The sequence below is a fragment of the Marmota flaviventris genome, chromosome 8 (assembly GCF_047511675.1).
Source record: "Marmota flaviventris isolate mMarFla1 chromosome 8, mMarFla1.hap1, whole genome shotgun sequence".
Lineage (NCBI taxonomy): Eukaryota > Metazoa > Chordata > Mammalia > Rodentia > Sciuridae > Marmota > Marmota flaviventris.
In genome coordinates this window covers 1,453,162-1,593,404 of record NC_092505.1, presented here as the reverse complement: position 1 = coordinate 1,593,404, position 140,243 = coordinate 1,453,162, and the positions used below count along the sequence as shown (strand labels likewise).

Sequence of the window (140,243 nt, the reverse complement as noted above, 5' to 3'; positions counted from 1 at the left end):
AGCACCCACCACGGGGCTCTGTCCTGCTTGCTCTGCAGAGAGACAGAACATCAAGGCTGTGTGGGAATGTCCTCTGAGCCAGGCCACAGGTGGGGCAAGGCTGCTGTGAAATCAGCCCACGGTGGCTTTAAAACTGGGTTTATGCTCACATCCTTCTTTAGAGACCCTTCTGGTCACTGCAGTGACTCTGAGCAGGAGCGACAGGAGGCCTCAACCCCATCCCAGCATGCTGAGCGAATGACCCCCAATGAGGTCAGCCCTGTACCTGTGAAGGCAGTGATGGCTGGAGCCAGCGTTCTTGTCCTGGGTTTGCTTTTCCAATTATAAAAGGGACACCCTGGCTCTAGCTAGGGGATCACCACAAAGCCGAGACACACACTGCCTCTGCTGCTGTGCCAGGCAACTATTGCTGGACACTCAAGCTTGGACATGCTGCCAGCTAAGTCTACATGTCGCAGGCTCCATCTACAGGGGCCAGGGTGGGTGAGGGCTGCTGGGTGAGCAGCACTGGGCACCTGGACCAGAGGACGCCAGCGCAGGCCCAGAAATAGCACGGGGCGGGCAGACTCGCCCTGTGGGCCTTCCTCCTTGGCTCCTGGGAAGACAACTCCCGCTGAGGCAGAAGAGCCTGGCGTTTCAAGCTGGCGCTCAAGTCAAGCACGCAGGAAGAGGAGCCAGAGCCACGCGAGGTTCCAGTCGGGGTGGGAAGCAGGCCAGGTGTGGCAGGCTGGTGCACACACGAGTGTGAGGAGGGAGGGGCGCCAGCCTGGCGAAGGCGGACCCGCAGAACCTGCAGACGCTGCCCCTGGAGCCCACTCCAGGAGGACCACCGGCCCAGGAGCCCCAGGAGGGTGGTGGCGCTCGGCAGCCCTCCCTCTTGGAGGCGGCTTGTGGCAGGTGCACCTCCCTGAGGATGTGTGTGCACCTGGCCTCCAGACTCACCCCGATGGAAGGGGTGCGTGAGAGCTAGCCCTCCTCTCCGTGGGTCCTGCGTCCCGGGAGCCAACGTGTCCCAGACCCAAAGTGCTGAGGAACACCCTGCACCTGTCTTTGTTCCCTTGCCGTTACCTGACCACACAGAGTGACTCCCTGCACAGCATCTACCTGTGCTGACACGGTGGTCAGCCATCTGAAGGATTCACAGTCCTGGAGCCCATTCCCTGCGACCATCAAGGGACGGCCACACTTACAGAGGCAGATCACACACCTGGGGAGGTAAGGAGACCCCCAACCTCCTGCTGCAAGCTGTAGGTCCAGGAGGGCCAAGGCAGGAGCTGGCAGCAGCCCCAGCTCCTCAGATGCGCCCCCCACCCCTCCTCCGCCTTTCTGTCCCAGCCAGGCCCCTAGCGCACTGCATGCTGCCAGCTAAGTCTACGCGTCTGGCTGCAGGAGTCGGTTCTTGCCACAGTCTAACTCAGCGGCCCGTGGGAGCAGACAGCAATGTGTCCCACACTGGGGTCCACCTGCCAGGGTACCTGCCAGCTCTACTCTGGCCAGGTCTCTACTGTCCACATCTGTAGGCCAAGCCCAGGAGCTGCAGTTGCCATTACAGTGGATACTCCACCTCCCCAGCCATCAGGATGGACAGCCAGCCACAGGCAGCCCAAGTGTGGGAGGGGAGACAGAGGTGGAGACAGCAGGTGCACCAATGAGCAGGCTAAACGCTTCCCTGGGACATGACCAAGTCACCCCACACTCGTGCTCAGTGACACCCCGCCCAGAGTACCGTGTTGGGAGGGCCCAGAGCAGGCAACGGGGTGTGCTGCAGCCTCCACCCCTGCCTGGCTGCTCCAGCAGATGGGAAGCGGTCCAGGAGGGAAACCCGTGAGCACCCGAGTCAGCTCTGCCCACGAGCTGCAGCTGTTTCATGTGGTTCCAACTACCTGGTGCATTACCCAGGATTCCAGAGACCCATCAGCAAAGGACAACTCTGCACGTCTCCTGTCTCCACCTGAATCGGTTCCAACGTCAGGTCCTCTGCCAGAGAGCTAAAGGCACACACGCACAAGCACGCATGCACACGCACACGCACCTTCAAAGGAACTGCCCCTCCCCAGCTCCCAGCAAGCAGCATCCTGGGTCAGTGCTGTCGGCGAGCTTCACAGGCACAGGCACGGGTGAACTGAACCTGCTGGGAGGGCCAGGTGCCCCCCAGGGCAGAGGCTCCGCCACCCCACACAGGGCAGCTCCCCTTTGGACAGGCTTGGATGGAGCAGCACTAGGGACTCATTGCTGACTGCTGCTGACAAGCCTCAGGGACGCTGGTGCCGTCCATCAGTCACAACGCTCCCTGACGCCTACCCAAACACTCATGCCCACTGCCCCCTGGGGGGCCAACAGGAGGGCTCTGAGAAAAGAGCCAGCTGTCCCCTCCCAGCTGACCAGGGCAGAGAGGGCACAGGTTCTCTGACCCTGGTGATCACTATGCAGGACTGGATGTTTCTGCCTTCAGACCCGTTTCTCAGGTTAGACACCAAAGGCCCAGCGAGCCAACAGCCCAGGGGCACCAGCAACAGGCTACATCAGGCCTCTGCCCGCTGTAGCAGGACCAGGAAGTGCATCTGTCCTTCCTTCTGTCTTGACACCCCAAGCAGGTCCACCTCACACCCATCTCTGTAGCCCTGCAGGACAGACCTGAAGTGTTCTGTGCGGCTTCTAGGGCCGCAGGGCACTCACTGGGCCAGGTCACAAGCCACGTGCTCCTCAGGCACCAGGCTCGGCTAAAGGCAGGCCTGGGGCTCCCCAGATCTGGATGCAACCCTTAGTTGAAGCCCTGCCTCATCCAGACCAACACCAGCTGGGCAGCAGCAAGTGGGGCCACTCAGTGCAGGGCCTGTGCCAGCCAGCACTTGTAGCACACTAGCTTGCCAGGCACAGGTCAGTGGCTGGTGCAGCAGCACCCTCAGAAGTGTAGCAGCAGGTGCCATGCCCCGATGCTGACCAGCCCGCTCCACTTGCCCAGGTGGCACCCTGTGGTTTACAGCCTACCTTTCCAGGCACCCAACCCCCAGGACAGTCCACCCTACCATTCACTGCCTCCACCCTGCATGGATCGCCCAGGGAGAGGGCAATACAGTCCAGAGACAAAGCTCAGCACTGGGCGCACCCTGTGCCACTGGCCTGGCCAAGGGGAACGTGCGACGCTTGCCCTCACCTCCATCCTAAATCTGAGGCTCAAGGAAAAGAGCTTTAAAGAGAACCACCTGGTAGAATCGAATAACTGCACACAGGAGACATCCACTTCTGGGGCTGGTGAAGGGTGCCCACAGCACAGAGCAGCTCTGTGCTCAGTCCTGTCCTTCAGCCATCACAGGACAGAGGATGCCACACGGGAGCCCACATGAAGCCCAGCCTGTGTCTCGCGACTCTGTGTGCACCCTGCTTCTGCCTCTGGAAAGCCAGCTCCCGCAGGAGTAGTAGCAAAGCTGCTGCAGGTGTGCATGCTCTCCCGGGCAGACAGCCCAGGCCGCAGGGCTGCCGCTGGCAGGCTGCTCAGTCCCCATCCCCAAGCACCAGCCCTGCTCCCGCCTCAGCACAGGGCTGGTATGGCTACTCTGTGGCCCAGACAAGAGGTTTGTGGAGCTGAGTAAGTGCTGGCAGCAGGGCCCAAGGGGGAGACACCAGACTCGGGTGATCAGAACCCCTCGTACTACTGCTGCCTACACCCACAATCAGGCAGCAGCCAGGCCCAGGGCACATCATCTCCAACCTACAGGAGTGAGGATGGGGCCTCCCGAGGAACCCCCAGGCTGGAGGCTCCCAGTGCCAGGCAGGTGAGGCAAGCTTTCTCCAGCAGTGGTAGAAGGGCCCAGGAGCTGAGGTGAGCACAGGGTGTGGAGTTCTCAGGCAGCAGGTGGCTGGTGGCAGGAGCTGGTCTCCGAGGATGGATCTGGTCTGGACTGCACAAGGGGTGCAGAGCTGGGTGAGTAAGTCCATACAGAAGCAGGTGAGGCGGAAATGTCCACGTTCCCTTGGCCCTGGGGGACTTCTGACTCCAGAGGGCCCTGGATGTAGGCTGGCAAGTGTGGGAAGGGAGGCATATGGCCTTCCGAGGGGGTATGACTTCCTGTGGCTCAGGGAAGAGGCCTGTGACGCCAGGGGAGGGGCAGCAAGGAACATGGACCCCCACAGGGTCATCTCTTGTCCTGGACACAGGTTAGCCAGCATGACAGAACCACATGGCCGTGGGCACAGGGTCCTGGGACAGAGGTGGGGTCATGAGATCCTGGCAGGAGGGACACAGGCTGCAGGCAGCTGAGTGGCTCAGCAGCAGAGGGACCTTACCTCTGCAGGACGGTGCACGCTGGTCCCCTTGGGGACACAATCCACACACACGTCTTCAGCTTCCACTCAGCACAGGCAGGACCCATGTCCAACACCACTCACCTCTGACAGGATCACCACCCCGCACGTGAGGGTCCCGGAAGGCCGACCAGGGATACCCCCACTCTCCAGGCCACTAGGGCCAGCCCCAACTACACCTCACACCCGGGCTGCTCGTCTCTCCATTCCCTCCAGGCAGGCATCCTGAACCAACCCCACCCTGTGGCGTGCCAGCCAGGCCCCTCCCAGCAGTCTACCGGGCTTCCCCGGCTGCACATGGGCTTGGGCAGCTGTGGGGCCCCATGCACCCACGGCAGGGCAGCTGTGAGCCACAGCCAGGGGAGCAGGAGCCGCCGCTGCCCAGGGCCAGACCGGGGCTCAAACGGTGAGTGTGAGCTACCAATCCCCAGAAAGGTACAAAGCCCCCACACCCAGAAGCTGCAACCCTGGCACTCCCACTGCCACCCAGCAGCACTCTCCCAGGAACCAGACGGGCACAACCGAGGGGGACACAGGACCAAGACATACCAGGCCACTGCAGAAAAATAGAGCAGCACATTAAACATGGTTTAGACACACTCCACTGCAGTGCTGGGCCATCCACACATCCTGCTGCAGTCTGCTGGTGACCAGACCCTCGTACAACTGCTGCCTACCCCCACTACTCGGAAATGCAAAATGCAGCTCCGTCTCCAGTATCCTGTCACAGACCCCAAGCAAGAACTCTGGGGGCTCCAGAGGGACAACACAGAGAATGGAGGAGTGGACACCAGACATAAGACGTAAAGCAAATGCAATTTCCCAGGGCTAAGCCAAGTCGGCAGCAGAGCACCCCTGCGCTGGGCGATGCCTGCAGTCGGGCTGTGCACTGCCTGGGGAACCGCAGCTGCCAGGGGTCCAGCCAGCATGCCACAAAGAAAACCACACTGTGGAAGAAGGTGAAATACAGAACTTTATTTTTTAACATGGTAGTTCAATCCCACCACAAAAAAAGGGACACCGTTTTGTTTTTCATTTTTCACTTTTTTTCATTCAATAAATACAAATTAATAAAAATACTATGTTTTGTAAAGAGACTGCCACTCCTCCCCACCTCCCATGGACACCTACAGGTGACTGTGTCCCCGTGGTCTTAAAGCAGGCCAACAGCCTCCCACAAGGCCACCGCTTCCTACTCCAGGAGGCTGCATCTCGCTCATGCCTGCAAACACTATGCAGCACCCTGCCTCCCACCCTTCCAAACTCATGTCCTCCTACAGAATTTCAGACATTTAATGTTTACTCATTAAACGTTTCTGAGAAGGAACAAAACTGGCCTCCACAGAAGCTCAACAAGGAGGCCCTGCACTAGGAATTGTTAACACCATGAAAAGTGAGTTTTGGTGAGAGACGGGCACACTCGCGAAGGGAAGTGAAGAGGCTAGTGTGAAGGGAGATCTGTTGCATGTCACTCCGGCCATCTCCTATTTTAAAAAACAGACTCCTGGGGAAATGCAACCTGTTTGGAACAGGCCAGACACTGGCATCCCCACACAACAGATCTGTGTGTTATTGCTTGTGGTGTCCCCTCCAGGTACTGTGCTGCCCAGTTCTCTGCTGTCAGAGACACCTAGGCAGCATCAAAGTCACAGACTGCCAAGGAGTGCTCCCTCCTCCTGGGGCTGGAGCTGCAGCCCAGGTCCATTTTGCGGGGGAAAGGCACACCTCTGCACTCTGTGCCAACTAATAATAGAGTCCCATCTGACCCCAAGGGCAAAGAATAGTCCTGGCACAACCACACCATGGTGCAGAGCCCTGGAGTGACCCAGCTTTTAGTCTAGAAAAGAAAAACCCCTGCAGGACTCAGGAGAAAATGTCAGTAAAACTTTGAAGACCTCCCCTTGCCTGCTCTGGCAGTGCACAAGCAATGGCGACAGAATGCTAGTCTCCTAAAACTGCAAGCAGGAAAGCCACTGGTCTTCATGGCCAGCAATAATCTTCTGTTCTGTGTCCCCATTTCTCACTGACTGTTTGCAAAGCATCCCCAGAAATATTTCTAAGTGTGATTGTAATGCACAACAAATGAAGAGGCTCTACCTAGGCTGTTACAACCTCTGCTTGTAGAACACAGATGAGACGTCATGGACGCCTCACAGGGCAGGTGGAACTGGGGGTGGGGTACAAAGTGTGCCAGCCCCTTCCCCACGGTTGCCACAGGCCCCATGCCTTTGCACAAGGCAGGTGGTCTGCCCGGGTCCTCAGTGCCGGGGCAGGTGCGGGAGGGAATGTGGACTGAGGGTGGCTGGGAGGTACGACAGCCTGGTGCCCTTCCTGAACCCCCCATGGGGAGGAGCACTTGGAAACCGCAAAGCTGTCCTTACACTATGCAGGTCATGACTCCAGAGGAGTAGCCTGTTTGGGGTGGAAAGGTTAAGAAACAAGAAGCGCTGTGGTTCTGCAAGCTTGCCTGTTTTGGTGGCAGCATGGGCAGCACTGTCACTGAGTGTCCTGAGGGCAGCACTGGAACTACGCCGTGCTGTCCTGCCATCCTGCCGTCCGCAGAAGCACAGCCTCAGAGCCCCAGAGACTTCTGCACGATCTGCCTGGCAATCCTGTAAAACTGCTCTCGGTCGTCCCGCCACATCTTGGAAGCATCCACATTAGCTCCACTTTCATCGTTGGGCTCTGAAAGAAAAGGGAGACCGTCACCGCACACAGGAGCAGAAGCCACCATGTCACCTGAAAACGCGGGCCCCTGAAAGAAGGTCTGTGGCTTCAGCAAGGGCCCTGGCACCTGAAGGAGGCTGAGAACTGGTCAGGAGCAACCTGCCTGGCCTGGAGGCACATGACTCCCACACCAGCCCCTGGGATCGGCAGCTCCCACCACCAGTGTCTGGGTGGTCCCTTTAGAGGGACAGGGGCCCTTATCCCACACACCCCAAATTCTCCTCTTGCCAGAATCCTCCCCCCTCTCCATTCCTGACTGAGATGGTACAATACCCATGTTCACACTGGAAACAAGTCTGTGCACACCACTGAGACCAAGCCCGAAGCCCGCACAGCCAGGCCCTCTTGAGCCCACCTACCCTCCGGAGACCACTGAGGGCTGCAAAGACCCGCACCCACTCGGCTCTGCTCCTGATCCAGCACATCATCTGCCAGCCGCTGTAGGCATGTCTTTTCAAGGCACCACTCAAGGACATGACACCCACTGCCATTCCCAGAGCTGCCAGCCACCCTGCTCACTTCTGCAGGGCCCCTCCCTCCCCAGCCTTGGCTCCCACCACCTCCAGCCTCAGCCTGGCTGCTTCCTTGGCCCCAAACACTTTCCCTCCCTCCTTCCTCATCTTGGGAAGTGGTCCAAAAGCCCCAGCGTGCATCTGCTTATCAGGATTTGCCACGTTAGCCCGTGACTGTGGGTTGAAGAAGTTGCCCTAGGATATGGGACCTTGAAGCTGGGTCTCTGACACACTGAGCTCTGCAGACCCAGTGCAGTGTGACATACACAAGAACCCCAGTAAATGCACACTGAGAACAAGACACCCCAGGTGTAGAGGATGGCTAGTCATGGTCAACACACTCTAAGACACCAGACTGCCTTTAAGACTCACGACAGGGAAAATATGCCCTCAGCTTGAAAAGTGCAGACGAGCTACACTAAGTGTAAAACGCAGGTACAAGCCAACTACCCAGAGTAGGGCAGACTGCTCAGTGTTTGTGAGTGGCTCTCAGGAAGACGGCGCCGCACAGGCCCATGGCTCGGTGTCTTACCTGCCAGCATGCTCACCACTGACAACAGGATCTTCTCCACACTCTGCACAGGGCTCCACCTCTCAGCACTGCTCTCGTAGCCCATGGGGTCATCGCCTGGCGCATGAAGGATGGAGATACAGACTCTGCCATCTGGGTAGACTGCAAGGGGCAGGATGGCAGGTGAGCGCAGGGAGCAGCGACTGAGGAGGCGCTGAATGAGGCGGGCTCGTGGGTACAGAGGGCAAGGCTGCACACACAGCACCACGCGCATAGCTAGAGGGCACAGGGCCTGAGAGCCAGGGGCTGGGCCTCCCAAGGCCCTGTTGTTTGCTGACGGAGCTCTGGGCCAGCCAGCCTGCCTAACCAGCCACAGCAGGAGCCTACTTTCTTAGGATGTCTTTAGGAATGATCTTCAAGAGGAGTGAGCGAGAGGCAATCTGCTATGTATTTCACCAACATATCGAACATGATCAGGGTTACTCACAATATTCTTGAGAGCCAGGTTTCATGGACATTCCTAATTTTACCAGGAAATCCCTGGATGTGACCATAAAATACACACTCATGTGGCTAGGATAAAGGAACTGGGATTACTTAAGTACCCAGAAAAAGAACAGCACTGCAGTAACTCCTTCTAATACTAAGGAACTACATCACTGACTTTTGTTCAAGAAGGGTCTGAAAAACAAGGTGCACACTGGTCCTGGGCCCCAGGATGTCCACTTGTAGTCCACAAACAGAGAATCTGGATACAGAACCTCTCTCGCCACAGTAGAAGGACCATAGACATCAGAAGTTTTCAACCCCAACGTCACCTCCTCATGTCACGTGGCAACACTGCACCCCAGAAAGACCAAAACTCAAGTGTCCCCCACCCACCAGTGCTCTCTCACTCAGTTCTATCAGGCACAGTCCTCAAGTCTCTTGTGAATCTGCCAAGTCTCTACAGCTTCAACGCCAAGCTGCTGGCTACCCTTCCCCTCCCCTGCAGGGACAAGGCCCAAGCTCCTCCCAGGCTCGCTCTACAATACCAGAGTAGCCCTCCGGGTGTCACTACATAGGTCAAGCTCCCTCCCTCCAATGGCCCTAGGATAAGCCTCCACTTTCACACCACAGGCAGGCCCTGACTCAGCCTGCCTTCCTCCCCTTGCTCGGGTCTACCTTTGACCCTGGGCCCCCACATCAGACCCACCCGGGTGGCTGGCAACTCCTGCTTCACGCCCACAGGTGGTCAGCTCACACCTCCACGGTGCCAGGCCCTTCCTTTGTGGCTCAGTGTTCAACAGTGACTCCCCCACATCAGGGCTGACTCCACTTGGGCTGTCACACTCACCATGACACCCAGCAACTCTACAAATGTGCAGCATTATTATTTTGGGGGGAGAGAAGTGAGAGGCAATTGGGGATTTAACCTAGGGGCATTTTACCACTGAGCCTTTTTTATCATTCTTTTTATTTTTTGAGACAGAGTCTCACTAAGTTGCTGAGGCTGGCCTTGAACTTGCAATTTTCCTGACTCAGCCTCCTAAACTGCTAAAATTATAGGCATGCACCACCATGTTGAGGTTGAATTATTTCTTACAGTTTTTACTAAATGACCAGTCTTAATATATATATGGACCTATAGAAAAGTTCTCAAAAATTATTTTTGCAAAATAAAAATGTCCATTTTATGGTATGTCAAAATTTAAAAGATGTTTATTAATTATCTGAACATTAAAAATAATGAATGATTACTGGGGAAGTAGTGTAGCTCAGCGGCAGAGTACCTGTCTAGCATGCCCAAGGCCCTGGGGCCAGTCCCCAGCATTGCGAGCAGCAGCACGTGACGCTGGGGACTCCTCCTGGGGAGTTCTTTCAGAGTGGCGTGGACCCAAACTGCTTGCAGCAGTACTCACTGTTGGGATGGAACATCTCGCAGGTGAACCTCATCTTGGGAGGACTCAGTGGGTAGTCAAGTGGGAAACTCAAGATGGCAGGAAAAACACCAAACTCAAAACAGGTGTCTTCGGGGCCCCTGGAAGAAAGGAACCATAGACAGAACCTCAAAGTATACTCCGCAATGGCCACCACACTTGAGAAGTGAGGGAAGGACGGGTTTCCATCCACAAGTGCCCAGAAAGAGGAGGAGGAGGAACTGCTCCTTTCTGTGGGTGGCCAGTGTGTCCCAGGGTCCCCTTCAGCTGACGGGACCTGAGGGTGAGCACCTAGACAGAGTGCAGCCATCTTCACATCAGGAAGGCAGCCGCCAGGCAAGCACTGCCTCACAACGGCCCGGAAGAGAAGCACCACCAGCGCTGCAGGGCCTAGGGACCCGCTCCTGAGCAGGTGGCACAAGGTTACTGAAGGACCAAGTGCAGCCACGGCACTCCCACGAGGGTGAAGAGTCATGTTTTAAAAGCTATTTCTTTCTTTTTTTTTTTTTTTTAAAGAGAGAGTGAGAGAGGGAGGGAGGGAGGGAGGGAGGGAGAGAGAGAGAGAATTTTAATATTTATTTATTTTTTTTAGTTTTCGGCGGACACAACATCTTTGTTTGTATGTGGTGCTGAGGATCGAACCCGGGCCGCACGCATGCCAGGCGAGTGCGCTACCGCTTGAGCCACATCCCCAGCCCTTAAAAGCTATTTCTATTTTAAAAGTTTAAACAAGCCTAAGGAGCGTTTTTTTTTCTAACAGAGCAGGTGTGTGATCCCGTGTGTACCCAGGGCAACAGGCCAGGCCTCGGGTGCACAGCAAGACCACCTGACCTTTAGCCCCGGCCCCCACCAACACATCCCACCCCCATGGGGCCGTGCTCCTCACACGTCATGGCAGAAACACACCAAGCCATTTCAGAAGTCTGTTCACATCCTGAAGTCCTCTCACCTTGGTGGAGGTCCGGAGGCAGCAGGAGAGCGAGTGGCAGGAGCCAGCCTGCAGCTGCCCAGGAGACACTCCCCTCACTGATCAAGCCCGCCAAGAGCAGTTTCAAGAGGTCTTGGACCAGCTGGGTCCAACTCACCGTCACCAACACGGAAATCCAAGGAAATGCCTCAGGAGCACCCAGCACGTGGACAACTAAGGATGAGGCCCTCGCCCACAGCCTGCTTCCTGGTCGCAGGTCCGCAGCAGAAAAAAACCCAGCAGGGTCCAAGACTTGGATTCCAGGGAGAGGTCACCCCCAGACCTGCCTTCTCCCAGCTGAATCCAGGCACGGCATAGGGGAGAGGAGCTCTAAATTAGCATTCCTCCAACAGAACTCTCAGCAGTACAAACCTGTTCAAAACCAACAGAATTATTTTGCTCCAGGTCTTCGAGACTTTAGAGGTAATATTACTTCTACAATTAAGGAAAAAAGACAGAAAGAGCTGTAATTTCATCTGATGGTGACACTCAGGGCCTTAGGAGAACAATGCACTGCTTTGTGGAGCCATTTTTTTCAAGCTAAGAGACAAACCTTGCCTCTGAAAATTGTCCTGCTACTTTTTCAGGAAAAAAAAAAAAAAGAGCTCCTTTGTTTGGAGGAGTGACTGCACGACAGCCTTCGGGAGCCCTGGCACAAGGCCAGGGCATGGCCACCACACCAAGAGGGGCAGGCCTGAGTCTAGCTACTGGCACAGCAGCAGTGTGTCACAGGGCTGGGCACAGCCACTCCCAGCGGGCCTGACAGGCCAGAAGCAGCCAAGAGCGGCCAGGAGCTGCTGGGAGCCACCCCCAGCGAGGGTCATGCTGCTCTTCCTGCCAGGCCTCAAGAGACACCTGCAGGGCATCCCCCTCCCAAGGTAGGGACAGACATGCTCAGGAGCATGCGGCCATCCCCCAAACCTCATCCAGCACCAGGGCTGGCAGCACACACACGACGGCTGGAAGAAGGGGGCACGACTGCTGCTTTCATCTACTGCCGAGCAACGGGGAACCCAAGGACTGCAGGACTGAGTCCAGGTCCCAAGTCACTTCAGCACTGGCCTCAGGGACAGACCCAGCTCAAAATGCAAGTCAGAAGGCGAGACAAAGATACAATCTTTAATAGTAACATTGTAACCGTGTCAGAAGGCCAGCCTGCCTGTGCCGCCTACTTTTGGCACCAGAATCTAGAACAGAAAAATGACTGGGTAGTGCCTTTGGAATGAGCCACGTGGGGTTTACCCAACACTTTGATAACAGTTCTTTGTTTCTCATAATGGGGCTTTCTTTAAAAAAAAAAAAAAAAAAATTGGGTCACTCCCAGTCTCAGAAGCATGACCAAACATTTCCTGAAGTGCACCCACACCTTGACTCTCAAAGCTACTTGAAGAGCCACAGCTCACAGCTGGTCTGCGCAGGGACCTCTCTCGTTCCTAGAATGCCCGGCCTTGGATAAGCATGCAGGTGGGCAGTGGGCGGGCATCCTGCTGACTGGGAGTGCCGAGGGCACGACTGGCCAGGTCAGGAGACAGAACCAACAGCCTGTGGACAAGTTTTACTCCCGTACTCTGGACACCTCATTTCTGTCACTAAAGACAGCCTCAGGGCTGGGGCTGTAGCCAGTGGCAGAGCCCTTGACTCGCACATGTGAGGCACTGGGTTAGATCTTCAGCACCACATAAAAGTAAACAAAATAAAGGCATGCTGTCCACCTACAAGTACAACTACAAAACAAAACAAAAAAGACAGCCTCGGCTCAAGATCCTTAAGAGAAAAAGAGAATAGGAAGAAAGGAAACAAAACATTTATCCAAAGCAAATGAGTCTACCAATGACTTTTCATCTCCCTGATTAAAAAGACGGTCTAACAAGAGCATTGTAATGTTTTGAACAACCAAAAAAAAAAGACAGTCTAAGTGACCTCAAAGGCCTGCAACAGGGAATTCAGTCACATCAGAGTGAGGGTCGTAGCAGTACTGCACGGCAGACGGGAACCCACCTTTCAGGTGAACCAGCCTGAGGAAAGGCAAGGCTGACCGACTGCAGCTCCCACTCCTGCAAGCCAGAGCCTAACTCCCCAGACCCCACCCCAGGCCAGCCCACAGGAGTGGCTCGCCTGCCCTGTGAGAGTCAAACTCCATCAAACTCCATGACAAATGTGCTGGGCTTTCACCTCTTGCACACGGGGGTGGGGGTGGGGTGGATGGTGCAGGGGGCCAGCATGCCTGGGTGGGCATCTGCTGCGAGCACCTTCCCCCTCAGTCTGCCTGTGACGGGAGGTTAGGCAGGTGTTGGAGGCTGCTGTCTCTCACTCTCACAAAGTGTGTCACAGCACAGGACAGAACACCTCGGTCACACATACAACATGGTGCTAAGATATCAGAGACGATACCCAGTTGTCACTACTCGGAACCTGAACTACACCAGTAAGGGACGACTATGCTCTGCAAGTGGGAACCCTGAGCAACAGAACCACACCACCCCACCCCACCCCTCCCCACCCCTCACCCCGACCGGCACCCAGCAGAAGGCCCACCTCCCTTCAGCCCTGGCTCTGTGGTTCACAAAGGCTGTCACCAGGCATCCCCTTTGCCAGTGCCACAGACCGAGGAGGCCACACACAAGCCGCACTGGGCCTGCCTGCTGACCCAGCCAGGGCTAAGGGGTGCTGACTACATGTGGGTGCGGAGCCCAGTTGGGAGGCGCCTGCTCCATATCTTCCCACTGCTGGCTATAGGAAGCTGTGACCTGGGGAAAGGGCCCTCCCGAACCTCTGCTGGAGCAGTGCCCTGCATGGATTTGGTCACCCCAGGTGACTTTAGAAAGGAACCAAGCCAAGAACTCTGGGGAGACGAGGAGGGAGCTTTCCATTTGGAAAACAGTGGTGGTAACGAAGATCGTATCATCCCATACCCTTGTTTTCATGACTAAACCTGTCCAAAAGGAAACACAGCTACACCCTGATTATTTTTTCAGGAATAGAAATTCCTGAAAAACTTTAAAAATATTTAAACTACATTCAAAAGTGCATCAATCAATTACAAGAACTTTATGGTGAATTATAACATAATCACTTTCTAACATAAACCTTATCTATCTAGAAAAATACGTAAGTCTTGGAAAATATTCAAATACAGAAGTATATAGACCCAAAAGCAAACCCTCTCTCCCCTCCCTGCCCTCCCCCACCTCCTACAGGAAATGAGGTGACCTGCCCATTCTTCTTTCAGGCTTTCCTTATGTGTAGCTCACTGCCCTTAGCACCAAAACAGGCTCTCTTAAAGGTAAAGAAGGTATCATGGTATTGCCGAGAATTTAAATGGAAAGACATTCCACCTTCATGTACTGAAGAGCTCAATGTTAAGGTGGCAATATTCCTCAAAGTGATCTAAAGATTCAAGGAAATCCCTTATCAAAATGATCACCTGCGTGTTGGCAGAAACTGACAAGCTGATCCTAGAACGTGTATGGAAACGCACAACGCCATGAACAGCCTAAATGAACCCGAACAAGAACCCAGCTAGAGGACTTGCATTTCCCAGTTTTAAGACTTACTAGTAATAAAGACACTGTGGCACTGGCACAATGAGGGAGCACAGATCAGTGCAACAGAACTCAGAGTCCAAACATAAACCTTGCATTCAAGGGACTTTTGATAAGAGGGCCTGATTTGCTCAACAGGAGAGGGCTATCTTTTTAACAAAGGGTGCTAAGAAAACGGACTCCAGGTGCAAAAGAAAGGACCCCTACCTAACACACACAAAACCAACTCTGAATGGCTCTAACTAAACATCAAGAGCTACAAATCATTAAACTTCTTAAAAAACAAACAAACAAACAAACAAAAAACAACTCTGTAACCTTAGTTATGAATGACACCAAAAGCATGACCCATTTAAAAAAAAAAACTGCTAAATTGCATGTCATCAAAAGAAACAATTTACTTGTACCCAAAATACATACTCTTATGACTTAAGATGAAAAAAAAAAAAAAGGCCAGGCATGGTGGCACACACCTGTGATCCTAGTGGCTTGGGAGGATGAGGCAGGAGGATCACAAGTTTGAGGCCAGCCTCATAAACTTAGTGAGGCCCTAGGCAACTTGGTGACACCCTGTCTCAAATTAAAAAAATAAAAAATAAAAAGGGCTGGGGACATAGTTCAGTGGTTTAGTGCATCTGGGTTCAATCCCTAGAACCAAAAATAAGTAGATAAATATAAGAAAACCAGATAATTAAAAAATGGGCAGAACTTCTGAAGTCCAAAGGCAACATATGAGTGGCTACTGAGTCCATGAGAAGACAATGGACCTCTGCAAACACTAGGGAAGGTATGTCAAGTCCACAGGGAAGCAGCGCTCCACATGGCCACGCCAGCTCTGGTGAGACCACGCAGTGCTGGGAAGGGGACAGTGGAGGCCCAGGTCCACTGCCCACAGCGTGAGCCATGGTGAGCTGCTCCTGGAACCCCTGGTGGCTTCTGGAAATCAACCTCCACTGCACATCCCAACAACTGGACACCTACACAGTGAGCCAGAAGAAATGAAACCTCTGGACAAAGGCTTGTATGCAGTGTTCAAAGCAGCATTATTCAAAGCAGTCAAGAAGTGAGGATAATCCAACATACAGTGTCCAGTGAGTGGACAAAACAGAGGTGGAGATAGGAGCCACTGACCGCCATGACCCTGGTGGCCAGTCACACTGTGAGTGAAGCCCCACGGGACATCAGACACAGTATGGCCCCACTCACAGAAGTATCCAGAAAGGCACCACAGTCAGAAGGCAGGCGTGTACTTGCCTGGGGCTGCCAGCAGGTAAGAGGGTCTCTCTGGAAAGGCTAGAGAACCAACCTAGCGATGGCCACAAGATTCTAGAAATCTACCCAACTCTGGGCGAACACACTTAGTTCAGGTAGAACTTATGGCACAGGAAAGACATCCCTGAGGCTGCTAGAGAAGATACCAGGACACCAGGGCTTCCGGCCTCGGCACTGCCAGACTTTGGGCCAGACGGCTCTGCTCCAGGGCTGTCCTGGCCCTGTGGGCTGTCTTGATCCACCGTTAGATGCTGCAGTAGCGGTCCCCCACCCTAGTGGTGATGGCCAAAAACATCTCTAGACATTGCCAAATGACCCTCAAGGAATAAAAAAATCAAACAACTGGCGGAGACCCACAAATCTGCGGTCTGCTCTACACACACATACACAAACACACTGCAGGACCCTGCACAGTGCTCAGGGGCATCCCACTGTGGAGAGGTGCCACAGGTTATGCTGGACAGAAATGCTTCCTCTTTGTAACGTCTGCCATGAAGGCTGCAAGAAGCCGACTCCTGGGTCTTCTCACACTGACACCAGATGCTCTGCAGTCCAAGTACAAGAAGTGCTCATATAAAAGACAGCCAGAGGAATCATACTGTGAGTACCAGAGCAGGCCAGGCCCCTGGCAAGAGAAACAACAGGCTAGGAACATGAGCTCACTGTGCAAGGCAGCTGGAGAACCTGGGCCCCAAAGGCAGAGTCAACAGGGACCTCCACCTTTCAGGAGGGGGAAGGTCCTTCTCAAGAGCCTGCTGGCCTAGAGAGGATACAGTTGTGAGCCACTGTCGGGAGCTGCCCTGGATGCAGATCTTCAAGTCCTGATGCCGGGGCACTAATTATTGCCTTCAGTCTGGCATGAGAGTGCCAGGTCACATAAGTTGGGCATTGTCCCAGCGTGGACAGCAAGGCGTGGCTCCAGGTATAGGCGTCACCTGTGAAGGTTGAGCTACACTCACCTGTTCCTTGGTAATCCTACCCCTTTGCCCTTTTTGGGACAGAATTTTCCATGGAACCTCCCCTTGTGCGTTCCCTATATAAGAATAAAAAATTCCAGTGGCTCTCTCTCTCTCCACAGACCCTTAGGGTCGCAGAGCTGTCTCTGGAATACTGGAAAGGTATTTCTGTGTCTGCGTGCTTTCTTTGTTGTCTTCTTGAGTAACTGGAGTAGTTCGATTTTGTGAACCCAGCATTAGGTTGCCACCTAGGAGAGGCGGCGATAACCCATGGCAGGAAGGTCCCCAAAGCTAGCTGCTTCTGGAACACAGAGCAGGATACAACGGGATATGAGAGCCCATGACTTCCACCTTGCCAATCCTGCTCTCTGTTCTACAGAGGTGCTGCACCCCAACAGCTAGGCTTCGTGGCAACAGGGTGGCACCAGCCACTGACCCAGTGGCTGAAGAGACCTCAAGCCATGCAAAGAATCCTGGGCCCATCTTGACCCCAGAGAGGGCTGGAAAGGCCAAGTGCCCAGTCCCGAGCACAGCTGCAGGGTGCATGCCTTCCTGTGGCCCATGGTCTCAGCCACACTCAGCAGGGCAGCGGCCAGCTCTGTGCTCAGCCACCTTCCACTTTTAACTGCAGACACTGCCAGGAACTTTATGACCTGGCCCTCTCTTATCCATTTAGTTGGTGCTCCCAGCCCGTGCCATCAGCCTATGTGCTGAGGTGAAGGTCTGGGTCCTGCTGCATGTGCGCACAAGGGCCCTGCTGTAACAGACCTCGGTCGCATCGCCTGGCCAGCTGAAGACTGTGGAGGAGCTGCAGGCCTGAAGGCAGGCGTGGGCACAAGCCAGAGGCCTCAGAGCACTAGGTACACAGGAGGCCCTAGAAGGCAGCACAAAAGAGGGAGAAGGGGGCCTATCACCCACAGGAAGAGCACAGCCGGCGTCTGCCAAAACAGCAGGTGAGACGAATCATGGAGGACAGTTAACTCCCATAATAGATGTTTTAAGTACATCTGTAAACGGCCTCTTGTTTGTGAAGGGTCTGGAATAGGACCAAAACCCACAAACTTAACCAGATCTTCAAGCAGGGGAATTCCACACGAATGCAAAAGCCTTATTCAAACACAAAAACACTCTCCCTAAAAATGGCTCTAATTACTTTTTAAGGCAGGTTTTCAAAATATTAGTTTAATTTTATGTTGTTTATCTAAAATTAGTGGTAGTTACCCTAACAGATTTTAACAATGAGCACTTTAAAATCCACACTGGAGGCTCAACTGTTCCCTCACGAGCTTCTGAACATGCCTACCATGGATGCACATAAGCCAGCACCTCCTGAGTGCCACAGGACCTTCAGGTGCCTCTGACCTCTGCACTCCAGCAGGTCTCCTAACAACACACGCACCCTGCGGCAGGCTTGGGGGGGGGCAGGGGGGCGGGGAGGGGGGCGGCGGAAGCTTGTGAATGCCGTGCAGGTGCGTCTGTGTTGACACAGCACATGGCAGATGAAACAAGCAAGTCACACATGGGTTCACACATACACGATCTACGGCTTCTTGAAATGTAAACAGAGCTGACCTGACACGGGCCAGCACCACAGCCCACCAACTGCAGGACAGCACCTGCATGGGCTTGCCACCACCGGTGGCTGCCTGGCAACAGACATGAGAGTAGTTCCCCTTATCTGCAGTCTGTTACCCAAAGTCTGAAAACTTGAAATGGTAAATTCCAGAAACAAACAATTTCTAAGTTTTAAATAATTTTATTACAGACCAGTGTTATAACTGTTCTGTTTACTATTATTATTTTGCCTCACTTATAAACTTAATATGGACATGTACAGGAAAAGGCAGTGTCCATACAGGGTTTGGTACTGTCCACTGGGGTCTTGGCTAGACCCAAGGATGAAGGGAGACGATGCACCACACATTAGTTCCAAACACTTTAACCCGTAACCCAAGCAACCAGGGCCTTGCACTACCAGGAAACGTCAGGTCTGCTGCACTGCAGTCTCTAGAGTGTGTTCAGTGACGATCCTTTAAGCCCTCACTCTCACATCGATGCTCCTATCACCTAACCCTCCCGACCACAGCAGCCATCTACTTCTCAGACGAACACACAGATCATCAGGAGCAAAGGGACACAGGCAGAAGCTTAACACCCTACCCAACCACAGCACGGCTGGTCCAGTAGCTGGCGATGCCTCCCGCTGGGGCCCAAGTGCTCAACCTGTGGGACATGACGCAGCCCTAGGCAGATGGTGTTGAAATGAATAAAATTAGAGGGCATCCAGCTGGTATCCACTGAGAACTGAATGCTCACTGGAGGGGAGAAATACCCATCCTGTCTGGGGTCACTAGAGCCTTCTGTGTTGACTGTGACATGAGAGCAGAGGGAAAAACAAGGCCCATTGTTTTTCCTGACAGAACCATACTAATATCTCCCAACAACAAACAGGAAGCACTCAGACAACTAAGGTTTCCACCAGTTCTAAGGAAACACCTGGTGCCTTCTGCCCGATGCCTGTTGTCTTCGGCCTTCAGGTCAGAGCTGGAGAGGAGCTGACCGTGTGAAACCCACTGGGCCTTCTTGCCTGCCCAGTGCTTCAGAGCCAGCGCTCTGCAGAGTGTAGCACTGAGGTCCAGCTCCCAGGAAGCACCAGACATCAGCAAGACATGGTTAACTTACATGATCAACGCCTCCCATTCAAAAAAATTCTCTTCATTCATGGGACCTGCAGGAGAAGAGAAAAAAAAGTCCACCACATCTTAATTTTGAAGACAACTCTGGCAATTAGAAGAAAACTACATGAGGAAGTTACTTAAGTACCTTACCTGCCACAATTCCTTCTGGAGGATTCAGGGTTAATTCTATAAAATGAAAAAGCAAAACATTATGAAACATTCTAAAAACCTTTTTCACAAAGTGTAGGACTGTGAGTTATAGAGAACACATTTAGAAAGAGAACAGTTCTGTCTGCCCCAAGTGAACGCCAGTGCGGTCACCATATCGACAGGACTGAGAACAGTCCTCCACATAAACACAACAATTTCAGAGCCACCAACCTTTGCATGTTATGAACAAAGGCAGTAAACTGTCCTTCCAGGATACTCCTCCTCGCCACCTGGACTTAAGCTCAGGAGTCTAATACAGCACATTACTCTTCTCCACCCACATGGGTTTCTGTCACCCTAAGTCATCACAGACTTCTCTGAAGCAGACAACCCTGACAACACCAAGTAGAGCAAAGGCTCTGCAGGTGGACAGCCAGAGGTGTACTGACAGACAGCAAGTACATAAGACGGTGCCCTGCCCGTGCCCCACAACTCAGGTCTGGGGACTGCTGAAGACAGGCCTGTGCGGCCACTGTGAAGCCACCACGGGTTGTTTCAACCTTGGCCTCACTTTCATTTGTGCTGTTGTTTGAAGCTGGTGAGTGCCCAAGGGCCCAGGTGCTGAAGTCTGGTCCCACGGGTGGCACTGCAGGGGGACCCATGAGGGGGTCTAGCACACTGCCCTCCACTCTGGCTTCCTGCTAGAGCCATACCAGCCATCAGGCACATGCTCCAGCCAGTGCCATCCACCATGTGACGCCACCCACCGCCCTCCCAGAGTCAGTGCTGCAGATCCTGCTGGGGTGGTGGCTCAGAAGTAGAGCACTCACCTAGCACATGAGAGGAACTGGGTTCGATCCTCTGCCCCACATTAAAAAAGAAATAATTTTTTAAAAAATGATCCTGGGGCTGGGGATGTGGCTCAAGCGGTAGCGCACTCGCCTGGCATGCGTGTGGCCCGGGTTCGATCCTCAGCACCACATGCAAACAAAGATGTTGTGTCTGCCGAAAACTGAGAAATAAATATTAAAAATTAAAAAAAAAAAAAAAGATCCTGTACCTTTAAATCTCCAAGTGTGAGCTGAATAAACCCCCCTTTTTTGTAAAGTTCTCTCTCTTGTTGTGGTAATGAAAAACAGACTGACACAGTGTGGCAGAGTTGTGAGATGTAAGGTCAACACTGAGTAACTGGATAGTCTTTCTATTTATTTGCAGGTTTAAAAAATGAGTTATGTAATGGAAATTATAATGGAAAACACATAAGTTTTTGAAAGATATACAAGATCGCTACCAAAGCAGGAAACATGAACAAAGAGTTCTAGGAGAGCTTAATAAATGGGGATTGTATTCCATTCATAAGATTAAAAACATCAATCTCCTCAAACTGAATCTGTAGATTCAATGCAACTTCAGTCAAGATCCCAGCAAGTTTTCCCATTTAAATCTGACAAGATGATTCTAAAAGATACAAGAAAATGTGAATGACCAAGAGCAGCCAGGGCACTTTAAAGAGAAGGAAACACTGCCTGCCTGCCCGCCCCCCCCCCCGCCCCCCACCACCCCCACCCTGCCCAGGCTTCCTCTAAAGCTCAAGTCTCAATAGGTGGTGGTACCAGCAAGAGTTAGAGTGCCCGAGGGAACAGAAGCAGACCCTTCCCAACAGCCCCTTGACTCAGTCCCAAAGCAGCCTAGGGTGGTGCCTTTGGACCTCAGTGTCCCGGCCTCCAGAAGTATGAAGATCAACGTTCCCGAGTAAGCTCCCTGGCCCAGCAGACTGAGCGACCATAGCAAACAGGCACAGAAAAAGATATTAACACTGTGGGCCATGAGGCAAAGCAGGTTAAAACCACAATGAGGTACAGCACAGTCTCTTTAGTGTGATAAATATCTCCATTTTGCCAAAACGGCTAAAATTGAAAAAGACCAACAATACTAAGTACTGGCAAGTTTAGTAGCTGGATGTCATGTGCAGGGAATGTGAAGAGCTGGCGTAGCTCTGGGGAACAGTCTGCTTCTGGTGAAGCTCAGTTAAGACCCCCAATTCTCCTGTGCCACGTGTCCCCGTAAGCTTACGTGAAAGTTCACAGCAGCTCTATTCCCAACAGCCCCCAAATGATACTCCTCAAATATCCACTGGCTGGTAAATGAGCAAAAGAATGGCACAGCCAAATGACAAAACATCACACAGCAAGGACAACGAACAGGCCACCAACACAAAAAACACAGACACCTCACAAAAGCACTAAGTAAAACAAGTGGGACACAAAAGACTGTGTTCTATTTACATGAAATTCTAGCAAAAGCAAAGTACAGCAGCACAGGGCGAGCACCCCTATCAAACATGCCTGGGCTCAGCCAACACCTGCTCAGCTCTGGATTCTGGAGCATCTAGGACTCCAGATTTCTGAATTATGGGTCTCTACCTGTTGTAAAAACCAAAGCCAATGTTGCCAGAGAACAGAGAGAAGGGAAGGGATGGCAAAAGAGCACAAAGGGGCATAAGGGGCAACAGAGTATTCTACAGTGTGACTGTAATGATGACTATATAATGAATTATGTATTCAAACCCAACATTTTATTATGCATCAATTTTATCTCAATAAAGCTGCCCACAAAATTAATTTGTTGTTTTGTGAAATTTAAAACAACAAATCTCAGGATGATAATGCAGAGTTTCTTCATGCTCTTCACACAGACTTCTTCACAGGACCAACAGTAAAGTCGACACCAGGAACAGCAGCCATAAAAGGAAGAATGGGCACAGCAAACACCCCTGCCCAGGACGGTGGGGGGGTTGTGGCTCAGCAGTGGAGCGCTCGCCTAACACGTGTGAGTTCCACCCTCAACACCACATATAAATAAAATAAAGGTACTGTGCCCATCTACAACTAAAAATATATTTTGAAAAAAGTCCCTGCCAAGCACTTCTGACATCAGAAGACACCTTAAGGAAAATGAAAAGGCAAGTCCCAGAGAGGAAGAAATTTGTAACAGATATGACCCACAAAAGGCAGTGTCCAGAACGTTTCAAGAATGCCTTACAAACACTTACAAACATGAATGACCCAAACCCAACACAGTGGCACACGCCTAAGATCCCAGTGATCTGGAAGGCTAAGGCAGGAGGATCGCAAGTTTGAGCCAGTCTCAGCAATTAGGGAGGCCCTAAGTTGCTTAAATTTAGCGAGATTCTGTCTCAAAATAAAATGAAAATGAAAAGGACTGGAGAGCACTCCAAGTTCAAAAACAACCCAAAAGAAAAAAGAAGCGAGACTTGAACTAGCATTTCACCAAAAAAAGAAAGAGAAAAAAAGTATGTGGCCTAGACACACAGCAAGGAGCATGGCACATTAACCTGGGGAAATGCCAACTGAAATCACAGGACAGCCATGGCACCACCAGAAGCACCAACTGCCAAAGCAAAGACTGAGCGAACGCCGTGGGCAGGGGTGAAGAGTGCCCCCGCCAGCCTCGGCCTTCCGCAGCAACAAGAGCACGCTCCAGCCACAGCTCCAAGAGGCCCCACAGCAGGTTACTCCAAGGCAGAAGACGGAAACAGCACCCAGACACCTACCATGAGGGATCGGCGCACTGTGGTCTTCATACCATGGGACAAGGATGAAAATAAACGATCCACAACTGCCCACAGTGTTGCTGCCAAGTGAAGCCAGGGCCCAGGTACACAACACACAAGTACAGACATTCCAAAACACAAGCAAAAAGCCACACTGTCCAAGAATGCAAAGGGACAGGAAGAGGCGACAGCTGCCCTGGGATGGCACAACACGTCCTATCTGCAGCAGGCCCCTTCTCTTCTGGGCAGGGGCTGAGGCTGGCAGTGGCTCCTGAGCAGGGACTCTTCCCTGAACTCCTCTCCTTCACACTAATGCAGCTGTAAAAGCTGTACCCGAACCAGCCAGGAAGGGAAGAGAGAGGCGACAGGCAGGGGGGCAGGGTTGCTGATGAGGTGGGCACAGCCTCTGAGAAGACAGCCTGGTCCCAGGTGGGAGGACCGGGGGAAGTGGGGAAGGCAAGGGCAGGGAGCCAGGTGCTCCCCTTTAAACGCTTCATGCTAGCATGTCCAGTTAACAGCAAGGGAGACAGTGGCCAGCTGCCTGGGGAAAGACAGGGTGGAGACGTAAATTGGGCTATTTCACACAGGACATGCGTGACCCCAGGGGACGGCAGGGGACCCTCGGAGCAGTGTTTCCCAGGAAGCATCTGGAAATAGGTGACATTACAGATTTCACAAGAACAGAGAAATGATCTTGCAGAATAGTACAAAGGGGCCAGCAGTGCTCAACACCTGGCACAGCAAGGCCTGCAGCAGAGAAAACTGACACAAAATGCCAGCAACAGCGCTGATCCAGGGAACAATTAGAGGGCAGAGGACAGCCCAGGGCTATACTGAGCCTGGGAAGGAGAGGGACAGCTGGAGACATCAAGCAGAGGCCAGCCAAGTAAAGCAAAGAGCAATATCCTGAAGTCCAGTGCCTTGAAGACGTCAAGGAGGGAGAAGCAAATGTAGGAGGGTCCAGCACCAAGAAAGCAGGACACACTTCCACCACGGCTGCACCTTCTCGCAGGGAGAAAAATGGCAGAGAACATCGCACCCCACACTCAGCTTCCCACGCCCAGTCACCAGAATTCTAGCCCAGTTTATGTCTACAACCAAGTACCCTGATAAGAACAAGTAATGAATTAAGGCATGTGCATTTTGAATTGCTGAGATGGTGGAGGTGGGGAAGCAGGGCACCTCAGAGCACAGCGCAGTAGGGACCACGCAGACAGACAGGAGCCACACCCACACCAGTGGCAGACCCGCTGGGTGCCAGAAAGAAACGCGGCAGAGCTCTTCCAGTTGTGGTGGTGTAACCACGAGGGGGTACCTACACCAAGAGGCCTTGCTTCGTTTTGGGGTGGAGCTCTCCTTTGGCACTTCCCTGTGACAGACAGCTCCTTGGAGAGGGAGCGTCAGCCAACAGCGCCACCTGCTGGTCACTAGAGAACTGCAGTTAAGGGGTTCCCCCAGAGAAGGAGAGGATCACTTAAGACTATGGGTTGGTTGGTTGTTTTGTTTTTGCTTCACACACACACACACACACACACACACACACACACGCACGCACGCACATCCATATACAGCTTCATGTTTACTAACAAAAACAAATTACAAACGAGAAGCAACTCTTAACAAGAAATTTTCAATGAGCACATTCCTTGCTACTAATTCCTTAAACATACTGATTTGCTTAAACATTGCTTTTCTTAAAATAGTGGCTTAAAACATAACTGCCACACAAAATGAAATACATTTGACATCTGACCCAGACATCTCATTCCTAAGAGCCTGTCCCACAATCACACTGGTAAAAATACTGCAGGACTACCCCTAATAGCAAGAAGGCCTGGAAATCCTCCACTGTCGTCAGCAGGGGCCAGTGGAATCACAGCATGCAGGGGAGCACTCTGCACCTGCAAATACCTCCACAGACCGCTACAGAATGAACTGCAGGTGGAGAAGTGTTGACTAGGGCCTGCACATGAGAGCACCGGGTTGGGTCCTAATCTTGTCTAACCATGTCCTTATGAGAAGACTGCAGGACACACAGAAGCACAGAGAGGCCTCAGGAGAAACCAGCCCTGCCCACACCTGCATCTCGGACTTCCCACCTCCAGGACTGTGAGAAAAGAGCTTCATTTGTTAAGTTAGCAGCTCTAGAAAACTACCACAGAGTGGAACACTTGCAACTAATACATAAACCTCAACCTCAACCTTGATCGCATACCATATATAAAGCTGTACTTGAATCAGATTTAAAATGTAGAAGCTACAACTATCAACCCCTGGAAGAAATCATAAGATAACACCTTAGGGACCTTACATTTAGTAGTCTTAAATATAAAACAAAAGCAAGAAATCATTTCAAGTCAACCTACTGGACTTCTCTGAAATTTTTAAAAGTCTATTTTTTTAAAGGCACAACTGTGAAAGGAGAAGACCAGCCATAGGAGGTGTTGTCAAAGGTAGAGTTTTAGCCAGGAGAAGTGAGGAAGTTCCAGATACCCAGCTAAAACAGTGAACACCAGTAGCAAAACTACAATGTGTATCTAAAGACTGTTAAAGAGGCAGAAATACGCATTTGTAACCACAATAAACACAAGAGTGGGGGAAACACAGAATAAGGAAAACATTCCCAAGATGAATACCCAACAAAAGACTTGCATTACGAAACATAAATCTTCCAACCCAAGAAAACACTCGGCACAACTTAAAAATGAACAAACTCCAGACGTTTTATCACAACAGTCATATAGATGGCAAGTATACATGAAGTGATGCTCAACACCACTAGTCACTAGAGAGATTCCAATTAAAACTACAGTTAAGATACTCATATACACCCAATAAAAGGATAATGGTGCTAGGGGCTGAACCCTGGGGTGCTCTGCCACTGAACTATATCCCCAGCTCTTTAAGACAGCCTCACTAAGTTGCTGAGGCTGGTCTTGAACTTGCAACCTTCCTGCCCCAGCCTCCTAAGTAGCTGCGTTCATAGCCCTGCATCACTGCAGCCAGGAAATGTCTGAAATTTTTAAAGTTAACCATACCAGGTTGGGTGTACACACCTGAATACAAATCCAAAGGTTCTGGAGGCTGAAGCAGGAGGATCGCAGGTTCAAAGCTAGCCTCAGCAACTTAGCAAGGCCCTAAGAAACTTAGAGAGACCCTGTCTCAAAATAAAAAATAAAAGGCCTGGGGATGTGACTCAGTGGTTAAGCACCCTGGGTTCATCACCTGTACCCCTCCCACACATACACACACACACACAAAAAGCCAACCATACCAAGCATCAGCAAGGAGGTGGAGCAACTGAACTCTTGACACACTGCAGTGAGAAGGAAACATTACGACTGCTTGGGAGATTGCCTTTAAAACTAAGACATGGAGCCAACACACACAGGTCAGTTTGTGACAACCAAGAACTAGAAACAACCCAAATGCCCATCAACATACAAATACAGTCTATCACACAAGGACTTACTACCATGCAATAAAAAGGAACAACTGGGGCTGGGGTTGTGGCTCAGTGGTAAAGCACTTGCTTAGCATGCATGAGGCACTGGGTTCGATCCCCAGAACCACATAAAAAAGTAAAAAATACAAAATAAAGGTTTTGTGTCCATATACAACTAAAAATATTTAAAAAAAAAAGGAACTGACGACTACAGTGGCTCCCTGTTATCTATATCTGGCTTTACTTTCTGCAGTACCAATCACTTCTGGCCCAGCAAGGTTTGAAAATATGAATGAAAAATTCCAGAAATAAACGATTTATAAATTTAAAATTCAGAGACTGTAGTGAAGCTTCATGCCATCCTGCTTGAGCCACCAGAATGAGATGTGAACCATTCCAGGCACAAGCTGGACACGCCACATGCGCCCTGGAGTGGAGAGATCATGCTCACCTCACTTTGGTAACAGTATACTAATCATTCCATGTATTGTTGTCCTGATTCCCAAGACAGCAGGGGATACTGCATGGAGTTGAAAGAAGTCAGACAGAAGGAGCCCAAAACAACGTTCAGGAAGGGAAGGAAAGCAGGTCAGTAGGCCTGGGAAGTGGGCAGAGGAGGGCAGAGAGGGAGAGACGGCGGACCAGGGCAGGGGACGATGAGGACAATGGCCGTGCTCATGGCCTCGACCTCATGAAGGCTTGGTTGCCTCGCTGCACAGCAATGACACCCCACAGGCTACTTTTGTAAAGGTGCGGGAAAAAGAGATACCACAGGGCAGAAAAGACAAAGCCCCAGAGTGAATGCAGCACAGATGACCACATAGGACTGGGGCAGAGAAAGGACCCCTAGCAGTCCCCAAGAGAGACAACCTGCCCTGCGCAAAATTAGCAAAGACATAAACACTTCAGAGAAAAAAAGACCACAAACTTGTTTTTTTCTGTCTTGTATGTAGAGAAAAAAAAATCCTACATATGAGAAAAGATGCTCTACCTCATTTATGACCACAGTATACAGATGCCACACACTCCCAAACTAGTAAGAACCAGGTACTGCACACCAAGGACTGACTCAATTGCCACTGGAGGGACACAGGCCCTGAGGAACACAGCAAGTGGTCTGCCCCTCTAGAACAACTCCATGGCCTCATTTCCTCCAAATGTATACCATGAACACACACACCAAGGGTGTTCAAAATGCTCAGCCATGTCTATAAAATCTGAAAACTGGGGCTGGCGATGTAGCTCAGCTGGTACAGGGCTTGCCTCACATGCACAAGGCCCTGGGTTCTATCCCCAGCACCACACACACACACAAAAAAAGGCTGAAAACAGGGCTCTCTTCCACCTGTTGAGGCACAGCAGACAGAGTAGGTACAGATGAGGAAGACCCCAAGCTAAGAGCCCAGCCGTGGCCACTCCCTGGAGAATGGCTCCCTGAAAGAGGGCCCTACTGATGCTTCTGGACTCTTAGGCAGTGGCCCTACTCAAGTGGCTCCCCGTATGAGGTTCAGCGCCAGGCTGGAGCCAGAAACTACCGCTCCCTGAGGCTGAGCCTGAGGAGTACTGGTTCTGAAGCTGTACAGCCTCCAAGGGGATGGAGACCTGGGTGTGTCGGACAGAACCCTTCACCCCAGCTTCAACAACCGCGAGCTGCCATCAGTCACTGTGGTCAGGACTGGTCTTCATCCAGCACAGTGCCAGCACCCCAGGGGGAGAGCGACCTGTGGAAACCCACCTCACCATGAAAAGGCATCACAAGAAGAGGAGTCTGTTCTCTGGACAAATTAATTAGCATTTTGAAACTGGTACTAGAAACTCTATTCTGACTCCCTGAAAATACTCTGGGGTATCACACCTGGAATCTGTGACTGCAGTTTGCTGGGAACCACAATATTTTCACCTGGCTATAATTTTGGTTACTTTTTTCAGACAAGGGATGGAAAAATAGTCGATACAGTTTTGTTACCTCACTTATCCCCCAAATAGAAAAAACAGGAAGCACAATATTTTCTTTTGAAACGCAAAATTTCCATAAAACAAATATGCCCAATAAAATTTTTAAACTCCACTTTGATTAGTTTGTCAGGAAAAGGTTATTGCAGCAACTCAGGTTTATATCAAAGAAATCAAAATAGAGCAACCAACCCTTCATGCAGCTTCAGGTCAGATTAGAAGGCTGACAACTTTACAACCATACCCTAGACATCAAATGAAATCGAGTCAGACGTGTAATGACTTATTTACATTTCCCTGAGCATGGACTGAAGTCCCGAGTAAGCCCTAAACACGGGTATGCCATCTCCTATCTAAACAGGATTTCCTGGCAGGCAGGTATTTACAAATTTTTTGTTCCCATGTATGATCCTGCCCTCACCTGGATTTTGGACTTGTCCCTCCAGAGAAAGTGAATTCCATTAAGCCGCCCAGTTGGCAGTACTTTGTTATAGCACCCCTAAGACACTCCTCCCTCAGTTTCTCTCCCACAGTCCCAGGAAAGGCTGAAGTGTGAAGTTACAACATCAAAACAGCTGTTTAAAACATTTGGGTTCAGCAGCTTGGCAGGCTTAGAAAAGAGGATCATGAGTTCAAAGCAAGCCTCAGCAAAAGTGAGGCGCTAAGCAACTCAGAGAGAGCCTGTCTCTAAATAAAATACAAATAGGGCTGGGGATGTGGCTCAGTGATTGAGTGCCCTGATTTCAATTCCTGATGGGGGAAAAAAATTGGGTTCTTCTCCAGGTTCTTTTTTTCTTTTCTTTTTTTTTTTTTTTTTTTTTGGTTGTATGAATGAGGCAAATTATTTTGCCTCTTATTAGATTTCCTGTAAAACTAGGGGGCCTGAACAGATCACATCCAGAGTCCTACCCCTCTAAACGCCCACAGACTCTGACTAGTCCAAATACAACCAAGTATGCCTGCACACCTATCCCAATCTCCCTACACTCCATTCCACACAGAAGGTTTCTGTTAAGTCTCCCTGTACATTGGAACATGCTACCTTAAGGACACGGAGGACAAGATGCTAAGACAAGAAACACAGAAAGGAATTCTATCACATTACTAGGAGGCAGGAAAAGATGCCCTAAATACTGCACTGATTTTCTGTACTGCTGTATTCATTTCCCATCACTGCTATGCAACTCAACACAAACTTCTAAGTGCCTTGGAACAATACCATTGATGACCTCACAGTTTCCAAGCAACAGAAGTCTGGGCACAGCATGGGCCAACTGGTTCTCTGCTTACTGGATCACAGGGCCAAAATCAAGGTGCTGGTAGGGCCATGGTCCAGGTTTAGACTATTGACTTAACTCAGTCACATGGCTGCAGCACTGAGGTTCCAGGCCCCAGATGGGCTGCGGCAGGGTCACTCTCAACTTCTCCCCCTGCCCCCCATCAGCCCATGGGCCCCCTTCCTTCCATTCACAGCAGCTCAGCAGACACAGTCCTTCTCTATTCCTCCTCTGACCTTCTCACTTTTGAGCCCATGAAAACAAGCCAGGATAATCTTCCTCTCTTTGGGTGCTCATTAGTAACCTCAACAACATTCTCCCAAGTCCCACTTCAGTAGCCCTAGACAGTGCTTAAAATAATCAGGGCACTGAGGTTCAAAGGAGACATCTTTAGAGTGCTGCCTTCCAAATGTAATCCAAAATTTCATTTATTAACACACCAAAATAATAATAATAATACACTTCTGTGACAGAGTTTTAGGAATCAATAGTAACTCAAGTTTTCTTACTGCAATTTAATTGGTATGACTGAAATAATGGATGAGGCTTTTATTAAAGGCAGTAAAGGGGGAAAATAAATCTTTCTTAATGCACATATCCTTAGGAAATACAGGTTCAACAATGCAAAGACTGGACAGATGCAGCAGCAGCTTCTTGATTCCCTATAAAGGGGCTTAATGGTTTCCTTCTCTATAAAAATGAGAAAATAATATCTGCTCACAGTCCAGACACAGAGCTAAAAAAATGTAAGAGACAGAAACAAAACCCAGATGCCAAGAAATGCTGTTCACAGGTGACCACTTTCCTGACGTTAACAGCCCCCACAGCCAACCCTACTCAGAGTGAACCTTCTGTCCCTACTGCCCTCTAAAAGTCTCTCTTAAATGGGCAAACACAAGATCCTTCTTTAGAGGACCCTGGTTAATGAGCCTGTGTTTGCAACACGTAAGCTTGCTCAGGTAAACATGAACTCCAGGCGCAGGGTCACCAGGCTGCAATCAGATTCATGATATCAGTTTATTTTCAATGCTCTCCCAAACCTGCCTCAATGCAACAACAGCAACAAGCTAATCTTTGGAGGGCCAGGTGTCAGGCTCCCAAAGCACTCGCACTGCAGGACCAGCTTTAAGCTCTCGGGGCTGAGAGCTGCACGCAGGGGCAGGCGGACCACCCGATCCCGCGCCCAGGGTCGGCGGGAGCCACAACCAGGCCGGCTCCGGTCTGCACCGGCCAATCCCGCGGCCGCATGCTCCACCCAGACACCCCGAAACTCCGGCGCAACTCGGGCGGGCCGCCAGGAGCTGGGGCGCGAGGGCAGTCCATCCTCCCCGCGGCTCCCCGGCCCCGTCCTCCCTCCCGCCCTCCGTGGCTTCCCGGGTCCCTTGGCCCGACCCTGGTCTCCGCTCCTCCGCGGCTCCCCCGGCCCCGTCCTCCCTCCCGCCCTCCGGGGGGGGGGGGGGCGAACGCCCCGGCAGCCGCGAAGATTCGACGGCGATATCCACCCGGAGGCCCGGCACCGGTGCGGCTGGGACCCCAACTTACGCTTGTACTCGGCCATCAGCCTCTTGAGCGCCGTACCCGCCATGTCCCCAGCAGCTGAGCTGGCCGCCTCACCTCGCCCGCGCCCCGACGCCGGGGTCGCTTCCGGGTCACCACCTCGCCAGGAGCGCTTCCGGGGCGCGGAGCGGCGTGCGCAGCGTCTACGACGGTGAGCAGGGGCGCGCACCGGGCGTCCCGCCCACTCGCACGCCGCGCCTGCGCGGAGCACGTCTCCGCCTCACAGCGCGCCGCGGTGCTGCAGCCTCTGCCCGGTGCTTGGGGTTACCCCACTGTCTTCCTGCCGCTGCGAGCGCGGCGTCCCGCAGTCGCGGCTTCGCTAGCGGCCACCCTCGAGGGGCTGGACCCCCGAGCCGCAGCGGGGAGGCCGGACGGAAGGCGGCCCCTCGGCGGGCCCTAAGGGAGCAGGCTTGCCCCGTCTCCCCGCCACCGCGCAGCTCCTAGCGGTCCGGCCGGGCGCCCCGTGGCGTCGTGTGCTCCCCCAGCGAGGGTCCTGCCCAGCCGGTGTGTACCAGTGTGGCTTTCCTAAGCAGCAAGTGGGAGCAAGCGCCTGGCTCCTGGGCCCCAGCCCGGGTCTGCAGCGGAGAAGGCCCTGGCTGCTGGGCGCGGGTGGGGGCTCCTGGGACCAGGCCCTTCAGCCAGCACGGAGTTGCACGGGGGCCTAAGATGGAATAGTCAATGGGCCCCAACTGAAGTTTTTTTTCAAAATGTAGAAACTACTCATTGATAGTAATCGGTAGAAACATTCCAGCCAAGCTTTTTCCCCTGAACCTCAGAAAAACCCAAGTGGAGGCAGACCCAAATGGAAGTTACAAGAATGTTCGGGCTCCAGGGCTAACCAAGTACTTTTCCGGGGGCTGATTATCAGCGTACATTTTGACCAATAGCATTGGTATTTTCCCAAGACCCCATTAGCAAACATTGAGCAATGCCCCGCTGATACATTTAGACCGCAACCCCTGCTGGGTCTCCTCTTGCCCCTGCAGGAGCTGTCTATAAATCCTATTCCTTTCATTCCTGCCTTTGGTTATTGTCGGTGAAAGTCATTTATGAGACAAGAATCCCAAAAGACACTGGCGATGAGCTGCTGGAGGGCACAGCCCACATTAAGAGCTGCACCGCACCACTGGAGAGTGGAGAAGAACCCAGCCACCCAGGGAGCTGTCCGGCATCCCCTGCTGTGATTAGGTGCTAACACTATAATGGGCTTTCTTGGCTGCTAAGGCCCCTGGCTTACCCAGACACCACCACTACCCAAGGCAGTGGAGCCTCAAGCTTCATCTCAAACTCTGGTTGCAGTAGGCCCTATCCCCTAAGGCTTCCATCGAACCCCAAGCTTCTTTAATGCCAAAAGATATTACTCCAAATTCACAATTTACATAAATTCCTAAAAATGAAGGACAACCTCAAGGTTGTTGAGGTGAAAAAAGCTCAAGTGACTTTGTTCTACATACAAGGTACCTCTTGGCCTCCTTTATCAAACCAAAGGCACCCCCAGACCACCTCCCGCCATGTGCCATGAAGGTGATTTGGCAAATGGTCCCATCTCTGCACTGTGCTTTAATCCGTGTGCTTCTGCTGGTCGCTGGCCCTGCAGCTCCACTGTCCTAGCTGCCTTCCATCTTTGTCCTAGTGCTCACACAGGCGATGGACCAAATCAGCTCAGCCACTCCACCCTGGTCTTGTCTCACATATACTGAGACTTTCTTAATTTTAATTTAATATTCATTTTTTAGTTGTAGTTGGACACAATATCTTTATTTCATTTACTTATTTTTATGTGGTGCTGAGGATCGAACTCAGGGCCTTGTACCTGCTAGGCGAGTGCTCTACTGCTGAGCCACAATCCCAGCCCCTATACTGAGACTTTTCAAAGCAAATTGGTAGTAGTTCATTTTCAAAATGGGTAAGTGGTATTGGGGTTGTGGCTCAGTGGTACAGCACTTGCCCAGCAAGTGTGAGGCACTGGTTCAACTCTCAGCACCACATAAATAAATAAAGTCCACTGACAACTAAGAGAACATTTATATTAAAAAAAAGGGGGGGGATAAGTTATCATCAACTGCACATCTTAAGCAAAGACCGAAACATCCCAAGCTAACATCCAGACTCGCCTGCCTCCAAAATCCTCCTCCTCTTTACATAGGAGTCCAGGCAAGGAAGGTGAGGCTGAAGGAAAGGTGGGCTCTGTGAGGGCAGAGGATGAACTCTGGGTAAAAGGAAGGTGTACCACATGGATGATGTGCCAGTTGGGGAGCAGGTGTCGGGGCATTCCACTGCCCGGCAGCTAGCTTCCAAAGCAGGTGCCCCAGAGGCCTTGCTGAGTTATGACATGTGCCCAACCTTCAAATGCAGTGTTTAATAAAAGCCAAAAGACAGAATACCAAACTATCTTTACTGTTTACAGTAGTAAAGGGTAACATAATGTACAAATTGGTGAACAAACAACAGAGCCAACAACATCCCACCAGAGCCCATACAGCAAAACAGGAAATGAGGACATTTCTGCAAGATCTCAAGCAAGCGAGGTGATGGGTCACTGTCAGGTGACTATAAAAGGCAGAGAATGGCCATCAAGCAGCAATGGATCCTTACAGGACGATAGGCAGAACTATGAACATTTTAATTGGTAAAGATTCCCAAATATCTCACAGAACTGGAGTCACTGTTCTAATGCATAATTTCGATGCTTATTTGGACAGTGGCAAAGTAAAAATCCATAAGAACACTAAGTCACCTTTCTGTGGGTTTCTTTTGCAACCACACTTTGAAGCAGCTCTTTTATACAACATAACTGCAAATTCAGTGATATTTCATCTTACTTTATATAAAGACCATAATTATCTGTTAGAAGTAAATCTGAGGCCACAATACAATTACCAAATGAGAAACATGGTAATTATTTCCTGGTTTTGAAAAGATAAAAGCTGGTTTTGGTTGTGCCAATCATTGCCCACATACCCACACCCAAGCACCGAGTGCAGAGGTGGCATCCTGGGCCTCAGACCCAGAGGGGGACACACTCAGGAGCAGAAAGCACTTGGGCCTTATTACTGAAGGACTTATTTTGTTTTTTACCTTTGAAGAAGTGTTCCAGTATTTTGCCTTCAACTATACCATATGCTTGATGAAGTCTGTCATTTGCAGCTTTTAGAATTTTAATAATGCGCCTGGTGGAATTCCACCCCTCACACTCTCCCACAGATGCACAGTGTGAACATGAGCTCTCCACGTGATTCGGACAAGTAGCTCCAGCAGTGACCACTTCTCCAGGGGTGAGAGCCTGGCCACAGACTGAAAGCCAACATTTGGCCACAAGTTTGAAGGAAAACATGTTTTGAGAGGGGCAATGAACAAAACCGAGAACAAAAACAAACCCAAAACCTTAAAACTCATTTCACAAAGAGAACAATGTGATTGGCCCAATGTAAGCTGTAGACTCATCCCTGCAGAGTTTTGAGCTGCACTTGAAGTGCTTCGAGGATCGTTTCGGTGACTGTCCTTGTCTTTCTCGGACTCCTCTGTGATCAGCGTGGTCGCTCACCATTCAATAACAAATGCAAGGACGATGGCAGGGTGTGGGGTGGTCCCTCTGGAGGCCATGCCTCCCGTCTGCTGCTGGAACACGTCGATGGTGTCCTCATCCTCCATCTCCAGCTGTCACAGTTCCAGGCAGCCCAGCGAGAAGGGACAGGGAACATCAGAGGAAGGGAAGATGTCCGACTGCCCCCCCACACACAGCCTAGTCACCCCCTGCTGTGCTGTGCCACCCCTCCTGTGCAGCACGCAGGGAAATCACAGTGACTGCTTCCCACCTCGTGTGCTCCCACAAAGCTCAGAAGAATAGTCACAACTAAGAATTCTGATAGAAAAGCAGTGATTAAAAAATACACTGAGCGCTGGGAATACAGCACAGTTGGTGAAGGGCTCGCCTCCATGCACCAGGCCCTGGGTTCAATCCCAGCACCACCAAAAAAATAAATGAATAATAAAATAAACTGGGGCTGGGGCTGGGGCTCAGTGATAGAGCACTTGCCTAGCATGTGGAAGCACTGGGTTCGATCCTCAGCGCCACATTTTAAAAAAATAAAATAAAGGCATTGTGTCCATCTACAACTAAAAGGAATTTTAAAAAATAATAATAAATAAAGTAAACTGAAATATCTAAAATTCCTGGGACAACTACACAAAATCAAATTCCAGTGAAGAGCTTCCAGTTAGCCATGCAAGTGCGATGGTCATGCCTACAAAACCCAAAGGCAACTGGATCTCCAAGGAAGGGTCCACAAAGTAAAAGCCCACTGCGGACAGGGATCCTGTCACCCAGAGACCAAGGCAGAGGTGGACAAGCTTCCTGCTCCTCCAACACAGGAGGGATAGAGACCCTCCGACCTCTCCCCATTCTCTAAGCACGGGAGCTTCTGCAATTCCCAAGACTGACTGAGCCCAGGACAGGAGTGGGAGCTCCCAGGAGGCGTCCCAGAAGTCCCTTCTAGGCCCGCTGCAGACGCACCTGGGGAGGCTGGAGCCAGGAAGCGTCACTGCTCCTCCATGCCACCTGCTCCTGGCTCCCCACTCCAGCCCAATGCCCACCAGCCCTTTCTGCTCTCTGCCTCCCTGGGGAATCCTTACAGCGCCCACCCCTTTGGCTTAGTCATGTATGATTTCCAAAGGTGGCTAGAATATTTTTTGCAATAATATTTTGCAATAATATTCCCAAAGGTGGCTAAATATTACAATAATATTTTCAACATTTATGCTATTAAATGTCTTGCAAAAATATTTTCACGTGAAACATTCCAATTGATTCTCACCACCTCTAAGGAAGAAAAAACAAGTACCATCTCCAGTTCACAGGTGGACAAAACTGAGACTCCAAAGCAAGTGACTGAGGCCACAAGGGTCGGGTGTGGTGAAAGAGCTGCACTGGGGACTCGAGCTGGAGAACATCTGGCTCCAGGGACAAGCTCTCTGCACCACAGCACCAGGCCCTTTGCCGTGAGGAATGCGGGTGCTCACCTGCACTTCCGATGGCACAGGACATGACGGGCACCCTGCCCACCCGCAGCACTCACACAAGATGCCACAGGAGACAGGAATCAGGCCCACGTCTAGCCACTGACTGACTGCAACCACAAGCTAGGAGTCCACAGAGCCACGGCAGGGGTCCTGGCAGTCCCACCAACGGCCCTGGAAATCAACATGACTAAGCCAATGGCAGTCCCACCAATGGCCCTACAGCACAAGCCCCACCCTCAGATCCCACCTCAAAGTCAGGGTGAGGTCTGACAGTGCCATGTTCTCATTTGAAAAACATCCCAAAATGCCAAAACTTAAAATCTAATAATTCAAATGATCAAGAAAATGTAAGGCATTCTCTTATGTGCAGCCCTCGGTAATTCTCAAATAAGCATTCCAAATGGCCACTGTGCAAACGCAGATGGGGAGGAGGTCCTGGACACACAGAGCTGGCTTCATACCTGGGCTGGAGTGTCTGTTTCGTTAATTGGCTGCCCATCAAACCTGAATCTAATCTGTCTCATTGACAAGCCCTGGAAAGAAAAAGCAATCACCATTAAATATCCCAGATAACACAGCTTAATTCAAGAAACAAGAATGTCTGTCAAACTATCAGAATTCTGAATATGCACTGAATTATGACCCAGCTGAGTATGAATACAGTGGCCCTCGACCACCCTGGAAACGGCTCTCTGACACCCTCCTCCTCCCTGATCCACCCTCTCCATTCCACCCAGAAGCCAAGCAGCGCTTCTGTGAGCCAGCACCACTGCTTCCCCTTTACAAAGTCCCCATGGACACACAGGTCAGGTGGCAATGAAGGAAGTGGCAAGAAGGCCACATGGAGGGCAGCAGGAAGGAGGGGCAATGACCATCCACGTCCTGAGGGAGCAGGTGAAGGTGGCTGAGGACAGAAACACTCATTGGTCAAGCAGCTCTGCTTCCCTGCAACAGGACAAACAGGGCTTGCGACTTGGCTGCCTCCGGAAGCTGCAAGGAATAACATGGAGAAATGAAAAGGCACAAACCCTAAGGACAAATGGAGAAGGGAGGAGCCAGCAGATAGGCTGTGCTGCAGGGCTGGTCACTGCTGGTCCAAGGACATGGACCTCGGGTCTCAGGGTGCAGAAACCAATGAGTTGCAGGAGGGGTCAGCCAGTGACCGGGGACAGAAGCAGCATGCAGCTGATTCTGATGGCTGCTGAGCAGATCCCCATGTCATGGCACCAAGTGTCCCTCCCAAGGCAACCAACAAAATGTCCACTTCCTGGAGACGCAGACTTGGGAGCAGGCACCGTACTCCAATGGGCCTGAGCCCCTCAGTCCTCCACCTGTGTTCCAGGATGCAGGACAGAGCCATCCACTCCTGGGATGCTTAGTGACCCTCAGATGGCAGCATCTGGGTGCCCCAGTCAGCAGTCCCAGCAGGCCAGCACCTGTGGACATGTGGGCCCCTCAACACACCCCCGAGCACAGCACTCGCCATCAGCATTTTGGTGTTTCCTCCTTCACCATGAACAGGGAACTAGGGGCAGAGGACATTTCAGGAAAGACAGAAGGTGAGCTCAGACAGAAGGGGAAAGGCACCGAGGAGAGGGGACACGCACCAGAAGGGCCACATGCGTGCACACAGAGCCCTCCGCAAGGTGACAGCCGCTGGCTGCTGCTGAGCAACAGGCACAAGCAAAGAACAGACGGAACAAAGAACTGATGGAAATTACAATCCTGACAGAAATAAGAATGGTCGTGTACAAAGACAGAGTCGGGGGAAATGCCCAGAAAGGGACCCACAGCAACAGCTACACCCAGAGCAGGACAGAGGAAAACCAGCCAAAGGACACCGTGGAGGACGGTGACTGCAGCAGGGTCAAGAATCCAGGAGGGACTGCGACCAGGAAGGACAGAGTGCACCCCCTAGTCGAAGCCGACTTCAGACGGAGAGGGAGGCTAAGGAGGAAGGTGAAACTAAGGCCCGGGAAGACGCTCAGGATACCCAAGACAGAGCTTCACAGAGAAGACGGGCCCCACACACGACTGTATCAGGACGTCATCAGTGTCATGGAAACTGCGCTGCAGGCTGAAAGGAAGGGATGCAGTGGCTGCTGAGGAGAGGGAACTCGCAAGGCCCTCAGCAGGACCAAGGAGAGGCAGGGGAGGCAGGGGACAGTACTGGAAGATGCAGGGGCTCCATCCACCAACACCCAGACACTACAGACCAGCAAAGCAAAGACAGCAGAGAGCAGCCCAGCACTGTGGACGTGTCCTGCCGCGACCATGCAACGGGTGCCAACTCAGGGCCACGGGACAGTGTGCAGAGGGCAACCTCGGGGGCTCCTCTCCCACCCTCCACAGCTGAGAATCACACAAGGTCACAGCCTAGGAAGAAGGAGTGTGAGTGTGCAGCTTACTGCACTCCCAGGGGCCGACAGCGGCTAACCCAGGAGCAGGGTGTGAGAGTGGGGGCCAGAGGCCCAGGTCTGCATTCCAGAGATTTTGTCTAAAACGTATTGGAAGCAGGGACTGCCAAAGCCAGTGTGGAAAGCAGAGGTGACAGTGTGCTGAAGAAAGGCAGTTTCACAAGCCACGCCACATCCAGGGGCCCACTCAGGACAGGCCCCTGCCGAGGGCCACCCAACCACAGGGCTGGGGCAGAATCCAGGAACAGCAAGCCTGGCCCACCACAGGCACACAGCAGAGAGCAGCAAGCCCAGGATCCAAAGACTGTAGGGGTTGCTGGACAGCACCTGCCTGCCCAAGGGACACCATGTGGGCCCTGGTGGGAGCAAAAGACAGGTGGCCCGAGCATAAGCTGTGGCCCTCAGGTTCACGTGACACGAGCAGCAGCATCCAGAAGTGGCCGACCCCTCAGGACACTGAGGAGGCTGACTACTTTGAAACCTGGTCAACAAAGGGGGCAGCCCAAAACAGAGCACCTGCCTGTCACACCTGAGGCCCCCGAAATCCCACGCTCCCAGCACCACACACACACAAATCTAAACCCTGGGAACCAAACTGTGATAAGGGCAGTCTGTCTGCAGGAGAATCTCGGCTACCCAAGGGAGGCGTCAGGACACACCAGCTGCTGCTCCTGAGCCGGCTGTCAGCCCCACCCAGGAGGCATCACAGAGCGCCGTGCCTGCCCATAATGCACCGCCACCCATGAAGGCGTGGGCAGAAAGAGTCCCACTGGTGGGAGCTAGCCCAAGACCATCTGCCAACTGCAGGAACATGGGAGATACCCATGCCCCAGCCAGAGGCAGCCCTCAGAACCCTGGTGCAACTGTGGAGGGAGGGCACCTGCGTCCCCAGGCCGCCTAGGAACTGGGGCAGCAGCCTGTGGCCAGCCCGCACCTGCCTCTCGCAGTAGGCCTTCATCAGCTTGCTCAGTGGGGTGTGCCTCTTGATCTTGAACTGCACCACCGAGCCATCCTGCCCCGCCACCTTCAGGTTGATGTGGTCATTCTCCGTCTTCACACCCTCCTGCAAAAGACAGGACACAGCTTCAAAAGTTGGCTCAAGATAATTGTGAATCAGGAGGATCACAATTTCAATGCCAGCCTCAGCAAAAGCCAGGCACTAAACAACTCAATGAGACCCTGTCTCTAAATAAATAAAATACAAAATAGGACTGGGGATGTAGCTTAGCGGTCACGTGCTCCTGAGTTCAATCCCTAGTACCTCTCCAAAAAAAGAATATTCTGCCAATTACCAATGTGCTATTAAATATTGAATGATAAATGAAAAGATCTGAACTTAATGACATTCTCCATTCCCCTTGTTCAGTCTGCCTCAAAATATTTTTAAATAATTTAGCCCATTTCTAATTCTTACAATACACACAAAATAAAAATAGTACAATAACAGGTGCACAGTACAAAAATGAATTATGTATGTTTTTTCATGTAAGTTAAATGTTGTTCTCTCATCATATCAAAATAATGTGCATAGGGGCTGGGGTTGTGGCTCAGCAGTAGAGCGCTCAACTAGCAAGTGCAAGGCGCTGGGTTCCATCCTCAACACCACATAAAAATAAGTAAATAAATAAAGGTATAAAAAAAAGATAACTGTGATTTTAAAAGGCAAGTCTTTAGGTAACAGTTGGTTTTATTAAAAAGTCATTAAAACCAACCTAATTCTTAAAATTCTCCAGCAATTCAGAGTCACTCATGTGACTTTTATTTTTACACAGAATTTATTTCTAACTTCCTCTCACTAAGCACCCACGCATAAGGAAATGTGGGACAGAACTGGAGTCTCACAGAAAAAGCTGATTGAGTCAAAGAAAAAAAAAGTCATTTAATAACAATCTTGGAAAAAATTAAGAGGAAATCCTTCTTTGTCCTAAAATCGCTCTTATGAAGGTAATAAGAACACATGTCCACAGGTTACCTGACTGGGGAGACAAAATCAACATCCACAACCTTGAGGGACCCTGGCACCCTGAGGGCTTTGTGGGGACCAGATTCCATCGGGGGCTCCCCGCTGCGATGCCATCACTAGGACCAGAGGAGCCACCTCTGTGAAGTCTCCACTTCCGAGCAGTCCTGTCCTGGGGCTGGGGGAGCTCAGTGGTAGAGCAGGTGCCTGGCATGCACAAGGCCCCGGGCTCTACCCCCACCCACCAAACCCATCAGCCTATCTGATGGCAGTCATCCCGGTGCTTTATTTTTATATAATTCAAGAGACACACAAGCTACCCAACAATAGCATAATGAGGGTTCTTTGTTGCCTGGAAGCACATTTTGAATCAATTCCAAACTTTATGTTAAGGGGCAGTGAGCCACCTATATAGGCCACTTAGTCTGAAAAGGAAGTGAGGTTCCAGAGCTATTTTCTGTTTTCCAAAGTACGTCTGGCCCACCAGATTGGCTACCTGGGAGTCCACAGGAATGACCTGTTTCTTAACAACCCAGTGAGGCCCTCTGACCCAGCGGAAGGCCAAGTCCAGGGCATCTGCAGAGTCTGTATGTCTTCACACACAGGCCTGGCTAGAGCCCAGACTCCACGGAAGCACCCTGTCCCTCTGATGCCAGCTGCTCCCTTCTTTTCCTAATGGGGAGAGTCAGGCGCCCTCACTCTCTCCCTGAACACCTGGAACACCTGGCCAGAAAAGGGGAGCAAGGTGCGGAAGGCTTGCACATTCATGAGCCGTGGAGCTCCCTGTGCACAGCCCTGGAGATCTGGCAGGAGCAGAGCCTGTCCAGGGAGCTATGGTGGCCTGAAAAGTGGCACCTGGGGTGAGGGGCTCCAGCAAGGAGCTGGTAGACACATGTCCCTGTAGCACTTACCCACCCCTCTGGCGAGGGCCAGTGGCCAAGTGCCTTCCTCCTCTTGGGGAATGCCAGGGCTTGCCCTGCAAGCCACAGCCCTCTCCAGAGCACAGCTCCAGGCCTGAGCAAGGTGGCAATGCCGATCAAGGGACGTGAATGACCCAAGGCCCCTGCTCCGCCACAGGACCCCTTGAGCTTCCCCCTTCACTGCCCAGAGAGTAAGGATGCTCAGGCTTCTTCATCTAAACAGATGCAGGACTAGAACCCTGAAGCCAGCAGAAGCACAGCAGGTGCCAGCACAGGCCAGGGGGCAGGCCTGAGACACTCTGGCCCCCTAACAAGAGACACCAAGAGGGAACTGTCCCAGCCCTCAGTGAATCTAATAAGCAAGTGAACTTAGGAGTTAAGAAAGAAAGCTGAGGCCAACCTGGGCGACTTAGCGCCTATCTCAAAATAAAAACTAAAAAGGGCCGGGGATGTAGCTCAGTGGTAAAGCACCCCTGGTTTCAATCCCCAGTACCTCAAAAAAGAAGAAAATGAAAAGACCACATAAATCTTATTATATTTACCTTCATTAAGGGAAGGTGGGGTAGAAAAGAGCTGGGCTGAGGCGGGAGGATCCCGAGTTCAAAGCCAGCCTCAGCAGAGGCAAGGCGCTAAGCAACTCAGTGAGACCCTGTCTCTAAATAAAATACAAAACAGGGCTGGGGATGGGGCTCAGTGGTCAAGTGCCCCTGAGTTCAATCCCTGGTACCTCCCCCCCCCCCAAAAAAAAGAGCTGGGAGAAGTAGGAAAGTTGGCCCACCAAGGTCACATTCCCATGTAACAAAGCAGAAACCCAGAACCCATGCAAGCTCAAGAAACTGACAGTGAAGCATCTGTGACCCAGTGACCATATTCTCTCCAAAAAAAGACAAACTGCAACACAGTAACCTAATTGGACAGGGGCACACATGAACACCAGATTCCTGGTACTTGGACTCAAAGACCCACTGTTTTTTTAACCTCCAGCCAACAGCCTTCAAGGCCAACCTCTTCCCCTCTGATCTTACCATATAAAACCCCAGACAACAGACATCCATTGGCAACCCTCTCCTGGGACCCACCCTTTCAGGAGCTCTGCTTTCTATTACTCCAATAAATCATGTTACTTTGCTCTTGCCCTTTGTGTCCCTGGATTTCATTCAAATTCATAAGACAAAGAACCCACCCAACCCCATGCTCTGTGCTACAAAGTTACCTACAAAGCACAAGGGCATCTGTGCCTGGCCTAGGATCAACAGGTGCTCACCCAAACGGTCTGGGTGGACAGTGGTGTAATAAGGCCCAGGGCTGCAGTTGGACCTTTCCTCAAAACTATCACTCATGGGGCCAGCGGAGGCTTTCGGGTGGGTTCCCCCAGTCCTGACAGCCAGGAGCCCTCAACTGAAAGAGAGGATGATCTATTTCAGGACCAGGCAGGTGATGGAGAGGCAAAAAGCATTCGGCTCAACATTTTGTTATCTACTGATTAAAACAGACCCCAACAGGTCAGAACACAGGACCAAAACTTTCCGTTTAATTAGGAGTCAGCAACCTTGGCCTTCCCAGGGACTACAGTGGGGCCTGAGAGGCGCACTCCCGAGTACCACGATAGCCAGCAATGCATCACAGGACTGCGATCAAGGTGAGCACGTGCAACCAGGACAGCGATGGGGGGTGGGCACCCACCTCAGTACTCAGATGGAGGGCGTGCACCCCAGGACGTAAAAGAGGGGTGCAGCCCAGGACTCTCATAGGTGTCTGCCCTACAGGATTGCTATGGGGGTGTCCCAGCACCAAGGAGCTATGGGACTGCTCAGAAGGGACGACTTGATGCTCGCACAGTCACGCGCTGCCTGGGAAGCTGGACTCGACCTGCAGCCAGAGGTTATGCCGAGGAGAGGGGCGGTTGCACCCGAGTGAGGACTGAGGAGAACACGCCAGGTGCAGACGCGGGCGCTGCACTCGCCAGCAGGCTCTGCGCTCAGCGACCGCGGCAGCCAGAGACGGCAGGCTGAGCAGACCGGGTCCCAGGCCACCAGCCCAGCGGCTCCCCAGAGCTCCAGGCTGACGGGCCTAAGAGGCGGAGTCGAGAGCGGGCACGTAGCCCGGGGGCGGAGCCAGGGCGGATCCGGGAGGCGGGGCGTATTCCGGGGCGGAGCCATACGGGAGCGAGGCACCATCTGGGCGGGGCCGGGCAAGCCGGGCCCCGAGGGCGGAGCCGGGCGAGGCAGGGCGTGGCGAGGCGCGATGGGGGCGGAGCCGGGCGAGGCGGGGGCGTGGCGAGGCGCGAAGGGGGGGGCCGCGGGCGCCGGCGGGGGGAGGGGCGGCGGCGCGGTCCGCGAGCCGAGCTCCCGGCAGGTTGGCGGCCCGCGGCGGCGGCTCTGCGGGCAGCTGGCGGGACGGGCGTCGCGCTTACCTTGGGCTTCTCCTCGGACATGGCTGCGCGGCGACGGCAGCGAGACTCGGAGGCGGAAGAGGCAGCGCGAAGCGGGCGAGTCACGCTCTGGGCCCCGCCGCTCTCCCGCCGCAACTGCTCGCGGGGCCGCGCTTTATCCCCAAATCCCGGCGTGCCGGTTGGCTGGGCGGCGTCACGTGGCTGCGCGCGTGCACGATGCGCGCTCCCCGTGCCTCGGGGGCGCGCTCGGCCGGTCGCGGTTCCAGGCGGTTGGAAATGCGTCACGGGGCGGGTCCCGAGCGTCCCGTGCCCCGGGGGCGCGCAGGGCCGGGGGCGCGCAGAGCTCCAGGGTGAGGAGGGACCCAGGGCGCCGTGGGCGCGCCAGGCTCCCGGTTGGGGACGGCGCCAAGGTGCGCAGGGCCCGGGGTGGGGGCGGGGGCTCAGGGTAGTGGGTGCCTGCGCTCAGGCCTGGGAGGCTCTCGGGCGTGGCAGGCCCAGCGGTGTGCAAGGTCAGGGCCTGGACGGTGTCTTGCGGGGCCTGGGCACAACCTGCCCTGGTGGTTCCGTTCCACCCACCTAGCCCTTACCAAGTTTAGTTCCGTGGGCAGAGCCCAGGCCCCTTTCCTGTGGTGCAGACTGCACTTCTAGGAGGTAAAGGAAAATTAGGGCAGCCTGGCCAACCCTCTTCAGGGGCCCAGGGAAAGAAGCAAGTGACCTGTCCTGGCTTTCGGAATAGGCTCTACGCCCTTCACTGACTTGAGGTGAAGGTCCCAGTTGCAGGCCGGGAGTGTTCCAGGCCTGCAAGCCTCATCCACTGAAGATAACCCACATTTTGTTGGTTGAGTGAGCCTGCACAGATTCCTGGATCCTGAATTCTAGGTGGGGTAGCCAACCATCCAAAGTCCCCTAGACAGGGGAGAGCTGCCAAGTCCTGCTGGCTGCACCTCCCACTCAACACTTAAATCCAGACTGCATTCTCCATCCTCCTTCCTACCTAATTCCAGTTTGGGGCCTTCGGAACCCCAAAAGTAGAAAGCACCTGGGAGAACAGAGTGGCAGGAGACACAGGAGGACACCCTTGTGACTCACGGTTCTGTTGTTTCTAGAATGCTGTCCTAAGTCACCCACACCCAATCCTCCCAACGCATTTTACATAGGAGGAAACAGTCTGTTGGAGGTGAGTGACACACCCAAGGTCATACTCTAAGAAGCACTACTGGAGTCTTGAGTTAAGGCAGCAGTCTTGACCTGTGTCCAATGCAACTCTGACTGCAAACCCGGGGATAGGTCTCAAGGAAACAGAATGTGTTCTCAGGTGGTCAGAGAAAATGGGCAGAGAACTTGAACCTGTGTAGTTAGGATGTCCTCCATGTGTCAGGGAGTATGAGTGCCACCTCACCCTGTCCTTCCTTCTGTATCCTGATGTCCTCAGAAGGGATGGACCAGTTAGGACTGATTCACCCACCCCCAGGCATGCCAAGCCACGTGCTGGCCAGCTGTGTCCAGAGCAATATAGCAGTGTTACCGCTGTTGACCGGCTTCCCCAATGTTGAAGTATAACACCAGAGAAGCACGCCGAGGCAAGGTCAGAGTGGAAAGTAGAAGTTTGTTAAAGGACAGCAGAAAAGACTTCTCCTGGAGGAAGAAGGGGACCCAAGAAATGGAATCCACTGAAGGGCGAATGTATTCCCCCTTTTATATATAGTTCTTTCAGTGATGGAGGTAGGTGGAAAGGCTCCAAGGGTGGGGCACAGGTGGGCCAAAGAAGTAATCTTTTAGGACTTTTGGGTCAGCATCTTCAAGTTTGCTGGGAGCTGTTTCATTAACATTTCTTGGGGATGGGCTCTGGGCCTTGGGGACATTAACATTCCATGAGTTGTCCTGCTTTTCCCGGAATTCATTCTCAACATGGCCTCCATTTTTTATTTTACTCGATATTAGACCCGATTGACCTAACTACACTGACTACCTCACTTTAAATCTGGCTTCAGCAGCCTCTGAATCCTGAAGCCAGGAAGCTGGATGCACGGGGTTAGCAGCCAGGAAACGGCAGCATCTGGATGTGTACCTAAGTGTGCATCCCATTGCCATCCTGTCCAAGGAAGGCCCACAGAGAGGGTGCTGCTCACCCCCTGTTAACACTGCAGCCATGGAGTCCAGTGTGTGTACGTGACTTCACAGCCCTCCACTCTGAAGCATTTGCCTACTTGGGAAAAGGCAGGGGCTCTTCATGAAGGAGTTGGAGCCAACCTCCAACCAGTTCCACAGTTTGGTTCCTACATTCTGGAAGCTGGACCGTGGCTGGCCTCTAGCTAGAACATGCCCAGGTAAAATAGCCAGCTCAGTTTCCAGAAGATGAGCACCTCCTCTAGGAGCCAGCCCCAGGGTGACTGGTGAGCCAGGACAGGCCATATTCAGAGACCATAGCCCACCACTGAGTCCAGGATACCATGAGTTATAAAATATGACATTACTGCATACACCATGTACTTACTAAACTATGATGGGCTATGAGTGAAAGACTCCAGGTTAGAGTTGAGGACGTGAAAAATATACAGCTTAGAATTGATTAAAAAAAACTAAATGTGCTAGAACAGAAATTAACTGAACCATGATCTGTTCACACAGTGGAAGGCTGTCACTATTAAAAGAGATATGTTAAAAAAAAAAAAAAAAGACTGGTAAGTTTTACCAAGCAGATCATAAGCTATGGATTTGATTCATATTTCTGTGTGTATAAATAGTGGATGGAGCTGGTTGCAGCTCCCACACTTTCCCATCTGTTCCAGATCCTTTAAAATGACAGAAAAAAATGCAGTGTTCACAGCAACAGGAGAAAACACAAAAGAATGCTGTTAGAGGGTTAAAGAGTCGCAAAAAAACTTAGCAAAATGGGGTTAAATTGACAGACAAGAGCCCAGGAAAAACTGCCGCCCACAGGAAGCAAGGTGGAAAGAACTGAGCAGGGGACAGCTGCTCACAGCTGAGCTCCAGGAGGGGCCCTGACCTGTCCCCACACCCAGAGCTGTAGCTACAGGAGGATTTGGGCCATGACACCAGGCTGAGACCCCAGAGTTCACTCCAAAGAAGATCCTGTGCCTGAGGAGGCCCTGGAGGGCTGTGGGCTTGCAGGAGGCCCGAGCCGGTGGGGAACACCGAGGCACCAGGCTGCCCGGCACCACAGACCCCAACACCCACACCACGTGCCCAGCACCCCCTTCTGGGGCGTGGGAGTAGGCACAACCCCCTGGGAAGACATGGAGCTGGAAAGTCAGTGGGAGGACTATGGCTTAAGACTTGGTATGTGCTGAACAGGAGAAAGGCCCTGGCCCAGGCAGGACTTGGGGAACTATAAGAAACATCACAGGACTCCCCAGTTACAGAGGCAGCAGGGACAGCGAGAAAGTGGGAGCACTGTGGATCAGTGCAAAGACCATGTCCACCAGACAGAAGTGTCAGAAGATGGAACAGAGTGGGAGAAGAACAAGTCAAAGCCCCATGAAGGGCATTTCTCAGGACTAAAGAAAACTGTGACTCCACAAATGGAAAGGGCGGGAGAGGGGCCAGCCTAAGCCTGGGAATGAGGGTTCCTGCTGGGCCACAGCAAGGACTCCTGGGGCAGTCAGAGCCCTCCTGCCAAAGTCAGCCAGAAAATCTACTTGAAATATGCCCCCATATGGGCAAAGACCCTAGAAAAGAGACAGCAATTCTTTTTTGTTTGTTTGTTTTTGTTTTCGTACCAGAAATTGAACTCAGAGGCACTCAACCCCTGAGCCAGGTCCCCAGCCCAATTTTGTATTTTATTTAGAGACAGGGTCTCACTGAGTTGCTGCGCCTCACTTTTGCTGAAGCTGGCTTTGAACTCAGAATCCTCCTGCCTCAGCCTCCCAAGCTGCTGGGATTACAGGCCTGCACCCTGGCGCCCAGCCTCTATTTACTTTTTGAAACAGGGTCTCTCAAAGTTTATGAGGCTGGCCTGCAACTTGTGAGTTACAGGGGTTACAGACCTGGGCTTCTGCATCTCAGAGGAGGCCAGAAATCTGAAACCAAGGTGCTGTTGGGGCTGGTGTGCTAAGATCTCTTCCTGGCTGTGGGCGGTCCCTTCTCCCTGTCCCCTCACCAGCCTTCGCTCTGTGCCTGCAGACAGGGAGTGTTCCTTGGTGTCTCTACAGCCGGGATACTTTGGGCCTCACCCTATGACCTCAGTTAACCTTCACTACCTGCCCAGTGGCTCTGGATCCAAGCAGTCCCATTGGGAATTAGGCTTCCTACATGAATCTGGGGACAGGCTCAGTCCCTAAAGTGCAGTGACAAGAAGTGAGTCCCACAGCAGTTCTTGAACCTGTAGGGTGGGAGCACGTGGCAATGACCTGCCAGATGGGGGCTCTGAGAGGCTTCAGCTAAGGGCACCATGGGCCAGAGGGTAGGAGTGGGTTTTTACAAAGAAAACCAAATGATCCAAGAGATCCTTGGGAGAAGAAGATATTGACATAGTCAGACAAGAAAGCAGCAGATTAATATGTGCAAGAAAATAGATGGAAATCTTCAGCAGAGGAGGAGCATGTCTAAAAAAGGGGATGCAGGAGTGACAGGGACTCTTAGAGTGGTTTTGATTTGCATTTCTCTGATTGCTAGAGATGTCGAACACTTTTCCATATATTTGTTGATGGATTGTATTTCTTCTGTGGAGTGTCTGTTCAGTTCCTTAGCCCATTCATTGATTGGGTTATTTGGGTTTTTTGGTGTTAAGTTTTTTGAGTTCTTTATATATTCTAGAGATTAATGCTTTATCCGAGGTTCATGTGGTAAAGATTTTCTCCCAATCTGTAGGCTCTCTCCTCAAGTTACTAATTGTTTCCTTTGTTGAGAAGAAGCTTTTCAATTTGAATCCATCCCATTTACATCTCACTCCTGTCAGAATGGCAATCATCAAGAATATAGGCAACAATAAGTGTTGGTGAGGATGTGGGGAAAAGGCTCACCCATACACTGCTGGTGGGACTGCAAATTGGGGCAACCACTATGGAAAGCAGTATGGAGAGTCCTCAGAACACTGGGATGGAACCGCCATTTGACCCAGCCATCCCACTCTTTGTTTTATGCCCAAAGGACTTAAAATCAGCACACTGCAGTGATGTAGCCACGTCAATGTTTATAGCAGCTCAATTCACAATAGCTAGACTATGGAGCCAACCCAGGTGTCCCTCAACAGATGAATGGATGAAGAAAATGTATATATTGTGGGAGGCCGGCACATCATGTGACCAGCATTTTCCCCTCCTGATGGGTTGAGGCACTGTCCATCATCCTCCTGATGATCTGGCTTCTCTTAAGTTGCTGAAGATGGTAGCCCTGATCTTGAGGGTAGTAAAAATGCAGCCAAATGTGTCTTCACGGGTAGGCGCCACCTTCCTGCATCCCCAAGGGTCGAGCTACGCTCACTGTTCCTTTGTGATATTACCCCTTGCCCTGTTTGGGATAGAACGTTCCATAGAAACTCCCTTTGTGTGTCCCCTTCTCTTGCTCTGCCCTTGAGTGTGGCCTTCCTGTAAGGGTCCGGCGAATGTCGGAGGAAGAGACCGGCTCATGCAAAAGCAAGTGGGGTTTATTGAGGATCCAATCCAGCGCGCTGGGGCTCTGTGCTCACTCAAGAAGGGAGAGCAGCCCAGAGCCCAGAGCAGGGGCTGAGCACTGCTTAAGTACACTTCTTGGGGAGGGCGGGGACTTTACATACATCACAGTCTCCTTTAACAAATCATCATACACCTCGGGAAAGTCAAACAACAACTCCTACACATGATTAGTTCATTCATTGGCAGGAACAGGTCAGGCGGGAGTGATAGGTCAGTTCTAAGGGGGGAGGTACATTCAAACTGATTGGTTTAGGCCCTGCGATGTCTACGTGCAAAGTCACACAGGGTCCTAGGTTAACAACCAGGCGGTCAGGGGGAATATTTACTGGGCGGTTCCAAGTGTTGTCTTAACAGCTACAGGAATTTCAGGTTTTGCGTGTAGCATAGGAACTTAACAATACCTGGTCCTTTACATTTTAACTCAGGCCTTGCAGCTTAGAGACTTTACAATGCCCGGTCTTTTACACTTTAACTTCAATTTCTTTTACCCTTACATTCCTAGATGTCAGTCCAATCTGCTGACAGTGGACATCATGAAGCTAGACTCAGCCCCCTGAATCCTGACCCCTTGCCTCATTTGAATGGCTTCTCCTCAATAACAGGGATCAGCACATGCTCGCTCTCTTTCTACAGACCCTTAAGGTCAGAGGAGCCATCACAGCACCCCCAAAGAAAAAGGCATTTCTGTCTTTTGTGTGGTTATTTCATGCAGCCCAGTTCCCCTGGAGTGACCCTGAGTGTTTTAGTCGTGAGCAATGCAACAATATATACTCAGTGAAATATTACTCAGCTTTAAAGAAGAATGAAATTGGGGCTGGGATTGTGGCTCAGCAGTAGAGCGCTCACCTAGCATGGGCAGGACCTGGGTTCAATCCTCAGCACCACATAAAAATAAAGCATTGTGTTGTGTCCATCTACACCTAAAAAATAAATTTAAAATTTTTTTTAAAAAAAGAAGAGTGAAATCATGGCATTTGCCAGTAAATGGTTGGAGTTGGAGAATATCATGCTAAGCAAAATAAGTCAATCCCACTCTAAGTTCCTTACTTAGCACCTGGATGGCCATTTTAAGTGACAGTTGCCATTTTAAGAAAAAATTTGCTTTCCCACCCAAAGGCCTTTCTGAGAAAAGCTCACCACTCCCTCATACCAACCCAACCCTTCACCCCCAGCACTAGGAGCTGCCCGTCTCTAATCCCTGAGCCTGCCCCATAAGAATTCTGAACCCCAAGCCTGTTCTGCCTCTCTCTGTCTATGGAGAGATGGCCTTAATTTGTCAGCTCCGACAAATAAACTCCAGTGTGCGTCTCGCCTGGTCTCTGACCTTCATTTCTTGCTGGCCCTTATCCTTGCTTTCCTTTCACCCACAAAACCAAAGGTCGAATGTTTTCTCTCACACTAGAGAATTAGCGTTACCTTAGATTAGGTAGAGGGAAGTGATGGGAGGGGAGGGGAGGGGATGTGGGGATAGGAAAGACGTAGAACAAAACAGACATGATTACTGTGAGTGTGTATGTGACTGCAGGACCAGTATGATTCTGCAACATGCACACTCAGAAAAATGAGAAATTATATCCCATCTATGTATGATTTATCAAAGTGCATAAATGCATTCTACTGTCATGGATAACTAATTTTAAAAAATTAAAAATAAAAAAAAACAGTGCCGCAGTCTGGCTGGGCACAAAATAACTGAGCCGCCACAAGGCACTTGTAGGTTCAAACAGGAACTCCTTTATTGCCCGAACACCCTCACACACCACCCACGCACGTGGCCCTTCCAGGAACACCCCCAACCGGAAATCCCTCCTCGGGAACTTCACCCACCAACACGAACTCCCCAGGAATCCCTGCAAGAACTCCAAAGTAGCGGGCACCCCAGGCGGACATCAGGGGTCTATATACAACTGAATACGCAGCTTAACTTAACCATTATCATCTCAATGGCTCGCTGGCGTCACCTCAACCACTCCCTTCTGGCAAAAATGCCATGCATCATCCCAACTTGGCTGTGGCCTCAACAAAAAAGGAATACAGCCGGGCATTGTGGCATGCCTGAGGGAGGGGAGGCTGAGGCAAGGGGATTGTAACAGGGGTTCACGTGATGCTTTGACTTCATCCCTTGTCACTTTGAAACTTACATGTTTTTTTCTTTTTCCCAACCTTCTGAGAAACTGATGTGACTCCATTTTTGAAAAAACAGCCTGTACCTCAGAGCAGGGCCTGTCCAAGGAGGGGGGTGGCCCTGTCCTTGGAAAACCCGTTCCTAGGCACACAGCTACCTGCCGAGTCATTTGTCCACACCAGAGGTCCTTGACTCAGCAAAGGCAAGTTCCTGGAAAGACCAAAAGAATGCCCCAGGCCACAGCAACCACCCACCAGGTGACATGGGAGACACCTGAAATGCCAGGGCCCCCAGGGGTTTGAGATTGGTAACATGATCAGGCCACCCTGTGTTATGCTCGAATTCGGGACCCCTAAAGACCACCAGAGACCCAAGATCGATGCAAGCAGCAAAGAGGTTTTATTGCGAGCTAGCTCGGTCCTCCATGCACACACACAGCAACTGGTGACGCTGAGAGGCCCCGAGCCCAGGGTTTGCAGCAGTTTTATACATTCTTTGGAGAGGACAGGGACTTCACATACATCATAGCAAATCATCACACACCACGGGAAAATCAAATAACAACTCTAAAACATGATTAGCACATTCACTGGCGGGAACAAGTTGGGTAGGGGTGATTGGTCAGTACAAAAGGGGTATTCGTTTGAACTGATTGGTTTAAGCCAAGAGGGGTGTACGTGCTGAACTACATGGTTTCCCAACTTGTTATCAACCACCATAAACCACTGAGAGGGTCTTCTGGCATCCCAGGTATTTCCCTGTCTCATGCTGATTGGTGGCTGCTAGGGGGCTGCTATGGATCCCCACCTAGCCTGACTGAGTCAGGGACACCTGGCGCAGCAGATCTCTCCTGTTATTTGTAGATAAACAAGTTAGCAGGGTGGGAATGTGCTTAGGAGTGCTCTGTGGGTTTTTCCAAGGTCATGTCCCTTCCTTGGACAGGCTTTGCTCTGAGGTAGAGGCTGGTTTTTCACCTGCAGTTTAGCACACACTCTTGCAACCCCTCCGGCCTAAACCAATCAGTTCAAAGGTATCCACCATGTGAACTAACCAATCACCCACCCAACTTGTTCCCGCCAGTGAAGGTGCTGATCCATGTAAGAGTTGTGTTTGACTTTCCTGCAGTGTGCAATGATTTGCTGTGTGATGTGGTGACACATAAAGTATCCCCCCAAAACCTATAAATCCTCACTGACTAAGGGCCGGCACTCACTCCCTGGGACCGCTGCATCAGGAACGGTTGTGAGTCCAGGCTCGAGCTTGCAATAAAGACTCTGGTGTGCTTCATCGGACTCGGCTCCTGGAGGTCTATGGGGTCCCAGAATCTGGCCTGACACTTGTCCCTGATCTTCCTTTCCCTAACCTTCTCACTGTTCTTCTTTTCCCTGATCTTCTCTTCCTGATCTCTCCTCCCTAATCTCATCTTCTCTGAATCACCTTTTTTAAAGCCCCCTGGCTGGTGCAGTGGCACACACCTATGATTCCAGTGGCTCAGGAGGCTAAGGCAGGAGAACCCTGAGTTCAAAGCCAGCCTCAGCAACGGTGAGGCCCTGAGCAACTCAGTGAGAGCCTGTCTCTAAATAAAACAGAAAACAAGGGCTGGGGATGGGGCTCAGTGGTCAAGTGCCCCTGAGTTCAATACCTGGTACCCCACAGCCTTTGTGACAGGAGTCCCCTGGGTTTCTCCTTTGCTAGCAAAGCAATAAACTTTTTCCTTTTTCTCAAAACCATGTCCTCATTATTGGGAGTGGCACTGGGGACAGAATGAGCTTTCAGCAACAAGGTCAGCCTATAACAGTGGGCTACTTTATGCTCTGAACATGGCCCTTGCTGCTCGGCCACTACAACTTATTTTTAGAATGGACCCGTTTCTTTCTCTGCCTCTCTCCCTGCTCCTCCCTGATCTCAAGGGAAACAGGGTCACCTTTTTTCCCCTACCCCAGGCAGTTATCTATCCCTGAGCCCACACCCTTTATAGGAATGTACTAATCCAGACTTTGGGGATGGCACCAGAAGATCTCAGAAATGCCTGTCTCTCAAATTAACAAGTGAATTGAATCACCTCTTTTAAAGCCCCTGCTCCCACTGATGGTCAGGATTACAGCCTCTAGGATGGGAGTCCCCTGTGTTCCTTCTTTGCTAGCAAAGCAATAAACCTTCTTTTTCTTTTTTCTCAAAACCATGTCCTCATTATTGGATTGGCATCAGGGACAAGGACCAAGCTTTTGACAATAAGCCTGAACAATTTAGCAAGACCCTCTCTCAAAGTAAAATAAAAAGGACTAGGGATGCAGCTCAGAGGTAAAGCCCCACTGGGTTCAATCCCCAGTACCCACCCCCCAAAAAAGTGATTCAATTAAAATTTAAAAATAAAAATATACAGTAACTAAAATAATGAATTTAGTAGATGGTGTATTAGCTTTTTCATCTCTGTGACAAAATACCTGAGAAAATCAACTTAGAAGAGGGAAGATTTATTTTGGCTCCTGGCTTTAGAGGTCTCAGTCCAAGGTCAACTTCCTCCATGGCTCTGGGCCTGAGGCAGATCTTCACAGCAGAAGGGCACGGTGGAGGGAAGCTGCTCAGCATATGGCAGCCAGGGAGCAGAGAGAGGAGGGGCCAAGGATAAGATCCCCCAAGGGCATGCCCCCAAGGACCTACCAAGTCCCACCACCTCCCCCAGCTCTGCACACTGCTGTACTGGGGACAAATCATCAATGCATGAGCCTTATGCTCCAGATCCAAAGCAGGATGAACGTTTAAAACAGATTAGACACCGTGGAAGGGAGGGTCAGCAGGCTGGACGGCAGGCTGGAGGAAAGCATACAAACAGAAGCTCAAGATTCCCCGGGAGGCCTGGAAGACAGGCCACACAGAGGGAAGCCCAACACAGGGTAAAACAGAACCCAAAGGAGAGAAGAGAGGGCCAGAAGCAGTATTTCAAGATAAAAGAGGACTTTTTCAAAACTAAGAAAAGATAAACACGATTGCAGAGACAGCATCAACCTGACCAGAAGGAACCCACAGGAAACCCCACCTGGCTCTCAGAGTGAACCTGCTGAGAACCAGAGACAAAGGCAGAGCAGCCAGGCCACCAGGACCCGGCAGCGACGTCCCACCCACAACCCACAAGACCCCACTCACCTGGGACAGTGCAGCATCTTGGTGTGCGTGCAGGTGCACTGCGATTTCACACCACAATTTCTCATTAGAAGGTGTCCCCGTCCTTAAGCGATGCAAGACTGTGTGTCTCAAGGAGAAGGACCTATATCTGCCTGTGCACAGAAACTGGGTGGTTGTGGAATACTTCAAAGTGCTAAGAAAATAATGTCCAACCTAGAACTTCACACCCAGAGGGAAGATGGCGTCAAAGACCCACAATGAAGCTCTTCAGGAACAAGCAAGTCACAGCAGACCCGCTGCGGTGAGGCGCACAGGCAGAGAGCTAACGGGGTTTCTTCAGCCGAGGGAAGTGGCCCCAGGTGAGCCTGGAAAGAGGAGCCGCCATGAGCACCAAGAGGGAGCTGGGCCCTGAAGAGAAGCAGAAGCTCAGCAAGAGACATGAGACCGCGAAGGCGAAGGGGCTCACTAAGGGTTCACTGCAACAGAATGCAAACGTGACTCTTGTCAGAAAATCCAGCAGAGCCACCTGTGTTGTTGGGCGGGCTGCGCACTGCAGAATTCTGGGAACACCACTCACCAGAAACACCTTGAGACTGCAGACTCAAAAGCCGTATTTCCTGACCAGGAAAATGAAGAGGTCATGAGCAGAGAAACCAGCAAAACTCATATTTAATGCTCAATATGTGGTCTAACAGTGTAAAAAAAATAATTCAGAAAAAAAAAAACTGAGACTGAAACCCCAGAAGTGGGTGTGGGAGAAGCAGGAGAGAGAAAGCAAGGCCGGGGCCTTGTCCGGCTCACAGCGAGAACCTAGAGCCACCAACAGCTGCCAACAGAATGACGAGTTTGAACACACAGAAAAATGTTCAGATTAGGTGAGCAAGTTTCTGTGTGTATGTTTAACTTCAATTAAAAAGTGGTTTTCAGGGGCTGGGGATGTGGCTCAAGCGGTAGCGCGCTCCCCTGGCATGCGTGTGGCCCGGGTTCCATCCTCAGCACCACATACAAACAAAGATGTTGTGTCCCCCAAGAACTAAAAAATAAATATTAAAAAAAAATTCTCTGTCTCTACACTCTCTCTTAAAAAAAAAAAGTGGTTTTCAAAGAACAATATTTAGGATTATCCCCCAAAAAATTAGCTTTCAAGCTACTGGGAGGAAAACAATGCAAAGACAAAACTTGACCAATCCAGCAAATTCCTGGAGTGAGTCAAGGAAACCCAGTCACCGACCGCAGGGGTTTCTGTGGCAGTGTGAAGGGCCCTGGCGGTCCCCAGGCTCCTGGGCTGCAGGCTGGCCCCCAGAAGGTGATGGGGGTGGGGGCTCTGGCCTCAGCAATGGAGTCCCTTCGACATGAAATGAGCTCTGCTTCCCAGCTGTGCCCACCGCACCCCCGCAGCTCTGCCCCACCAGGCCCAGAAACAACAGAGCGGGCCACCATGGGCTGACACCTCTGGAAATGACCTCCCTGCTCTGACGTTCTCGGTGATCTGTCACAGTGCCCGTGCGCTGGTGGCGTGCAGTAGGTGCCTACAGCTGCGAAGCCGAGGAAAACACGTGCCAAGAGTGCGGGCAGCTGGGGAGAGCACTGCCCACCCTGATCTGCAAGGTCAGGGAGCCAATCGGCAGGACAGTGGGTGGCGGGAACCCAGGCAGGGTGTGAGCACGGCGTCCCTCCACGGAGCCCAGGGAGTGGGCCTGCCCGGAGACCGGCTGTGCCCTGGGGGGCCGAGGGGCAGGGAGCCCGCTGTGCTGCGGCAGTGCAGGGAGGGCGGGGCCGGGAGGGCGGAGCCGCACCACTGTGGGGCCCCCACCCCATCTAGAACAAAGCCTCAGGGGGCAAGGGAGAGGCAGAACCCCTGGCTGTCCCCCAGGGCACATATGAGGACCCTTGGGACTGGGGAAGGGACCAGGAAAAAGCCCACCTCTCAGGGGGTCAGAGTCCTCTGGGCACAGCGTCTCCTCTCTCTGCAGAAGGAAGAGGATCCTGAAAACCCAAGACCCGGGTCCATCAGGCCTGCCTAAGCCTGAGACGGGACCAGGGCCCGGAGAACTCCGCTGGTCCCCGGACAGCAGGCTGCGAGCATCAAAGAGCCGGTGAGGGCAGCTCACCACCACGAGGCCCGAGAGCACCCAGGGGAACCCTGGCAGGGGCAGGAACATGGGGAGACCTCAACTCCAAGGTGGGGCGGGAACATGGAGGGAAAAACCCTCCAGCAACCCCGTCTCCCACCTGCTGCACAGTGACGCTCGGGTATGGAGGGCGGGGCAGTAGCCACATGGGCCAAACCCAAGCCCAGCTCAGCCCCTGCCTGCCAGAAGACACCTGTGTCCGAACCAGTCACCACCGTGCGCCGCAGTCTCTCTCAGGAAGTAAACTCCCACACACGGTCAGGAGGCTGGGCCTGCAGAGCCAGACCCAGGGACAGCTCCGAGGGAAGGGCCACCTCCTAGAATTCACCTGGAAGGTCCCCGTGCCCTGGTAAAGGGGTGAAGGAAAGGGCGAAGGGTCCCAGCACAGAAACAGAACTACAGAAGACCGTCTAAGGAAACCGCTAGAAATAAAACCCGGTCAGAGGGACGAGGCTGCCTTGACCGGCTCCCAGAGGTCCCCAGAAAGGGTCAGTGCAGGGTCACTTGAGCTAAGTGCAGGGTCCCTCCACCAACACCAAGAGGGAAACTGGAAAAGGAACAAACAACAACTAATAACAAGGCAGAGCAAGCAAAAGCCTGAGGGTAATTTCAAATAACTGGAGTAACAAGGAGAAAAGAGAAGAGGGAAGAGAAAATATCTGAAGCCGGTCCCAGTGGTGCACGCCTGTACTCCCCAGTGGCTTGGGAGGCTGAGGCAGGAGGATCACAAGTTCAAAGCCAGCCTCAGCAGCAGTGAGGCCCTAAGCAACTCAGTGAGACCCTGTCTCTAAATAAAATTCCAAATAGGGCTGGGGATGGGGCTCAGTGTCGAGTGCCCCTGAGTTCAATCCCCGGTACCTAAATAAATAAATAAAAAAGAGAAAGGATATTTGAGAAAATAATGGCTCAAAATTTTCTTTTCTTTTCTTTTTTTAAGAGAAAGAGAGAGAGAGAGAATTTTTTAATATTTATTTCTTAATTTTCGGCAGACACAACATCATTGTTTGTATGTGGTGCTGAGGATTGAACCCAGGCCGCACGCATGCCAGGCAAGCACGCTACTGCTTGAGCCATATCCCCAGCCCCATAAAAATTTTCTAAAAATAATAATACATTTAATGTTACAGATCCAAGTTCAGAAAGTCCTAACCGGTAATAAAAATTATTTTTTTAAAAAAGTCATTGTCAGATCAGTCGGGGCAGGCAATGGCCAAAGGAGGCAGATTTAAAAAGACCGCTGAACAGGCTTTATTGAGATATACCAATGAACAGGCTTTATTGAGATATCACTCCTGGGTGGAACTCAATCAGACCCACAGAGGGGACAGGGGAAGGGTCTGAGGAGAAACCATGTGGAAGCTCGACCGGACTGGACTTTTATGGGGCTTACAGCAGGAAGGGAAGGGCTTGGGACAGGAAAAGGTGTTCCTAGGGTCCCTTGCCCCCTTGGAGTTGGTCAGGGGAGTTGGCTGAACTCCAGGATTGGCCAGGGGGTCCTGTTGATTGACAGGCATTAGTCAGGAGATCTGGCTGATTGACAGGCATTTCCGCCAGCATCTGGTTGCTGTTCTTTTCCTGGCACGGGCTGCTTTGTTCTAAGTTGCCACTAAGTTGCCACCAAGTCGTGGCCACCGACCTAACATTCCAGCCTTTTTGGTGATATAGGGCAGCGAATTTCGTCTGGCTACTTCCTGCTTGTTTAGGGATGTCATAGGGGGGAGTGGCTCGGATGTAGGTTCGGTGGGGAGGTGACTGTAGGGGTGTAGGACCATCTGGTTGTAGGTCACTCTGGCAATTTCACTCCGCGCTTTCGAGCAAACCTGAGGAGGCAGGGAGCAATCATTAGTAGAAGCCTTATTACTAAAATAGGAGTGAGAATGGGAGTCAGCCACGCAATGAGGATTGAATTTAGCCAGCCTGGCCAGGGGTCACTTGATGGTTGCTGTTTAAGCCTTTCACCCAAATGACGGAGGGTGTCAACATTCTCTTGGACCAATCCAGTTTCATTGATATAATAGCAGCATTCTTCTTTCAGGAACAAACAGGTTCCTCCTTTATTTGCTGTGAGGAGATCTAGAGCTCGACGGTTCTGCAATGAGACTTGGGCAAGAGATGTTATTTGCCTTTGCAGGGAAGGGAGAGAAGTGGCTGATGCCTCTACTGCTTCCCGAAGTTGTTGTTCAAGCTTCTGAGTAGCGGTTACTGCATAACCAAGTCCTCCTGCCCCAGTCCAGAGGGAGGAGGCCAGGGAGAGTCCAACTACTCAGTAGGAAGATGGCCCTTCTTGTCCTGGAAAGGGAGGTGGTGACAAGCCATGTTAATTCAGCCTCACTGTACAGAGTTAATTGGGGACCAAGGTGGAAGGAACACAAAAAGCAAAGGGCATGTTGAGGCTTAGATTTTTTTGTTAGGGTACCATTGCACCAGAAAAAAAACCCAGGCGGAGCAAAGGTTAAGGAAGAAATTTGAACAATCTGGTCACAGGGTGCAGAACCTGAGGAAGCGTAGCAGCAAGAGAAATTCCCTGATGAGTTACGAAAAAGAGGTACTTCCTCAAAGGCTGGAGAGGGAGGTCCTTGGGGTCTAGATGAGGTATTGAGTGGAAAATCAATGGGAATCGCAGTCAATGGAGTACGATCCAAACCATAGGTGTCAGGCCAGCGCTTACAAGATTCCTCAGTTTGGTCTGATATGAAGTGTAGCATTGCTAAACATAAGTGGGATGAGGTGGCCCGGTTGAATCCAGTAACATTAAGGATGAAAGGGCAATCGCCTTGGCCCATAAACTGAGAGCGGGTGGTGCCATCCTGTTGCCATGTCCCTTGGATGTAGAAGGGCCATCTGTGGGTTGGGATAGAAGCTTGAGAGAGATTAGTGATTAGTAAAAGAAGGAGAGGGTTGGCGAGAAATCTTGAGTTCGGTGGGCCCCAGCATGGAAGTATGACTGTATGGGGTCGTTGGGGGATGGGGAGCCTCCACGTGATGTTGAGGCCTTTGGAGACTAGTTGAGCAACCTGAGAAGTGAGGGTTGGACCGTTGTCGGACTGGATGGAGGTAGGAAGTCCAAATCTGGAAATGATCTGCTCAATGAGGATGGAGGCGACGGTGTCAGCGGTTTCCCTGGATGTAGGGAAGGCTTCTATCCAACTGTAAGAGAGTGCTATTCCAAAATCACAAACAGTTAAATCCTGTGTCAAGGCCTGACCAAAGAGGTAGGGACTGTCCCTGAAGCCTTGGGGTAGGCCTGTCCATGTCAGCTGTTGAAACCTAAAGAATGTAGGGTCTTTCCATGTGAAGGCAAAGAGGTATTAAGAGTCAGGATGCAGAGGCACTGTAAAGAAATCAACTTTAAGATCCAGGATAGTAAAGTGAGTGGTCAAAGGGGGATATGAGTAAGAAAAGTGTGAGGGCCAGGAACCACCAGGTGGATGGGAATAACGGCCTCGTTAATTAGGCAAAGGTCCTGGACTAAGTGATAGGCTTCTGAGGGTTTGCGTACCAGAAATATGGGAGTGTTGCAGGGGGAGTCTTAGGGACTCAAGGAAGTTTAGTTTGGGGTTTCAGCTGGATTCGGCCTGGCTTGTGGTGGGAGGCTATGACTGGCGTGGAGATGTCCCAGATCTGGGGACAATTAGGTCAGGTCATTAGAGAGGGTAAGAATTAAAGGCAGAAGGAGATCGGTGGTAGTATTCTTGGGGTGTAGTTGGAGGGTGGCTCCTAGTAATTGGAGAACATCTCTGCCTAGGAGAGGAACTGACAGGATGGAATGACCAAAAAAGAGTGAGTGAAAGGGTGTCCCTCCAGGGCACAGGCCAGCCTTACAGTTCTGTTTGGGAGAAGGGTTTGTCATCGATCCCCATAACTGAGACCTGGGAAGGAAATAGAGGCCAGAATGGGCAGGCAAGACAGAATAGGTAGCCCCCATATGGACTTACCCGCTGCCTGGAGCGTTACCCTGGGCTCAGTGAGGGTGATGGGGATCTTCAAGTCTGGGCTTCTTCAGTCTTCTGCAAACTCCAATAGTTCAGGAGAAGGGACTGCCTGACTGGTCATACCCCCTGCGTAGAGGTGCCGAGGAAGGGCCAGCCATGGGGCAGTCAATCTTCCAATGTCCTGTCTGGTTATGGGTGGGGCATGGCCTGGAAGGAGGCCATGAGTGTGGGCATTGGCGAGCCCAGTGACCTTCGCATCCACATTTGAAGCAAGCCCCTGATGGAGAGGAATGCTGAATCCTCCAAAAAGCCCTCGTTTGAGCCGTAGGCCTCAGGGCCGCTGCCAAGGCTTGGGTGTGGAGTGTTACCTTTTTCTGTAATTGAGCCTGCCTGACTAACTCAGCCGACTCCTCTCGGGCATTATAAACTTTAAAGGCCATTTTCACCAGGTCTTGGATGGGGGTCTGAGGGCCCTCCTCAGCTCATTTGAGCTTTTTTTCTAATATCATGGGTTGATTGAGTAAAGAAATGGGTTGCTAACACTGTAGCCCTGGTGGGAGTCTCAGGACCCAGCTTAGTATATTTGATGAGAGCCTCTGTAAGGCGGTTGAGAAATAAGGCTGGATTTTCATCAGGATTCTGGGTAATTTCCCTCAGTTTATCGAAGTTAACTACCTTATTAGGAACTGCTTGCATGCCTGCTATAAGATATTGGACCATGAGAGCACAGTGACGGCGACCTTGTTGGCCATCTTGATAGTCCCAGTTAGGTTTGGTTAGGGGAACAGCTGCTTCACCTGTGGGGAGAGTCATATCTGTTAAACGAATTTGGTCAGCATGATCTCCAGCAGCCTGCTGAATGCAGGCTCACTCATCTGGGGTCAGAGTAGAGGACAGAACAACAAAGACGTCGTGCCAGGTAAGATCATAGTCTGGGAGAGATATCGGGATTCCTTAATATAAGCAGAAGAGTCAGCAGAAAAGGACCCAAGAGGTTTTTCAATCTGGGAAAGATCTTGAAGCGAACTTCTCTGAGAGGACAAAGAAAGTGTGGGTTATCTGATAAGAGGGATCAGGAGAAGGGAGGGGTGAGTGGGTGGAGGTGATCATGGCTGTAGGAGATGAGGAAGAGGAGAGGGGTGGAGGAGGATGGGGAAGGGTGGAATCAGTGGAAGAGGTGAGCGGAGAAATCAAGGTAGCAGGAGAGGAAGAAGAGAGTGGGGGAGGGGGAAGGGCTTATCAGTAGAAGAGGTGAGCAGAGTGGGGGAGGAGGCTCGGAGGGATCTGGAGATCCCACCCCCTGCAGCCAGGTGGGACCCATTCTGCCTGCCAGGGTGGCAGAGGGAGCCAGCAAGGGAGGGAGGAAGGGCGCACGTGTCTGGTGGCCAGGCAGACTGGAAGCGCGCAGACTGGGCTGCGAGCAGCGAGCAGCGGCTGCAGAAGTGGCAGCAGGGAGGAAGAGGGGACATGGTACCGCTAGGATGCCGCAGTCTGGCTGGGCACAAAATCACGAGCCACTCACAGCCTTGTAGATTCAAACAGCAATTCTTTATTCCCGAACTCTCACCTGCAATCTACACGCACGTTCTGGGGAAAATCCACACCTCCACCGGGCTCTGCATCCCAAATACCCTCTGAATCCCGTGAGAACTCAAGGAGCCTGCACCTGAGGCAGCAGGATATGCCCTATTCCCAGCAGGATCCACCCTAAACCTGGACCCACCCTAATCCAGCAGGATCCTCCCTAAACCCGGATCCACCCTAAACCCGGATCCGCCCTAATCCCTGAGCAAGGTCACCTTTCAAAACAAAACTCTCAAACATTCATGCAATGTCACTGCAAATGACCTGGGTCCAAGGCAAGCCCATTTTCACAATGGAGAGTCCTCCCTGTAAGCAACATTGGGTAGGCTGACAAGGAAATTGCCATGCGTCATTCCTACTTGGCTATGGCTCTCAGCACTAGGAGGGAGAACAGACATGAAGAGCAGAGGGAAGGAGGCAGAGGGCAGGTCGGGAGCAGAGAGCAGAGGGCAGGACGGGAGCGAATCTCAAAAATCCTGAACGTGGTTTCCCACTTCCCTATCCGGCGACAGAAATTGTCCAATTCAGTGAGGGTTTAAAATCAACAGTTCTTTCTGGGAGCCATTATGACCAATTGTCTCAGTGCAGTAAAATACCAGGCGGTTCTTAAATGAGCCCTAACTTGGCAAAATTTGAATATAGACACCCAAGGACTTTGGGGTCTAAGGAGAGGACTCTGCGTTTCCCATGACCTTCTGGCACCTTCGGGGGTGAGTGGGAGCAGAAAAAAGGCATCCCAAATTCTGTCTGCACTCACCTACAGAGAGATATGGGCCAGGGTGGAGGTTGAGACGTCCCTTCAGCCTCTGCGGGCCCCAGCAGTTGGCCAACCTGGTTGGTGGGGGGCTCTCAGGAGGACTGGGACATCTCCACAGTCCCCAGAGCCCTGAACAGAATGGGCAGGGCCTATGGCACTTATGGATAGACCCCACGGACAGACAGAAAGGATCTGGAAGGTCAGGGGAAAGGAGGAACTTACCCCACTCCTGTCAGCTGGATGAAGGGAGAGAGAAAGAGTTGCTTAGAAATTTCCCAGTTGGTTTCAAGGGGGAAGGGATGGGCTTCAATCCCCTGAGGGAGAAGCCCAAAGATCCCTTCCTGGGTGTCGGCACCAAGATGTCAGATCAGTCGGGGCAGTCAATGGCCAAAGGAGGCAGATTTAAAAGGACCACTGAACAGGCTTTATTGAGATATCACTCCTGGGCGGAACTCAATCAGACCCACAGAGGGGACAGGGGAAGGGTCTGAGGAGAAACCATGTGGAAGCTCAACCGGACTGGACTTTTATGGGGCTCACAGCAGGAAGGGAAGGGCTTGGGACAGGAAAAGGTGTTCCTAGGGTCCCTTGCCCCCTTGGAGTTGGTCAGGGGAGTTGGCTGAACTCCAGGATTGGCCAGGGGGTCCTGTTGATTGACAGGCGTTAGTCAGGAGATCTGGCTGATTGACAGGCATTTCCGCCAGCATCTGATTGCTGTTCTTTTCCTGGCGCGGGCTGCTTTGTTCTAAGTTGCCACTAAGTTGCCACCAAGTCACCACCACCGACCTAACAGTCATACCATATTCAACTCTGAAACCAAGGATAAAGAAAACATCTTGCCTGTAGATAGAGATGAATGGAATAAGAAGAATCACACACCCACTGCCAGATATTCAAACCAGAAGATAAGGAAGTGACAGGAAATAGTAAACTTCTATACCCAGCAACATGTCTTCCAAAAGTGAAGGCGCCCCAGTGGCAGACCAGATGGAGAGAGCTCGCTGCAGCCCACCAAACTTACCGAGAAACACTAAAAACTCCAGAAAACATGAAATGACCACGATAGCAAATGAGACCCAGAGTAACAAAAGACCTGATGGGGTGGCTTTCCCATCTGCTCCTGCCTCCCAGCATGACACGTGGCCCTGTGGGCTGTACACATGGACACACAGCAAAAGCTCCAGGGACAAAGAGACCCTGCAAGCCAAGCAAGTGGTGATTCCCAGGCTTGGCTGCCAGTTTGGTCTGGACTCTCTCAGCTCCTTCTCAAGGAGGACCCAATCATAAGAGGGGTGCGAGGGTGGACTGGAAGTCGCACACCCATGCTGCTCTTGAAGGCAAAAGCATCTCTGGCCACAGTCATCAGGAAAGGGCAGCTTGCGGTCCAGACAGGGCGGGGACCCTTGGCCTGCGAGGCAGTATGAGTGGTGCAGGTTCCTAGGGAAGTTCCCCTTCACAGCCAGAGTTCTGGGAAGGGGCCCCTGGAAACTGGGGAATGTGACAGATGATTCAGGAAGAAGAGAGACAGAGGAGGGACCTTGTGTTTCAGTGTGAATCGCCTCAGCTCCAGGCTGACCTCCGTGCTGCCCCTTCACACAGAAGGGGACGCGGCAGCACAGGAGGGTTTCAACACCCAACTTGAGAGCACTCTTGGCCCCAGACAGCGGGTAGAGAGGCAGGCTAAAGCCAAGAGCCTGGACACCTGTGCAAGCCCCAAGAAGAACACTGACATGTCCCAAGAACTGTAGCAGGACCCAGAGGATGCGACAGAACTTCAAAATGTTCAGCGTAGAATTCACAAACTTGGTATACAAATAACAAAGAAAATATGATGATTTCTTAAGGGAAATGACAACAGATACCAACAAAAAGACTCAGATTTTGAATTACCAGACCAAGAGTACAAGGACCCTGCTTAGCATCTGGATGGCCATCTTAAGTGACAGCTGCCATTTTAAGGAAAAGGTTTCGCTTTCCCTCTCAAGGACGTTTCTGAGAAAGGCTCAGCACTCCCTCACACCAACCCAACCCCTAACCACCCGCATTAGGACCCCCCTCTGACTCCTGAGCCTCCCCATAAAGTCCCAGAACTCAAGCTGCTTTGCTCTTGTCTCCCACAGAGAGGTGGCCTGTGTCTGTCAGCTCTGACAAGTAAACTCTGTGTCTGTTGATGCCTGGTCTCCGCCTTCACTTCTCACTTTCCCTTCTCTTTGGTACCAAAACCCAAGATCAGGTTCCCCGGTGTGCCCACTTCCCTCTTTGAGGGTCACTGAGCATCCCTGGGCCCTGATCTGGATTCCATCATGGGACCAGGCCCTCCATTCTGCAGAACACCCTCTCTTCACCCACCACCAGATATTACAAGGAAGACCCCTGTCTCTGGTCGACCTAAATGACCTATGGGTCCTGGGAAGTGACCACTGATCGTCCTGCACTCCTAGGGTTACTGTGTGGGTGGGGGCACCCCCAACCACAGTTCTCACAGCTACGGCTGATCCCTACTGTTGACCAGGTCTATAGGTGGTTTTTCATTTAGATCCTGGATTTTGAGAAAAAAACACCGAGGACAATTGGGAATTGTTCCTGGTGAGACAACCTCTTAGCTGTGGGTTCATCTCTACGGGCTTCTGCCCCTAATACGCAGTCCCAGCCAGGTGCCCAAGTGCCCCTATGGGCTACTTCACCAATGCTTACTCAGCAGTGGTGATGAACCCCTGAGCTTAACCATCCTCTCAACTAGGTAATATTAGAGACTGGGGGACGCCCCACCTCTAAACTCACCTCCTCTGTCTCACCATGGGCAGCTCCTCGTCCATGCCCTCCCATAGCCCCCTGGGCTGCCTCCTGGCTAACCTAGGGTCTCTCTCTCTCACCCCGGACCTAAACCCCCAGAAACTCATCCACTTGTGCAATCAGATCTGGCCTCAATATCCTTTGTGCGCCGACTCTAAATGGCCGCTTAGTGGCCCTCTAGATCCCAATATCATCAGGGATATTTTCTACTATCCTGAGTGTTTGGGAAAATGGAAAGAGATTTCATACGTTCAGGCCTTCTCCTCCCTACGTTCTAAGCCCTCTCTCTGCAATTCCTGCTCTCCCGCACAAGTCCTCTTAGCTCTCACCTGCTCTGCGCCTGCTTCCAAAGGGACAGAAGACCCTACCCAGGACTCCTTCTCCTTTGACCAGCGGATGAGCCCCCGCCATACCACAATTCTGTTTCTAGTGAAGCCTCTGCAGCAACTGTCCCCACATCCCTCTGCCCTTCTCTCCTCCTGCCACACGCTCACATATTACCACTGCTCCACCTGCATCTCTGTGTCCTCTACGCGAGGCGGCTGGGTGGATGGTGTAATCGGGTTCATGTGCCTTTCTCTTTGTCAGATCTTTCACAGATGGAAAAGCAGCTTGGGACCTATACTTCAAGTCCCACCACATAGACCAAAGAGTTTCAATACCTGACTCAATCATATAAGTCAGGTATTTGATATTGATAAGTCAGGTATTTGACCTTCCACGATGTCCATATGATCTTGTCTAACACCCTACTGCCTGAGGACCGCAGGCGAGTTTGAGAGCAAGCTAGAAATTATGCTGATGAGGTACATCAGACCTCCCCTGCCATCCGATGGGCACTAAGGCAGTCCCTGATCGGGACCCCAGTTGGGATTGTAATTTGCCTAGAGGAGTGACTCGTAGAAACCAATTCATACTTGCCTCATGGCAGGACTTAGAAAGGCAGCCCACAAGGCCAGCAATTATGAAAGGCTCCAGGAAATCTTCCAAGATAAGAATGAAACCTTCAGCATTTTTAGACCCCTGCCCAGGGTTTATTGCAATATACTAACCTGGACCTAAGGCTCCAGATGGGAGACCACTACTAAGGACCTACTTTTCCTCACAGTTTCCCCAATATTAAGGCCAAACTAAGGCACCTCGATGGGGCCCCTAACTCCCCAAGCTGAGGTTCTGCAAGGGGCCTTTAAGGTGTAGAACAGGGGAGACAAGAAGGCACAGAAGGAGAAATATCAGATGGTAGCTCAAGCCATCTGTCCAGACTTAGCATCTGTCCCTGGTTGCACTGGCCCACGGGAGGGTCTCTGCAGGTTTTTTAAAATGGAGTTGCTTAGGCTCAGGCCTAAGGCCATCCTCACAGTCACTGAACATCCCCGAGCCCCAATCTGGATTCCATCCTGGGACCAGGGCCTCTATTCTGCCGAATGTCTTCTCTGCACCCACCAGACCCTGTTTTATATGTGGTCAGATGGGTCACTGGGCTCGTCCATGTCCTAAGCCTTACAAGCCTCCAGGCCCTTGTCCTAAATGCCATCAGAAGGGATACTGGGCTGTTGACTGTCCCCGAGCCCATAACGGGCCCCAGTCAGCCAGCTCTTCTGGTTCCCCTTTCCAACTCTTAGGACTGGCTGCAGAGGACGGACGAGGCCCAGCTCCCCATCACCTGACCACTAGCATCACTCTGCGGGAGCCCAGGGTAACTGCATATTTCAGGTGGGCCTGTGTCCTTCCTCCTAGACACCTGGCTACACATTCAGTCCTCAAGGGATTGTGAGGGCCTACCACTCCTTCTGTGACCTCGACTGCCAGGGTAGAGGGTAAACCTGGCCAACCCTACAGACACCCGGCCTTGTTTGTGCCTTGGGCTCTCTAGTTTTTACCCACTCTTTTTGGTCATTCCACAGTGTCCTCTTCCCCTTATGGGAAGGGCCATCCTCACACAGTTGGGGGCTACGCTTTCCTTCTCCCCTCATATACGCTTCCATCCAAACTCGCGGCCGTTCCCCTGATCCTCACCCTGACCTTAGGACCTTCCCCTGTTTCATCTGCCAGGCCTCCCATTACCCACTTCTGAGGTGGACCCTACTGTCCGGGATGTTTCAAGTCCTTCTATCGCCTCACGCCACAAGCCCATTCACATCTGTCTCAAAGGCCCCCTCCATGTTCTGGCCCAATCACAACACCCGCTCCCCTGACAAAAACTCCTGGGCTTACACCTATCATTCAAGACCTCGTGCAAAAGGGCTTCCTCAGACCTCCTCATTCCCCTTATGACACCCCCATCTTGGCAGTGAAAGGCCTAATGGTTCCTACCACTTGGTCCAAGAGCTCCTTTCCGTGAACTCTGCGTGGTCCCAATCCATCCCGTGGTAACAGATCCTTGTACCCTTCTCTCCTCCACTCCTTCCGGGACCTCTTAGTGCTCAGTGCTAGACCTGACAGATGCCTTCTTCTCTATCCCCTCCATTCTCACTCTCAGGACACTTTCGCCTTCCCATGGACAGACCCTGAGTCAGCTGATGGGGACAGTTTCCCCCAAGGGTTCCGGGACAGCCCTCATACCTTCAGACAGGCCTTGGCTAAGGACCTAGCATCCACACATCTCACTCAGCCTGTGGTGCCACAGCATGTTGATGACCTCCTTTGCAGTCCCCCCTTGAGGTCAGCCATCAGGACACCTGTGAACTTCTCCACTTCCTTTCTGCCCGTGGCTATAGGGCTTCTCCATCCCAGGTACAGCTCTCCTTGGCCATGGTGACAGACCTAGGCCTCCTCCTGACCCTACACACAGCCATGTCAGTTGACAGAAAGGCCCTCATCACTAACATACCAACCCCTCTACTGAGGAAGACATTCTCTCCTTTCTGGGTGTGGCGGGATTCCTCAGAGCCTGGATTCCTAACTACTCCTTATTGGCTAACCTCTATATGATGGCCCAGGACCCCTCTCTGAACCCCTATTGCCTCCGTTACAGAGCCCCTCACCAGGCTCCAGCAGGCCTCCTCCAGCCCCTCTCTCCATCTCCCTGAGCTCACACGCCCACCTCACCTTCAGGTGCCTGAAAAGCAGGGATTTGCTCTAGGGGTCCTCGGACACATGCTGGGGCCAACCTTTGCTCCTGAGGCCTATCTATCCAAGGGTCTTGACCCTACTGATGAGGGATGGACCCTTTGCCTACAGATGTTGGCCGCAGCCTCTCTACTCATAAAGAAACCCACCTTGGTGCCCCACTCACCGTCCTGGCTCCCCGTCACCTAAAGGATCTCCTCACCTACCAGGGCTTACACTCCTTACCCCTGTCCCCTTTGATCTCTACAGGTTTCCCTGGTGGGAGATCCAGTCTCACTGTCCACACCTGCTCACCTTTAAACCCTGCTACCCTCCTCCTCTCACCCACTCATGCACTGAGACTCTGGGGCAGCTCCTTCCACACCCCTCCCCCACACAGGAGGCCCCTGCTCCAGGACACATGCACAGGGCCCACAGATGGCCTCTCCTTCCTTCAGGAGGGCGTCGTCAGGCAGGGTCTGCTACCATCTCTCTAACCTCGGCTGTGGAAGCCGCTCCCCTCCCCAGTAACACATCCACTCAGCAGGCTGACCTGGTGCCCTCATCAGAGCCTTCACTGTGGCAAAGGGGGCCTCCCCCAACGTCTACGCTGACTCTACTTTCCACCTACTTCTCTCCACTCTGCTACGTGGAAGGAGCGCGGATTCCTGACCACCAAGGGGACTTGAGTTACTAATGCCCCTTTACCTCTGTCTTCTTCAGGGCTCAAAGCTTCCCTCTGCCACTGGAAAATCACATTTCTTTTTTTTTTAATTCTTTTTTTTTAATTTTTTTTAAAGAGAGAGAGGGAGAGAGAGAGAGAGAGAGAGAGAGAGAGAGAGAGAGAGAGAGGTTTTTTTTTATTATTATTTATTTTTTAGTTTTCGGCGGACACAACATCTTTGTTTGTATGTGGTGCTGAGGATCGAACCCGGGCCGCAAGCATGCCAGGTGAGGGCGCTACCGCTTGAGCCACATCCCCAGCCCCTGGAAAATCACGTTTCAAGTCCCACCAGACAGACACCTCCTGTGTGACACTCGGCAACAACAAGGCAGACTCCAATGCGAGGGCCGCGGTGCTGCGACAGCCTAGTCCACCTGCAGTCCTTGGCCTTGCTAGTCCCTGACGGACTCTCCCCCAGCTGATACTCAACAGAGGCTCACCTTCCTTCACCCCCTCACCCCAACACCACACCTTTAAAACAACTTCTCACATCCCACCTCAAACTCTCTCCAGAGGACCTACAATTCCTCTCTACCCTCTGCCTCCTGTAAAATCTGCCAGAAACCCAATCCTACCTCCAATCTCCACCCCCTGCCTTCCTTTACACCAGGCAAGAGGACATCTCCCTGGCTCTGATTGGCAGCTGGACTTCACCCATGTGCCCTCGGTCAAGAGGCACAACTTTCTCTTGGTACTTTCAACACTTTCCGGGATGGGTCAAGGCTTTTCCTACCACCAATAAGTGTGCCCCTATGGTGGCCACATCCCGGTTGAACACATTCTTCCCGATTCGGCCTCCCCTCCTCGCTCCAGTCTCAGTGGTCCTGAATTTACTCCCCATGTTTCATGTCAGTAGCTAAGGCACTCAACATCTCCTGGCATTTTCATGTCCCCTGGCATCCCCAGTCCTCTGGCAAGGTGGAACGTACCAACTGGACCTTGAAGAACATTCTCACTAAACTATCCCTTGATTACATTCAGATTGGACTAAATCCTTCCCTGGGCTCTTCTAGGTCTCAAGCCTTCCCAAGGAAGCCACTCCACATCTCCCCTCTGAGCTCCTATATGGACCCACCTCCCTGCTCAGCTCAGCCCCTCTGATTCTCCACTGCCCCTTGCTCCTCATCTTTTCTGGCCCCTTCTTGCACACATTAGGAACCTTCTTTGGCAACACAGTGATGCTGTTCTGGCCAAGCCTAGTTCTGCCTCTTCCTTTCCCACTCGGTCTCTGGCGCCCTGGTACCTTTAATCCCCCAACAGGCACCTCCCCTTAACTCTCTGCAAAGTGGACTGGACCTTATCGGTCATTCTTACCACTCCCTTGGTGGCCCACCTTGAGGGCCTCCCATATTGGGTTCATAACTCCCACTTAAAGCGGTTTCTCCCCCTTTTATACAGAGACACCCACAGGCCCTCTCAAGCTGCCTTTCTCCAAGGCCGGAACCCCCCCCCCCTTCCTTCAGTCTCTGAGTGCTAACAGCCATAGCCGAGTAGGAATGAGGCATGGCATTTTTGGTTGAAAGGTGACACCAGCAAGCCATTGAGATGATAATGGTTATGTTAACATGTGTATTCAGTTGGATATTAGACCCCTGCTGTCCACCTCAGCCTGCTACTTTGGAGCTCTCACAGGGATCCCCGGAGAGTTCCCATTGGTTGGGGAAGTGCGGTAGGAGGGATTTCTGGAGGAGGGATTTCCGGTTGGTGTGGTGTGTCCTGGGAGAAGGCCGCGTGCGTGGCGTTCGCGGGAGTTTTGGAAATAAAGTTTGTTCCTGCTTGAGTGGCTTGTGATTTTGTGCCCAGCCAGACTGCGGCATTTGGTGGCCCAAATGAAAGTGAAATTGCTCACCCCTGAGGGAGAGCGAGAAAATGGGTGACCATTTCAAAAAACAATATGTTCTTGTTTTGATTTATTTTGTTTTTGTTTCAAGCTGCCTGTCCCTAGAACTTTCTCAGGCAAACTGGGAAAAATGGTTGGCTCAAGGTTTGAAGTTGTTCGACCCTGAGGAAGAGAAAATTGATACAATGATTTTTGTTCTGTTTTTGTTTCATTTTGCTTCGGTTTTGTTTTATCTGTTTGAGTTGCATTATCCTTGTAGCAGAAATATGGGGTCAGAAATTAGCAAAAAACAAACCGAAAGAATGTTAAGTAAATTGTTAGAGGAAGGAGGCACCCCAGTAAAACCAAAAAGAGTCAGGGCATACGTTGATACAATACAAAAATGTAGCCCATGGCTTTTTAAGGAGGAGTTGTTGAATATATCACAATGGGACCATCGTGGTGAAGATTTAAGGGACAGGGAAAAGAAAAACCCAGGAACTCTGCCAGTTGGCACATTGCCATTGTGGATGATGATATGATTTTGTTTGCCTACTCCAAACCTTTCAGTTCAGATTATAGTAGAAGACATATTAGATCAGGAAAAAGAGGAGGCCTCTCGAGATAGTTAGAAAGGGGAAGAAAGTTTAGAGCAGAAAAAGCCATCAGGGAAAAAGTTACAACAGGAGGCTGCTACTAACACCTTTCTATAACCAGAGGGTGTATGTGTCCAACCAACAGCTCCGCCTATGGGATCCTCAACCCCCGTAGGTGATAGATGGGATCCTGAGACAGGACCTCAAAGAGTAGCATGCCCTGTATTTGAGGCGGCAGGAGGGCAGCAAATTCACCATGTTTTATATTTCAAAACAGTGAAGCAGCTAAAAGAGGCTGTAACAACCTATGGTCCTCAAGCACCCTTCACTGTAAGCTTGGTCGAATCAATTACCAACTTGAACATGACTTCAGCAGAATGGACTAGTGTGTGTAAAGCTGTGCTAAATGGAGGACAATACATGTTATGGAAGGTTGCCAATGAGGAATTCTGCACGGAGACGGCTAGGCGAAATGCAGCAGCTGGTTATCCTCAGAGAAATCTAGATATGTTAGGAAAAGGACCTTATGAAGGTCAGCTGCAACAAACTGCATATGATCCGGCTATATATTCACAGATTGCTGCAGATGCAGTTAGGGCATGGAAGACTTTACAAGGACATGGAGATTTACAAGGTCAATTATCTAAGGTAATACAAGAAGCTAATGAACCTTATGCTGAATTTGTAGATAGGCTTATTCAAACAGCTACAAGAGTTTTTGGGGATACAGAGCAAACAATGCCATTAATTAAACAGCTAGCCTTTGAGCAAGCAAACAGATGGTGTAAGGAGGCCATCAGACCATGGAAACATGGAGATTTAAACACATATATCAAATTATGTAGAGACATTAATGAACAAGGACAAGTCCTGGCAGCTACAGTACAACAGGCTTTAGATGCCAGGCCAAAAACATGCTACAATTGTGAACAAATAGGACATTTTAAAAGGAGTTGCCCCATAGGAGGAAGGTTTAACAAAGCTAGGTATCAAAGGAGTAGAATACCGGGTGTTTGCCCACAATACCGTAGAGGGAGACATTGGGCTAATGAATGCCATTCTCAAAACACCATAGAGGGAACTCCATTATCAAAAAACGGACAAGGACCAGGTGTTTACCCACAATATCGTGGAGAAAAGCATCGGGCTCCATTGCCAAAAAACGGACTGGGGGGCCCAATGGTCCGGGGCTCACAAACACAAATATATGGGGCAATGGAGGAACCCAGCAACCCCATCAGGGTAGTGCCCAGGACACATTGTCCATTAAATCCCTCATCAGACAAACCAGAGGGAATTCAGGGTTGGACATCTGCACCTCCGCCAGAGCAGTACTAAGTCCAGAGATGGGAGTTCAAGTCATTCCCACAGGAGTAAAAGGACCTCTTCCCCAAGGTACAGTAGGCTTATTATTAGGATGCAGTTCTTCTACACTAAAAGGACTTATGATAAGTCCTGGGGTAATTGATCCTGATTATGAAGGTGAAATAAAAATTATAGCCAGTTCTCAAAGAGGTATATCAGTAATTTCACCAGGAGATAGAATAGCACAGTTATTAATAATACCCAGCCTGCATGGTAAATTTTCCAGTCGTACTGTAGAAAGAGGTTCCAGGGGAATAGGCTCCACAGGTGTAGATTGGGCTATGCTGTCTTTAAATTTTGATTCTTGCCCAATGCTAAAACTAAATATTCAAGGACATGAATTTAATGGGCTACTGGACACAGGTGCTGACCTTAGCATCATATTTCATCAAGAATGGCCAAAACATTGGCCATTACAACAAGCCACTCAAACGCTTCGAGGCCTAGGAATGACAACTAATCCCCATAGAAGTGCGATGGTTTTAGATTGGAAGGATCCTGAAGGATGTGAAGGAACTATACAGCCATATGTATTGGATCATCTTCCTATAAATTTATGGGGACGAGATGTCCTAGATCAATTAGGTTTGACATTAACAAATAACATCAATCCTAATGTGCCCACTACTAGGGCTAGACAAGGTTTTAGGAAAGGAAAAAGATTAGAAAAACAAGAACAAGGTATAGCAGCACCAATTCAAATAGATAAAGGAATAAATAGACATGGATTGGGTTTTCAGAAGGGGTCACTGAGGCAATCAAAATTACTTGGAAATCAGAAAGACCAGTATGGATTCCTCAGTGGCCCCTGACTAAAGAAAAGATACAAGTAGCCCATGACCTGGTCAAACAACAATTAGCGGAGGGACATATACAACCTTCTGTATCTCCCCATAATACTCCCATTTTTGTCATCAAAAAGAAATCTGCTAAATGGAGATTATTGCAAGATTTAAGAGCCATTAATAATGAGATGGTTATTATGGGACCTGCTCAATCGGGGATTCCCCAATTGTCTGCTTTGCCAAAAACCTGGTAGGTTTTAGCTATAGATATTAAAGATTGTTTGTTTTCAATTCCAATTCATCCTGAGGATAGTCCAAGTTTTGCATTTACTATCCCTGCACTGAATCATGAAGGTCCTGATCAGAGATATGAATGGAAAGTACTCCCTCAAGAGATGGCTAACAGCCCAACTATGTGTCAAATTTATGTTAACAAAGCAATCCAGCCACTTAGAATTCAAAATCCTGAACTACAAATATTTCACTATATGGATGATGTATTATTAGCACATAAAGATAAAAACACATTGGTAGAATGTTATGCCACACTTGCAAATTTATTAAAAAATTATAATTTAGAGATAGCAATAGATAAAGTACAATTAAATCTTCTAATTAATTATTTAGGAGTTCTATTATCCTCAACCATGGTCCGTCCACCAAAAATTCAAATATGAGTAGATCAACTCAAATCACTTAACGACTTTCAAAAGTTATTAGGAGACATAAATTGGATAAGGCCTTATCTAGGCATACCAACAGGAGAGTTGGGACCTTTATTTGATATCCTAAAAGGTCCATCAGATCCAAATTCACCCCGCATGTTAACACCTGAAGCAAGAAAGGCATTAAAAATTATTGAAACATATATGGAAAATATGTATTTGGATAGAATTGATATAAGTTTGCCTTTATTATTTATTGTACTACCAACAAAAAATATTCCTACAGGAGTATTTTGGCAAGAAGGTCCATTATTGTGGATACATTTATCTTATTCTCCTAACACTATTCTTACTAGGTATCCTGAGGCTGTAGGACAATTAATACTCAAAGGAATAAAAGCAGCAAAGGGAGTGTTTGGCATTTCTCCCAATAAAATTATTACTCCATATACTATGGATCAAATTGATGAGTTAGCTAATGAGTTAAATACTTGGGCAATGATCATGTGTAAATCTAATGTTTCATTTGATAATCACTTACCATCTAATCCTTTGTTGTCTTTTTGGTCTTCACATCCTGTAGTTTTTCCAAAAATGACAAGAAAAACACCTATCATGAATGCTCCAAATATATTCACTGATGGGTCAAATAATGGTACAGCAGCAGTAGTTACCCCTGATCAAACTTTTACATTTTTAGTACCCAAACAATCAGCTCAAAAGGTAGAGCTTAATGCAGTATTACAAGCTTTTTGATGTTTAAAGATTCGGTATTTAATTTATTTTCTGATAGTCAATATATAGTTAATGCTATAGTATCCCTTGAAGATGCTGGTAGGATTTTCCCTTCCTCTACTGTTTTCTCTTTGTTTTCCACTATACAAAGTCTAATCTGGGACAGAAAAGATCCATTCTTTATGGGACATATCAGGGCACATACAGGATTGCCTGGAGCCCTTAGTTTGGGCAATGATTTAGCAGATAAAACTACACATGACATACATATTTTCTCTACACTAGAAGAAGCTATAAATTTTCATAAAAGGTTCCATGTCAATGCTAATACTTTACAAAAGCAATTTAAAATAACTAAGGAACAAGCCAGACAAATAATAAAACAATGTCAAAACTGTGTGACCATTTTACCACAAGTTAATCTTGGAGTCAATCCTAGAGGACTGATACCTAACCATATTTGGCAGGTGGACGTCACACACTTGCCAGAATTTGGAAAATTAAAATATTTGCATGTTACAGTTGATACTTCTTCTGGATTTTTGATGGGCTCCCTTCATGCCGGAGAAAAAACTAAAGATATTATAGCTCATTGCTTACAAAATTTTGCCACTGTGGGCATTCCAAAACAGTGAAAAACAGATAATGGCCCTGGCTATACTTCTACCTCTTTTAAACAAGTTTGCTCATCATTTGGCATTACTCATATAACAGGAATCCCATACAATCCACAGGGACAAGGCATAGTTGAAAGAGCTCATCAAACTATTAAAATGTACTTATTAAAGCAAAAAGAGGGAATTGGGAAGGGGTATATATCCCCAAAGATAAACTTAAAATAACCCTTTTTACTCTAAACTTTTTAAATTTGGATTCATCAGGGCTTAGTGCTGCAGAAAGGCATATGTGTCCAAAAAATGTACATAAGCCTAAGGTAATTTGGAAGGATATTCTAACAGGACAATGGAAAGGTCCTGACCCAGTGATTGTCTGGAGTCGGGTTCTGTTTTGTGTGTTTCCACAGGGAGAACAGCAGCCGATTTGGATTCCAGAGAGACTAACTAAAGCGATTTCTACAGACCAAAAAGAAGATGATTTGGCTCAAATCCATAACAGCTGATATCCAGAGCTCCAACTTGGCTATTCTTGATCTGCAACAGTGGTTCTCCCACACCTGGAGGCTAATGAATAATGAACACCATTAAAGCCTATTTCAAATGTAAAAAACCTTGGGGCTTGCTTGTGGGAATACCTTCAGACCCATTATGCAAGTTACAGGAAAAAGGATGGGTTATCCAAAAAGGAGTCAAACCCAGGTGGTAACCAGGATGTCTTTTTCAATATCTATTTTATTATTGCCTTTTCCCACATCATAAAGTTCTATTTTATTTTTTGAGCTCATTCAGACCTAGGTTAGCGTTTTTCTGATCAGTTTTATTTTTTGACTGTGGAATTTTTAAACATTGCAATGGAGATTTCACCTGTGAAAAGCTACAAGGCCTTTACTTTGGCTTATGTGTTGTATGTTTTGTGTGCACACTTGTGTTTTGTGTTGTATGTCTATATGTGCGTATGTCCATAGATCATATATGAGGAGCACTCATGAAAAAATGGATCCAAATATTTTTATTATTCAAGTGATTTAAATGGTTTAATTTAAATTGGGTGAACAGCTGTTGAGGATTGTTTTAATATGTGAACAAATAAGGAGGTTAACAGATGTGTTTGTTTACTTTCACCTTTCCTTTTCATTATATTTAATAATTCTGTTCAGGATAATGTAAATTGTTCAGAAAATTGTTTTCTTAGTATCTGTTGGAATGTTACATACATATATATATATATATATATATATATATATATATATATATATATATATATTTTTTTTTTTTTTAGCCATCATTGCCAGAATTCCTATCTTCATCCCAGTGCCAGTGAAGACAATGATAAAACCAAACTACAGCTTCTTCGATAGCTATCATAGTAAACTGTATAAACTGATGCATCAATGAATAATAACTCAACAAGTAATGCTCAATCAAGGAGTCGATTTACTTTGGGAGGAAATGGACATATTGATAGATTCCTCTGCTTTGAACTGCTTGAAGAACTTGCCTGGACTATGCATCACTTGTATGCATTGTGAACTATCTGTTGGTGCAGCGAATTGTGGTAGTGCTGGCGTATCTTTGCTGATAGTGTCACCGGTGGTACAATTTTTCAAAGGAGCTGTCAATTGGCTTAGTGTCATGGCACTTCTGTATCCTCCTCCCTTCTGCTAGTGATGGTCTAAAATTTGGGGGCCAACAGAGGTGAGGCAAAGAACCTCACCACCCCCCACTGGCACCAAGGACAAATTTGGGGGCCAACAGAGGTGAGGCAATGAACCTCACACCCCCCACCCCCACTGGTGCATAGGCCTATCCACAAGTATGGCTGTATGCTGGACCGGTAGTCAGTGATGGGTAAGATCCAATTGCAGTGGTACCAACCTAAGACAGGAGGCTGACGCCTTGAGGTCAGCTCATCCAATGACGGGTAAGGGCCATATGTAGTATTGGACAGCCTAACAGGCACGGTCCCTAAGCCACATGCTTGGTGCTTAATTAAACAGAAGGGGGTAGATGCTGAGAGCCATAGCTGAGTAGGAATGATGTATGGCATTTTTGGTTGAAAGGTGATACCAGCAAGCCATTGAGATGATAATGGTTATGTTAAGATGTGTATTCAATTGGATATTAAACCCCTGCTGTCCACCTGGGCCTGCTACTTTGGAGCTCTCGCGGGGATCCCGGAGAGTTCCCATTGGTTGGGGAAGTGCAGTAGGAGGGATTTCCGGAGGAGGGATTTCCGGTTGGTGTGGTGTGTCCCGGGAGAAGGCTGCATGCGTGGCGTTCGCGGGAGTTTTGGAAATAAAGTTTGTTCCTGCTTGAGTGGCTCGTGATTTTGTGCCCAGCCAGACTGCGGCATCTGAGGACCACACTTCCCTTTTCATTTTTGCCCTCCTCCCTCCTTCTGCACTCACCAGGAGTTACCAGTCCAATTTCTAGGGACTCACAGCAACTTGCTCAAACCATACTAACCACCCAGTCCCAGCTCGATTCTTCAGCTGCTGTGGTTCTGCAGAATCCAAGGGGCCTTGATCTTTTCATGGCCAAAAGAGGCGGACTTTGTCTCTACAGGATGAATGCTGTTTGGTGTCAATCAATCTGTAGAGCAAAGGACAGATAAACAACTCCAACAGGACCTTGAAGGTCGGAAACAACAGCTCTCCTCTGCTGAAGGTGGCCACCAAGTCACCCCTTCTCCAGTGGGCACTTCCTCTCCTGACCCCTCTCTCTCCTTGTCACAGGCCTTCTGTTAATGCTTGTCCCCTGCATCATTAGATTGGCTCAAGACCAGGTCCAAATAATCTCTAACCAAACTGTAAACCAGCTTTTGTTATAGGAATACCAATCCCTCACCAAAAATTGGGGAACCAGGGATAGTATTCCACCACCACTTGACCTCCATCATGATTCCAGTGACATCCTGCACCCCTAATGAGAGATTCAAACACCCCTTCCCAGCAGGAAGCAGTTATAGAAGATTGACCCCTGTCCCTGTTCCCTAAGGGGCCCAATAAAAAAAAAAAGGGGGGGGGGGGAATATAAGGTCCTTGCTTAGCATGTGGATGGCCATCTTGACAGCCTTTGCTTTCCCACCCAAGGGCCTTTCTGAGAAAGCACTCCCTCACACCAACTCAACCCCTATCCACCCGCATTGGGACCCACCCGTCTCTCACTCCTGAGCCTCCCCATAAAAGTCCCAGAACTAGACTCTCCCACAGAGATGGCCTTTGTCAACTCTGACAATACACTCTCCTGCGCATCTCTGCCTGCTGGTCTCATCTTTCATTTCTTGCTTACCCATCTCTTATTCCTTGCTTTCCCTTCACCCTGTCTCTAAATAAAATACAAAATAGGGCTGGGGTGTGGCTCAGTGGTTGAGTGTCCCTGAGTTCAATCCCTGGTATCCCCCATATACATATATATATTTATATGTGCAATTACTAGTTTGTTCTTGGACAGTGTAAAAACATGTGATTTTGTCACATTAGCACCTTCAATGGGTTGAGAATGGAGGTATGAGGAGGCACATTTTTGGCATGCGTTACTGAGGTTAAGATGACACAAACTCAAATTGGAACATTAAAGTCTTAGAATGTTAAAGTAATTGTTGCCCAAAGTTCAGTCCTTGTTCCAGATGCCAATCCAGTAATGAGGATGTGACAGGGTCCACTTGATGCTTTGACTATATCCCTGTGGCTTTAGAACTTTTTTTTTTCTTTTCCCCAAGCTTTTTCTCCTCTCTGATCTACTTTTCCCTCAACTTCTCCTCTATAATCCTCATTTTCCTAAACTTTTCCCTGATCTTCTCTGATATCTTTTTCCCTCAACTTCTCCCTGATCTTCTTTCCCCTGATCTATCCTTCCTAAAAGCAATAAACTAATTTTTTCCTTTTTCTCAAAAGCATATCCTTGTTATTGGATTGGCTTCAGGGACAAGGACCAAGCTTTTAGCAACAAGGATATGATTTTGAGAAAAAAGGCTTCTTGCTTTGATAGCAAAGGGGAAACACAGGGGACTGCTGCCCCAGAGGCTGTGATTCTGCCCCTCTGCAGGAACAGGGGGCTGTTAGAGAGGTGGTTCAAAGGCTACATCCCAGGGTTCTCTGTTGAATTGTGATTTGTTAATTTGGGAGACAGTCATTTCTGAGATCTTCTGGTGCCATCCCCAAAGTCTTGTTTACTTCGTTCCCAGGGTGGGTGCATGCTCAGGGACAGATAACTCTGCCTAGGATGGGAAAGAAGGTGACCCTGTTCCCCCTAAGATTGAGGAGGATCAGGGAGAGAGGAAGAGAAAGAAACAGGTCCATTTTTAAAAAAAAAATATTTATTTTTAGGTGTAGATGGACACAACACAATGCCTTTTTTTTTTTTTTTTTTAAATGTGGTGCTGAGGATCGAACCTGGGTCCCGCCAGTGCCAGGCGAGTGCTCTACCGCTGAGCCACATCCCAGCCCCAGAAACAGGTCCATTTTTAAAATAAGTTGCAGCGGAAGATCAGCAAGGGCTACATTCAAAGCATAAAGTGGACCACTGTTGCATTTCAGTCTCCATGGTAACATAAGGAAAAGAGCTCTAGAATATATGAAAAAGAAATGATGAATGAATTTAGTATTTTTTTAACCAAAAAATTAGCTAAACTCAAAAGAAGATGGTAATGTAGAAAGAAGTGGTACCCTCAAGAGATTAGGGAAACTCTCATAAGGCCGTCACACAAAGAAATATTGTACAATTCCCTTTCTATACAAGATACTTGGAGCAGCCAAGTCTGTAGAGGCTCAGCAGGGCAGTAGTTGAAAGAGCTGCAGGGAGGACTGGGGAGTTGTTTTATGGGATCAGAGTTTCGGTTTTGCAAGATGAAAAAGTTCTGGAGATGGATGGTCGTGTTGGTTGTACAACATGAACGTACTTGTTCCTGAAAAGTCTACCTAAAAATGGTCAATAATCCCAGTGGCTTAGGAGGATCACAAGTTCAAAGCCAGCCTCAGCAACTTAGCAAGGCCCTAAGCAATGCAGGTAGACCTTGTCTCTAAATAAAATATAAAAATGGGCTGGGGCTGAGCAGCAGCACACTTGCTTGGCATGTGTGAGGCAGGCACTGGGTTCAATTCTCAGCACCTCATATAATAAAATAAAGGCCTATCAACAGCTAAAAAAATATTTTTTAAAAAGGGCTGAGGATGTGGCTCAGTGGTTAAGTGCCCCTGGGTTCAAATCCTAGTACAAAAAAAAAAAAAAAAAAAAAAGGCAAGATGGTAAATTTATGTGTATTTTAACACAATAAAAATATTGTTAAATTTTTAGAAATTGAGTCATCTGATTCATGAATAATGTGCATATTTATCTAGCTCTTAAGTTCTCTCAGTAATGTAGTTCTTAGTGTACCCGTCTTACATATACTTTATTAAATTCATTACTACGAATTTTATGTTCTCAATGCTATTGTAAATACTATTTTCATTTTCCATTATTTTGGCTACTATATAAAAATACCATTGATTTTAGTATACTGGGGGGGGGGGGGGGATGTATCAAGTGTTTATTGCTGAATCATGAATTACCCAAAACTTGGCGGCTTAGAACAGCTACCATTTTCTTTGGACACATGTTTTCTGGATCAACAGCTTGTCCTACTCTGCCAGGCACCCTGTGGCTCTGGTCAGCAAGTGGCTCCACCCCAGCAAGTGTCTGGCATGTGGTGCTGGTCATCACTAGGCCACGGCACCAGCAGGACAGCTGGGGCTCCTTCACACCAAGCAAATAAATGAGAGGAAAGCAGAAGACGCCAGGTCCCCTGAGGCCCAGGTTGAGTCCCAGTAGGTCAGCGTGGGAGGGCCAAGAGTACCTTGCTGCCCAGACCCCCCAGGTAATGAAAAGGAAAGTGGGGACTCAACCAGCAGATTCACTCCTTGCTCCTGTGAAGAGGGACAAGTTACCTGGGATCAGGAAGACCATACAGAGAAACAACACAACCACTGATGAGAGATTCTGCACTAGGCAAATATTTGTATGCATTTGAAAGACTAAATTAAATGGACGACTTTCGAGAAAAACATTAACTAAATGGTAGACTTAAAACCTAGACAACAATAGGTCAAGAATTGTGAAAGAAACCAAAGCAGTACTGAAATACCAACTCCCCCGAAAAAAACACTACATCCTGGTCTTTTCAAGGTCTTTTATCAAACCGTTCATGATACAGAAAACCACAGAGTTAATTACAATTCTAGCTTAACCCTAAACCCAAACCCACAAGCATAGCAAAAACCTATATTAAACTTATGAGTAAAGATGAAAACGACTTTTTAATCCTTTTTTTAAATATTTATTTTCTTTTGGTGTAGATGGACACAACATGATGCCTTTATTTTTATGTGGCACTAGGATAGAACCTGGTCCCGCCCGTACTAAGGGAGTACTCTACTGCTGAGCCACATCCCAGCCCTGACTTTTTAATCTTTTTTGGGGCAGAAAAAAAAGATAAAAAGATTTTGGGGGCAGTACTGGGGATTGAACCCAGGGGTACTCTACCACTGAGCTACATTCCATCCCTTTTTTTTTTTTTTTTTTTTTTTTGAGACAGGGTCTTACTAAGTTTGCCCAGGCTGGCCTTGAACTTGATGATCCTCCTTTCTCAGCATCCTAAGCAGCTGAGATGACAGGTGTGTGCCACCATACCCAGCATGACATGCAAAACTCTTAAATATTTCAGCAAACCTGTCATTAGGGCGTCTTACACAATCATGCATAAGGCCAGGCCCCAGCTCAACCAACCTGCAGAGGGAAGGCAAATTCTCTCTTCTCTGCCTGGGTTCACTTGGTCGTCCAATGCTAACCTCATGGGGACACCGCAGAGACACCCACAAACAGTGCCTCATCAGGTACAAGGACATCTCTGAACCCACTAAGGTGACACATGAACTTAGTCATGAGGGAACTCTACCTCCTGCTGCAACTTGGCTAATCACATTCCTAGACCCAGATGGCCATAAGTGATGACTTCCAGGGGTTCCTGGGAAGCAGAACCCAGGACAATGTCTTGGAGGTCTTTCTTTGGGGAAGGTGGGTACCCCAAGGTTGGAGGGTGGGAGTCAAGAGCATGGGCCAGGATGAAATGCAGAGAAAGGCTGAGCACTGAGCTCAGTGCTGAGGTTGGCGGGCAGGCACCTGGGGTCAGTGCCTCTGAGACCTGCAAGGGCCCCGGTTGAGGGCCAGGCCAAGGCAGTTCCTGTGACAGACTATGCCCTAAGACTTTAAAGGAAGACCTGGGCAGAGAGCACGGGGCCCTGGGAGCTCAGCACACTGCTCCTAAGTCCTAGTTTATGAAAGTTCTTCTTCCTGGCTGAACATCTCCTGGAACCCAGGTGCCTCCAGTGAAAGAATCCCATCAAGTCACAGCTCAGAGCCTCCCAACTGGCTGTGTGCGGGACACCTTTCCCCTGCTGCAACCTGTGCCCATCTTGAGCCCTGGGAGGGAGCAAGAGAACAGCTGGGATGAGCGCCAGACTCAGGCCCCACCAGAGCTCAGTGGGAGCCCCTCCTGCTCTTCCCTGTGCTAATGCTCCTTGGGACAGAACCCAGACCAGCATTCTGTGCAGCTGACTCTTCACTGCAAAATGGGGTTTGTCTTTTCAGTGCCACCCTGTAGCACAGGGTGTGACAGTGAGGCTCAGCGGTGACCACGGTGATCTGGTGGAGTGTGGGCTGAGGGCTGTGAGGGGCCTCTGCTCTGCAAGCAGAGGTGTGAGGTTTGCGGAGGCTGCAGGTCACCTCTGCTCCGCATTTCCACATGATCACCAAGTCTGAGGGCCCAGGTCAACTGTGAACGGATCTGTCCCACCTTCCTGGAACATGCCCAGGACTCATCGTCTCAAGGCCACCAAGGCCCTGTGCAGCAGCCAGACCCAGGAGCTCACCCACCTCCCTGGAAGGCTGACACCCACCCATCAGCCCCGCCCGTCAGCCCTTCTTTGGTAAAGCTTTTGGTGAATGTTGCCAACATTATTTACCCAGAGCAGTCTGCTTGTGTCACAGAAACCGGGGGCCCTGTGGCACCAGGAGTGACCAGGTATGAGGGCCCTGGACCAGGATGCAAAGGACATTTGGGGATCACCATCCCTCAGTGCCCTGCCTGCAAAGGCGGGGACACGGGTACTTCTGCTTCCCAAGGCCTCCCACACAAACAGCCCGGGTGGCACTCTGCCCAGCAAGCTCCTTTCTTCCCCAAGGTCATGTAGCTACCTCCCTGGATTCCTGTTCTGAGCCCCTTCCCTGGCTGTCCTGCACTGCAGCTGGGCGCTGGGCAGCCAGCTCTTAGTGGCCAGGGAACCCACAACTTTCTGGTTGTGCACACTGGGGCTCAGAGACTCCTGGTGGTCTGGGGTTGAACCAGGGCCTTGCACTTCACCAAGTTTGCTGAGCTACATCCCCAGCCCTCAGCAGCTGTCTCTGCAGGGGCAGATTTGCTGTCACCTGGATATCTTCCATCTCTGCTGCACCCCAAAGTGCCCTACAGAGGCAGTCTCCGGGCACTCTCCAGAATTAGGCCCTCTAGACCAGGTGCCTGTCACCATGGCATTTCAAAGACTGCAAAGGAAGACGGCTTCCTCTGTGCCCCGCACAGAAGCAGAAGGAAAGCCGCTGGCAGGTGGGGCAATTCCAGGACATAGCCTGGTCCAGCCCTGGGGGTGATGGTGTCATTGGATCGGCTCACGGCATCATAGGATAGCCCAGAAGCTCAGCCTCACCTGACAGATCCACCTGCCCCCAGCCACAGAGGAGTCGCCACCCAGAGAGGGACACTGTGTTTAGTAAACAAAAGCAGGCACAGAACCATTTTATTGGAAACTGGTTAAAAGTAAGGCACTCTGAACACGGCAGTCTCCTCAAGCTCACAGTTGTGCGGCTCCCTTAGCCTCAGTTCAGAGAAAAGCTCAACCAAGACCAGCCTAAGGTCACCTGATGTGAGAATCAAATACACTGTATTTAAAAACAGGTTGCTCTACTTTAACGCAGCAACCTCAATGAAAGAAACTGTGATTTTACATACATACTATCAGGTTAATACAAAGTTCATTAAAGCCTATTATGACGGCTGCCATCACATACTTAGGAATGTTTCATAATACTTTAAAAATTACTATCCAATGCCCAAGAAGTCAGAAAAATAAGACTGAAGCATTTGTCAAGGAACACATCCTTAGTGTAAGAATTGGCAGAGCCACTGCCGGGCGACCTGCCCGTCACGAGGGCCACAGTCACGGATGCCGCCCACAGCATCATCAGGAGCGTGAGGACGGAACACGCTGCTTGCCACTGTTGCTGGCTACCTACGTTCCCGGGGAGAATTTTTTTTTTTTTAAATTCAAAGCAACCTGGCAACTGGAAGTATTGTCTAGTATCTTTTAGGAAAAGCATCTAGCTGTCCGTGCCACCAAGAACGTTGTGTTCACTACTCATGTGTCTTGATTTTAAAGAAATGCACAGCCTGGGGCACCTGGAGCTTCTCTGAGAACTTACAGTCGCCGCCTCAGACAGAAACCCTCCCACAGCCCAAGATGAAGTGCAGCTGGAGTAGGTGGCCTGCTGCGGGCAGCCCACCTGTGGCAGTGTGTGGAGGACCTTCGGCAGGCCCCAACACACCGGTGTCCTGCATACTGGGCCTTGAAGAGGGGCTGGCCTATGGATGACCTTCTCCCTTCTTGGGGTAAACGTGCCAGGCCCATGACCCAAAATGACCACCTCTCAGATAGCCTGACAGGCAGGCAGAAGTCCAAGGCTTACGAGAATATTCCCAAGGACGTATGACGGCCCAGGTGCTGGTGGAGCTGGAGGGAAGGTGAGGTGGGCACCAGAGCACCCACTCCAGCCCGAGGGCAATTTGTGTTTCCATGGGGAAAGACTCTCGGGTCTTTAATAGATGTAAATTTAAAACTACCATCTCATAAGGGTCTGATCTTTTACAAGAATATCTGGGGGTGGGAATATTTTGGTGATGGCATCCAAGAATTATTATTATTTTTAATTAAGGTGATTTTAACTATTCTTTAGTGCTATTCGACGTAGTTGCAGTGAGGAAAGAGATCCTTATCAAACTGTGTATGGGACACTATTTTCTACAAAAAGCTACCTGCATTAAGACACACCAAGGTTCAAAGAGATGGGCACACAGAAGTGCCACCCATGGATTTTTTTTTGGGAAATGAGAATGGCTTGCTCAGTTCGCCCATGACACAGTGAAGGTGACTGTCCCCATCACTGTGTGAAGCTTGCTGGTGGAGAGAGGCCCTCGGGACCTCTGCTGCTGCAGCAGAACTGCTGGCACATCGGACTGTGGACTGCTCACCTGGTCATCAGCTTGTAGACCAAGACAGGCAGACGACAGTGAACGGAAAACAGCAAGGGCCCAGCGAGATTAATGTCTCGAGCAGCTAAATACAGAACAGAGGCAGGAGGGACAGAAGGCCACAGCCGACAGGGCAAGAGCAGGATTGTCCTCTCAGGGCAGCTTCCAGGACTCTGCTGGAGGCTAGCCCAGGGTGCAGCGGGCTCCTGACCTGTGCTGGGCAGCATGAGCCTGCAGGAGGGCCCAGGACCGCCTAATCTTTCGGACACATACGCAGTCGTCCTAAAACTTCTCATATGGGTTTTGTTCTTTAAACAAACCTGAAAGAAAACAGACTTGAATTAGAAATGCACTCACTCAACTGGAAACAGAACGCCTGAAAGCAATGTTGGCTGGCTGAGTTTCACATGAACATGTACTGAGGCCGAGGAACGGGTTCTCCGCAGGCCAAAGCTGCCGGATCCTTCCTGAAGTCAAACCACAGTGGACTCTGAAACTGAAAACTTACCAGAAACAATAATGGTGACAGATCCTAACAAGTGAAGACTGACTTGCTGAAGAGAAAGCACAAAGAGAAAGCAAATGCTTCCTTTGGTACTGGCTCCTAGAATTATACAGAAAAACCAAACCAACCTCCTCACTCTGAATTTCCTATAATTGCTATTAAACTTTAGAATCAAAGTTACAAAAGGAAGCCGACCACCAAGTTGACTTGAGCATTACAACATAACTGGGATAAAAAGAGAATGTATGCACAAAAGTCAGTCCGTGGTACTGACCCCAAACCCGACGTTTCCTCTTCACCTTGCAGAAACACACACACACACTCTGTGTGACAAAATGACCGGGAGCCAGCGCAACAAACCTACTTACTGCAGGTCTGCTGGGGGCGGGGAAGCAGGGGCAGGGAACACGCGGGCAGGGCAGCAGGAGGGTGCGCCCGGTCAGGACTGTTTGTGCAGACCTCAGGGGAGGAGGCTGCAGTCAGTTCTGGCCCATAGCCCAGACACTGAATGCACACAGGAGCAGCCATGCCAAAGCCTTAGTGAGAGAAGAGCTCCTGGCTCTCATGCCGGTTTGGAGGCAAAACACGAGGCAAGCCATTTTGTGATAACAAGTTAAATGCCTTCCAAAACCACGAGAGGCCCAAGGACCCTGTTAGCTGACCAAGTCAACCCAAGTGTCTTCCCCTACCAGGACCTCCGGGGACTTACTCCACGCAGCCAAGGCTGTTCAAAGTGCAGGCCACTCAATGGGCTCTATTATAAGTGAGCAAAAAAAGCAGAGGCCCAAGGAGAGGGCAAGTCCAGCACCACCATGGCAGGAACAGGCAAGCAGTACGACCCACCCACAGCCATGCACTGGCCTCTGCCCACACAGAAGTCAGGCAAAGCCAAAGTCCAAGGGCGCGTGGCAGTGACCAACACTGTGCTCTGTGTGCACGCGTGAGCACGCATGTTCACCTAGTCTTCTATTCATATTTACACTCATCAGTGTCAAAAAGCTCCTCTGGACTCTTCAAAGTAAGCTGCGTCCAGCCAAGGGGTGGTATGGATGCTTGATGTCCTGCTCTACATGGGAGTCGCACCAGGAAGTCCAGTCGCCACCCACACTTGGAGCCAGGGGGTGCAGAGGGCCAGGTGAGGGCTAGAAACAGGCTGGTCCTGCGGCAGGGGCAGTGGGGATGGCAGGCTGGCCAGGAGAGAGCAGGGGCCAGTGCAGCAGCCTGGAGCAGGCGAGGGCAGGAGCTCCACCAGCTGCTGCGCATCCCCCTGGAAGGAGAGGAGTCCCGGGCCTCGGGAAAGCAGGGCCGTCTCTAGCCTGAGGCCACACGCCAAGCCAGCAGGGTCAGTCCTGGCCTTTGCAACCCAGTCTTGGCTTCTTGTGCACAGTGTGACTGGGAAGCGGTCTGACCAGTTAGGACAGAGACCTCCTGGCCAGCTGACAGAGCTAATCACTGTGCACAGCACCAACACCAGCAGCAATGGGGCCCCTGTGGCCCCACCACAGGGAACTAAACCCACACACATTTAATATTTTAACAGCTCACACCTGGAAGCACCACACTGTCTACTAGTGCTACTGGGTTCTGTTCTCCCCCAACCACAGAAACCAAGGAGTGATAATAACGATCCCAACGGCTAAGATCTCAAAATATCGCATTTACTTAGAGGACTCAAATTGCATTCATTGGGAAAAGATTCTGAAATTCTCTTCAGGTGACAGGTACGGTGGTGCATGCCTATAATCCCAGCAGCTCAGGGGGCTGAGACAGGAGGATCCTGAGTTCAAAGCCAGCCTCAGCAAAAGCAAGGTGCTAAGCAACTCAGTGAGACCCTGTCTCTAAATAAAATACAAAATAGGGCTGCGGATGTGGTTCAGTGGGCGAGTGCCCTGAGTTCAATCCCCAGCACCAAAAAAAAAAAAGAAATTCTCCTCATAGGATTTCACCCTTAACACAGTTCTCCAGGACGGCACAGGGCCTCAGTGAAGGAAAGGACAGGGACCCAGAGGCCTGGGTTCCTGGACAGCAAGGGAGGCAGTTGCTCATATGCCCACCACCATGCAACCACCAAACCCAGCACAGAAAATTCTGGAACTAGGTGGCTTCCACATCAGCTCAGAAGCACAGGAGCACAGAAGACAGCAGGGTCCAATGCTCCCAGCAACATGTGACTGGAGGACAAGTTAATGTGCTGGGTTTCCAGACCCTTCCACCAGGATGAAAGGTTTACATGAGACACACACACCTCACTCTGACCCCTTCAAAGCCACCCCAAAACAAGGCAGCAAGACCAAGCGTCCAGGGGGAATAGTAGAGGCACTGATAGACCAGCTGCAGCTCAGGCCAGTGTCTGAGAAAGGAGGGCTGTCTGCTGCACTCAGCCCACAGGAGGAGGCAGGCCAGGGTGAAGGGCTTGTGAGCTGGACAGGGAACCAGCCTCACTGTGGTACAGGTGCACCCACTTGAAGGCAAAGAGGAGGATACACCAGCTACTGATGGCCTTTCTGGAAGTTACCATACTTCAGGAACAAACAAGTACCCAAGAAAAAGAAGTCTGGCCGAGATAAACGCCTGCGGGGGTCTCTCCTCTGAAGACACTCGTGCCATCACGCATTAAGCACTGAGCCTAGAGTAACACCAGCTGCTGTCCTCATGTAGGAGAGCCACAGAGAGTAGCTGCGGCACAAGACATGGTACCCATTCCAGGACAGCCCAAAGGAGGTGCAATGGAGCCTTACCATATTTTTTTCTGATTTCGTCATGTCTTGACTTCATCTCAGCTCTCCTAAAAAGCATAAAAAACATCAGGTAGCATCAAACCACAATGCACAACACTGTCTCAAAAAATACACGCTTCCCAGGAAACCCAGCTGGGTGAGCTGAGCCATCAGACGGGCCCACTAGGGCAGCACAGGGTGGCAGAGCAGTCCCCAAGGCTGCTCAGCATCCAGTCTCCTCATCAGTACACCTCCTCAAATGCCCAACACTGTGATCTTTTACAATCTCCTTTTGTACAATGAAAATGCACCAACCCCGCCAGGTTCTGAGGGTGGTTAGGAAAACGCAATTGCAGACATGCATCAAGTGGCCCAGAGGGTGGAAACCTCAGGAGGACACCAGCTGCCAGTCTGAGGGGACAAGAGCCCCTCCAGCTACCAGGGCTTGAGGCCCCTGCACAGGCCAGCAGAGTGCTGTGCTGCACAGTGTCAGGGTGACCCCATCCGTGCCGGAGCCTCCGCTTGCTCAGCTGAGTAGATGGGGCAGGGACTAGAGGGCTCAGAAGCCCAGACACCTCTGCAGGCTCAAGGGCAGTCATTACATCACAGGAGCACACGTCAAGCCAGGCTGCACCACCAGCTGCCTGCCACCAAGAGAAAACCCACAGACGAAGGCCTGGGCCACGGCTAGAGCCATTCCGCGAGATGCCTGCCAGTTTCTCACTCTTTACATAGCCTAGGACCACCCTGTGGACACTGAGCACATTCTCCTTTTTAAAAAACAAAATTCATGACTCATAAATGTTTCCAGATCTGAGTTCCCTAAAGTAAACTCCCCTGCTGAGACCTCACCTCTCCTCCTGCCGGACCCTCCTTTCTTCCTGCTCTCTCATGGCGCGCTCGTCATCCTTATCTGGTTTCTGACTCCTCTTCCGCCGGCGGCAGCAGCAGCAGCAGCAAACAGTGATGCCCAGGAGGATGATGCCCCCCAACACTGACATGGCGATGATCAACGCCTGGAAGTTCACTGGAAATCCAACAGCTGGAGTTAGGACTGCTTCAGGTATGGGACCTACCACTGAACCTCCCTCCCCTCAGCCGCCGGGGCAGTCCTGGTCTGTGGCTCCTGGCACCGCGTTCCTTAGACATCTATGTGTGACTTACAATTTCTAGGTTAACCACAATGAATCAAAGGGACACAACAGCTTCTTTTACTTGAGATTGGAAAGATGTTCACAAACTAACGAAGATTAACAAAAACCAGCAAGAAGAAAAAGAATCGGGCTGGGGTTGTGGCTCAGTGGTAGAATGCTCGATCCTCAGCACCACATAAAAATAAATAAATAAAATAAAGGTATTACGTCCAACTACAACTGAAAAAAATATTTAAAAAGAAAAGAAAAAACCCACCAAGCTGTCTATTGGCCCTGTCCCAGGACAGCCTGGACTCCTAACATAGTGGAACTGTAAAAACAGGTTAGGCACCCTGAGGAAGCTCTGTTTATCATTTAAATCAACGTCAAGAAGATTACAACCACTCCCCAGAAAAACAAACTTCTTTCAGGGGACAGTGACCACCAGACCCAAAAGGAAGGAGCTTGGAGAAGCAGCCCAAGCCACAGGCCATGTAGGGTGGTCTTCAAATCTGAGTACTATCGATTCCCCAGGGTTTGTTCAATGTGGCTGCCTAATGAGTTTCAGTGGTGTGACTTGCTAGTTCAAGCCAATCCAAAACAAGTTTTACCATTTTCTTCAATTTTCCTTAAAGGTCTTTTTAAACTGAAAGTAGTCAATTCTACTCAATTCAAACCAGAGCCAATTAAAGAACATGCTATACAGCTTTTACAAACATATTTCCATCACCCAGTTAGAAGAGTTTACTGAAGACAGCTTTAAGAACAGACTCTCTGGGCGGTGGTGCACCGTGGCCTCAGTTTGTTCAAGGACATCAAGAAATACCACAGAGAGCTGTCTCCCTAGGCTGCCGTCCTGGCAGGTCTGGAAGGTGGCAGTTTGCCAAGAGAGTTATTTTTAAGGATAAACACCCACCCCCAGGTAGGCCTTGACCCCTCTTGGCACCAGGAGATGCTGAGAGGCCCTCCAAACTCCCACCACTACGCTCCTATGATGTGGACCCCCAGCTCACAACCCCCTTCTCACACATGGGACAGGCCCAGTATGGGCTTGTCCCCAGCAGCAGGTTGCAGGTCTCTCTCAGCCCTCAGAAGTCACCAGATAAGCCAACCCGAGCTCATCTGGGAATCAGGGAACCCTCCCTCTTGCCTCTACAAGGCCATCTCCCTCAGAACCTGTGTGACTACAGATGCTGAGGCCAACTATACTGAAGGATTCCTTCAAACTCCCAGGACCTGGCCGCTTGACCTGACACCAGATGACCACTGGCTCCCTGACTTCTTTCTCTCTAGGAGTGTCACAGAGTTACGGCAGCATGTTACACTACCTGAGATGTGTTAGAATTTTCAAAACAGCACCATTTTGCAAGAAATAAATGAAAACAACTCACCCCAGCAAACGCCCCAGCGTGCAGAGCTCAGCTTGCAGAGAGAGGCAGGGGGCAGTATTTTTCTGACAGGGTATTCCAAGCAGGCGTTATTAGCGTTGCACCACAGACACTGGAAAAGACCAAACGAGAACACAATGCGAAACCCAGAGCCAGCCTGCCAGGACCTGGGGCTTCTCACCACCTCCACCGCCATGGGCAGCAGTACCTCTCCCCAGATGACCACAATGGCCTTGGCCCCCAACTCGTGTTTCTCATCCTTGCTGCCCTTCAGTCAATGCCCCACACAATGGCTAGGAGTCCTGTCAACAACCCTTGTACCTCAGACAGCCTGCACAACTTAACTGGACTTGGCTACCTAGGCTGGCTGTTGTCCAGGGAGCACATTCCCCACCCCACTGTCCACCCTTTGGTGCCGCTAGCCTGCCCTGCTCACATGCCTGCTGCCACGCTGCACCAGCACAGGCATCTGTGCAAACAGGCCTGGGATGCAGCCTGGCCCCCAGTGGGCATTCCTGAGGTGCCTGGTGAAGGAACTGGGGACCTCAACAATCACTGAGAGGTCCCTCCTTACAGTGGCACTGCATCACTACAGCTTGGAAGACAACGTGGCCAGGGCTCAGAGGCAACTGCCTGAGCTGAAGACCTATGGGAACCTCACGGTCGATGCTGAGCCCCACAGGGTCATGGTGAGGTGCAGCTGTGTGAGATGGCACCCTCACACCTGCAGTGGTGTCAAGAGCAGGGCAGGACAAGGCCCACCAGACGCCACAGGTGTGCACAACAGTCTGGGCATGCTCCCAGAGCGGGATGCCAGGGCAGCTAACACACGGGACGGGGCTGAAAAGCCGCAGCCCCAGCAGCACCGAGCTTGCCAGCCTACGCTGGGGCACACCTGCACTGCAAACCCTGATGCTAACAGCATTACAGAACTCTTCTCCTGGTTTTTTAAATAATATTTATTTTTTAGTATTAGGTGAACACAATATCTTTATTTTGTTTCTATGTGGTGCTGAGAATTGAACCCAGTGCCTCACGCATGGTAGGCGAGCGCGCTACCACTTGAGCCATTCTTCTATTTTTGAAAAATATTTTTTTAGTTGTCAACAGACCTTTATTTTATTTACATGTGGTGTTGAAGATGGAACCCAGGGCCTCACACATGCTAGGCAAGCGCTCTACCATTGAGCCACATCCCGGCCCCGGAATTTTTAACAGGACTAAAAACAATCACAATATTTTGATCTTAAGTTAGGGTGAACATCTATTACAAAAATACTAAAGTGTACCCTGGGCTCCCTTCCCCAGGGCAAGAGCACAGCAATGCCTTAATGTCTTGTTTCCACACAATTCAGAGCACAACGTGGTAACAACAGTCAGACCCTGTGCACCTGCCATCTGGAACATCTTCCACTCCAGAGGTCAACCACTTTTGGCTAGTCTTCCATTTTCAAATCCTACTTGGTCCTCTTGTGGCCTCCAGAAGCCTGAGTGCACTCCAGCAGAGGCCCAGAGGGTCTAGGGCTAGCCCTCTGTACCTGGCCTTTCTGGTTTGCCCTGTGGCTAGTGTGGGGTCAGGACTCAGCTCTCCAGGACTGGCCCCACCTATGTGACCTGGCTGGGTCTCTGTGGACTCTGTTGTCACCACACCTACCCAGGGCAATACAGCACAAACCAGCTCTAGACTACAAGGCCAGGTCTGGCGACAAGCTATTTTTATGGCTGAAATGACTTCCAATAGGAAAGCCAGAGTCAGAAAACAAACAGCCACAAAACAGTGGTGTCAAGACAGGCTGCCCAGGGCTGGGCTGGGCTGGGCTGAGTGGTGGAGCGCTTGCCCAGCATGTATGAGGCACTGGGTTTGATTCTCAGCAACATGTAAATAAATTAATTAAAGGTCCATTGGTGATTAAAAAATAATAATAAAAAAAAGAAAGAAAGATAGGCTACGGGGGCAGTTAATCCTGATTTTCAGTCCCACTAAGTGACAAGACACATCACAAACCACACCACTGTCATGTGGGTGAGAGTTGTTCTTTAAAAACATACCACGCAGTGGAAATCATCTGCCACTCAGTTCCTGCTGCTTCCCACGGCTGGGGAAGAAACAGGCTCTCTAGTCCTGAAAACCCGTGACAACCTCCTGGAGATGGGGGAGGAGGACTCCCTGGACCTCAGAAAGAGGCCACAGAAGGCTGCTTTTGGTCCCCACTGCTAGCCTTCTCTCAAGCTACTACAGGGCTCTGGACTACACAGGGTCAACTGAGAGCCCCTTGGCCGGCCAGAGCTGCTGAGAGGTGGCTGAGGGCAGGCCACCGTGGCAGAAAGGCCAAAGGCCCCGAACCAAGCCGACGTTCGTGCATCTTCTCAGGATCTATGTTGGGGTATCCCCACAGCTGGCTCCTACTTCTCCCAGATGGAGTACCCATTTCCAACAAGCCTAGAATGACCCATCTACAGGGAGACAATTGGGTCTCTGACCCACCTCATAAAGCAGAGGCTTGGGCAATCTTGCTCCAGAATGACCACCCTCTTACTGAAGGGCACATAGGGATTTTAAAAGGTTGGGGACAAAATCCAAACATGCTGGCTGTCTTTTCAGTGGACAGGCTGGCCCCAAGTCTTTCAATGACCTGGCAGGTGCCTCTCCCTAAGCACCCTCTCCCTCCTGTAAGAGGAACTGACGCACCCCACAGGCCCTGACTGTGGAGGGAAGGCATGGTACAGTCGCAGACAGTGGCCCAAGGTCCTCCTGATGGGGCCCTATGAGGGGGGTGGTTGCCACAGCACTGAGCACAAGTGGGCAACAGAGCCTTGGGCCTGCTGTGGAGGCCCAGCCCCTCAGTGAGATGAAGTCACCGTCCCCAACAGACTCTCAGGGCTGACGGCCCTAGAGGGAAGGCCTGGCCAGGAAGTGGCTGTACAGCAGATGCTCAGCCCAGGGACTCTGTCTCAGCACTGGCCACCAAGCACCAGCACTCCTGAGCCTGCCAACGAGCTCCAGGAGACCCTGCCTGCACACTTCCTCCTCGCTAACACCTGCTGCAAGAGTACAGTCGCCCTCGCTGCCTGTGTGGCGAAAGGTAAGGAGGTGCAGTGTGCCCGGGAGAGCCCGACAGTGTCTGTAATGGCCGTCACCACGAACACCCTACAATCTCTCTACACCCACGTGTCTCCTGGGATAGAGGAAGCCGGTCCCTTTCTGGTCAGCGACCTCATCTGCACTACTTACAGAGACATTCTTCAGGCACTCCTCACAGGATCTGTTTGTGTACTGAGAACAACCTGTGGGGAAAGACAGGCATCGTGAGGGTCACAACGAAAGACAGCTCACAGGCGGGGCAGACCTCTGAAGGAGTTCCAGGGCCCTCCCGGCACCAGCCTGCTTTAGGTACGCAGGAAAAACATCAACTCCTGCTGCCAGCAGGGGACCTGGAAGAGCAGAAGCGAGGATCTTCAGGGAAGAAAGGTTCCAAACACAAAAGCTGCGCTCTGCCGCTGGCCTCTGGAGAAGGTGAGCCGTGGGGCTGCGCACCACCATCAATGTGACCTGAGCAGCAGGTCTCAGCACCCCTCCAGGGAACCAGGAGGCACGGCAATGCCAGCAACACTGCCCACAGCAGCCAAGTGTGCAGACTTACCGTTAGGGTCTGGATCCCCCCACCCAGAGGCTCGTGTGTTGAAGGCTTGGTCCTGGACACAGCAACGTCCAGAGGTGGGACATTTAGGAAATGACGAGATCATGAGTTCGCCCACATCAGTGGGTCAGTTCATGTGGGAACTGATCATGGGAATTGGCCACTGGAGGTGGGGGCCTAGTTGAAAGGAGTGGGCCCTTGGGGACTACACTGTCCCTGGCTGCCACGAGCTGACAGCCCTCCTCCTCCCACCCTTGTGCCAGGACGTTCTGCTCTACCTCAGGCCCAACACATGGAGCCAGCCCACCGCTCTCGTCAGGATGGCCAGGTGCAGCCCAGGTCCCTGGTGTCCCTAACAAGGAACTGAACAAGGCCCACACAAGTAACAGGCAGAGTACAGAACATTTACTGCAAGTAGAGGTGGAAGTGGCGCTCCCTAAGAAGAGCAGAGTGGGCAGAGCAGGGGTCAAGGCCCAAGGTCTGGAATTAGGCCTTCCAGGCTGAGCTGTGCGGCTTCTCTTCCCTGAGCAGACCTGACTGAGGACCTCACCCCATTTGCCCCACTGATTACTTAGATACCTAAGTAAAATATTGCCCAATTTCCCCCCTTGGTGACTTTGGAAAACCTAATTAGAATACTGCCCAGTTTACCCCCATTGGTCATTTAAAAACACTGACCGGTGGCAGATGTCATGGTGGGAATTGTTATGGTAACGGAACTTATCTAAAACAGGGACATGATGCTCGTCTCCCTGTCTTTCCCCCAGCAGCATCTTTCTTGTGCCTGCCTCTGCCATCTCGGTGTCCCTGAACTCCTACCTAAAACCTTTGAAACTGTGAGCCTAACTGAATCTTTCCTCATGCTCTTCATCTCAGGTATGTGTCACAGCAACAAGCAGCGATCACGTTTACCTAAAAATCTCATAAGCCTGTGGCCAGCCTCCCCTGGACAGGGTTGTTCTCCCCAATCCCAAGGGAGAAGCAATGGCCTATCAGCCTGTTCCAGTCACGAGGAACACCTGGGACTCTGCCCACTAGCTGCAGGAAAAGATCAAACTCCAAGTGGCTACCAGCTTTGGAACACGAGTTAGTCAGAAGTGAAGACTAGGGTCCACACCAAGAATTCCCCACAAGCTATTGGTCAACTGCCAACTGCTTCTCCCCACCACGCCTTGCAACACACAGTGTAAAGAGCTCATGCTCAATGTTGCTGGTCGCCAGAGAAATGAGAATTAAGGCCCCGAGGACAAGCACCTGCACACCCACAGAACGGCTAGAGACTGCCCTGCAAGTGGTGACAAAGACAACAGCAACAGAGCCTGGCTGATGCCGTCGTTTTCAAAACCGGCCTGGAGGTGCTCAAAAAGCAAACAGGCACCCTTTATGACTTGCCAATCCCACTCAGGCACTTCGCCCAGAGAAACGGACACACGTCACAGGAGACCCCAGCAGGGACGCTCACTGCCACAGTACAAGTTAACAATGCCACACTGGAAAGAGCCCAGAGGTCCATTCTAGGAGGATGGACAGGCAGGCCAGAACATCCACAGTGGAACACTTATCTAGTCACAAAAGACAGAAAACAGACGACGGAAGAACACTCGTGGACTGAGAGAAGGCGCACCTCAAACCCACGCCCCACAGCTCCACAGCTCCACACGTGGGACTCCTCGGCCCTCAGCAAGGGAAAGGCTGCGAGTGCAGCCCTGGGTGGGAGAGGCAGAGCACTCTGGACTGATGGTTGCTTCTGGCAGGGGTCAGGGTTATGTGGGGGACTCGTCCAAAGGCACGTTCAACTTTCCTGCACTTCACCAAAGGAGAAATTCATCTTGAAAAACAAGACAACCTCGGATAATGACAGGTGTGACAGTACAGGAGGTGTCTACCAGTGACTCCAGGTGCACTATGGGAGGCTGCAGCTGGACCTGGACAGGTGGACTGGCAAATGTGCAGACCAAACCTAAGTGGAAGGACGAGAACAGGAACTACTCAATTCTTCCCTGCCCTCCCTCTCTAGGGAAGACCTGAACTAACAGGCCCACTGGAGTCCTTCTAGTTAACAGTCCAGTTTCTCTACGTTTTACTTCTCTAAATGAAATCTACTTCATCTGAAAGAAAAGCACATTTTGACCCCTACCATTCCACAGTGACTGTCACTGAATGGTGCTATTCTCAGTCTCCTGCTATGTACTGTTGATCTATGTTGGTATTTTCTGTAAATCACTTTAAATACTAGGAACAGAAGATTTTATTCAGTCCCAGGAGGTAAAGAAAACTGACCACCCATTTTTAAAAGTCGCCAGTGTCTTGCTCCAAGAGATGGGAAAACACAGCTATGGAGCAAAGAGATGGCTGAGCTCCCCGACGCTGGGCAGTGAGGGCCTCGGTGAACCTACTGACAATCCTGACTGGCTTCCACAACAGACAGCTGGAGGGCTGTTCCAGATCAGTGACTGACTCAAAACCAGGCAGTGTGACATACTGGTTTCAGGAGTGGGGAACAGACATATCAGGGTAACTGGTAAAATCTATGTATGGACTACATGTTAAATCAAGCATTGAAAATATTATAATATCAATGTTCCAAATATAATATGCAAGTATCAGTGCCAAATGTCCAGACTGTGCTAATTATATCCACTTGTGCAAAAGAGTGTTCTTGTTCTCGGGAGAAATTCCACCCAGGGGTAAAGGGCCACCTCAGCAGCTTATTCTCTGGGTTGGCTAAATAATAATAAGCAATTTGTCAATCTGCAATAAACGCTCTTAAAGAAATAAAATATAAGTATTTTAACGATAAGACACTAATAAGGAGACAGAGACAGATGACCAAGCAACCCAGCACTGGGATTCTTGGGCTTTCCTGAGCTCAGGAGCTTCCTCACGGCCCCAGAGGGAGCACGGGGCCTGCCTACCATGCCCACTCTCCACTTCTGTTCACAGGTCTACAAGCAAGAACACCTTCCTCCTCATCAGTCAAGTGGCCCGGGGGACAGTGATGATGATACAGGGACCTCCTTTCACAGGATCTTCATTCTGATAAATGTCTTGTGTAAACTGAAAGAACCAAGCTCCAAGATACACTCTGGGTTACGGGCCAGTCTGAGTCAAGGAGTAGATGCAGAGGAAGAGGAAGAACTGCCCAGCAGCTCTTCCCACCCTCCTCCTCTGCACACCAAGAACAGGGAGGTCTTCACCGTCAGGCAGTCCTTGTTAAGATGAATTCCAAAATGGGAAAGGTTACTCCATTCTCCTGATGACATCACGCCTCACCATCTCGAATAGTAGGGAAGGAAATACAATAAGCACTGTTATTGCTCATGAGAAAGGCAGTGTGCATTTTTCAGAAGCCACAGACCATCCTTACTCATCATGGGATACAGAAAAACAAGTGCTGGAAATAAGAAAACATGCCTGTGGATTTCCTAAGTGTGATACCGAATGTGAATGTCTGACTCCTGTGACTCTGAAGCTTCACTCAGAGTCTACTGATTAATTTTTCAAGAATTTTCAGACTCATTCACTTTGGAAATTAAATAAAGACCAAAAAAAAGTTCTGTCAGAATATACTAAATCATTACAACTCATTTTTAGCGCTTTTCTAAAGTTTCAGGTAGGTCAATTAATTCATTATGAACAAAAGGACATGCTAGCACATGAGATATACTTTTTAAAACCAAGGAAACAGTAGGCACCACACGTCTGTAATCCAGTGGCTCACGAGGCTGAGACCAGAGAATCTCAAGTTCAAAGCCAGCCTCAGCAATGGCGAGGCACTAGGCAGATCAGTGAGACCCTGTCTTTAAATAAAATACAAAAGTAGGACTGGGGATGTGGCTCAGTGGGCAAGTGTCCCTGAGTTCAACCCCAGGTACAAACAAACAAACAAACAAAAACCAAGGAAACAAGAGAAAATATTCTTTATCATGCAGCACCTGTCACACCCCCCACCACAGCTTTGTGCCCACTCTGCACAGTGACAGGTGCAGAGGACACCTGCATTGTCAACTTCAGGTGAAGAAAGAGGGCAGCCACCACTTCAGTAGGCAATGAGGTGAGATGTGACAGTGTCATCAAAACCACGTGAGCATGCCACCACGGCATCTTGCGCCTTAACCCATGTTTCTCAGGGTGGGCAAGATGCACCTCCACGCCTAGTCCCACTATAAGGACACACCACTCTTGACAACAGCCACTGTTCCTTAGAATGCCTGTTGAAGGCTGAAGCTGAAGTCCTAATAGGGACTGTCTTCCCTAGATGCAGTTCTTGGATTCTATAAACAATTAATATGGGATCCAAAACCCTATCAAGGTCTCTTTTAATTTCATGAATATTGCTCTAAAGATCTTCAATATAGTTACTAATGTCTACCCTCCACCAAATCACACAGAGAAGTATTTAAAAGGTATTAAAAAGTGGGGGTGTTGGATGGCATGACACCGTGAAGTACCCTTGTAAAGACAATGTTTTAAACACTAGTAGTCATATTCCCACTGAACAATAAACAGTAACAATCTCATACCAAGCCCATGTTCTGTAGAAAAGTAGTGCTCCTCTCCAGGGACAAGGTGAATGCAGACCCGCAGGGCACCTAGGTGAAGAACAGCTACACAGGCATGAAACTAATGTCCCTTTCAAGATATCCCCAATAAGAAAACAGTCTGCCCACCAAGGAGGGCAGCCACCACCTGGAGAAGGAAGTTTCTTGGTTGACACACTGAAGCTGCACTACTGGGTGAATTCCCAAGTTGCCCTTGAGAAGTCCAGGGCAGGAAAAACAGAGTAGCCACACCCAGCTCCTCAGGTTGCCTTCCTCACTCCCACTCCGGCAACAAAGCACACACAGCCCTGTCTTAGGCCTCCATGACTCTCCCAGATGCCCACTGTCTGGTGAAGAGCATTCACTGTACACTTGTGCTCACAACTCAACTGAGACCCCAAGCCTGTACAGTGTTAGTTGGTGTCTTCAGCAACACACTCAAAAGACACCTAACTGAAGTCACTAACGCATTAGAAATGCATTAGAAACAAACACTACGCAATGGATAACACTCAAAAAGGTCACAGAGAGAAAAGGTGCTTTAGAGTCAAGAGAACTGACAGAGGCTGATCTAACACGAGTTGAAAAAAACAATAGCCCCTCGAACGGGGCCAGGTCAACCCTAACTGCAAAAGTCAGGAATCAGGCGAAGGTGACACCGAGGCTTCCTTACTCATACACAAGTGAGCTCCATTTCTAAAACAGGTCCAACGAGACCCTCCAGCTTAGAGCCTGGAGGGAGCCTGCCAGGCCCTGAGGCCAAGCTCTGCTCGGCCCTGCCCTCCAGGAAGCCACCCTCTAGAAATGCTGCTGGGTTCTGCGAGCGAGTGCGCACTTTCCGCCTCCACAACCCCTGCACCCCGCGCCCGCCTGTTTCTTGGCCGGTGTCTGGAGGAACTCTGTGGGTCACCACTGGGGCCCCGCAGCTGGCGCGGGTGGGACCCACGAACGCAGAGTGCCCACCGCACGTCTACCGCACGAAGACCCCGCACCGCCAACTTCCAGGCAGAGGCCACGGGCCCGGAGCCGACCAAGCCTCTCCTCCGCGCCTTTGGGGAGTAAGGGCCCGCCAGCGTCCGCCGCTGTCCGCGACCCCCGGGGGCGGGGTGAACCCGAGCGCCACAGCCGCTGCGGCCCCACCGAGAGCCGCTAGGGCCCGGCCACGCAGAGCGGCGCCCCGCCCGCGACCCCCGCCCGACCCCAGGTCTCACCGGCTCCGAGCGGCTCCTGTGCGGCGGCCGCCGGGATGAGCAGCAGGACCAGCGCGGCGCCGGCGAGGGGCAGTGCCCAGCGCGGCGTCGGCCCGCGAGTCCCGCCTGGCGCCATGGTCGGTCGGTCGGCCCGTCAGCAGCTCGGACGCGAGCCTACTCCGACGCCAGCCCTGCGGTCTCTGCCTGGAAGGCCGCGGCGCCGGAAGTGGGCGGGAGGGGCGGGGCCGGGAGTGCGCGGCCCGGGGCTCGGGCCCGCCTCCAGGCCGCCTGCGGCTCAGTGCGCCTGCGCGGCGAGGACCTGCGCCGGACTGAGGCGCCTGAGGCTCAGTGCGCCTGCGCCTTCGCCTTGGGGATCGGTGGGTCGTGCGGGTTGAGCAGACTGTGGCTGCGACTCCTGGGTTCGAAGGCGCGAGGCCTGGCCTTGAAGGGCTGCAGATGGTGGCCTCAAGCCTGCCACGTCCTTGAGGGGCCCGCGGCAGCCCTGAGGGTAGGAACGTCACGTTACTGTGCGTTACTTGCTACTTGCGTTGTTACATTATTCCGTTAAGGTCCGTTCACGGCCCTTTAAGAACGGTAGACACCACCTCAAGGTGCTCTTAACTAGGGTCCCCGGGCTGTCGTCTTACCCTGTAGGCTTAGCTCCCAGCGCTGCAGGGGCGCGGGGGCGTCCTCGTTGGCGGTGGCCGAGTGACCAGCACTGCCCGCCGCCCTCGCTCATGCTCTGGGTCACGTCCTGAGCCGCCCGCATCTTCCCCAGGAGAGGGAGGCATCTTGTTGAAGGTGAGGCCAGGGCCAAGGATTGGTTATCAAAGGAAAGGAAATGAGCTGCTATCAGCTCACCTCTGAGTGGCACTTCCCCGCCCACCGGCTGTTAGCACCTGGGAGAGGGGGGATGCACTTCCCGTGTGCACCGCCTGTTAGCCTTGGGGAGGGGGCTGCACTTCCCCACGGCTGTTAGCACTGGAGAGAGGGTGCACTGCTCATTTCTGCCGGTAGGCCCTAGGCCAGGTAAGAATTGCATCAAGAAGGAAAGGTGGCGGCTGGGTTGTGGCTTAGTGGTGGAGGACTTGCCTTGCACTTGAGAGCCACTGGGGTTCCATCCTCAGCAGGACATTTAAAAAAAAAAAAGTGTGTCCATTTACAATTAAAAAATAATAATAAAAATAGGGGATAGTTAACTTAAAAAAAGAAAAAGAGGAAGGAAAGATGGATAGGGCTGGCTCCTGGCAGGGCCTACTGGGATCGTAGTAAAAGTAGGAGTTTTGGCCACAGGTTCCTTGGTGTATTTCAGAAGGGCATTTCATGACTGTTCAGGAGCACTGAGGTAGATTTTGTCAGGTCAGTGACCCCAGCACCCCCACTGACCTAGGTTTTGATACAGGGCTTGTAGATGAAGCCCCCTGAACTGTTCCAGAGAGGACCCCTGCCTGAAGTGAAGAAGGAGTCGAACAAATGGTGAAGACTGCAGAAGGTGGCCCCCAGTTTATCAAACATCAAGTAACGCATTTGGAAGCAGCTCAGAGATGGCCTGTGTTTTCTCTGCTTGAGCCTGACTTTAACTCAAATACTCTTGCTTGACTTTTTTTTTCTTTAATATTTTTTAGTTGTCAATGGACCTTTATTTCATTTATTTATGTGGTGCTGAGGATCGAACCCAGTGCCTCACACATACTAGGCAAGTGCTCTGCCACTGAGCCACAACCCCAGCCCCCTCTTACTTGACTTTTTGTGTCTGACTTTAAATTCTTTGCTTGGGACAGAAGAACTGAGGCGTGGAGCTTCAGCTCCTCACTGTCTGCTGCAGTCTGGCTGGGCACAATTCAGGAGGCACTTGTGAAGCAGAAACGAACTTTATTTTTAGACCACACAGGCAACACCACATGAGCTCTTCAGGAATTCCCTGGGAGCCCAACTACCACCACCGACTTCTACAGCCTCTCAACCCCCACCACACACTCCTCCTGCTCTTGAGGCCTATTGGCTGGGTCACGTGGGTGGAGCCAAAAGAGTCCCCCAATGAGCAGCTCCATGGTCTGAAAGGGTGGGGAAACAGCCCAATGAGCATCACCGCGGAGGAGCCAATCAGCTGGCAGCTGGAAGTTTGCTGGGGCTGCTGTGAGCCAATCATCAGCTGGCAGCTGGAAGTTTGCTGGGGCCTCTGTGAGCCAATCATCACATTCTTCAGGATCCTTCCATTTTAATACCATCGCACTTCTATGGGGATTAGTTGCCACTCCTAGGCCTTGAAGCGTTTGAGTGGCTTGTTGTAAAGGCCAATCTTTTGGCCATTCTTGATGAGAGATGATGCTAAGATCTGCACCTGTGTCTAGTAGTCCATTGAAATTTTTTCCTTGAATAGTTAAGTTTAACGTAGGGCGAGAATCTAAATTTAAAAAAAGCATAGCCCAATCTATACCTGTGGAGCCAAATCCTTTGGAACCTCTTTCTACATTATGACTAGCAAATTTGTCATGTGAGCTAGGGAGTATTAATAACTGTGCAATCCTATCTCCTGGTGAAATTACTGAGATACCCCTTGGAGAACTAGCTATAATTTTTATCTCACCTTCATAATTGGAATCAATTACCCCAGGATTTATCATAAGTCCTTTTAGAGTAGAAGAACTGCGTCCTAATAATAAGCCTACTGTTCCTTGGGAAAGAGGTCCTTTTACCCCTGTGGGAATGATTTGAACTCCCATCTCTGGAGTTAGTACTGCTCTGGCAGAGGCGCAGATGTCCAATCCTGCGCTTCCTCTGGTTTGTCTGGTAAAGGAGTTAACGGATAATGTGTCCTGGGCACTACCCTGATGGTGTTGCTGGGTTCCTTCAACGCCCCGTGTATTTGTGGTTGTGGGCCCTGGGGCATCGGCCCCCTCATCCGTTTTTTGGCAACGGAGTACCCTCTACAGTAGTCTGAGAATGGCATTCATAAGCCCAATGTTTTCCTCTATGACATTGTGGGCAAACACCTGGTATTTTTCTTTTTTGATCATACCCAGTTTTGTAACTTGTTTTAAACTCTCCTCCTATAGGGCAATTCCTTCTAAAATGTCCTGCTTGACCACAATTATAACATGTTTTTGGCCTGGCACCTAAAGCCTGTTGTACTCTCCGGTTACTGCAGCTGCCAAGACTTGCCCCTGCATCACTGGTTCACCAATATCTCTACACAGTTAATGTATGCATTTAAGTCTTTATATTTACAAGGTCTAATAGCCTCCCTACACCATCTATTGGCTTGTTCGTAGGCTAGTTGCTTTATTAATGGCATCGCTTGTTCTACATTCCCAAAGACTCTGCTTGCTGTTTGTATAAACCTATCTACAATCTCAGCGTAAGGTTCATTGGCTCCTTGTATTACCTTAGATAATTGACCTTGTAAATCTCCTTGTCCTTGTAAAGTCTTCCATGCCTTAACTGCAGCTGAAGCGATTTGTGAGTATATGGCAGGATCAAATCTAGTTTGTTGCTGCTGATCCTCATAAGGTCCTTCTCCTAGCAACATATCTAGATTTCTCTGTGGATACCCAGCTGCTGCATTTCCCTTGGCAGTCTCCATACACAATTCTTGATTAGCAACTTTCTATAACAGATATTGTCCTCCATTTAGCACAGCCTTGCATATGCTAGCCCAATCTGCTGGTGTCAAGTTATAATTTGCAATGGACTCAACCATGCTTACGGTAAAAGAGGCTTGAGGACCATAGGCTGCTACAGCTTCTTTTAACTGCTTTACAGTTTTAAAATCCAAAGCCTGGTGATATCGCTGCCCTCTCTCATCCTCAAGTACAGGGCATGCTAATCTTCAAGGTCCTGTCTCAGGATCCCATCTATCAACTATGGGGGTTGGGGGCCACCCAGCATATGTTGTCTCTATAGGTGTAGCTGTTGGTTGAATACTTACACCCTCTGGTGTTAGAAAGGTGTTAGTAGCAGCCTCCCGTTGTAACTCCTCCCCTGATAGCCCTTCCTCCTCTAAACTTTCTTCTCCTGTCTGACTAGCTCGAGAGACTTCCTCTTTTACTTGATCAAAGATGTCTTCTCCTTGACTAAGCAAACAGGATCGTACCAACGTCCATAATGGTAATGTGCCAACTGGCAGAGTTCCTGGGCTTCCCTTTTCTATCTTTTTTAAATCTTCACCATGATGGTCCCATTGTGATATTAACAACTCCTCCTTAAAGAACCATGGGCTACATTTTTGTATCGTATCAACGTATGCCCTAATTATTCTTGGTTTTACTGGGGGCCTCCTTCCTCTAGCAATTTACTTAACACCCTTTCGGTTTGGTTTTTACTAACTTCTGATCCCATTTTTCCATAACAAAGATAAAACAATCCACTAAGATAACACAAAATAAAACCGAAACAAAACGGAACAAAAGCACACTGTATCAATTTTTGTATTTTCTTGAAATGTGCATCCGTTCTCTGGCCCTATCTGTTCCTCAGGGCCGATCAGCTTTTCTCCCATCCTATTTATTTCTAGGGACAGGCAGCTTAAAAATGAAACGAAAAAAAATGAAACAAGAACACACTGTTTCTTGAAATGGTCACCCATCCTCTCGCCCTATCCTCAGGGGCAAGCAGCCTTACCTTGTCACTTACTCCCAAGCATCCTGGAGCTCCCCATACGGGCCACCATATGCCGCAGTCTAGCTGGGCAAAATAACCAGGAGGTGACAAGCAACTTGAAGGTTGAAGTGGGAACTGCTTTATTGTGGGGAAACTCAGCGGGAACTGAGCGGGAACTTAAGGTACCGGGCACCCAAGGTAGCAGGAGCCGCTTTATTGCAGGACACCAGAGGTGTATATATACCTAACTGATTACACACAGCTTGACTCAGTTAGCATCATCTAGATACAGCAAGCAGCCAAATAGGAATCCCCACCATCTAAATGGCTCTGTGGTGTTGCTTCACAAACCACTCCTCCTGGCAAACTGCCAGGTGCCATCTTGACTTGATTTGCCATCCCCAACACCGTGGGAATTCTCCTACATGATTGGGTCTGCTCCTACACCATGGGCTGCTCCTACACCATCAGCCTGCTCCTACACCATGGGCTACTCCTACACCATCAGCCTGCTCCTACACCACGGGCTGCTCCTACACCATGGGCTACTCCTACACCATCAGCCTGCTCCTACACCATGTGCTACTCCTACACCATGGGCTACTCCTACACCATCAGCCTGCTCCTACATCATGGACTGCTCCTGCACCATGGACTGCTCCTATACCATGGGCTGCTCCTACACCATGTGCTGCTCCTACACCATGGGCTGCTCCTACACCATCAGCCTGCTCCTACACCATGGGCTGCTCCTATACCATGGGCTACTCCTACACCATGGGCTACTCCTACACCATCAGCCTGCTCCTACACCATCAGCCTATTCCTACACCATGTGCTGTTCCTACACCATGTGCTGCTCCTACACCATGGGCTACTCCTATACCATGTGCTGCTCCTACACCATCAGCCTGCTCCTACACCATGAGCTGCTCCTACACCATGGGCTACTCCTACACCATCAGCCTGCTCCTACACCATGGGCTGCTCCTACACCATGGGCTGTTCCTACACCATGGGCTGCTCCTACACCATGGGCTACTCCTACACCATCAGCCTGCTCCTACACCATGGGCTGCTCCTATACCATGGGCTGCTCCTACACCATCAGCCTGCTCCTACACCATGTGCTGCTCCTACACCATGGGCTACTCCTACACCATCAGCCTGCTCCTACACCATGGGCTACTCCTATACCATGTGCTGCTCCTACACCATCAGCCTGCTCCTACACCATGGGCTGCTCCTACACTATGGGCTGCTCCTACACCATGACCTGCTCCTACACCATGGGCTGCTCCCACACCATGGGCTGCTCCTACACCATGGGCTGCTCCCACACCATGGGCTGCTCCCACACCATGACCTGCTCCTACACCAATCCTGCTCCTACACCATGGCCTGCTCCTATACCATGGGCTGCTCCTATACCATGGGCTGCTCCTGCACCATGGACTGCTCCTACACCATGGGCTGCTCCTGCACCATGGGCTGCTCCTACACCATGGGCTGCTCCTGCACCATGGACTGCTCCTACACCATGGGCTGCTCCTGCACCATGGGCTGCTCCTACACCATGGGCTGCTCCTGCACCATGGACTGCTCCTACACCATGGGCTGCTCCTGCACCATGGGCTGCTCCTACACCATGGGCTGCTCCTACACCATGACCTGCTCCTACACCATGGGCTGCTCCCACACCATGGGCTGCTCCCACACCATGGGCTACTCCTACACCATGGCCTGCTCCTACACCAATCCTGCTCCTACACCATGGGCTGCTCCTATACCATGGGCTGCTCCCGCACCATGGACTGCTCCCACACCATGGGCTGCTCCCACACCATGGGCTGCTCCCACACCATGGGCTTCTCCCACACCATGGGCTGCTCCTACACTATGGGCTTCTTCCACACCATGTGCTGCTCCTACACCATGTCTTGCTCCCACACCATGGGCTACTCCTACACCATGGCCTGCTCCTATACCATGGGCTGCTCCCGCACCATGGACTGCTCCTGCACCATGGGCTGCTCCTACACCATGGGCTGCTCCCACACCATGGGCTGCTCCCGCACCATGGACTGCTCCTGCACCATGGGCTGCTCCTACACCATGGGCTGCTCCTACACCATGGGCTGCTCCCGCACCATGGACTGCTCCTGCACCATGGGCTGCTCCCACACCATGGGCTGCTCCTACACCATGGGCTTCTCCCACACCATGGGCTGCTCCTACACCATGGGCTGCTCCCACACCATGTGCTGCTCCTACACCATGGGCTACTCCTACACCATGGGCTGCTCCCACACCATGTGCTGCTCCTACACCATGTCTTGCTCCCACACCTTGGGCTGCTCCTACACCATGGTCTGCTCCTACACCGTGGGCTGCTCCTATGAGATGGGCCTTCTCCTGAGCCATGGGCGTGCCTCTACACCATGAGGCACTGACAGGAGGATGTAACAGCTGACACCTCCCCCTTGAGGTGTTCCCAGGAACAGAGAAACACCTTTGGAATCTACCTAAGCCAGTTACCTCAAACGCCTGCTGTCCCCTTTGTGGCTTGAGTCAGCTGCATGCTCCTGGTTGGTGCTGTGCCTTCCTGGTCAGTGCTAGACACTCCAGCTTGGTGTCCCCACAGAGACCCATTCCCTCATACCTTTGCCCGATTCTACAGAGGACCCTTCCTTCCCCGTTTGTGACCTTTCTACCTACTATTTCTCCTATTTTTTCCTTTCTTTTTGTTTTGGTACCAGGGATTGTCTGTTCTCCCTCATCGGAACAATTCAGTAATGCAGAAGTGAAGAAAACAACGCTGGGTGGATACAGCCCGAGGTCCTGTTTATCACCCAGAGTCGGTGCATGATGCCCAACACGTCTGGAGCCCCCCATGCAGCCTTGGAGTCGAAGAGTCCCAGCTCATAGGCAGCACAAACTGGGGGGCCCTAGAGAGACCCAAGGGTCCTTGAGCAGTCTGGGATTACAGAGGAACGCTGGCTAAGGGCTAGACTGCTGTAGTCACAGTGACATCGACTTGGGACAGATGGTAGCAGCTCTGCAGAGCCGTGGAGACGCCACCACTAGGCTAAGGCCAAAGCCCCGTCGTCGTGGATCTCCAGGGAACTACCCATGCGGTGCCCTTTACCTACCTGGAGTTGGGCAGGGAGGGGTACCTGCTGGGGATTTTCACCCCCATTTTGATTTGGTAGTGAAGTGTCTGTGCTGGTTTTTTCATTATTTTGAGTACATTCCTTGGTTGGTTGAAGAATTACTTCCAGAGAAGTTGCATTTAAAATGCTCACTACTTCCCGAGCCTTAGCACGGCCACCCACTCTCCACTGCAGCCAGGGCTGGCAGCAACATTAAGCTTAGAAGGCGGTGGCGAGAAATCACCCAACACAGACATAACTTTCAAATCAGGGGCGGGACGGCTCTTTGACCTCAAGGGTCAGCTTCCAAGCTTCAAAGAGGGCTTGAGCCCATGGTGGGTTTATTTTATGGTGGGAACATCAGAGGCAAGAATAGGGTTTCAAGGGTGGAGTCTTGCTTCATGATGTCTTGTGGCCAGCAGATGGATTGACATCTTGGCCAGTCCCACCCATCTCAGGTGCTGTGTGGGATCTTAGGCAGAGCTGGAGGAGGAGGCGCACCTGCACCCTGCGATCACTCCTGACAGGGAGCTCGCACTGCCAGGCCTGTCCCCTCATTTGGCTTCTATGGGCAATAGTCTACACACACACACACCCATGGATGGCTCCTGACAACCCACCAAGGTCATCAGCACCGCCAGGGGGCAAAAGCCTGTGAGGGTCTGAGACCTTGGACACCTGGAGGGGAGCCGTGGGTGGGGCCTGACGTGCAGCCTTCGGGCAGCAGGGCCCTGGGCTCTGGGGTGATGGGAGGCCAGGAGGGGGAGGAGCTACGCTCAGCCAGAGCCCAGTCCCCTTGGCTGGACAAGCCAGGACGCAGGGTGTGCATCCTGGAGTGTGGGGTGGCTCCCAGGGGCAGCAGCTCTTGCTGGGAGGAGGCGCACTCGCCCCCTGCGATCACTCCTGGTGGGTTCTGGAGCTGCTTCATGCCGCATGGGGCCTGTCCACCATTCCTTGGGAGCAGCCAGCCTCCCTCAGGGCCCATGGTGACTTTTTAATAAGACAAAAGCATCATTTGTACCCTGTCGTGGAGCTGCAAGAGAAGCCAGGGACTCGCCCTTTCCAGTGTCAGCCAGAGACAGCTTCTGGTGTCAGCCCTGGGTCAAGCAGGTCACAAGGGCCATCGGACAGGTCCTGGAGGGGCCATTCAGACCACCCGTGATGGCTGGCGCCAGGTGTGGAACCAGGGCTGCTGCCGTCCTGGCCTGGAACAGGTCCTGGGCAAACGGGAAGCGGGTGGACACTCGGCAGCATGTGCGGGGCTGGACTAGGACCTGGGAAGACCAGACCCACCTGGCGTCAGCCCCTGAGAGGAGCGGGGGCCAGCTGTCCCCAAGCTGGTTCAGATGCACAGTACAAGACCTGACTCGCTTCTGCCTCAGAGCCGGTCCTTAGAGCAGAAGGCAGGAGCTGGCTGGGGGGCTGGGGGGCACAAGCTGGCCACAAGCTGAACCAGGCAGTGCTGCGGCCAGAGCCGGGGGTGAGGCTGGACCGCACGGAGGGCAGCCGCCGTCTGCTCTAGGAGAGGTGTGCGCCCCCTCCAGGATACCAGTGCAGGCCTGGGGCTGGGGGGAGCACCTCCCAAAGGGACCGCGGCCGGAGGGGAGCTTGGGGGTGGTAGGATGCGCCACCTCTGCCTGTGGGTGGAGGCCTCTGCAAGGGCTGGCGCCTACAGTGAAGGGAGTGGGGCCTGAGGTGTGCAGACACCTGAGATGGCTCCCCCAGCGGGCCAGCCTGGGGACAGTGGAGCTGCCAACCTTTAGGGACAGAGGACAAGCGTGGCCTACAGGCAGCTTCACCAGAAAACAGCTCAACTTCATTCTATTATTTTTAAATATATTGTAAAATAAAGCCAGTTCCTGAATGTGGTGCCACTCATATGCTTAAGTTTATTGTTTGGTGATTGTGTCAAATGTGCCTTTACAAATAAGGGCCTTGGTCTGTTCCTATAGCAGTCGCAAAATACCTGAGAAGGGTGATATGTAAGCAGCAGAAATGTACTGCTGAGTGCTGGAGGCCAGAGAGAGAGGCTGGGAGTGCTGGAGGCCAGAGAGAGGCTGGGAGTGCTGGAGGCTAGAGAGAGGGGCTGGGAGTGCTGGAGGCCAGAGAGAGGGGCTGGGGAGTGCTGGAGGCTGAGAGAGGGGCTGGGAGTGCTGGAGGCTGAGAGAGGGGCTGGGAGTGCTGGAGGCTGAGAGAGGGGCTGGGAGTGCTGGAGGCTAGAGAAAGAGGCTGGGAGTGCTGGAGGCTAGAGAGAGGGGCTGGGAGTGCTGGAGGCCAGAGAGAGGGGCTGGGAGTGCTGGAGGCTGAGAGAGGGGCTGGGAGTGCTGGAGGCTAGAGAAAGAGGCTGGGAGTGCTGGAGGCTAGAGAGAGGGGCTGGGAGTGCTGGAGGCCAGAGAGAGGGGCTGGGAGTGCTGGAGGCCAGAGAGAGGGGCTGGGAGTGCTGGAGGCTGAGAGAGGGGCTGGGAGTGCTGGAGGCTAGAGAAAGAGGCTGGGAGTGCTGGAGGCTAGAGAGAGGGGCTGGGAGTGCTGGAGGCTGGGGAGTGCTGGAGGCTAGAGAGAGGGGCTGGGAGTGCTGGAGGCCAGAGAGAGGGGCTGGGAGTGCTGGAGGCTGAGAGAGGGGCTGGGAGTGCTGGAGGCTGAGAGAGGGGCTGGGAGTGCTGGAGGCTAGAGAAAGAGGCTGGGAGTGCTGGAGGCTAGAGAGAGGGGCTGGGAGTGCTGGAGGCTAGAGAGAGGGGCTGGGAGTGCTGGAGGCTAGAGAGAGGGGCTGGGAGTGCTGGAGGCTGGGGAGTGCTGGAGGCTAGAGAGAGGGGCTGGGGAGTGCTGGAGGCTAGAGAGAGAGGCTGGGGAGTGCTGGAGGCCAGAGAGAGGGGCTGGGGAGTGCTGGAGGCTGAAGAGTGCTGGAGGCTAGAGAGAGAGGCTGGGAGTGCTGGAGGCTAGAGAGAGGGGCTGGGGAGTGCTGGAGGCTAGAGAGAGGCTGGGAGTGCTGGAGGCTAGAGAGAGGCTGGGAGTGCTGGAGCCTGAGAGAGGGGCTGGGAGTGCTGGAGGCTGAAGAGTGCTGGAGGCTAGAGAAAGAGGCTGGGGAGTGCTGGAGGCTGAGAGAGAGGCTGGAGGCAGGACCTGGCAGCTGGGAGGGGGAGCCAGCCGCTCAGGCTGGGCTCAACAGCAGGCCACCTTCTGCAGGGCGTGGCCAGCAGGGGAGAAGGAATAGAGCCGGAGCAGCCCAAGGGGTGGGCGGGTGTACCCCTCCTGTGGAAGCCGGCAGCACAGAGCCCAGGACTGTGCAGGCCAGGAGGGACACCAGAGCCCAGCCTCCTGGGGTGTGCTCTTTCCACACACAGGACGGTGACACCTTGAACGGGAAAGGCCAGGAATCTGCCCTCCCCCACGGGGAGCCACACCAGCCCCCTAAGAGGCCTCACTCTCGGGCTGCATTGGGAAGACAGCAGGTGGGGGGAGACTGTCCCTGAAGAGGAGTCCGCAGCCCCTGGCCACCTCTGTCACTTGAAGGCAGAGGGAAACAGAGCGGACTTGTGGTCCACAGGGGAAGCCAAGTCAGGCCGCAGGGTGGAGACGTGCTCTGGGGTCCCCTCTGCTCTGTCCTTCAGCCTCCTCTTCCCCAAGGGCTCCTAGCTCTCCGCAAACTTGGGGTTCATGACTGTCGTGGTGGCGCTCTTGAAGAGGGGGTTGTCCTGGTGAGGAATGCGGACGTGGATTCTTAGAGCAGATGCCCCGGGCACCGGGTCAACACTGGGGGGTGAGCAGGGCAGAGCCCGGGCTCACGCCATCACTGGGGGACAGGCTGTTGGGGCAGGGTGCGTGCAGACCTGCCCGGACAGCCTGCAGCAAGCACCGGGTCACAGGGCCCGGGGTCTGTGGGGACCACCAAGGACAGCAACTTACGTTGTTCCACTGGGACTTGAGCTTCTCCTTCTCAAAGCGTCTGTACTCCCGGAGGTCACTCAGGTGGGTCAGGGCCTTCCAGATGACCAGCAGGAGGACGCCGATCAACACCACCCCTGCCACAGTGCCCCCTACGATGGCTGCGATGTTGGGACCCTTCACGCACTCTGAGGAAGCACACATGCTGAGCATCAGTCTTCTCAGCCGGTCAGCGCCTCGTCCCATGGAGGTCCCCACGTGGGGCTCACCCTCCGTCACGTTGCTACAGGTCGAGGAGAGAGCCCGGCCCTGGCCCCCACCAGGACACTCACAGGCCACTTGGCATGGCCCCTGGTTCACAAAGAAGGCGAGGCCAGGTCACTAGCCGACCTAGCAGAGCCTGGACAGGATGCCAGCCTGTGGACAGGGCCACCACCTGCTGAACTCTGGGGCCTGCGGAGTCTGCACTGGCACCCAGGTGGGAGGGTGCCCGAGGCCCAGCCGCCTGGCAGCCCGCTGGGGGCTCCTGAGCTCTGCTGGCTCACCAGGGAAGGTGTCCTGTGGTGACCAGAGCAGGACCAGCACCTACACTCGGCAGGCAAGGCAGCTGTGGCTCCTGCTGGGGGCCCTGGAACCCAGGCAGGAGCCTCTAGGGCAAGCCCCGATTTGCTGGGTCCCCAACAATGACTTCTGTGGCTCCATCTGTGCCTTTACAGAGAGCTCTACGGTCTTCTCAGAGTTTAAAGAATTTGGCTGGAAGCTGCCCTGAACCATGAGCCCATATCTGTCCATCACAGTAACCTGGAGGTGGCCATTACGTGGGCGGCTGGATCTGAAGCCCAGGCCCGAGGATGGGCTGTGAGCTGCAGACAGGGCACAGGGAGGTCTGAGCCCACCGCCTCCACACATTCCCCTCTGTGGAGGGGCTTCCAGGTCTCAGATCAGTAAGAGTCCCGTGTGCTGCTGACCTGGGCTTCCTGTGGCCATCTGAGTGGCCGCCCAGCCCTGTCCCTTCAGCAGGAATGGGTGGGGTGCTGCATACCTAAAACCCTAAGGCGCAGGTTCAGCATCCCCAACATCTTTGGTCATTGTCACACAACATACCTCCCACCCTTCTGCCCACTCCATCTCCTGGGCTCCAGGACCCTCTACCTACCGTTCTTCCTAACATCCTCCACCATGTGCCATCCAGAGAAGGCTCTGTCCACAGCCCAGACTCTCCCCATCCACTGCGCCCATCTCCACTCTCCATGTCCTTGGCCCAGCGCAGCCCTGACACCCTGTACCCACCCAGCCCCTGACAAGGCAGCACCCCAGGCCTGGCGGTGTGGAGTGGTGGTCCGGATCACAGTCTTTCTGATTCTCTCGTGGCTGTGTCTGGGCTGAGAACTGTCTGTGCAAAGGTGCAGGTCAGATGCCCAGCTGCCATGTGGACACGGGCCCTGGAGGCTCCGTGCCAAGGCACACAGTGAAGTGGCACCCCCTTTCTCCACAGAAAAGCCCTCTCCACCATGGCTGACTTTAGGACTGTCGGCAAAAGAGTCCCTGAGAAAGAGTCCAATGTGGATAAACTTCCTATTTTCATGTCACCCTATTTACCTGGCCACTGGCTGGGAAGACACCTGCACTCCAGGTGCTGGACACCCCTTACTAGCTTTTCACAAACGTATCCAGTATAGTAGTTTGTAGAAATGTGCAAACAAGGCTCTGGCCTTGAGTTGGGCTTCACAGAGATGTCTACATTTCTAAGATAAGTTACAAGCACACATCCTGAGCATCAGTCTTCATGGTAACAGCTCCATGGTAACAGCTGGCAGGGGAGGAAAGAGAGGGGAGAAGCAGCTCTTCCCTTCTCAGGTGTGGTCCTTGAAGGTTAACGTGCCCAGAACAGTGAGAGAAAGAGCTGCTTTATGTGAACTTCTGCAGACTGTGAACTTCTGAGCCCCTCCCCTTACATGCTGGGCATAAAACTCTGAAACTCCCTGAACTCGAGGTTCAGGGGGTTAATTGATTACAGCAAAAGCTGTGCCCTATGGACCTGGCTGCAGCCAAGTAAAACTGTCTCCTGCTGTCTTGGGTGCCCTGCCTCCTTTGTCCCTACAACAGCGGCTCCTTGCAGTCAGGACCTTGGTTCAGCACCTTCTCCCAGGGATGGAGGTTTCTGAGCAAAACAAGATGACCCAATGTCTTTCAATCCTGCATGCTTCAGACTGCCTGCTGCGCTGGGACTTCCAAATGACCTCTGATGATGAACGCTGTGGGACATACGTGCTGAGCGGGCTTGGGACAGCCAGACTCTGTCGAAGCTGGGCTGCCATCTGGCCCCACTTTTCTCTCTCTGTGTCCGTCTGTCTGTCTGCATCCCCCATTGCTCCTGCCTGTCTGGAATCTCCTTACTAGCAGCTGTGGCTCAGAGAGAGGTGAGAGGGTGCAGCAGGGCAGGACAGCATCTACCTCGTGCCCTGACACACAAGCGTCCACCCAGCCCTGACAGGACAGTGTCCACCTCATGCCCTCACAGGATGGTGTCCACCTGGCCACCAGGCGGGCTTTGGAAAACCACACTTGCAGGTCCACTCTTCTTCCTCAGACCCGCCTTGCTGCAGGATCTCTGGACTCCTCCCAGGCTCCTAGGCCCCTGATCTGGAGTGGACTGCCCCAACCAGACTCTCCGCCTCCCTGCCCCAAGGCTCTCATCCTTCCCTCCAGGAGAACCCCCAACCCAGTGGCCACAGCCCACCCTGCACTGGGCATCTGTGCCTGACAGGTGGCCCTGTGCCAGGTAGCCCCTTAGAATGTGGACCCAGAAGTCCAGGTCAGGGCCTCAGTTCACAGGTGTCACTGGGCCAGAGCCAAGGGGACAGCTGGCAGTGATCAGGGGTGGCAGTGCCTGGGCTCTTCTGGGACTCTCCAGGTGGGGACCCTGACACAGCTGATGGGCTCCCACATCAGGTGGGAGATGGCCTCTGGCCATGCAGCACCCAGGGGTCCTGTGCCCAGCATGCAGCTGCACCAGCCCTGGGACCCCTGTGGCCGCACCTTGCCCAACGCTGTGGAGTTGGAGAGGACTAAAGGAGAGGGCCCTGGGAGGGCAGGAGGATGCACCGTCTGCCCTGCCACCCTTCCTGGCCAGGTGCCCTGCACCGCTCGCCACGGCCGCTGCGCCCGCCTTGCCCCAGGAAGAGAGACCCTCCCACTGCAGGGCCTCTGCCCTGGGCCCGGGCGCAGGTGGCCTCACCTCGGCTCTCGTCCACGTGCATGTCGTAGCGGTTCCTGCCGTCCCGCTGCAGCAGCGTGTAGGTGATCCAGCAGCCCTCCGAGTCCCTCTCCTTGCAGGCCTTGCCCTGCCCAGGGCGGCTAGGCAGCAGGCTGCTCTTGCACGCTGTGCTGCAGTTCTTCTCCAAGGGGCCCTTCTCAAACTTCAGGCACTCGGCACAGGAGCTGCAGGGGACACAGAGGGGGTGTGTGGGTGTGTGCGGCTACGGGTGTGCAGGGTGCAGAGATCCATGGGGTGCAAGCACGTGTTGGGGCATGTGGGGCCTGCTGGGACCCTACAGGACGGCTGTGAAGGCGTGTTCTCCAGGTGTCCTGGCAGGGAGGCAGGCTGTGGCGGGGGACTCACATGTACATGCTGCAGGGAGAGGGGCAGCCTGGGCAGTCCTGGCACAGGGGTGGCTGGTAGCCAGGGTCACACTCGCACGTGTTGCAGCGGCACCGGCCGCGGCCACTGCACTCCACCCGCGCAGCGTTCAGGCAGCCTGCGGTGGACTTCCCACACTGGCACGCTGAGCCCTCGAAGTCCTCTGTGCAGTGGCACTGGCCACAGGAGCAGCTCCCCCTCTCTGGAAGACAGCAGGGGCCACTGCAGCCTCCATCCTGCCCGGTGGCTCCCCTGCCGCGGCTCCCCCACCCCAGCTCGGCCTCAGCTGGGAGTCTGCACGCAGGCCTCCTCCCCTGCCCTGCCTCCCCTCCCCTCTGCTCCTGCAGCCCCCGGGGCCCTGGGGATGCAGTGAACCACGTGCCTGAGTAATAGTCCCTGGGCAAGCCCTCCTGGCCCCCACCAGCAGCACGGCCACTTGGCCATTCTAGGCCTCCCATCCCACTGTGAATGGGACTCGCGGTCAGACCACGACCATCACCCATGGACCCTCCCGCGAGTTCACCGCCCCCTCATGGACACAGAAACAGGCCTGGCAGAGAGGAGGACTGCTGCAGGTCCTGCCCCAGTGTCCCCTGCTCAGGCTCCTGGGGCCAGTGGCCGAGAGCCCCACCGGTGGTCCTTGTCGGTGACTCAGCCCACTTACTTGGGCCACCGCAGACTTGGCCGTCGTAGCGCTCACAGTTGACATTGTCGCACTCGCAGTACTGCCCGAAGATCTCCTTGTTGGGGACGTCACTGGTGTGGCAGATGCACTGCCCGCAGATGCAGTCGCCCAGCCCTGAGCACACGATGGAGCTGTTGTCCTTCCGGCAGCTTCCCTCCAGCTCCTGGCTGCTGCGGCCCTGGGTCTGGCACTCGCAGTTCTTCCCGATGTAGCCGGCATCACACCTGCAGAGGGCGCAGGTCAGGCCCGGGGTGGGCCGAGGACCTGGCCTACACGGCACCTGCTCCCACCACGAGCTGGGCAAGGACTCCGGGAGGGGACCGTGCCTGACCTGGCCCGTGAGCACAGGCCTCGGGCAGGCTCCTCACAGAGCCAGCCTGTTCCAGGGGTGATGTCTGCCCACAGGTGACCGGAGCCTCAGGGGCCGCTGGACGTGGCCCTGCTGCCTTGCCAGGACACTGCTCCGCTGGGAAGACTCAAGGATGGGGCTTAGCAGGACACACGGCAGGGCCGGGCCACCGCGCCCAGGGGCTCAGCACACACTGGGTGACCTCAGACGGTACCCAGGATGGCTCTTCCACCTCCCAGAGGAGGAGGGGGCCTGTGCCGCCCAGGCGCCAACCCTCAGCCTCAGCGCCTTGGCTGCATGCTTAGGGCAAGGGTGGTGCCAGCAACCAGGGCATGGGGACAGAGAGCACCTCAGGGGACAGAGTTGTGGAGGTGGGGACAGTGCAGGCCTGAGGGGACAGGGCTGAAGAGGGGGTGGGGACAGTGCAGGCCTGCGGGGACAGGGCCGTGTGGGGGGACAGTGCAGGCCTGCGGGGACAGGGCCGTGTGGGGGGACAGTGCAGGCCTGCGGGGACAGGGCCGTGTGGGGGGACAGTGCAGGCCTGCGGGGACAGGGCCGTGTGGGGGACAGTGCAGGCCTGAGGGGACAGGGCCGTGTGGGGGGACAGTGCAGGCCTGAGGGGACAGGGCCGTGTGGGGGACAGTGCAGGCCTGAGGGGACAGGGCCGTGTGGGGGGACAGTGCAGGCCTGAGGGGACAGGGCCGTGTGGGGGGACAGTGCAGGCCTGAGGGGACAGGGCACCACAGGAGGTGAAAACCAGGAAAGCAGTCAGGAGGGAGAAGGTGGTGGTGACAAACAGGCAGGTCCCCTGGCAGTTCTGGCCAGGTGCCGCAGTTCTGACAGCTGTCTAGCCCCAAGGTGGGCAGCCTGGGCAGTGTGCGGGGGATGGACATTACCAACAGGGGCCAGAGGGTGAGCTGGCCTCTCTGAGCAGCGGCGGCTGCTGGGGCTGACGGTCACCTCCGGGCTCCGCGGCCTGCCCCAGCCCTCCGCCCTCTGCCTGGGCTTGGTCCCCCTCACAGTGGGGAGCAGAACGGCCAGGGCAGCCCAGGGCTGTGGGTTCTACTTGGAGGCTCCCTGGGGCTGAGGCGGAGGTGAATGGGGTGGGTGGACGGCTGGCCCAGGTGCGTAGGGCAGTCTCTGTCCTCTGGTGAGAGCACCCACCCCTCTGCCAGCCGCTTTCCGGCCTTAGACGCTCCGGGGCTGAGAGTGGAGCCCAGGCGGCATTGCTGAGGGTCGCCCCGGCTCCGGAGCAAGAGCAAGGCCTCCTCCTGCCCTGGGGAGGGTGGCTGGGGTCCCGTGGCCACCTGCGCCCGCCTCACCTGCAGACGCCGCACTCCAGGGAGCCCTTGCCTCCGCAGAGGCCACGGTTCTGGCTCTGGTCCCGGCACCGGCACTCACACCGGGGCAGGACCTGCACGGTCACTGTGTCCGTGAAGCCCAGCGCTCGGATGACAAAGGACTGCTCCTGGATGCACTCGGTGGCGGTGACCCGCACCTGGAAGGTGATCTGCCGAGAGGAGTGGCAGTGCTCAGGTGGGACCGTAGGCGACCAGGGTCACAGCCTGCCTCTGTCCCCTCACCCAGCCTCAGGGGACATGGGGCTTGTGTGGATGGAGGGTGCTGGCCTCTCAGATTAACTTGGGGAGGAGGCCATGTGGACTGTCCCCAGCTGAGAAGAAAGAGGAAGCACTGGTGCTCGGGGGTCAGTGCCGTGGACCAGGCGGGGGAGGCCCGTGGGCTCTGCCATCACCAAGTGCGCCAAGGCCCAGACCAGGGTGAAGGGCCAAGTTGTGGGGACAACATGTCCACGTATCCCGTCCATAAGTCCAGTGTGCTGGGCTGACAGAGTCCCACGGGAGTCCTGGGCCTGGGGTGGAGCTACATTCTGAGCCCGGGAAGGGGGAAAGCCCCAGTCCAGGGGCCGTCAACCAGGGGCACGAAGGTGCGCAGTCAGCCCCAGCCCAGCAGAAGGCCCTGTACATGCTGGCCCAGGAGGGCAGACGCCACCACTGGCCACAGCGTTGGTCAAATTCAGCCATGTCCAGGATGGGTCCGAATGATTTTTGCCCAGTACTTTAACATAGAGCAGGAATGTCGTAAAAATGCATAACAAACAGCTGCAAGTTAGAACTATGCTCCCCCGCAGGGCATGGGGGACATTCTGGTAGAACTTCATAAGCAACATCTAGGAAGTAGCATCTGAAGTAAGTCCAGGCTCATATTTAAAAATGCAATAAAAGCAGACATTTTGATAAATATTAGTTCACAGAAAAAATGAATAACTTGATGACGATTTAAATCTGAACCATTAGGGAACTCGGTGACTTTCTGGTCACTTTCACGGCGTTTTGCCCGGCTCTGCGTGGCAACTGGCTGCCCCCCAGGGGGCGCTGTCGTTGTGAGAGCCTCCTCTACCCTGGGGGGCACCAGGGAGTTGGGGTTCTTAGGAGTGTTGAGAAACCTGCTGGTGCCCTCCCTGCATCCTCTCCCCAGCACTGGGCACATTCTCACGGGGGCCTCTCTGGCCTCATCAGAGGATGTTAAAGGTGGGAACACCCGGCTGGCTGGGGGACAATGCTTCCCCTCTCCTTGGCCCCCTGGGAGCCTCTGCTGGTGTCACGAGATCCCTAGCTGACCTCCTAGTGTGAGGGACCGAGACCCCAGCCAGGCTCACCGGGACGTTGATCTGCACACCGTCACAGTCCCCTCTGGGCTGGCCCTTGTGTGACTGTCCGTTACTGCAGAAGGAGTCGTAGGAGACCCTCAGGGTGTCGGGGATGGTGCCGTGTTCCAGGAACACCCTGGAGGAGAGTTTCTGCAGGTAGAGAGGCCTGCTCAGGGCGCTTCCCACCCGCTGCCCAGCCCCCTGGCCGTGGACATGCCTCTCTCCTCCCAGCCCCACATGGGTAAATGACACACAGGTCCACTAGGAGCTGAGTAGGATGTGCCAGGGACCGGAGGGCAGCACTGCCAGTGCCGCAGGCCTGCCTTCAAGACAGGCCACCTGCCAGGACCCACAGGGACCGGGCCCTGAGCCCCGTGAGGATGTCCTCTCACCACCGAATCCCAGCATCAGCACAGGGGGCAGGAGAGACTGATGGGGGGACGGACGTGGACAGAGACAGAGAGATGGAGGGCCACCCCAGGAGGAGAGCTGCGGCAGAGCTCACCCAGTCCTCACGTGAAGACAGAGACGCAGGCCGTGGCCAGGGCACAGGAGGCCTGCTGGGGTTCGGAGCTCACCAGAGGTGAGAGGCCAACGGGCCTCCTGCAGGCCTCTGTTCAATCTGGGGCAGCAGCGCTCAGGGGAGCTGCCTGCTGTGTGCCGCAGGCCTGGCCTGCCTGTGTCCAGGCACCACTCGGGTGCATGCCCTGGCCCACAAGGACCAGGGGCCCCCAGGGAGCGATCCTGGGCTGCAGGTGGATGACCCACACTAAGGGGGAGGACCAGGGACGAGCACCCCTGAGGGGCTTGCCCAGGGCGGGGTAGGGCTGACAGGCAGAGACTCCACCTCGAGGGCTGGACCCGGGTCCACCATGGTGATTTCCAGGGCTTCCATCCCACCTGGGATGCCACATCTGGCCCCCAGCCGTCCACCTCCCACTTCATGGCCACCAGCTAGCAGAGCCTGGGTGACAAGGGCCTGGGGCCTGTGTTTCAGGGAGGGTCCCTGGGGGTCTGGGGTGGCACAAGCCACACCACTATTGAGAGGACACAGAGCTGGCTGTGTCCAGGAGGCTGAGTGGGCCTGCAGGGGCTGCAGGAGGCCACGGCTGGGCCCTGTGATGCAGCCCCTCCCCCACCTCTGCTGACCAGCAGCTGGGAGGACAGGATTGGCCACCCGAGGGGTCCAGGCCCCGGCCCACCCTGCGGGGCAGTGGAGGGGACTCACGTTGTAGGCATCCTTGATGAGCTGCACCACGTTGCTGGAGTCCTCAGACAGCTCCCCCACGGCCGACTTGGGGATGATCTCTGTGAGTTTCTGTGGGTGAAAAGGCCGGGCAGGGGGCAGCTGGCACCTGGTGGTGCACGAGCACCTGGCATGTGTGGCACCCGTGGACCCACCGGCCCTCGGGGAGAGACAGCCCTCAGCAGAGGCTCTGCTCGTTCTGTGGTTTAAATGCTCCTACCCTGGTGGACTTGCAGCTGGTGACATGGCTGAACTGGGGACACACGCCCCGGTCAGCTGGGTGGCATCCCCAGCACACAAGCACAGCAGACAGAAGCACACCCGGCCCAGACAGCAGCACCGCGAGCAGGAATCAGGGAGGGGGGGCTCTGAGCGTGTGGTGGGTGTGGTTTGATTTTGACAGGGACTGTGTGCATAACCCTGTGACAGCTCTGGTAGACCAGTCCTGCTGTCCAGAGTGTCCATGGTGGGGGCCACGTGGAGCCTGGACGACAGATGGACCAGTCCCTCCCACACCCACCTTGGTGCTGTTCAAGTGCTGTGCCGATTTCTCAAAATAAAAATACAGCCGCCGCCCCCCGCCCCCCCCCCAGGAGCACACAGTTGATGGTCGGGCCACTTTCCTGCCCAGCACCCTCTGTGACGCCACAGTGGAGTCCAGTCCCCGGCTCCCACAGAAACGCACGCTGAGGGGGGCTGGGGGGCTCTGCCCTACACACTCCCTGTGGCCTTGACCACCGCAAGAACCGAGGCTCAGAAGGCCTGTGACCCCAAGGCACAGAGGTGGTGGGCTTGGGACTCGGGTCTCCTGTCTGCACCCTGCTGCTCCCTGGAATGCCTGCAGAGCACTGGGACCAGCTACGACCCCACAAGAGGGGACATGGCAGGTGAAGACATGGGGCTGTGATGTCCTGATGGCGGGCAGTCCTCCTGCCTGCTGCCCGCTGTCTGCCCTGTGCTGAGCTGAGCCACGGTCCTGGCAGCCTGGCAAGCTCCACTACCCACTCTGGAGGGCTGGCTGGACACCTGCCCCACCCCGTGTCCCAGTGTCCTGTTCCTCTCTGGAGCCTGGCACACCTGGCTGCGGGAATGCTGGTGGCTGCCAGCCCCCGTACACCTCGGCCGTGTGTGACTCATACCTGTGACTGCATCTGACGCGTGACCCTTGCTCTACAGTGAGCGCTCTATAAAAGCACCTGCCTTCCCGGGCGGGCCTTGTGTGCTCTTCCTGCCCAGACTCTACGTCCACCCTCAGCCCTGACCTGCGGAGGGGCAGCACAGAGCACAGGCGGGAGGGCAGAGGTACACAGCTGGATTTCACGTTTGTCCCCTGGAGGAGGGTGGTGGAGGTGACTGGGATAACTCTTCCCTCTGAGCTCACTGCGGGGGAGCTCAGGTAACTGTGAGCGTCCTCCAGGGGTACTGTCACCCCTCAGGGAGGAAGCTGAGGATTCATGCTAACAAACAGGCCCAGGTGGCCCAGCGGTAATGGAGCTGGGACCTGAGGCTGGCCGTCCGGGCCTGTCCGCTCTGAAGAACTGGTCATTAGGCGGTTAAATACGATGGCCACATCACCTTCTTCTGCTCAGGCCTCCTGCACCGTCTCCTTCTGGCCTCAGGATCAGGTGCTGGGCAGCTGCTGGGAGCAGAGGTCTCCTCTAGGGAGTGAGGTACAGCACTTCCCCTTGTACCCAATCCCCGCTGCAGGGTAAAGGGCACTGTAGACAGGGCTGGCCCCAGGAGGTGACCTCAGAACGTCCTGCCTGGGCTGGGGCCACTCCAGGCAGCCCAACAGTGTGGTTTAGGGGCACCTTGGGCCAGGTTGGATTGGCTTGGTTTCCCAAGGGGCTGGAGGTCAGTCATCAGCCATGTTTATGCAATTGACCTGAATAAAAACCCTGGGGACCGAAGCTGGGGAGCACTACGCTGCATGGCAAGGGCCCCTGTGTGTGGTCACATGCTGTTGCTGGGAGCATTGAGTACTGCCCACGCCTGCGTGGGGAGGGAGCCCCGTGTCCTGGACTCCGCCCCGGGGGCCTTTCACCTGGTTTCAGTCTGCATCCTGCAGGCAACAGCTTGACTGTGAGGCTAGTTCTCGCAGTCCATCTACCAAATCCCTGGGCATCGACCCCTGGAGACGCCACCCGAGTATGTGGCTGCCTTCTGACACCAGGCCAGGCATGGGTCACCAGCAGCGGAAATGTGGGACAAGGCACGGGTCGGCCAGTGCCTGGCTGTTGCCCTGACAGAAAGAGATGGTGCCACAGGTCGAGCAGGGGGCTGCAGGAAGCCCCTCTGACCATCAGAAACATCGGCCAGCTGCTCCTCGCTCCGGGACGCCTTTGGATCCAATCGATACTCTCTTCACAGATGCGTGGGTGGAGGCCAGACCCCTGGTTTGTGAGTTGAGAGGTTGAGGACTCCCGAGAAGACGGGGGCGTCTCCCCCCAGGTTTCCATGGCGGTCAGGGGACAAGGGCTCTTCAGACACCGAGCCTGGGGAGCGGGGCCTGATTCCAACTGTGCCCTCCAGCCCGAGGCACAGGTCGGGGTGCTTCCTTCCCCAGCGCTGGGCGGCTGCTTCAAAGCCGAGGGCCGGCTGTGTTGGTCCTGGCTCCTGCTCACCGAGGTGCCATCTGCCTGTGCATATCTTTCTTGGTGAAAGTGTCCATGTTCGAAGGTGTGTGGGTAGAAAACAAGAAAGTTTCCCCAAAACAAAAAATTGGATCCACAGATACAAGAGACTTGCTGCATCCAGCAGAAAAGGAGACACCTCCGTCAGCATAGGGCCTTGAGGGTAGGCGGGGTCCTTGTGTCCCCATGGAAGGGTCACATCCCCTAAAGGGAACTTCAGCCTTAGGTTGTTCCGGTCACATCCATACGTGGTCACGGACGCCCACACAGCAGTGCACAGAAGCAGGACCCAGGGACGCTGTGGCAGTGCTGGGCTGTCGTCCTCCTGCTGACAAGACCCGGCCCCCACCCCACTGGCCCAGGACCCAGCCCCACTGACCTTGTAGGTTGGCACCATCCTCTCAGTCACTGCAAAGATGGGCTGGATGTTATTTTCAGCCAGAGTGTGTGCCAGCTGGCCCACCGAAGGGTAGTCCTGGGGAGAGGGGTGTCCAGTCAGACAGCTGGCCCCCGAGGCTGGGGACAAGCCTCCCAGGCCACACGGAGGAGGCAAGTGGCCTAGGCCCCCGGGCACCAGCACCAGCTCAGGCCCTGCCCGTCCCCATGTCGTGGACGATGCCTCCTCTGGACAGGGTCCAAGAGAGTGCCCAGAGGTGGCGTGAGGTGGCAAAGCAGAGAGGAGACACAGTCGGAGAACACGGAGAATGGCTGTGCCAGGGCACGTGGCCGCTCCACCTTCCCCACACTGACCAGTGTGTGAGCAGCACTGTGGGGCGTCTGTGCCGCCGTGCGGGCTGGGGAACACCTGGGGCCCTACCGGGGCAGAGTCTGGGACACGTTGCTCACCACAGTGGCGCCCACTTGCATGGGAAAAGGACACTCACTTTTGGACAGAGACCATGATCAAGGTCAGGACACGTGGATCACAGCCACAACAGCCCTCAGAGTCTGTGGGCTCCAGGTGGGGGACCCCTGAGCCGACCATCTCTAAAGCCCTTTGCACCACATTTGGGAGGGCAGGGGATGGGCCGCCCAGGGGTGGGGACACTGTTAGGTGGATGAAGGTGACTTGGGAACAGAGCACCACACAGCCCGCATGAGCGAAATGAACCCCAGTCGGGCACCCTCAGAACCGCCTGTCCATCAGCAGGGTCTCCTGGCCAATCCTGGATCTCAGCCAGTTCCCCCGACCAACTCCAGTGGGACAAGGGGCTCTGAAAACCCCTTTTCCTGCCCCAAGCCCTTCCCTTCCTGCCCTAAGCCGGGTCGAGCCTCCAGCACTTCTTCTCAGACCCTCTTCTTACTCTCCTGGTCCGAGAGTTCTGCCCGGGAGTGGGGTCTCAATAAAGCCTCGTTCAGTGGCCTTGTTAAATCTGCCTCCTTTGGGTCGCCACTGCCTGACCTTACGGACACCGGGCCCTGGCGAGCCTTTCCTGAGGACAGGGAGGGGGCCCTGGCTGAAGCCTGGGGCTAAAGGGTCAGTTCCTGCACCTGACCTTACCGGCCAGGGGGACAGTGGGCCTGGAGCCTGTCTGCAGGGCCCATGCCCTGGGGGTGAGGGTCAGGGCTGCCTGGCCGGAGGCAGGGTCTGAGGGACCTCACCGCGGCCACTCAGGGCTCTGGGCAGCTCCTTCAGACTTGGTATTCAGGTTGGAGGAGGTGATGTCCAGGGCCTGAGGTCCTCAAGGCCTCCTCCCTCAGCAGAGCCCTGCCCCACTCCCGCCCGCAGAGGCTCACAAACTCATTGCTGCGCTTGTACAGGTTGTCCTCCAGGTGACAGCGGCCATCGTTGGGTGTCAGGATGGCACCCAGCTTCCCGTCGCCCGCGAAATGGAAACCATCATCAGTGGCGAACACAAGCAGCCTTGTGACGTTGCGCCAGCCAATTTCCTCCTGGGGAGAAGGCAGCAGGGGTCACGCCCGCTCCCAGGCTGGGTCCACCCCAGGGTCTCACAGCAGAGACAGGACCCAGCCAGCCCCGGCAGGCGCCTAGGATGCCCCGCAAACGAGTGAGGCGAGGGAAAGCCGACTCCGAGAGCCCCGACAGACAGGGCTGCTGGGCCCAGACCCGCCTGGTCTCGCTCCTCGCCTTCGAGGCCAAAGACCCCGCAGCCACCAGACCTCGCTCTCCTGCAGGGAGGCCGGCTGCCCTCCCAGGCCCCGGCCACCAGTGGTGGCCAGCGGAGGTCCCTGAGATGAGCTGCCAGCCAGGGCACGCGACCCTGTGGCGCCTGCTGGGGTGCCGGGTTTGGAGGGGCAGGGCCTCACCCGGCAGGCAGCGACTTGCATCATGGCGTCCAGCCCGCCCTCGGGAGCGTCGAGGTTTCCAGAGATGAGCTGCTTCCCGACCTCCGCCTGGAACTGGTTGGAGTTGTTGGTCAGCTTCAGCACGTGCCGGAAGGCGAACGGGGGCTGGCACTGCTTCTCCTTGTTGGGGCACGGGTTCCTCAGCTTCTCGGGGTGCGTGTTGACGAAGGGCAGCACTGTCTTGTCCACGAAGGACCCGAAGCCTGAGGGCACAGGGCCCGAGGTGGGCAGGTGAGGGGAACAGGTGGCAGGCTGGGTCCCAGACAGCCTTGGTTTCCCTATCCTGTGGCAGGGCCCAGGAGAAACATGGCGGCACCTGTGGTCATGTGTGAGTGTGTAACGTGTGCCCGTGTGTGTCTCATAGGTGTAGCAGCTGTGTGCACGCACACATATGACCAGCACATGTGTGAGCCTGCGTCAGTGTGTTCATGTGTGCACATCAGGACCGAGGCAATGTAAGCCCAGCAGCTTGGGAGGCTGAGGCAGGAGGATCGAGATCAGTAACAGTGAGGCCCTAAGCAACTCCATGAGACCCTGTCTCTAAACAAAATACAGAACAGGGCTGGGGCCGTGGCTCAGCGGTCGAGTGTCCCTGAGTTCAATCCCCGGTGCCCTCACAGACTCAGAAAGGCTGAGGCAGGGCTGTTCAGGATGACACTGGTGGGGACCGCAGGTGTCCTCACCCCTCCCTCTGGCCGGCCGGGCCTGCCTTTTATGGACGTGGCGGAAGCTGTCAAGTCTGAGACCCCTCAGCCTGCAGACTTGACCGTGGTTATTTCTTTGATGCTGTGATTGCTGCGTGGTTCACAGAGTCGCGGTAATTAGCTCCGTGAGACTTCTGTCTTTTAAACATATCACAAAATGAACAAAGGGGCTGGGGCGAGGCTCCGTGGCGCAGCTCTGCCTGGCGCACACGGAGCCCGGAGTTTGAGGAGGGGAAGAGGAGCGCTGGGTGGTGTCCATGAGTCTCAGGGCACCAGTGACTGGACGCGGCGCCTGGTGGGGACACAGACCCAACTCTGGCCCCACGGGTGTGCTGGGGATGCCATGTCTGGAGCCCCAGGTCCCTGCACCTGGGGTCCTGCATGTGTGGAGGGGTGTGGGCGGCAGAGCTGCCCAGGCCTCGGGCCTCACCAATGCGGCCGGACTCAGTGATCTCGTTGAGGGCCTGGAGCAGGTCACCGCCCAGCTTCTTGACGTTGATGAGGTCGTCCAGCATGGAGTACGAGAGGTCCATCAGGTAGTACAGGTCGATGGGGTAGCCCTTGGCCCGCCGGAAGGTCACGTTGAACACAGCCGCCTGACCTGCCGTCAGGGACAGACACAGCAAGAGGCTCCTGGCACCTCGTCCAGGGCATCTCAAGGGTCATGAGCTGGCTGTGCCTTGCTGGCCCTCGTCCCCACCCCCAGGCCCTCCAGACCACCCTTCACATGGCCTCCGGAGGCTGTGGGTAGGACCCAGGACAGCCAGGCCGCATCCAAACACCGAGCCCTCCCCCCACGCAGGCCGTGGAGGGCACTAGGTCCCCAGGTGGCTCCTTATCAAAGGGGCAGCCGCAGCCACTGGCCCATCCAAGGGGGCTGCCAGCTCCAGGCCTGGGGCTCATTCCGCCACACCTGCTCCTCGGACAGCAGGGCAGGGTGTGCTCTGAAGCCGGTGTGTGGCCCATCTGTGGGTGGCACTAGTTCCCCAGTCCCTCAGTCTCTTGACTGCAGGACTTATCAGAGCCCTAACTCTGCCACAAGTTCCAGGCTTGTTGAGAGGGAGAGAGAACATTGTTTTCCAAATGTTCCTTCTAAAAACAGAAGACAGGGCTGAGAGGGAGACCAGACACCCAGTGCAGACATGGAGTGGGGAGGGGTGGGAACCTGCCTGGGGACAGAGGGGGGACCTGGAGGCGCTCAGACTTTGGCCAGCCCCCAGCAGCCCCCAGCAGCCCCAGCCTCCCCCGGCCCACCTCACACCTGGTCCACCCTAACACCTGGAGTGGGCCCATGCTCCTGGACACACAGGGTGCCCGCTCAAGCACAGCCTAGGCCCAGCCTACCTGGTCGCAGGTACAGTGTCACTTTTTGTGGGGACAGCTGCTTCCAGGCCCCCTCCAGGTCCTGCTGGGGTTCGGCGAGGCTCCTGGGGTCCATTATGTCATCAGCCGCACAGCCCTTCTTCAGCAGCTGCTCCCGGGTGTCACAGCGAACGGAGTCGGGCTCCCCTTGCCCCGTGAAGTTCTGGGAGGGGGCAGTCACGGGTCGGGAGGGGCCACACAGCAGGGCTGCAGGGGGCTGCTGCACCCTGGGAACTGAAGACCCAGCCCTATCCCCCCCTCAACTGCACTTGGAATTTGGGACAGAGTCCGCGGAGGCGTTGGCCGTCTCCCAGCAGCCTCTCTCTGGGCTCCAGGACACACTTGGACCCTGGGGAGCAGACCACTCCCCACCCTCGGCCTCCCCAGCAAAACGCCTGGGGTCCAGTCTCCTGCCCAAAGGCTGATGGAGAGAGTCGGCAGCTGGCCCCAGGGCAGGGAGCAGGCCTTGAGGGCCTCCCCAGCAGCTCCTCTTCCCAGGGAGCGGCTTTCCCAGGGGGCTCGAGCCACAGGCAGCCACGGGCAGCCACGGGCAGCCCAGGAACCCCGGGCCACAGGCAGAGCCCCCGCAAACGTCCTGGCACTTCAGTGGGAAATGCAGACAGAGGGAAGCAGGGTCCTGGGCCCAGGGGGCTCGATCACTCTGTCCTCACAGAGGCCCCTGGATCCCGACACGGGCGTGTTTGGTCCTGGCCCTGGGCCAGCACCCGCTGCATCAAAACTGTTAAATCACAGAGCGTTGAGAGGAGACTGGATGAGCTGCCACTCTCACAGTGCACTCAGAACAGCCCAGAAGCATGGGGTGGGCTAGTGCCGGCAGGTGGGGGGGGGGAGGCTGACCCTTCCCGGGCAGCGTGTCCCTGTTCGTTTGACCTGTGACACTGTGTTAATGCCTTGCGTCCTCGAGAACTAAAAGTGATCGACAAGAGAAAAGAAACCTAAGATGCAGCCCAGACAGAACAAGTGAGCCTCCCTGTCTTTATTTCAAATGACCAGAATGACCTCAGGAGGCCGGGGGCTTCAATCTGCCCAGGAACGTCCACACCCAGGCTTGGACCACACTCCTCAGGCCAAAGAACACAGATGACCCCAGCAGCACTGGGCTCTATGTGGGTGTCACTGCAGTGACAGCTGGTGACTCTAAAGCCTCTCTCTGCACGTGTCAGGATTGGGAGTGACAGGAGATGTGCCGAGGAGGCTGGGGGCCCCTGCTCAGGAGAAGGAGCCAGGGACCCTCAGAAAAGTGCAGACTCTGGGGCCAGGGCCAGGGCAGTGCAGGTCAGACCCGGGGCAGCTGTCAGTCCAGAAAGCAAGACAGTGCTCAAAAATAAAGAGGTACAGAGCCCACGGGAAGGGGTTGTGCCACCCGGCGCCATAGGGCGGTCACAGTGTGAACAGCTCTCACAGAGCGTAGGCTACCGGCCGGTGCTGGTTTGGGGGCAGACCCATATCTGCCAGCCTCAGAGGGCCTCCCCACAAGCCAGCCCCGCTGCCAGCTGCCAGGGCAGACAGTGGCATGGTGTGGCGAAGCCTGGCAGATGCCACCTTACCACAGTGACCAAAGTGTACCTCAACCAGAAGCCTGGGGCTCAGGGACTGGAGGTTCCCGCCAGGCAGGGCCACCGCGGGCCATGGTCATTCCCGTCTGAGGTCATCACTTTGAAACACAGACTGTGACTTGGGGGGAGAAGGGGCGAGATCCCACCAGAGTCCGGCTTTTCACCACGTTCTGAGGCTGGACTGTCCCCCCACACCTGGTGCTGCATCTGTCCACGCGGGGAAGCTTATCTCCCATGGCCTTGATCAGGGCTCCCCCATAGTGGTGCTGCCTGAGTTACAGAGAGGCCTTCAGCACAGGCTGGGTCTGGGGCGGGGGACGGGGCTGGGGCTGGGCTGGCCCAGGGCAGCCCTGTCAGACTAACAATCCCGTGGCCTCTGAGCTGCTTCTGTTCCCCACCTTCCAGGACTTGGAGATGGTGACCCTTGTTGTCCCTGGCTTTAGCAGCAGGGATGGGGCCCAGGCCAGGAGGGCAGGAAGGGCGAGGGCAGCAGAGGCGTCCATGTGGCTCTTACCAGCTTCTGGCACCAGGCGCAGCCAGGCCCCGACTGGACGCAGTCCCGGCAGGTGCTGACCTTGTACTTGGTACATTCCTGAGAGAGGGCTGGGGATACGGACAGGCAGGTGAGTGGCCCCGTGTCCACCCTGGCCTACCGTGTGGGGTGAGTACAGCAGGAGGGTGGAGGGGGCCCTGGGGAGAGGACGGGGCCAGGCAGCGTCTGCAGCTCTACAGGGGCCCACGAGGGGCTCCGAGTCACCCCATGTCGGGGTGCAGAGCAGATCCCCAGGAGGATATCAGAGCCACCACCTGCGGCTCTGTGGGGCAGAAGCCAGTGTGGGGTCCTTCCTCGGCCTCCCAGGGAGCGTGTGACTCCGCAGCCCGCTCCTCCCCATCTGGAAACTCCACGTGTGTAGTTACACCCCTCCCCAAACTCACCAGACCCAAGGGAGAGCAGCCCCACCAGGGCGAGCAGCAGGGGGCAGCGGCCCAGCATGTCCTGTGCAGGGAGGGTCTTGGTGACTGAGGGGTCCTGTTTGTGGTGCCTTGGGGTGAGAACTGGGCTTAGCCAGCATGTGGCTAAGGGGCTCGGTTACCTTGGGGACAGTGCTCATCGGTGCTGTGGCCCTTGGGACTCTGATGCATCTGTCCTCACCCTTGCTCCCCCAAAACCTGCATCTACCCCTGGCACCCTGGGTGCGGCTCCCCCAGACCAGTGGCCCTGCCAAGCCCCACATCCCCGTCTTCTGGGAGATGGCCCTGTTCCCTCCCCAGAAAGACTGCAATCAGGGCTCAGAGATGTCTTCCCGTTGGGCTCAGAAGCAGAACTCCCACTGGGTCTGGCTTCCTGAGGCGGCAGCAGGAGAGGGGCCACCCCAGCTCCGGCCTCCCGAACCGGCATCTCCCCACCTGGGACACGGGGGTCAAGCTGAGGCAGCTGTGTCTGGTCCCACCTTTCCACCCACACCTCAAAGCTGCCCTGTCTGGGGACCACAACTGTGCCCCGACCCTCAACTCACCGGGGCCTTGCAAGGAGCCCTCAGATGGTCCCCTCTTGTGAGGCCACAGCTGCTCCGAGCAGAGTGGAGCAGTCCTCCCGGGATGCCCCAAACCGATGCAGTGGGTGAGCCCGTTGCTGGTTCTGGGGAGGGACCCATTTAAACACCATGCTCTCTCCTGGGCTACCACAGAAGGGCCCCCTCCCCATACAACACTCATGACCACCAGCAGGCGAACTCCTTGGGTCCCAAGTGGGGAAACGGGGGCCCTAGGCAGCAGGATGTGAGCAGGTGCCCCAGCACCTCCATGCACCCCCGAGAGGGGGAGCACAACTTGGTTACAGCAAGACCAACCCACAGACCACAGAGTCCTGACCTTGACCACAGGAAGTAGATGGGAAGGGCCACCACCTCCCTGTCACTCTGTCACCATGAAAGGCCCCAAGGTAACTGGGAGCTGGAGGCTGCTAAGAATAGTCAGCCCCCCTAGCCCCACCCACCCCACAGTGGAGCCAGACCAAGGGTGCATCTGGGAGCGCAGTGGGTAGACGGATGAAGGCCAAGCTCCCGGAGGAGAGGCAGAGCCCAGAGGTGGGGCTGAGCACTGGCTGGGCAGCCAGGCTTCCCTCCATGTGGGAGGCAGTAGCAGCGCCGACCCCCACAGCCCCTGCAGCCCCTGGGAGGCTTGGCAGAACCTTCCTGGGTACAAGGGTGCGTCCCTTGCCAAGATTAAGGTTCAAAGCCCTACAGGAGGCTACTTGAGAAGCCCAGGAGCCACTGACCTGCCAGACCTCTGCATCAGAGCTGCCCTTGACCTCCACCCACCCGCTGGGGAGGGTGCTACCGAAACCCAGCAACCTCAGGAAGTGGTGAGTGTCACCAAGTCCCAGTGCTGCCGCGGGCCAGCCGCCCAGGTACCACCCACCCCAAAGGAACGCCGGAAACCAGGACCCTAGTTCACCAAGTAGCAAGCTGGGAACTGAGTGGCCCTTGGAGAAACAGGACTGACCATTCCCCACCTCGCACAGGGGCTGCACCCAAGTCCCAGGACCCAGAGGTGGAGGCAGCAGATGGCAGGTTCAAGGCCAGCCTGGGCAACTGGGTGAGGCCCATGGTAATGAGAATAAAAAGAGCTGGGGGGTGGCCCAGGGGCAGAGCACCCCTGGGCTCAGTCCCCAGTACAAAAAAAAAAAAAAGAAAGAAAGAGGAGGAGGTAAGGAAACTCGAACAAGACCGCAGAGGGCGGAGAGCAGGTGTTAGGGTGGGAGCCTGGTGGGAGGGCGGAGAGCAGGTGTTAGGGTAGGAGCCTGGTGGGAGGGCTGGACACAGGTGTTAGGGTGGGAGCCTGGTGGGAGGGCTGGACGCAGGTGTTAGGGTGGGAGCCTGGTGGGAGGGCTGGACGCAGGTGTTAGGGTGGGAGCCTGGTGGGAGGGCTGGACGCAGGTGTTAGGGTGGGAGCCTGGTGGGAGGGCTGGACGCAGGTGTTAGGGTGGGAGCCTGGTGGGAGGGCTGGACGCAGGTGTTAGGGTGGGAGCCTGGTGGGAGGGCTGGGCACAGGTGTTAGGGTGGGAGCCTGGTGGGAGGGCAGAGAGCAGGTGTTAGGGTGGGAGCCTGGTGGGAGGGCTGGACGCAGGTGTTAGGGTGGGAGCCTGGTGGGAGGGCTGGATGCAGGTGTTAGGGTGGGAGCCTGGTGGGAGGGCTGGACGCAGGTGTTAGGGTGGGAGCCTGGTGGGAGGGCTGGACGCAGGTGTTAGGGTGGGAGCCTGGTGGGAGGGCTGGACGCAGGTGTTAGGGTGGGAGCCTGGTGGGAGGGCTGGACGCAGGTGTTAGGGTGGGAGCCTGGTGGGAGGGCTGGACGCAGGTGTTAGGGTGGGAGCCTGGTGGGAGGGCTGGACGCAGGTGTTAGGGTGGGAGCCTGGTGGGAGGGCTGGACGCAGGTGTTAGGGTGGGAGCCTGGTGGGAGGGCAGAGAGCAGGTGTTAGGGTGGGAGCCTGGTGGGAGGGCAGAGAGCAGGTGTTAGGGTGGGAGCCTGGTGGGAGGGCTGGACGCAGGTGTTAGGGTGGGAGCCTGGTGGGAGGGCTGCACGCAGGTGTTAGGGTGGGAGCCTGGTGGGAGGGCTGGACGCAGGTGTTAGGGTGGGAGCCTGGTGGGAGGGCTGGACGCAGGTGTTAGGGTGGGAGCCTGGTGGGAGGGCTGGACGCAGGTGTTAGGGTGGGAGCCTGGTGGGAGGGCTGGACGCAGGTGTTAGGGTGGGAGCCTGGTGGGAGGGCTGGGCGCAGGTGTTAGGGTGGGAGCCTGGTGGGAGGGCTGGGCGCAGGTGTTAGGGTGGGAGCCTGGTGGGAGGGCTGGATGCAGGTGTTAGGGTGGGAGCCTGGTGGGCAGGCTCCCGCTACAGACACAGGCTGGCAACTTGCAGAACCCTAAGCCAAGCTGCCTGAGAAAACCCAGCTCCGCTGGCCCCAGAGAACTTTGCATCGGAGCCTGGCCAGAGGGTCCTGCTCGGAGAAGGAAGCCACCTGTGCTGCCGGGTCAGCGCCCCCCAGATAAGCAGGTCAGGTGGGGCCCAGGTGCCGGGAGGGGTGGAGAGGGGAGGAAGCCGGGTCCTGATGGCCTCGTCCCGCTCCCTCATGTGCGATGACAGGTCTCCCCCACCTTTTTTTTTTTTTTTAGTTGTGGCTGGACACAGGACCTTTATTGTATTTATTTATTTTCATGAGGATCAAACCCAGGTCCTCACACCTGCCTGTCCACCTGCTTGTCCTGAGCCCAGGGACAGCCGTTCAAGTGCTCTGCCCCTGAGCCACAACCCCAACCCCCAGGTCTCTCCCCAAACTGGGGGGTCACGATGGCATCTTTTCTGCTTCACACACGAAAGAAGTGGTCAGCAGCTGGCTCCAGGGGCTGGAACACCGATGGGTGGCCACGGGGGCTCTGGGCAGATCTGGGGGGCAAGAGGGCCAGCGGGAACACAGGCAGCAGAGACGGTTCCCCAGCCCCCAGGGCGACCCCCAGGTGCCTGTGAGGCGAGAACACGCCGTGAAGTCACGCGGCTGCCGTTTTAGGAGCCACGGTTTCTGACCAAATGGGGGAAAATGAACCTCCAACCCATATTAATCACCATTTAGAACACTCCAGTGAAGACCCCAAGACAAGGAGAGACGTCATCTTTATGAGACCCGAGCACAGGGACAGCCGTCCTCTACAAGCTAAAGCCGGAACCCAGGGAGGCAGCAGCCCACAGCTTTCGTGTGGACATAAAGGAACGGCAATGAACACCTGCAGATCAGTTTTAAGAAATAAAACAATCAGGAAATGGAAGATGTGGTCTCAGACGAGGGAAAACCCAAGAAGATGGTGGACCCTGAATATGACAAATTTTGTGCATCATAAATGCATAACAGGGGGCTGGGGCTGGGGCTCAGCGGGAGAGCGCTCACCTAGCATGAGCGAGGCCCTGGGTCCGATCCCCAGCACCACATAAAAACAAATAAACAAAATAAAGGTACTGTGTCCAACTGAAAAATAAACATTTTTTTAAAAGTTGCATAAAGGAAGCTACTTAATATCTAGTGTAAAAGGTGAAGGGTGATCTTCATCTCTGAAGAGACCTCAGACACTCATAGCTTTTGCACGGGTCAACATATCCTAGGAAAGACCACAGGTGGTGGACGGGAGAGTCACAAAAGCAGAACCACTCTGGGAAATGAACAGAAGTCACCCTCGCCCACGCCGGCCTGCCCACGCAGCACCTGGATCTCGCTCGGGCAGCTGTCAAATTGGAGATTTTTAGCCTTTATCACCAACGCCCTGCAGAATCGGGCCCAGCAACAAAACGCATGACCAACGGCTGAGGCCACTCAGGCTGAGTGAGTGGGTGGACAGCAGAGGCAGGGGTCAGCTCCGAGGGAGGCAGCGAGAGCGCTCCTGATGTTCCCCGCTGTCCCGTCTGGGCTTTCTGCTGTAGGCTTGACAGCCGAGCTCCACAGTGCCCAGGGCACTATTTGGAGTCACTTCCCCAGATTCCCAACCTGCCAGGTTTTTTCCCTACTGCCCACGTGTTTGGGGACAGTTACATCACGGGGAGGGCCGAATGGGGCCTCAGGGCCCACTGGCACCTGCTCACACACCCCTCAGGGATGGGGCAGCCTGGGTGTCCAGGCTCTTGGCGGGTCATGGACTCTGCCCCTGCTGAGGCCCACAGTCCCCACTCCACCGAGTTTCCATCACACTCCAGATGCTCCGACCTCACACCAAAAGGCCCACACCCAACACCTCGGTGCTTGAAACTCCAGGGGGCGGGACTGTTGCCGCGGGGCTGAGTCCCTGCCCACCCCAGCCCCGGAGACTGAGAGAAGCCCGACACCCTCTCCCCGAGCAGCGGGAGCATGCCCTGGGAATGGAGGTCTCAGACTGGCCAGACCAGGGCATCCCAGAGGCCAGCCCTGCCCTACGTCTTTCACCAACAGGAAGTGAGGTCATGGCCAGTCATGGCTGGGGGAGGGGCAAAGGCTGTGAAAGGCCAAGGCCATGGCACTAAGGTCAGGGTCAACTCCAGGCAGGGGCGGTGGTTGTACAGAAATAGGACTGGGCATTACCTGCAGGTCCACCCTGCTGGCTTTAGCCCGAGTTCCCCATGTCCTCCTGGGTGGGGCTCTGTGCCTGCTCCCTATTCTACTGGGGGACAGGAGACAGCTCTGAGAGTCTCATGAAGAAGCCCGGCCAGGTCTCTTGCTCCCTGACTCTGATCCCTGCTGCCTTGACCCCGGGGGAGGGAGCAGTGTGGACACACCCCCTTTGGAAGGCCTCAGGGCGGGGAGGAGGCCCCACACATCACCTCTTCACGACAGGCTGCTCACGCACAGGGTGGGGTTCTGGACACCAGCCCTGTCCAAGGACTTGGGCCACGCCACATGTCCTGCCCCAAGAAAGGGTCCCTTAGAAAGGCGACGAGAGGGGACTTTCCTGCCCAGGAGCAAAGAGTCATTGCCCCTTGCCCTGGCAAGGACTGGGCTCTGAGCCATGGCCAGAGTGGAGGCAGACTCCTGCCAGGCTGACCACACAGGCCGGCTGGAGAGTCAAGGCTGGCCCCAGCCAGCTAAGGCCCTGTCAGCACCGCCCGCTGCAGCCCAGGAGGCTGGGACAAGGGGCTCACAGTCACCGGCTGCCGGCCCTCAGCCTGCTGCTGCCCCTGCTGTGGAAGGCTCATGGCCCTGCACACTGCAGCAGAGTCCAGGAGGGGACCAGTGGTCCCCCTTGAGATCCAGTTTGTGCAAAGGAGAATGGACACTGGTCACAGTTAGGGCTCCGCCTCCTGCCTGGAGGGTGTCTCCGGGGGTCACCAGGGACTGCCGGCCACCCAGGTGCGGGCTCCCTGAGTGGGGCTTCTCCGCAGCCTGGCCTGTACCTGAGGGCGAACCTGGCATTGCCACACCTGCACTGGCAAGCCACTGGGGACGTGGCTACAGGAGGGACCACGGTCACTGCAGAAAGGGGGGCCTGCAGGGGGCCTCTCCACAGAGCAGAGGCCCAGGCTGCACATGGCCTTCAGGCCTCTCAGCCACCTGTCACCTGCAGGACAACACCTGGCCTGAGTGGACAGAGCCGTCCGGGGAGCCCGAGGTGTCCCTGGGTCTCTTCCCCAGGGAAGTGAGACAGCTGGAGTTTGACAACTGGACCACCCCCACTTCACAGTTGGGGAAACTGAGTCCCAGGGGGCCAGGGGTCTGCTCACTCACGCCCCTTCCAGACGGTGAGCACAGAGCCCCCTCCCCTGCCCGGATGGAAGGAGGCTCCTCTGCAGAACTTCCCGTGAGGGGCCTTGCTGCCTCGGGCTCTCTCCCAGGTGGCCCGGGATGATTGTGACTTCAGCCTGCCTGTGTGCCCCTTTCTGTGTGAATGCCACCTGGGGCAGGCAGCCACTGAGCTGAGCGAGCTGGGCTCAGCAGGGGAGTCCGGATAGGAAGCGGGCTTTTCTGCCTCTCTGCTGCCCTCTGAAACTGCCCGTGTGCTCTTGCAGAGACAGCGGCCCTGGTGGCTGGGTGCTCCACCTGTCCTGGTGCCTGAGAGCAGAGACCCAACCTCAGAGGACCCTGGTCTGTCGGATGCCGCAGCCCCATGAAGGTCAGGTGGCCATGGGTCTGGGCCCTGTCGGGTGTCCACCCCTTGGTCCTACTTGGGTTGTGACCCCCAACAGGCACTGGATTCAGGGCCCGAGGCGTGGGCTCAGCCACCACTGCTCAGGGACCTCTGAGAGGGCCTCTTCTGGGCGAAGGACTTCCTCCCTCATCTGAATGCTGTGGGCCAGGCTGGGCCCAGGCGTCACAGTCCAGAGGCTTAGCCCAGACCAGGGGTCCCCCCTGGAACCCCTCCAGCAGTTCCACCTGGAGCCAGGCCCCGGCCGCTCCTCCTCCCGGTCCCTGCCCAGTCTGGCCCCCTCCTCCACGCCTGGGCCAGTGTCACTCCTGGGGAGGTGGGCCACAGCGCGCCTCCCTGCCCACAGCTCCCCCACCCGCCGGGCTCCACCACGGAGGCTCCTCAGTTACAGGTGCCCCTGGCCCTCCTGTAGCTCTGCCCCGGGTGGCAGGCCACCTCCCCTTGCCGGGTCTCATTAAAGGGGCTTGGACTCACATTCCCAGGACCCCTTCCCGCTGGACGCCCTGGACTGGGAGCCTGCACAGGTCCCCAGGGCCCACTCCAGGCCCAGAGTCGCAGGGAGTTGTTCCCCAGGAAGCCGCTACTCGAGAAAAGCCGAGCACTGAGTGTCCCTTAGGACCACCCTGGCCACGGGCCGTACTCACCCACTCTGTCTCCTGGCGGCCTCGGCTCTGTGTAGGGCTGGACTGGCTGGGGCTTGCCCAGCTGCTCGCCAGGCTGGCTCGCGGTCTCCTCCGGAGGACACGGTGAAGGCCCAGTTGTGAGGCGCGATGCTTCCTGTTCTCAGTCAGCTCCTCAGAGGAAGCAGAGTGACATGTGGCTGGTTGCCCCACTGGGGGCCCCTCACCCCAGTTTCTCTGCTCACCTTCTGCAGCAGGCGGGACTAGAGACAGCCCCAAGCAAGGGCGGGACCTGCCTGCGTCTCACTGCTGCTCTCCTGTTGGGAAGTGGAACCCTGTGAAATGGTGCTGGTGACGGGTGGGAGACCGTCTGCAGACCAGCCAGACAGAGGGAGCAGCTCCTCAGCGCTCCGAGAGCACGGAGCAGGAGGAAGGAGGCCGCCGAGCGGGGCCCGGGCAGGGCAGAGGCCGGGCACCAGCCCAGGGTGGTGAGCATGGGCCAGGCAAGAAGCCAGGCAAGAGGGCACCTCCAGCCCAGACTTCAGGAGGGACCCGCAGACGGGGGGACCCTCGGACGACAGAAGACTCCAGCCCAGAGGCCCCACAGAGGAGGCCACTGGGTGGCCCAGGGCTGGGTGAATCAGTCCTGCACCTGGAACACTCTGCCGATGTCTTATAAGATAAAAGAAAACTAGAGTCTGCAAGCTCTGAGGGGAGGGGAGGGGGAGGGGGAGGGACACAGGAGGACCCCTACACCCACCCAAAACCGTCAGATGGCCTCAGATCACCACCCTCAACCCTTCGTAAAAGATGTACCCTAGACGTAGACAGGCGGATGAGTGTACAGTGGACGATGAGAAGCTGAACCAAAAATAGGTGAAAATCATGAAGTCTATAACCTGCTGGTTTAAAAAATAATGGTAAAAACATCAGCAATCTGGAGGAGCAGAAGGACAGGCGGACGGGCCACGGTGCTGTCCATGTGATCCGGGAGGGGAACAGTACGCATTGGTGGGCATTTTGATAAAAAAAATCTAAGGCTATGCGCACACAATGGTTCAGTCTCCCTCAGAGTATCAAGAGAACGCAACACGGAAGAAAGGAAAGTACCGGGGCCCGGCTGCGGCTCAGTGTGGAGCGCTTGCCTGGCAGCGTGAGGCGCTGGGTTCCATCCTGAGCACCACATACAAAAGTTTAGCAAATAAAATAGAATAAAGGCATGTGTCCATCTGCAGCTGTCTG

At 53.3% G+C, this 140,243-nt stretch overlaps 4 protein-coding genes and 2 long non-coding RNA genes across 13 annotated transcripts; 2 read left to right on the top strand and 4 right to left on the bottom strand.

Annotated features, from left to right (window-relative positions):
- Positions 1-5,257: 5,257 nt before the first annotated feature.
- On the bottom strand, positions 5,258-31,453 carry Ube2g2 (ubiquitin conjugating enzyme E2 G2). 2 transcript variants are annotated; one of them, XM_027922246.3, is made up of 6 exons: positions 31,328-31,453; positions 19,537-19,572; positions 19,391-19,436; positions 9,954-10,072; positions 8,074-8,169; positions 5,258-6,987 (listed from the first exon to the last, which is right to left on the bottom strand). In XM_027922246.3, exons 1-6 carry the CDS (start codon positions 31,368-31,370, stop codon positions 6,875-6,877), a joined length of 453 nt encoding a protein of 150 aa, XP_027778047.1. In that variant the 5' UTR covers positions 31,371-31,453; the 3' UTR covers positions 5,258-6,874. The 2 variants fall into 2 exon arrangements, with proteins under 2 accessions (XP_027778047.1, XP_027778046.1); XM_027922245.3 differs by having other exon boundaries at positions 8,074-8,214; positions 31,328-31,452.
- Positions 31,454-33,718: 2,265 nt separating this feature from the next.
- Sumo3 (small ubiquitin like modifier 3) lies at positions 33,719-44,204 on the bottom strand. The gene is made up of 4 exons (XM_027922259.2): positions 44,072-44,204; positions 39,713-39,841; positions 36,823-36,894; positions 33,719-34,999 (listed from the first exon to the last, which is right to left on the bottom strand). The coding sequence occupies exons 1-4, from the start codon at positions 44,090-44,092 to the stop codon at positions 34,883-34,885; spliced, it is 339 nt and encodes a 112-aa protein (XP_027778060.1). The 5' UTR covers positions 44,093-44,204; the 3' UTR covers positions 33,719-34,882.
- Positions 44,205-58,310: 14,106 nt separating this feature from the next.
- Positions 58,311-102,142, bottom strand: Pttg1ip (PTTG1 interacting protein). 2 transcript variants are annotated; one of them, XM_071614976.1, is made up of 6 exons: positions 101,953-102,142; positions 95,795-95,847; positions 92,566-92,674; positions 90,894-91,068; positions 90,063-90,109; positions 58,311-58,883 (listed from the first exon to the last, which is right to left on the bottom strand). In XM_071614976.1, exons 1-6 carry the CDS (start codon positions 102,065-102,067, stop codon positions 58,861-58,863), a joined length of 522 nt encoding a protein of 173 aa, XP_071471077.1. In that variant the 5' UTR covers positions 102,068-102,142; the 3' UTR covers positions 58,311-58,860. The 2 variants fall into 2 exon arrangements, with proteins under 2 accessions (XP_071471077.1, XP_027778034.2); XM_027922233.2 differs by lacking the exon at positions 58,311-58,883 and adding an exon at positions 85,281-87,139.
- A 204-nt stretch (positions 102,143-102,346) lies between these two features.
- LOC139706685 (uncharacterized) lies at positions 102,347-112,775 on the top strand. Of its 5 annotated transcripts, none has more exons than XR_011708259.1 (6): positions 102,366-102,439; positions 109,290-111,813; positions 112,186-112,260; positions 112,346-112,559; positions 112,607-112,671; positions 112,744-112,775. It is a non-coding gene; the product is annotated as an uncharacterized lncRNA (long non-coding RNA). The 5 variants fall into 5 exon arrangements; XR_011708260.1 differs by having other exon boundaries at positions 102,367-102,439; positions 112,607-112,644; XR_011708262.1 differs by lacking the exon at positions 112,607-112,671 and having other exon boundaries at positions 102,365-102,439; positions 112,346-112,551; positions 112,683-112,775.
- Itgb2 (integrin subunit beta 2) lies at positions 112,706-139,235 on the bottom strand. The gene is made up of 16 exons (XM_027922272.2): positions 139,026-139,235; positions 131,669-131,729; positions 131,247-131,335; positions 129,138-129,318; positions 128,224-128,394; positions 127,051-127,292; positions 126,520-126,675; positions 125,162-125,257; positions 122,132-122,221; positions 120,913-121,053; positions 119,558-119,745; positions 117,866-118,110; positions 117,184-117,403; positions 116,800-117,002; positions 113,583-113,749; positions 112,706-113,371 (listed from the first exon to the last, which is right to left on the bottom strand). Exons 2-16 carry the CDS (start codon positions 131,724-131,726, stop codon positions 113,309-113,311), a joined length of 2,310 nt encoding a protein of 769 aa, XP_027778073.1. The 5' UTR covers positions 131,727-131,729; positions 139,026-139,235; the 3' UTR covers positions 112,706-113,308.
- LOC114080682 (uncharacterized) lies at positions 132,592-135,734 on the top strand. Of its 2 annotated transcripts, XR_011708263.1 has the most exons (4): positions 132,592-132,819; positions 132,979-133,097; positions 134,645-134,779; positions 135,354-135,734. It is a non-coding gene; the product is annotated as an uncharacterized lncRNA (long non-coding RNA). The 2 variants fall into 2 exon arrangements; XR_004618461.2 differs by having other exon boundaries at positions 132,592-133,097.
- Positions 139,236-140,243: the final 1,008 nt, after the last annotated feature.

Bases quoted from the DNA above. Each gene is read 5' to 3' on its own strand.
- Sumo3 (XM_027922259.2), bottom strand. From the start codon at position 44,092: ATGTCCGAGGAGAAGCCCAAG. The intron at 36,895-39,712 runs GTGCGGGCTGGC...TTTTCTTTCCAG, and splicing joins AGGCCTACTGCGAGAGGCAG to GGCTTGTCAATGAGACAGAT. The intron at 35,000-36,822 runs GTATGAAGCCAG...GAACTGTGACAG, and splicing joins AAACAGACACTCCAGCCCAG to CTGGAGATGGAGGATGAGGA.
- Pttg1ip (XM_027922233.2), bottom strand. From the start codon at position 102,067: ATGGCGCCAGGCGGGACTCGCGGGCCGACGCCGCGCTGGGCACTGCCC. The intron at 92,675-95,794 runs GTAAGTAGTGCA...GGTCTTTTCCAG, and splicing joins AGTGCCTGAAGAATGTCTCT to TGTCTGTGGTGCAACGCTAA. The intron at 90,110-90,893 runs GTGAGGTCTCAG...TATGCTTTTTAG, and splicing joins AGGGTCCGGCAGGAGGAGAG to GAGAGCTGAGATGAAGTCAA.
- Ube2g2 (XM_027922245.3), bottom strand. From the start codon at position 31,370: ATGGCGGGTACGGCGCTCAAGAGGCTGATGGCCGAGTACAAGC. The intron at 19,437-19,536 runs GTAAGGTACTTA...CTTCTCCTGCAG, and splicing joins TCCAGAAGGAATTGTGGCAG to GTCCCATGAATGAAGAGAAT. The intron at 10,073-19,390 runs GTAAGTTAACCA...CCTTTCTTCCAG, and splicing joins GAATGGGAGGCGTTGATCAT to GGGCCCCGAAGACACCTGTT.
- Itgb2 (XM_027922272.2), bottom strand. From the start codon at position 131,726: ATGCTGGGCCGCTGCCCCCTGCTGCTCGCCCTGGTGGGGCTGCTCTCC. The intron at 119,746-120,912 runs GTGAGCCTGGCT...TCCTCTCGGCAG, and splicing joins GTGTGCAGATCAACGTCCCG to ATCACCTTCCAGGTGCGGGT. The intron at 117,003-117,183 runs GTGAGTCCCCCG...TGTCCCCTGCAG, and splicing joins TCTCCCTGCAGCATGTACAT to CTCCTGTGCCGAGTGCCTGA.